This window comes from Pteronotus mesoamericanus, unplaced genomic scaffold (assembly GCF_021234165.1).
Source record: "Pteronotus mesoamericanus isolate MK-2021 breed Mesoamerican mustached bat unplaced genomic scaffold, CSHL_Meso_final contig_130, whole genome shotgun sequence".
Taxonomy (NCBI): Eukaryota; Metazoa; Chordata; class Mammalia; order Chiroptera; family Mormoopidae; genus Pteronotus; species Pteronotus mesoamericanus.
Genome location: NW_026555060.1, coordinates 24,252,307 through 24,396,485, shown reverse-complemented (window position 1 = coordinate 24,396,485; position 144,179 = coordinate 24,252,307). Strand labels below are relative to the sequence as shown.

The 144,179-nt window shown below is 35.9% G+C and overlaps 1 protein-coding gene and 2 pseudogenes across 3 annotated transcripts; 1 reads left to right on the top strand and 2 right to left on the bottom strand.

Moving 5' to 3' along the window:
* Positions 1-1,715: 1,715 nt before the first annotated feature.
* LOC129084772 (protocadherin alpha-C1-like) lies at positions 1,716-4,729 on the bottom strand (annotated as a pseudogene).
* Positions 4,730-16,061: 11,332 nt separating this feature from the next.
* On the bottom strand, positions 16,062-17,510 carry LOC129084414 (keratin, type II cytoskeletal 8-like; annotated as a pseudogene).
* A 14,663-nt stretch (positions 17,511-32,173) lies between these two features.
* On the top strand, positions 32,174-133,820 carry MINDY3 (MINDY lysine 48 deubiquitinase 3). Of its 3 annotated transcripts, XM_054593434.1 has the most exons (15): positions 32,174-32,487; positions 40,230-40,309; positions 44,273-44,333; positions 46,504-46,680; positions 49,862-49,913; positions 50,744-50,858; positions 53,465-53,538; positions 54,404-54,483; positions 73,931-74,001; positions 77,273-77,353; positions 106,507-106,579; positions 120,833-120,905; positions 123,489-123,576; positions 129,707-129,778; positions 132,900-133,820. In XM_054593434.1, exons 1-15 carry the CDS (start codon positions 32,394-32,396, stop codon positions 133,047-133,049), a joined length of 1,341 nt encoding a protein of 446 aa, XP_054449409.1. In that variant the 5' UTR covers positions 32,174-32,393; the 3' UTR covers positions 133,050-133,820. The 3 variants fall into 3 exon arrangements, with proteins under 3 accessions (XP_054449409.1, XP_054449417.1, XP_054449426.1); XM_054593442.1 differs by lacking the exon at positions 77,273-77,353; XM_054593451.1 differs by lacking the exons at positions 32,174-32,487; positions 40,230-40,309; positions 44,273-44,333; positions 49,862-49,913 and having other exon boundaries at positions 46,568-46,680.
* Positions 133,821-144,179: the final 10,359 nt, after the last annotated feature.

Below are 144,179 nucleotides of genomic sequence, written 5' to 3'. Positions count from 1 at the left end.
GTGAACCAGGGTGATAGAGTCTCAGAAATGGTGTCACTACTCTGTGGCTCTATGTGGGGGAGGGCTCAGAAAGGAAACCAGGCCACTTCATGGCCTCTGGAGTTTTGTCCAGGAGGAGGCTGTCCTCTGGCATTCGCCCTGATGCCAGACTCTTCAGTTTCTTTCCATATGCCACTAGTGCCCTTCCAGCCACTGCTCCAGTGCTGGAGACCAGAAGGAGTGAATCTGTGTAAGTCCTAAGTTTACTGCAGGCCCTTTAAGAGGAGACTCCTGAGAATCCCATAGTCTCTTTTGCTGACCCAACTCCCACTGATTTTTACAGCGAGAAGTTATGGGGACTTATCTTCCTGGCACTGGAACCCTGGGCTGGTTGGTCTAGTGTGGGACTGGGATACTTTGCTCCCTGAGGTATCCCTCCCTATATTTATCTACCATGTGTGGGTGTGGGACTGCCTTTTCTGTGTCTCCACATCTCTGCATCTCCACCCCTCCGACCTGTCTAAATGAATGTGACTTCTCTAATTCCTTGGTTGTTGGACTTCCATACAGCTTGATTTTTTGATGATTCTGGGTGATAGTTTTTTTGTAGTTTAATTGTAATTTTTGCTGTGGTTGTGTGAGAAGGTGAGCCATGTTTACCTATGCTTCCATCCTGTCCAGAAGTCTAAACAGAAGTATTTAAATAATTTAACTTTTATTGCTTTAAATATAGTATTTACTTATTTTTACGTATATTGGCTTCTAAAATACTAAGAATGTTAAATCCATGTTGAATGGACTTTGAATGATAAGTACACCTTTGGACACACCCATGTTTCTGACATAACAATCATTTTTCTCGTGAAATATATCAATTACAGCACAAATAAAAGATTGTCAAGTCCTACAGACAATAATGTTATTGTCTTTCTATTAGTACAATAGGTGTTCTGAGACCTGCTTATAATTTCTATGTGCTTACTAACAATGAGTGGAGCTAGGAGCTATATTGTGGAGTATTATTCTCAAAAAAGACTATTTTGCTGAAATGATATTCATGTAAAGTACAGCCTATGCTGCATTTTATTAAATGCCATATCATTCAAGGTCCAATTCAAGTGCCATCTCTGTCGCAAAGCCTTCTCTGCTTTCCTCCTCCATGCCCACATGTTCTCTCATGTTTTCTCGCTCTCCCTCTGTTGAGCATCCATTGCAATTTATTTTCTGGCTATCATCATTTTTACTCATGTATGGTAAAGTTCAAGTAAATGTCTCATATTCCATGATATTAAGCTTTTGTTATGCAAAGACTCACATAATTTTCATTCTCACTTTAGGTATCATAATGCCTTACACATACCTGTTGCTCAAAATAAGTTTTGGATGAAGGCATATTTGCTTTAAGAAATTGCTGAAAGAAATCATTTAAAGTCATTTCATGTCATTTATTACTTGTACCAGAAACCTTATTTTTAAAATTATTTTTACTTTAAGACCTTTATGCTATATTACTTTTATTGTTCTTTAATAGATTTGAATTTCTTATCCTCGTTTCTGAAAAATAAACTATAATCTCCTTGAGTCCAAGAACAGTCTTTTAATAATTTTATACTCTCAGAATTCTAAGCACAGGGGTGCCAAGAGGAAGTGTTCAACTCAGTGGGTTAAATGTTACCAAAGGATCATCGAAGAAACATTTTAAAACATAGCTGGTAACCATCTCATGGTCAAAGTAATCAAATCCCACATAATTTGCTTACCATGGCATTTACATTTGCATGATAAACTTTCCTATTTTGAATCTAAATACAGGATATTGGCAAATTCAGTCCTACCCCAGTGGCCAGATTTCTCAGGTCAGCAGCACTATATTCCCCAAACAAGAGAAAACTGTTATTATAACCGAGTTCCTGGGAGGCCTAATAAAGATAGGTCTGAGAAAGTCTCTCAACTGTAGTGACATTTGCGGCTGATGTCATGAAAGGATGTGAAGTCACCTTCCTTCCATACCTCAGCTCCTCTTGAAAGCATCAGCAGCATTGAGAACAACAACCTGGGCTGTGGCTCCATTTGATACACACAAAGAAAAGTAAGCACCCCAGAAATAAAAAGGAAATAAAGGCCAGAGCAATTACTAAAGAGAGGTTCTGGGCAGAAAGCTGCCCTCCTGTTTTCCAGGCATCTTCAAAGTCTGGAAGGATCTGAGGGGCACAGTTGCTCAACAGAACACCCAGTGTGATACAGGAGAAAAGTAGTGGTTCTCTATGGTCCCAAACCATAACCGCCACCCTCTGTTAAACTGCACTGGAGGAAGACCTAAGTGAGTAGTAATGGAGCCCTCCCATACTGGCTGAAATTCTGAAAAGGCTGAGTCAGCAGCTTGAGAGATGTGGTAGGAAAGCTAGGCATCGGAACCACTGTCTGCCTCTCCTGCTACCACTTTTGTGACCAAGTATCCAGTTTTGGCAGAGCGGGGCACAATTCCCACTGGGACAGAGCCATTTCTGGGCAAGGGAAACAAGATGACAGGAGCACTGTCATTTCTACCTACCACAAACAAGTTCACGGTCACTGCTGTATTTCTGGGAGGAGTGCCACCATAATGGGCTTCTACCTGAAAGCAAAATCCCTTGAGCCACTCCAAGTCAAAGGAAGTGTTGGCAGTGATAGCCCCCCTGGATGATTCTACTGCCACCAGCTAGAGGCTATCTGCCCTTCAGAGGTAACGTCCAAGAGGCCACTCTTCCCCAGGTCCGGGTCCTGGGCAAACACACGGCTTAATGGAGCTCCAGGGCCATTGTTTTCAGGCATAAAAAGTTCCTTTTGTGGTTGAGGAAAGCTTGATGTATCAGGCTGTTCACATCAGCAACTGACACAGTGTCTTGGGGGTGGTAAGCTAGGTGAGCCATCGTCTGAGGTTGTGATGAAGACCTGTTATTCGCTGAGCTGCTCCCGGTCCAGTGCCCCTCAGTCAGCAAACTGTAGTAATTGTTAAAGGAAACCTTCAGCTTAAAAGCGCTTCCATTGGAGATGCTACAAATGACCTTACCATTAGGACCGAAGTCCTCATCCTTTACACTAACGTGAGCAATCACTGTGTCAGGGGTGGTGTTCTTGGAAATTGGACTGGACAGAGTTAGCAGGTTCACCTTGGGGGCATGATCGTTCGTTCACGTTAGTCACTTCCACCAGCAGTTTGGCAGTGCTAGACAGACTGAAGGCACCTTCGTCCTTCACCTGGATGTATGCCTCCAACAGGGTTACAGGTAGACCTAGTTAAATAGCTACCTGCACCTCCCCATTTCTAGGGTGCACGTGAAAGTGGTGTCGCAGCTTTGCTTTAGTGCTATTGCTTACTGAGTACCAGATTTCCCTGTTTGAGCCTTCATCCAGGTCTGAGGCCTAACCTCGGAACGACACAGTCCCATTGGGTGCAGCCTCTGGTGCCTTGGTACTGTATACTGTGCGCTCAAACACAGGTGGATTGTCGTCTGTGTCCACCAGAGGGCGCGTGCCGCCCCGCCGCTCTGAGCAGTAAGCTTCAGCCAGTGGGTGGCGTGCTTCTCACGATCCAGAGCTCTTTCCAATATCAACTCGGTATGTTCACTGCGGTCCACCCACTGCCCCCTGTTCCGGCGAAAGTGCTGGTTGGGGCTCAGGCTGTAGTTTAGCATTCTGTTGCTTCCCTGGTTGGCGTCTTGGGCATAGGGAGAGTAAAGCGGCCCCAGACACCAGGAACTCGGGGATGTGCAGCCGCAGCTCTCTGTCAGAGAGGTGAATTATTGATGTACATGATGTGAATGCGCATCTTTTGTGGCTCCAGCCGGTCCACCAGCATCAGCTCATAGGTCAAGACGCAAGCAGCTTTGGCTTCACACAGACGTTCCCTGTCCACTGGTTTTTGGACCACCAAGCTATCACTGGCTAGATCCACCCCGAAGCAGGGATTGTCATAGCTGAAGAGGAAGTGAGAGTTCTGCAAGGACAGAGCGACAGCTGACAGCCTCAAGTACACAGTAACATTGCCCACGGCTATGCCCCACTGGGTCTCCTCCCGCACTGAGTATTCTAGCTGTCCTGCTCTCAAAAACAGAACCTCCCCTTCCAGACTCCGGACTATGCTCCAAACTCCCAGAGAGCACAAGCGGTGGTAAAGAGCATGCGCCAGTCCGCTGCCGCTGCCGCTGCCGACTAGCGTTTCCACTTTCTGAATGCCGGGATTGCCATGGGCTGGCTGGCAGGGGGCTAGGCTTGCTAGACTAGCGTGCTTGGCTGCAGTCTGGGGAAGCGGGGCCGGCCGGTCTGCGGAGGAGCGCAGCGCCGCCTACGGGTGCAGAGGGGTGGTAAACAGCGGGGTAGGAGAAGTGCCCTCTGGGACCTCTCCTGGAGTCCTGGCAGTGGGAGCAGGGCTGGCAAGGAAGGTTCTCCCAGAACCTAACACATCTTCCCTTAATCGGTGTTTCCTAGGACAGCGCCCTGAGACGTCTCCGGTCTCAGCCTCCACAGCCTCCACCTGAAGACTGTAACTGGGGCTAAGCTCGGCTGGTCTTCTCTCTCCAACTGCTGCAGAGTGGAGTGAGATAAGTCCCCAGCGTGGACCCACAGGCCCCCTAGAGTGCCCGTTATTGAGAGCAGAAGCCCAAGAGGAAGCTCGGGGCTGAGCCAGGAGAGGAGGAACCTTGCCGCGGCCCACCAAGCCTTCGAGATAAAGGCAAGAGCAGCCCCAGCCAGACCTAGGGCTGTGGTGCATTCCGTGCTGGATTCGCAGCCTCTCCGCTGTGGGTTACCGCGTCTCCGGCACCTCCGTATATCCAGGAGTGTCCAAGATTTCAGTAGGGACAACCACAAAGGGCAACATGGGGAATAGTATCCTCCCTCCAGCTTCCCCCAGATTCTCGCTTTGCAATACACTAAAGTGAGCCAGCTCAAGGCTTATACGTTCTGCTTTTTGTGGGTCAGCAGTTTGTTTTTCCCAAGGAGGCCCTTCTGAGAGTGCTTTGCAAGCGGCCCTTGACGCTCTGGGTGAGAGAGGTCATGAACCAGTCAATATCAATATTGAGTACTAGAAACTAAAAAAGATGGATAACTGATCACCAAATAGGATGTGCGAAGCTCCATGGAGGGGAAAGAAAGTACTGAGATACTCTTCTGAGTGTGACCAGGAAACTACTCTGTAAACATTTAGAAAATAGCAGTCCGGACAGTGATCAGTTCTATGAAAACCATCTATGAGCTACTCCAGATTCCTCCAAATTCCGCCTAGTACCCTACAACCAGTGGCTTTCCCTGAAATGGAGGCAAGCCAAAAAAGAAATTTAACTTACCCTTTTGCCCTTCTGTCAGGCCACACTGTAAAACTTAAGCCTGTGTCATTCCATCGGTCTCCCATGCCATGGCTAGGAAGTGCCAGGAGGGAATCACAGCCACCAAGTGTCCAGTGGCAGCTGGGCCCTAAGTGATGCCTGGAGGACATCCTCCATCTTTATTTCCTCTTGGGCTATTCTTTTGTATAATTTAATCCTTTTGACTCTGCTCCATCCTGACCCTACTCTGCTACCTCTTGACCCTCTCATTGAGAAAGTGGTCTTACCTATCTTTTCCCACAGCAGGCTGAATACACAACAAGCTTTCCATTTCCGTACCTGCCAGCAGCTTTTCTTACCTGACTTGGAGGAAAAGGTGTTCCTCTTCCTTGTCAGAGGCTAAATCTTTCCACTGTCCCTGCTTTCTTACCACTTTATACTATCTTACATACTTTTTTCTTTTCTCCCTCCCTCCACCCCCAAATATCATATAAATCTCTTAAATACAGGGATTTTACATTTGTTTGTTTCACTGCAAACATGAGTTATGAAAGAAAGAAAGCAATGAATCAAAAATTTTTGGCCCAGGCACTGGAAGGCTGGAATTGCCCATAACTGAGCCGAGGAAGATCATTAATACAGCAGCTGTGGAGGGGAGGGTCAGATCCAGTTCTGGACACGTTAGCATGTTAGACAGCTCTGTGGAGATGTTGAGAAGGCAGTAGGAAGAACACGTTTCAGAGAGGAGGTCCAGGGTGTAGGGATAAGTCAGCTGCCGTCAGCATAGAGGTGATCTTTAAAACCTGAGAAGAGATGAGATCTACAAGAAGAGTGATTATAAAGACGAGAAGAAGCCCAAGAACTGAGCCCTGGGTCACTCTGCTGCTAAGAAGTCAGGGAGATGAAGAAAAACTACCAAGGGGATTGGAAAGGAGTCCTGTACTTGAAGAAAACCTAGGGTTCAAGGGAAGAAAATGTTACAATGAAGGAAACTTGAAGAGGGATAGGCTGTGCGCAAGAGGGCTCAACTGGTAAGTCACATAAAATGAAAACAGGTGGATTTTGGTGTTGTGGGGAGTCATCCTTGACCTTGACAAGAGTGGTTTTCGTAAAGTAGGGGGAAGGAGAATGAACGCATGATTGGAGTGAGTTTGATACAAAATGGACGAATGAATGAAAAATAAAACTTATAGTTTGTGGGGATTAATAAAGAGAACAAAAAGATTTGTGAGAAAAAAAGTATTAGGGGCAATTATAAATGAATGGGTGGTATCAATTAATTTGTTTACTGTTCATGCTCCTAAATTGCAATCCAGGCCCTTCAGCTCTTGTCTGAATAGATACTGACTATGCTGTGAGCATGGCCTTGTCCCAGGCCAAAGAGGTTACAGCTCTGTAGCCATCTCTTTGACCAGCCACCTCCTTGAATGAGAAATCAGTGAGAGGTCCTATTTACAAACTTGCTGATCTTTTATCCTTGGGACTCATTTTAACCCTTTCCTTCTGTTTAATGCTGGTGACCTGATTTCCCTCTATGTTGTGGTCATGTGCCCTATTTAATTCTTCAGAGCGTAAGCTTTTGAAGACTGGGAGCAGCACAGACTATGCAGTGAATGACTTCAACTGCAGCCCAATGGCTGCTTGCTAGCTCTCATCTGTGGTTTTCTGACACTCCTTCTTTTTAAGAACAGCACACTTAATTTTAATAACCTCCAATGCCATTTTTGGCACAAATTATTTTAAGATTTCTCAGCTTGGGTTCACAAAATTAAAATCACCCAATTCCTATCACAATAACAACAATGAAATCCTATCAGAGGACAAAGGTTGACTGTGTTCAGGCCTATATTAGATACTGAATACGAAAGTGTGTATATAGCATACTGCCCGGTACTTAATTAGTATTTCTCCCCACCCCCAAATTCATTTTCTGTCCTCAAAATAATAAAATAAATAATCATCTGATCTTAAAAGAAGAATGAGCTTCATGACCTAGTGGAAAAAGCAGAGTATGTGGCTATAACTGACAACCCAGCAACAGAAGAGAGTACCTGGAAGCCTGAAGAGGAAAGGTAAAAAACTGCCTTGAAATGCTGGCTTATATAAACAGATACCTGACCTGAAACATCAGCAAGCATTTGGAATTCTTAATTATTCTGTAATTACCTAAGTATTCAAACAAATCTTAAGCTCAGTAAAATCACCAAAAACAAAACAAATAACAAATATTCCTGCAAAATCTTTTTAATCCCATAGTAGGGAGACAACACAAATATAAATTACTTCTATAAACTGAGCATTAATTTTATAGACTCAACATCAGCAAAATGTAATTTTCAAACATTTTACTTAAAGAAATTAGTTGATTCAAAGATTGTCCATATTGTGCTATTTAATCATCAGGAGTGTGACAGGAGATTGTCTTTCATCTGATTTCCAAGAAGAAAGACTTTTGCAGCAAAGAAAGACCATGAAATTTACTTTGCTATTTTTTTTTCTTTTTCTTTTTGGTTTCTTGTGCTAATCAGGTATTTCCTTTAGATAAAGACCATGCCTTATTTTCCGCATTGATTCGAAATATCAGTTTAATAATATATTACATTGTTAGGCAGATATATACGTTTGTTTCTAGAATGCTCATTTTATTTCATTGACCTACTTGATTACTTCTGTGCTGGTGTCATGTTTTAATTGCTGACACTTTATAATGTATTTTAACATTTAAAAAAATAAAATTAACCTGCATTTAAAAAAAAAAAAGAAAGAAATAAGGAACTCCTACCTTTTGCGACATCATGGATGGAACTGGAGAATATTGTGCTAAGAGAGATAAGCCAGTTGGTGAAAGACAAATACTGTATGATCTCACCTATAAGTGGAGTCTATTCAACAAAATAAACTAAAGAGCAAAAGAAACCACAGGCATGGAAACATGGAGCAGACTGAAAGTGACCAGAGGGGATGGGGAAGGAGGACAATGGTGGAAAGAAGGGGAAGGGACTAAACAAAGAACATGTATGAATGACCCATGGACATGGACAACAGAGTGGGATTGACTGTGGGAGCAGGGGGTGGGGAGCGGGTGGGATGAGTGGAGGAGGGCAAAGTGGGAAAAATTGAGACAACTGTAATAGAATAAACATGATTAAAAAAATAAAAAATAAATAAAAAACAAACAAACAAAAAAAGACTACTCCTTCTCATGGTCCAGCTTCTCCTGCTGTGAATTCTAATCTTTTGTATGAAGAATTGTGATCTGTAGCCATGGAAATATGAGTGGTAATACTAAGCTGGCATCTGAGGTTTCCTGAAGGAATAGGTGAGAAGAGAGGTAAAGCAAAGAAAGAGGATATTGTGATTAAATACAAATAGCTTTAGTCAGAAGCAAAATATGGCAAGAATTAGGATGAGCAAATAAAAGGCAAGACTGATGGAGGTCATTTTCCTTATGAGAACTGGAATCTTCAGTATGTGTCCCTTAAATAAGATATCTGTGATGTATATTTACCCTCACTAAGCAGCAGCTATGATTTAAAAATAAATGCTAGTATACTCTCTGAAATCTTAGCTGTCGAAAGATTTGAAAATCAACAATCCAAGTCATAGTTTACAACAAAATTTGCAGTGAGGGTTGATAGTACACAGCACTTATTTTTAAATTAAAGGGGCATAATTTCACAAGCACATGGTTATTTTCCAATTGGAAACAAATCTTTTCAATTGGATCCCTCAGGATTTCAATTTCAAATTGCTTGTGGATGCTTAAACCATTAAGACAATGAGCTGTTTAACTTACTACAAATAGCTTCTTAAAAACTGGTGGTATTTTAAAATATTTTAAAAATATTTTAACATTTATATATGTTAACAGCATATATACATCACAGATATCTTATTTATATGCTCTATCAAAGCAAAACATTTACTTGTTAAATCTTCATTCATGGTCTATTACATGCCAAGCACTATTCTATATTCTAGGCTCTGGGCATAGAGCCAGGAACAAAACAGAAACTCCCCACCCTCAGTAAGGTCATGTTCTAATAAGGGAAAACAGACTAGAACCAAAATAAATATCTAAAATTCCTAATATGTTAGAGGACAATACGTGCCACAGGCAAGCGTAAAGCAGGGGAGGGGCTGTGTGGATGTGGGGGGCGTGACTGAAAGGACTTCGGCTTACTCCTCCCCGTGAACCGGGAACCACTGTGGGGCGGTGGGCGAGACAGCGACAGAATCGGGTTTGGGATTTAACTGGATCGCCCTGGGTGCTGTGCAGATACCCAACTGAAAGGGGCAGGGGGAGGAGCTCCGAGACCACAGAGGAGACGGTGCAGCACTGCCCATGGCACAGGGGGTGGCTGCACCCAGGTGGCAGCAGTGGAGGTGGTGAGAAGGCATTTGATTTCAGATATACTTTGAATATAAAACCAGCAAGGTTTGCTGACAGGTAGGATAGGGGCTGAGATATAAAAAGAAAAGTCATAATTCCATGTTTTGTGTGTTATTATTTTAAAAATCACATAGCTCTTATTTCAAATAATAGCAGTCCTCTTCCTCACCCTTTCCAATCCCTAATTCCAGCGCCCCAGAGGCAACCACTTCAAATCCTTTAAGTGTTTCTTCTGGATGTTTACTGTCCTATTTCTAAGTACGATGCTGGTACTGCTTGATTTATTTCTGTTTTTATTTTTTTATCTACTGGTTTCCTACTGTAAAAGCTGAGGATTTAGTTCTCTACATCACGCCCACTGGCCCCACATAAACACACATGCGCTTAACACATTCCCCATCCTCCCCCAGTCACAATGCTTAGGGAACGCAATATTCAGAATTTCAAAATCCAGGTTAGGGAAGTTTTCTGTCATTATTTTTTCACATAGGTTTTCAATTCCTTGCTCTCTCCTCCTTCTGGCATCTCCGTAATACTAATGTTGGGATGCTTGAAGTTGTCCCAGAGTTTCCTTTGCTATCTTCATTTTTTTTTTTTTTTGGATTCTTTTTCTTTTTACTGTTCTGATGGGGTATGTCCTGCTTCCTTATCATCCAAATCTCTGATTGATCCTCTGCTTCAACTGCTCCACTGTTGATTCCTCATAATGTATTCTTCATTACAGTTAATGTAGTCTTCATTTCTGACTGGTTATTTTTTGTTTTCTATCTCCATATTTATGTTTCTTATCTCTTTGTTGAAGTTCTCACTAAGTTCTTCTACTCTTCCCCTAAGTTCATTGAGCATCTTTATAACCATTGTTTTGAACTCTGCATCTAGTAGATTGTTTATCTCTATTTTATTCAGTTCTATTTTCTGGAGTTCTGCTCTGTTCTTTCATTTGGGACATGTTTTTTGGTCTGTTGATTTTGGCAGCCTCCCTGTGTTGGTTTCTATGTATTAGGTAGAGCTGCTACATCTCCCAGGCTTGGTAAAGTGGCCAATGTAGTAGGTGTCCTCCAGGGTCCAGTGGCACAAGCCTCCAAGATTATCCAAGCTGGGCATTTGAGGTATGCTCCCTGTGTGGGCTGAGTACACCCTCCTCTTGTAGGTAAGTCTTGATTGCTGTTGGCACATCAATGGGAGGGATTTACCTCGCAGGCTGACCAACGTCAAGGACTTGCTGCAACCACTGACCAGCAGCCTCCAACCACTTCAGAGGATCAGCTGCACAGGGACCCTGCTCCACAGAACAGGACTTACTTCAGTGGGGCTCTGGTGCCCACTGATTCTTTCCCTTGAGTGTGTCGCTTGCAGAAGTGATTGGGTGGTGGTGCTTTGACGTGGTCTGACGTTGTTCAGTGGTTGAGCTGGTTCTGGGGCCTCCTGGGAGGTAGGTATATGCCAAAGTCAGCCGCTGCCTGTGTTCTGCCCAGGGCCACCTGGCATGAGCTACAAAGTGATCTGCAGATGGTTGCTAGCAGTGCTGGGCTTGGAGTTGCCAGGTGAGGCCAACCTGTGAACCACAGGTGGCTACTACTAGTGCTGGGCCTGGGGCCATTTTCCAAGAAATACAGGGCTCACTGAGGCCAGATGCTGCTTGTTTTAGAAATTTAAGGAAAATTAACTAAAGTAATTTTTGAAATTAGTATGTTTCTGGGAAAATAGCCTGCATTTAAAACTCAAATTGATGGACTGTACACTTAAAAATGGTTAATATGGTCAATTTTATGTGTATTTCACAATTTTTAAAAGAAAATCTAATTGAAAAAATTATAGAATATTCTAGACATGGTATAAAAATATCAATACCAATGCAATTGTATATATTATAGAATGTGATATAAGATACAAACACTGAATAATGAGATTTTCTTATGTTAAGATAATCAACAAACCATTAAACAATCAATCTGATCCACTAATTTTTATTATTGCAGAAAACAAACACTTTTAAAGCCAAAGCAAACTATACTAACAACTTTTTAGCTAGCTTTCCCTTTTCTTTTATAAACTATCGCTATTTAAAAGAACTTCAAAGAACTAGAACTATTTAATATCACTATTTACTCTTTTATTAAAGTAGAAAAAAGACAGTTTATTAAATCAATTATTTCTGTACCTGTCACTAGTCTGAACTATAAGGACAAAGGCTTGAAGATGAAAGCACAAACCCATTTAGTAGTACAGCCTAAGAAACTGAAGAATTAGAGAGAAGCTGAGTGACATGTTCCACCTAGCCATTTAAAAAGTTCTGTCAGTGAACTGCCAAGTTCTAATAAAGGAATGAATTAACAAGCGATACTTACATTAACAATTATTCCTAACTTCAGACTAAAGGAATACTCATTTGATCTATACTATGATAAAAAAATGTGCACTTAGCAATTAAAAATTAATTTTTACAATTTCAACTAATGCCCATAGTTATGCATAAAAAGGTCAATCCTTCCAAAACTGTTTACAAGAATTATTTATACACTGATATCACTAAAATTGAATTCATCTAAATAATTTATTCTATACTGTTAAATAACCAATCCTGATCTGGTCGCTTGGAATGAAGGCAGATAAAGGTAATGCCACACTGCTTCTAATGGGATGCCCCACTGCATGTATTGAATGTATAAAACGTTTCAGCATATGCAGGACTTAACAGAAAATTAAATAAAACTGTTAACTTGGGACTAACTTAATCCACTTTTAAAGTTTATGGTAAGTAACAGAGAGCTGCTCTCATTTTTTATTTGTCTACTTTCTATAAGAGAACATTTTCAGTTAAATGGTTTATCATTTCACTGAAAATAACAACAAATTATAAGTGATAATTCCATTTTGAAAATGGCACTTACCTCCTTAGCTAAATTAGGTAAAAACCCCTGCCAAAGGACCAATTTGGGGAAAAGTTTATTTGACTACCCGGCTTTCACAGTGCAGGGTGGTCTGACTTTCCTTCAAGCATGTGGTTGAGAAATATAAGATTTAATACCCTAAGTGAAATGTCTATTTGCTATCAGCTAAGCTGCCAGCTGACAAGAAGCATGGTACAGTTTAGACCAGCATTCCCCAAAATGTGTTTCTATCAAACACTGGTATTCTGTTATATTAAGAACTGATGTATATGAAAGTTAAATGCTAGCAGTATTTTTCTCTGAAAAATTGTTTAAATATGCTGGAGGGTATTAAATGGGTAGGCAGTCTGTTATCACCACAATAACTTATCTTTAAGAAATTATTTATCAGCCCTGGCTGGTAAGGCTCAGTGGATTGAGTCCCAGCCTGCAAGCCGGAAAGGTCTCTGGTTCGATTCCCGGTCAGGGCACATGCCTGGATTGTAGGCCAGGTCCCCAGTTTAGGGTGTGTGAGAGGCGGCTGATCGATATATCTCCCTCACATGATGTTACTCTCCCTCCATTTCCCTCTCTCTAAAAATAAATAAATAAAATCTAACACACACAAAAATTATTCATCAGAGCCAAGAATGCCAGGAAAGTAGCATGAAGCCGCATGACGTATGATGTATAATTTGATTCATGACTGTTTACCAACCAACCATGATGTTGTACCTCAATATATTCAATTTATGGACCAAGTTGTGATCACTCACTGCAATAATGTTTCTGTTACACCATTTTGGCAATACATGAATATATTATAAATTTATAAACATTCCATGAACAAATAAATATGGCAAATGCTTGTGTAGATGAAATATGCCAAAACCTGAAATATGGATTGAGATAACTGATATGCAATGTTGCACTTATGTCTTTACTAGGGAATTTACAAGCAATTTGGTCAGGTTCATAAAAGCGTGGTTTCTGGGGCTCAGGACAAGGTGAGGAAGGGTGGAGAGGGGATCTGCAGAGGAGATAGCCCTTTGATATCAATTTCACCATTTCATGCTTCCCCTCTTTACTAACAAGAAACCTCAAGATGAATCTTTCCATGAGATGTCTTGAAATGACCCGAATTATCAAGTCTCTAAATAATCAAGAGCTTCCTATAATCTGTATAAAAGAAGCTTTATACTCAAATTTGGGTCAAAAGCTGCAACTCTATTTGGCAGAACAAGCAAAGTCCTTGAAGTTACTATCATCAATTTAAATCAATTTGAGGCTACCTAATAAGCTATAAAACCTTCACCTGCATGGTGAGAAAATCTTCCCAGTGGTATGTTTAATTTTGTGAGAAAGGGAACACTTCAAACAACTTCCACAATTTAAATTCTATAGAGGTTTGCATAAAGCCAAAATTTGAAATCATGTTATAATAAAATAACCCCTTGATTATTTTATACCATATTTCATAAAACAGATATTTCTCACCAGTATGCCTAAATGAAAAAAAAATTCCACATGGGAACAAGGGGAAAGCCTTCTCCTACAAGGGGTCGGCCATGGCTATGGTCCTGAAATGGGGGAGATGGACACTGGCAGGCTGACGTGGAGCATTTTCTCATAGAAACAAGTGTAAAGGGCAGTCAAATCCTACTGTATAATTAGTACAACTGTTCAGCTATGTTATGAGTAGGAGGTATTGATAGCTACATTGTTTCTATGGGAAAATTTGTTCTAAGCAATAATCAACAATCTACAAATTCTGATTCAGTCCCACTCATGAAATGAACATTGCCTATATCCAGTTCATAATTTGAAGAATCTTTATACTTACCTTAAAAGTGATTATAAAATACAGTGGGGTCTGAAAGTTTAATATTAAATGCCCAACAATAAAGCTGACAATGCATAAGAAATGTTACTACTAATTCGTTTCACATTTATTCTTAAATCTCCTATTTAAAACATTCCCAAACTAAATGAACATATTTTGTATACAACCTAGATAGGCTCATAACCATAATTCCAATGCACAGCATGTTAATGTACCTTCATATATTCTCCCTGCAACATGAATCTAATAATATCTGTTATGGATTCTTTAATATCAGTAGGAAGATTCTGGAAAAGAAAAAAAGCATAATTAATTTTAGAAGCTACTGTGTGTAGTTACAGACTGCACGTATTCTAATTTTATATATTCTATGTTTTAAAAAATCAGTTAATAAGAGCATTTTTTGAGAAACCTCACCTTTTTCCATAGCTTTCTGGAAAGAGGTCTGAGATAGGACTTGGTCTGCTTCTGCGTAGCACCGTTCAGTTTATCCTGCACACTGCACTTTTCACATGATCTTTGGCATTCAATTCTTCTGCCCAAACACCAAGAAGGAATTGTTGAAAGAATGGGTAAACTTAGACCGCAATGCCCCCCAGTGGTTGAGTACGCATAAAAGTTTCTTAACACACAAAACAGTATAATGACATCTTAAATTTCAGTATGACATCTTAAATTTCTCCACTGATTACCATATCATCCACTAATATTTCATTAATGAACTATATCTGCTTATTCTGTCATGTATGTTTTGAAGTAGTGCCTTTAGTAATTCACAAACCTCCCTATTCTCTCTCTCTCTCTATAGATATAGTCAAAGATAATCCATTTCCCCCTAAAAAGAATTACCAAATTACATGAACAACTATTTTATAGGAATAAATTTTTACTTGCATTTCTATTACGTAAAATTCAAACTGCCTAGATTATCAGCCATAATACTGTATGTGTTGTGATATTTAATCAATCCCCCAAGTATGTTGTTGTAGTAGTTGGACTTTCTACTTTTGCAGTAGAAACTGCAATTGAATTAAATATTCAATAATATTTAATTGAAATAGTAATTCAATTAAAATTTTCCACTAAAGCACCTAACTAAAGGAAGAGGAAAGAAAAAAGGGAACAGAAATAAAAGAAACAATGACCCATACCCTTTCCTCATCCCACCCTGAAAAACTACAGCAATGCCCCTTGCTTGCTTTGGTTTACCTGTGCAAAGAGCACCTTCTACCTTTGCAAAGAGGCAGATTAACAGTGAAGGCTGAGGAGAACATACCACAACCCCAGTGGCAATGCAATCGTATATAAGGAGAGGGCTGTCACTCTAAGAGAAAACTCTAGTTCATAACTAGCTCATGTGCCTTATCTAGTTCCATGTCCTTTCCTCAACTGATTCAGAATATGGATGGCTGATACAACTATGTTGTTTGTATGCATGCATGCATGTATGTATGCGAGTTGGCTGAGACAGCTGAGACATTATTTTGGGAAAGAACACGTGATTTGGGTTTTAGTCTGGGGCATGGGTAAGAGGCAGTCCCCTAGTGAACTCCCCCACCCCAAGGGTGAACTGAGGACTGGGGCTGAGCCTCAGGTGGGTCTCCTGTGCCCTCCGCTCCCCTACACAGCTCCTTTCCACAGGTTCAGAGGACAGGAGGGACCGTGGTAGTTGTTCACTTGGGCAGGATATCAGATGACTCAGACACCAGCTTCCCATTGTGGGTCTCAATCTTCTTCACAACCACCATTTTGGAGGAGCTGGTGCTGGTGTGGCTGAAGGAGCCAGGGCTCCCACCAGAGCCCACACTGGCCTGGAAGCCCAGGCCATTGTTGAGGTACCTGTAAGCCAGGCTCAGCCCACCTGAGTTGCCACTGGTGGTCTCAGTATGGAAACACATGTTCTGCATCCTAGGCTCCAGCCAGTTCTCCTCGTCCTCCAGCAGCTTGTGGTAGGTGGCTACGTCCAGGGCCAGCTTTAGGTTCATGAGCTCCTATTAATGATGCAGCTGCTGGGCCATGACCCATTTGGTGGTTCTCAGAGTGGCTTCCAGATCAGCTACCTTGGCCTGAACATCCTTGACAGCCAGCTTCCCATGCTGCTCACACCAGTGATGGCGGCCTCCAGGAAAGCCCTCTGCCCTTTGAGGCCATTGATCTAAACCTAAAGTCAGCTGATGTTCCAGTTTATCTCAGAAATCTCTGTCTTTGTGTAATGCCGGTCATCTAGTGCTTCCCAGCCAATGTCTGCAGCTGGTACATGGTCTCAGCCTCAGCCCAGGTGCAGTTGGCTATCTCCTCGTACTGGGCCTTGACCTTGGCAATGATGCTATCCAGATTCAGGGTGGAGTTGTCCATGGACAGCACCATGGATGTGTTAGAGATCTGGAACTGCAGCTCAGGAATCTCCTCTTTATACAGCTGCCTGTAGAAGCTGATTTTATTGGTCAGCCCTTCCAGGCAGACTCCAGATCTACCTTGTTCACATAAATTTCATCCATATCCTTCTTGACAAATTCATTCTCCGTCTCTGTGTGCTTGTTGATCTTGTCGTCATACTTATTTTTCAAGTCCTCCACCAACCTTGTATGTTGTCAAACTCAGGCTCCAGCCTCAGCTTCTCATAGGCCAGTGTTTCCAGCTGCCACTGAAGGCTATTGATGTAGCTCTCCAACTTGTTGTTCATGTTACTGTGAGTCATCTGATGCTGTTGCAGGAAGGTTCACTCAGTCTCCAAAATATTATTTTGCTGCTCCAGGATCCACACACACCTCATCAATGAAGGAAGCAAATTTGTCATTGAGGCCCTTGATCTACTCCTTCTTCTGGTTGCACATGGCCTGGATGTTGGGGTCCACCTCCATCTTCAGGGGGCTCAGCAGGCTCTGGTTCACTTGGACGGCTCTGATGCTCCCCATACTCCCAGCTCTGCCAAAACCCCCAGCACACAGGCTAACACGGTAGCCACTGTTCACCCAAGGAAAGGTCAAGGAGCTGATGCTGGGCCCACTCGAATCTGAGCATCTGCTGAAGGCCCAGGGGCCAGGGGTGGATACACTGAAGGTCTGGGTGACACTTGTGGCCATGGTGGAGGCTGGAGTGGAGGTGAGGAGGCCAAACCAGACAGAGATTCGAGAAGGAGCCAAAAAGCTGCTTCTCAACTATGTTGTCTTTAAACTGTAAATGCAAGTAACAGCATCTATTGCCCTTAAATCTCATTGCCTGAACACAACACAAAATTTGTGAATAAATGTTGAAATGAATCTGGGATTTGCACACACTCTACATTAACTACTCAAGACAGAAATGGTGAGAAGAAAGATGGAATGAGCCTATCATAGCAAGAATAAGCAGCAGTCTGTAGAACTAAGAAAATGAACAGCCTCTGAAAGGTTACTGATATGTTTGCTGTTTTCACTGCTAATGTCTTCCTTCCTTCTTCCTTTCCTTACTCTCATCATCCCTCATAAAAGCTTTTAAAACGCTCCCCTCAATGCATTACTTCCTAGACTGTTTTTTAAAAATGTAGAACTCCTCAAACTTCTTGTTCATTGCACTGCTGTAATTCTTTTCTTTGTGTTTACATTAATAAGTCAGCTTTAAAGAAAAGTGCCACAAGGAACATAAATATACACTGTCTTTGATTAACCTCTATATCCAAGTGCAGGGCAATATCATAAACAGGGCACATGCCAGAAGTGTTTATTGACCTTTCCCTTCCCAGTCTTTAACCTTTGACAATCTAAAAATATAAGAACAGTTATTAACCAACAAAAAGACCCTCCTTTCTTAGCCTAAAAGCACATACGTTATGGATTTTGGTGATGATGTCCATATCTTTATGATCACCTTTCCCTAAAGATTCTTCCAATGCCTGAAGAAAAACAATGCTCCAGCTCAGTGAAGAGCAACAACTGAATAGATATGTTATCACCGCCAGTCTAAACATGGCTCTTTGTTACAAAAACTGTCCAACTGCTGTATAAAAACCTGATGGAATTTCTAGATAGTCTTCAAAAACACAAATTTGCCATTTAAATTGTAAAAGCATGTTATCTTTATTAATTAAAAGACAGAAGAGGGGGCAAGGGGAATGGCTGCTAATGCACAGGAGATTTCTTCTCAAGGAGACAAAATTGTTCTAAAATTAGATTGTGATAACTGTACCACCCCATGTATATACTAAAAACCACCAAACTGTATGAATACTTTAAATTAAACTTCGTGGTATGCAAATTTTTCAATAAAGCTGTTAAAGAAAAGGAAAGGGAAAAAAGCTTAGAACTGTTTGCTCACACGAGTTATTCAAGAAAAATTTAAAGTCCACAGATAGGTGTTGGGGTGGGGTATTAATTAAAAGGACACCCTCCTCCACTATGATGTCTGAATGTGCAAGAGCTAGGAATGAAAGGAAAACTAACAGTTTACATTTTATTAAGTATTAAGAACTTTAATTAAGCCATATTGTTTGCTCTTTGGATGATGCAACATTGCTCTTGAGATTACACATATCATTCCACATTCAACACACTGGCAAAAAATTAGAAAGCAAAAGATTGCCCATTGTTAACAGGAACGTAGAGATGTAAGACACATCCTGCTGGTGGGGTACAGACTGGTACAGCCATTCTGAAGAGCAACTTAGCAGTACTTAGACAAGTTAAATAATTGCATTTCTGAGTCCAAGGGGGTGATGTTCAAGACTATTCATTACAAAGCTGTTTGTGGTGATAGGGAGCTGGGAGCAATCTAATTGTCCCATTACAGGGGAACAAAGCTAAAAAGGCAGTGAATGCCACAGTTTATGAAATATTACTTAGCAGTTAAAAGCAAAGGTTTAGCTGTACATAAGGCATCCACGATGGATATTAAAAACACAGTTCAAAGTATAAAAAGAAAAGGTAAAAAAACAGACTGAAGAATTTCATAATACAATACCACTTATGGAAATAAAAAACACATGCACAAAAAACACTACCGGTTTCAGAAGACCACCAACAAATAGAACAACACACATCAAACATATTAGAATGGCTACTTTTGAAAGCAGGAAATAGGGGAATGTGAGCAGGGAATGAGAAAAAAAAGAGAGTGAATAAATAAAAGCATGAAATGAAAGAAGGGCATGTGGAATGACCAAAGGCAACAGCAGTTCTCTGAAGTGAGCAAACTGATGAACTCAACCATTTGCTCCAGGGAAGGAAAGGTGTGATGGGGGATGAGTTAAGGTGCATGTAGCAATCATCTCTAATACTTCAATTGTGGCATTTTCTTCATGAACTTCCTTTTTTAACTCTTTGTTTTTATTACACATTTTTGGGTGACACTGGTTAATAAAATTATGTAGGTTTCAGGTATACAATTCCATAATACATTATCTATATACTGTATTATGTGTTCACCATCCCAGTCAAGTCTCCTTCTATCACCATTTATCCTCCTTTTACTCTCTTCTACTTACCCTCACCCCCTTTTCCCTCTGGTAATCACCAAACTGTTTTCTGTGTCTATGAGGTTATTTCCTTAATCCCTTTACCTCCCTTCCAACTCCCCTTCCCTCTGACAGCTGTCAGTTGGTTTTCTGTTTCTATGAGTCAGTTTCTATTTTGTTAATTTTGTTTGTTAGATTCCACATGAGTGGAATCATATGGTATTTGCCTTTCTCTGGCTGGCTTATTTCACTTAGCAAAATGTTCTCCAGGTCCATCCATGCTGTCTCGAAGTATAGGATTTTCTTCGTTTTTATGGGCCAAGTAGTATTCCATTGTGTAAATGTACCAAAGCTTTTTTATCCACCCATATATTAATGGGCACCTGGGTTTCTTCTATAGCTTGGCTATTGTAAATAACCTGCAATAAACCTAGGGGTACATACATTCTTTCAAATTAGTGTTTTAGATTTCTTTGGGTATATTCACAGAAGTGGAATCACTGGGTCAAAAGGCAGTTCCATTTTTAATTTTTTGAGGTAACTCCGCACTGCTTTCCATAGTGGCTGCACCGGTCTGAATTCCACCAAGAGTGCACAAGGGTTCTCTTTTTTCCACATCCTTGCCAACACTTATATGTTGATTTATTGATAATAACCACTCAAACAGGTATGAGGTGATATCTCATTGTAGTTTTAATTTGCATATCTCTGATGATTAGTGATGTCAAGCATCTTTTTATATGTCTATTGGTCATTGTCACTATGTTCTCTTTGGACAAGTGTCTATTCAGGTCCTTTGCCTATTTCATTATTGGATTTTTTTTTTTTTGGTGTCGAGATTTATAAGTCCTTTATAATTTTTGGATATTATGTCCCCTTATCAGGTGCATTAGTGGTGAATATATTCTCCCATTCAGTGGCTTGTCTTTTCATTTTATTGATGGTTTCCTTTGCTATGCAATAAACTTTGAAATCATTATTGATCACCTACAAGTTCATTAAGGTATTGCTGATTGATTTTATCCAAAGCTGCTTTCAGATTATTCCTCAGTCCCTGAGAAAGGTAAACAGTTATACTTAGTATGAAATTTCACTTGACATTTCTCATAATTTTTCACTAATAATAAGTACAATACAACTCAAAATGGTGGAATAGCTAAACACTGTGCTTTGCCTCCCTCCTCCCAAGACCACATCAAAATTCCAACTAAATAATAAAACAACCGTCACTGAGTACCACCTGAAGACTACTTTAAAATAGCAAAACTAGTGTCTTCTCTATATTTTAGGCTATCACTACATTTTTAACACCAGAAAATTCTATATTCTAGTCACATCCAGTTTGTGACCATTTAATAAACATGGAAGCCTTAAGGCTGGACCCTTACCTCACATTGTATTCAAAAATAAACTCAAAATGGATCAAAGATGTAAATATAAGAGTTAAAACTATAAAACTCTTAGAAGAAAACAAAAGGGGAATGCTTCATGACATTGAATTTGAGAATGATTTCTTGTATACAACACTAAAAGAACAAGCAACAATAAACAACAAAAATAGATAAGTTGGACTTCATCAAAATTAAAAAGTTTCATGCATTAAATACTCTATCAAAAGAGTGAAAAGATAATCCATGGCAAGGGAGGAAATATTTGCAAATCATATATCTTATAAGGATTGATATCCATAATACATAGAAACTCCTACAACTTAATAATAAAAACATGATTTTTAATAAAACAACACACATGATTTAAAATGGGCAAAGAACTTGGATAGAAGACATACAAATGTCCAATAAGCAAATGAAAAGATACTCAACATCACTACTAAGTAGGGACATGCAAATCAAAACCACAATAAAATATCACTTCACACCCATTAAGATGGCTATTATCAAAAACAAAACAAACTGCCCTGGTTGGGTAGTTCAGTTGGTTAGAGCGTCATCCCATTATACTAAGGTTGTGGGTTCTATCCCTGGTCAGGGCACATATAAAAATCAACCAGTGAATGCATAGATAAGGGGAACAACAAATCAGTCTCTCTCTCTCTCTCTCCCTCCCTCCCTCCCTCTCCCCCTTCCCCTCTTTCTCTTAAAAAATCAATGAAAAACCCAAAAAGCTAAACAAAACAAACAAACAAAAAGCCCAAATCACAAGCTGTGCCTAGGATATGAAGAAATGGAACTTATGTGCATTGCTGGAAATGCAAAATGGAGCTGGTGTGAAAATTTTGGAAATACTTCAGAAAGTTAAAGAGACCCACACCAAGACAAATTATAACTAAAATGTCAAAAGTTAAAGAAGAAATTCTTAAAAGGAGCAAGAGAAAAACAACTTGTTACATAAAATGAAACCTACATAGGACAATCAGCAGATTTTTCTACAGGCATTTTGCAGGCCAGGAGGCAGTGGCAAAATGTATTCAAAGTACTGAAAAAAAGTTCCAACCAAGAATACTTTTTTTTTCCTGCCAGTCCAAGGCTGTTTTGATTACTATGGCCTTCTAGTATAGTTTGCTATCAGGTAGTGTGATACCTCCAACTTTGCTCTTCTTTCTCAAGATTGAGGCTATTTGAGGTCTTATGTGTTTCCATATAAGTTTTTAGCATATTTGATCTACTTCTGTGAAATATGCCATTGCTATTTTGATAGGAATTGTGTTGAGTCTACAGATTGCTTTGGGTAGTATGGACATGAAATCATCTTAAATCTTTCTATCCATGAGCAACGCATATGCTTCCACTTATTCGTATCTTCCTCAAGTTCTTCCTTCAGTATCTTACAATTTTCCAAGCACAGGTTTTACATTTTTGGCAAAATTTATTCCTAGGTACCTTATTTTTTGTTGCAATTGTAAATGAAGTTGCTTTCTTAGCTTCTCTTTTTGTTAGTTTACTATTGGTTAATAAGAATGCCACTGATTTCGGCATATTAATTTTGTATCCTGCTACTTACTGGATTCATTGATCAGTTCTAGTAGTTTTTTGGTGAAGTCTTTAGGGTTTTCTATATAAAATATCATGTAATCTGCAAATAATGACAGTTTTACTTCTTCCTTTCCAATTTGGATGACTTTTATTTCTTCTTGTCTGACTTGTGACTAGAACTTCCAGTACTATGCTGAACAAGAGTGGCAAAAGTGGACATCCCTGTCTTGTTCCTGATCTTAAGTGAAACACTTTTAGTTTTGCAGGTTGATGTTGGCTGTGGGTTTGTTATATATGGCCTTTTATTATGTTGAAGTATGTTCCCTCTATTCCCATTTTGCTAAGAATTTTATAAATGGGCGCTGGACTTTAGAAATGCTTTTTCTGCATCTATTGATATGATCATGTGATTTTATCCTTCATTTTGTTTATGTGGTGTATCATCTTTATTGATTTGTGCATATTGTACTAACCTTGCATCCCCAGGATAAACCCCACATGAGAATGGTGTATGATCTTTTCAATGTATTCCTGGATCAGGTTTGCTAATATTTTGTTGAAGATTTTAGCATCTATGTTATCAGAGATATTGGCCTATAATTTTCTTTTTCCATGTCTTTATCTAGTTTTGGATAGGATAATGCTGCCTTGTAAAACTAGCTTGGGAGTCTTCCCTCCTTTTGCATTTTTTGGATTAGTTTGAGAAGGGTTGGTGTTAGTTCTTCTTTGATGTATGGTAAAATTCACCTATGAGGCCATTGGTTCAGGACTTTGGTTGGCTGAGAGTTTTTTGATTGCTGCTTTGGTTTTATTATAATTGGTCTAGTCAGATTTTCTGGTTCTTTCTGATTCTTAATATTTGGAGGACTGTGTTTCTAGAAATTTATGCATTTTACTCAGGTTATCCAATTTGTTGTCATATAGTTGTTGGAAAAATTTTCTTACAGTCTTTTGCATTTCTGTGGTGTCAATTGTTCTCTTTCATTTATGATTTTATTTGGACCCTCTTTGTTTTTTTCTTTATGAGTCTAATTAAAGGTTTGTCCATCTTGTTTATTATTTCAAAGAACAAACTCTTGGTTTCATTGATCTTTATATTGTTATTTTAGTATCTATGCCATTTATTTCCACTATAGTCTTTATTATTTCCTCCCTTCTACTTACTCTAAGCTTTGTTGTCCTTTTTCTAGTTCTTTAGGTGTAAGGTTAGATAATTTGAGATTTTTCTTGTTTCTTGAGGTAGGCCTGTAATGCTATGAATCTCCCTCTTAGGACTGCTTTTGCTATGTACCATAGATTTTGCGTTACTATGTGTTCATCTTCATTTCTCTCAAGATAACTTTTGTTTTCTTCCTTGATGTCATTGTTGACCCACTCATTGTTTAGTAACATGTTATTTAGACTCCATGTGTTTGTTTTCCAGTTTTCTTTTTTTATTGTAATTGCTTTCTAGCTTCATACCATTGTGGTTGGAGAAGATTCTTGATATGATTTCAATCTTCTTGTCATTATTAAAACTTGTTTTGTATCCTAACATGTGGTCTATCCTAGAGAATGATTCATGTGCACTTGAAAAGAATGTATATTCTGCGGCTTTGGGATGAAATACTCTGTAAATATCAATTAAATCCATCTAGTCTAGAGTGTCATTTAAGGCCACTGTTGCCTTGATTTTTTTCTAGATCTATCCATTGATGCCAATGGAGTGTTAAAATCTCCTACTATCACTGTACTACTGTGGATGTCTCCCTTTATGTCAATCAAGATTTTCTTTATATATTTAGATGCTCTCATGTTGGGTACATATGTGTTTACTAAGGTAATATCCTCTTGTTGGACTGATCCCTTTAGCATTATGTAAAATCCTTCTTTATCTCTTCTTATGGCCTTTGTTTCGAAGTCACTTTTGTCAGATATAAATATTACTATGCAGGCTTTTTAAAAAAAATTTCCATTTGCATGGAATATCTTTTTCCATCCCCTCATTTTTAGTCTGTGTGTACCTTTCATTCTGAGGTAGGTCTCTTCTAGATAGCATGTATATGAGTCATGTTTTCTTATCCATTCAGCTATGGACACTATGTCTTTTGATTTGAGCATTTATTCCATGTACATTTAAGATTATTGAGAAGTGTTTGTTTATTGCCATTTTGTTTTTTCTACCTGGTTCCTTTCTTTCTTTTTTCTTTTTCTTCTTAAAGAAGACCCTTTAAAACATACTGGCTTTATGGTACCGAATTCAGCTTTTTTGTCTTTATTTTGCTTTCAGTTTTAAATGATAGCCTTGCTGGATAGAGTAGTGTTGGATTCAGGCCCTTGCTTTTTTAATTAAAATTATTTAAAAAAATTTTTTATTGTTCAAATACATTTGTCTCCATTTTCCCACCTTCACTTTTCCCTGCCCCACCCACCCCACCTCCTACCCTCAATCTTTCCCCACTTTGGCTTTGTCCATAGGCCTTTTATACACATTCCTTGACTTGACCCTTCCCCTTTTTTCCCCATTACCCTCCTCCCTCCTCCACTCTCATTGCTGTTGGTTTGCTTTTTCTTTCAATGTTGCTGGTTATATTTTTCTTGTTTGTTTGTTTTGTTGATTAGGTTCCATTTATAGGTGAAATCATATGGTATTTGTCTTTCACCCCCTGGCTTATTTCACTTAGCATAATGTTCTCCAGTTCCATCCATGCTGTTGCGAAGGGTAGTTGCTCTTTCTTTCTTTCTTTCTTTCTGCTGCACAGTATTCCATTGTGTAAATGTATCACAGTTTTTTGATCTACTCATTTATTGATGGGCACTTTGATTACTTCCACCATTTGGCTATTGTAAATTGTGCTATGAACATTGGGGTGCATAGGTTCTTTTGAATTGGTGTTTCAGGGTTCTTAGGGTATACTCCCAACAGTGGAATTTCTGGGTCAAAAGGCAGTTCCATTTTTAGTTTTATGAGGAAATTCCAAACTGTTTTCCACAGTGGCTGCACTACTCTGCATTCCCACCAACAGTGTACTAGGGTTCCCTTTTCTCCACAACCTCACCAGTGCTTGTTTGTTGATTTGTTTATGATGGCCATTCTGACCGGTGTGATGTGGTATCTCATTGTGGTTTTAATTTGCATTTCTCTGATGGCTACTGATGATGAGCATCCTTTCATATATCTCTGACAGGCCCTTGCTTTTTGTCACTTTGAATATTTCATGCCAATCCCTTCTGGCCTGAACTGTTTCTGTTGAGAATTCAGCTTACAACTTTATGTAGCTCTCTTGTAGGTAACTCTCTTTCTATTGCTGTTCCTAAGATTCTCATTTTATTTTAACTTTGCCATTTTAATTATGATGTGTGTTGGTGTGGGCCTCTTTGGGTTCATCTTGTTTGGGGGTCCTTGTTCTCCCTGGACTTCTATGTCTTTTCCTTTGCCAGGTTAGGGAAGTTTTCAGCCATTATTTCTTTAAATAGGTTCTTTATATCTTCCTCTCTCTCTTCTCCTTATGGTACCCCTGTGATGCAGATGTTGCTGTACTTGATGTTGTCCCAAAGTTCCCTTAGAACTTCCTCATTTTTAAAAAATCTTTTTTTTTTTTTTGTTGGTCTACTTGAGTGTTTTCTGTTATCATGTCCTATAAATTGCTGATTGGATCCTCTGCTTCATCTAAGTTACTTTTGATTCCTTCAACTGCATTCTTCACTTCAGATATTGTATTCTTCATTCCTGATTGGCTCCTTTTAATATTTTCCATATCCATTTTCATGCTTACTTCCTCTTGGTTTAAGTTCTTACTGAGATCATCCATTCTTCCCCTATGGTCCTTGAGCATCATTATAACCATTGTTTTTAACTCTGCATCTAGTTTCTTGGTTGCTTGCATTTCATTTGTTTTCTGGGAATTTCTCTTTTGTTCTTTCATTTGGGACATATTTCTTTGTCTCGTCATATTGTATACCTTTTTGTGTTTGTCTATATTATGTAGATTTTCTGACTCCCAAACTTGTCATGCTGGCTTTATGATATAGACATCTTTTGAGGCCCAGTGGTGCAGTATTCTAGATTACTTAACATAGGTGCTCCATGTATGTCTCTTGTATGGGTTATGTGCACCCTCTTCTTGTAGCTGAGTCTTGAATGTCGTTGGCCCATTTATGGGTGGGGTTAACCTTCAGGTTGGCTGACTATAAGGAGAGACCTGGGTCACAGTGTATGTATTGCTATGTAGGGGCTACCCCCATCCCCTGCCCAAAGCAGAGTTGATCCCAGCAGTATCTGGTGCCTGCTGGAATCCCTCTTTGGGTGTGCTACTTGGGTGGCTAGTTAGGTTGAGTTCTGGTGGGGTCTAAAGCCCACTACTGGCTGTGTTGGTTCTGGGTCCACTTTGTGATGGTTCTGGTGTCAGACACTGCATGTGACTGGCCTTGGGCTACCTATCTGGAGCTACCACGCAATTCACTGTTTATGGCTGCCTCTACTGGGCCTGGGTGTGCATGAGAGGGGCCAAGGTGAATACAAGAAATCACTCATATTCCAAAACATGTTTCAGCACAGATTCTGGGTTGGAAAAACCTGGATTTGCATGCTAGTTTTTCCACTTAATGAATGATTCAGGGCAAAGTTTTTATCCTTCTAGGAGATTACTGTAGTACTTATTTCACAGAGTTGTAAGGGTTCTGTGCCATAATCCGTGTAAAGAGCTTACAGTAACTAGTACAAAATGCGATCAATAAATTTTACCTGTATATTCAGTGTTCTTAAGGTTCCGATCTTCTATAGCATGATCTGCTCAGGATGTCCTAACAAAATACCAGATTGGATGGCTAGTTTTCTTGCTGTTCTGGAGGCTGCAAGTATAAGGTCAGTGTGTCATCGGGGTTGGTTAATGGTGAAACCTCTTTCTGCCTTATAGCCAGCCATATCTTTGTTGTGTCCTCAAATGGCCTTTTGTTTGTTTTCACATGGAGTGAGAGATCTGTAGTATCTCTTCTTCTTATTATGAGGACACTAGTTCTATTAAATTAGGGAAACGTATCTATGACTTCATTTAATCATAGTTCCCCCTTTAAAGGCCTTATCTTCAAGTACAGTCACATTGGGGGTTAGGGCTTTAACATGGATTTAAGGGGGGACACAATTCAGTTTATGGCACCCTCCTTAACCTGACACTCACAATTCATCTCTCTCTAGTGACGGAAATGTCATGTTTTGCCACAGAAATATTTTATAACAGAAATGCACATCCTCCCTTTCTTTTTTAGTCAAAGCCTATCCAGTTTAAACTTCTCTGAAGATTTCTCTAGTAAAAATAAACAACTCATTTTTCATCTTTGACCCTATGATACTTTTTCAAACCATTAATATAGCTAGAATATTATTTATCAATGTGCATATTTCTTTTACATACAGTTTTGTTAAATCCCATAATCATTGTATGTAATTATTATTAATACGCTTATTTTATTAATTTGGCAAGTGAATCTCAAAGAGGGTATTTATTCAATCAAAATTGAGAACACTAAAACATGTGCTTATTTGTAGATGATGGTACCATTCACTGATTATGAAGCATTAAAGCAGCAGCAGATTTTATGGGAAAAGATGTTTGATTTGACACATACTAAGTTTGAGGTGCATGCAACACATCCAAATGTGCAAATATTACATATTTGTTTAATACAGTCAGTCTTAGGTTGATATACAAGTTGAGCTTTGATCGTCTCATTTTATAATATTAGCACAAGTAAGTGATAGGTGGCAAATAACCTCTTTTATTCTATGTATAAAGAATAGTGCTAAATTATTTCTTTATATACGTGTTCAACATTCTCCTTATTCCCCCTTTACCATGTATTTTAACTTCTATTTTTTAATATCATAGAACTGGACAGGATCTGAAGTGAATGGGGTCTTAAGAGATTATCTAAATTAGTACCCTTCATTTATAGATGAAGACAGCACAATATAGCTAGTTAAGTGACTCATGCAAGGTCACAGTACCCAAATAAGAACTAACATTCATATTTTCTAATTCCAATCAAAAGTCTATTCCATTATACCAGCAATTCCCAAGCAATGTTCTGCAGAACAAAACTGTGTGAGAAGGTCAGTGAGTAAAATAATTCAAATGTGACTTTTAACACTGAGCATATCCACTCTCTTAGAGAGTTACAGGGAACAACTTGTTTACTTCAATCAGCATTTACTGACAGATCCTCTTTTCTACCATATGGATGTGGTTCAAGCACTTTGAAAAATTCCTTTTAACTAGAGCAAAGGATGCTGAAGTCAGAAATAAAAGATAATGCCAGTAGGAAATACTTTGGGAAATGATGCACTCTGCCCTACTTGAGCATGACAATGCTGGGTTTAAAGGGAACCTGGTATGCTTAGTAGAAAAATTACCCCTGCTGAGGTAATGTTAGGATGATGCAAAGGGAAGAGTTTTGTTTCTTTGACAGATTCATGTTGTTATTGGAAGACATAGGCTATATAAATTAAATAATTTTGATTAATAACTGAGTATGAGATTGTTTTACTAACCTGCCTAGAATTTGTTAATTTTATTGTAGGGTGGATTTAAAAAAAAGAAAAAGATTTGGTTTCTCTTTGATAATTGGTGGTACAAATACTCTAAATTAGGAGTTGAGGACTTCCAATTGGAGAATTGTTCTTCTAGGGTAATTTATAGGACATGGGTAATGAAGCTGTTGTACTCTTATTTGTCACAGAAATTTTGGGAAAAACAGGAAAATAATTATGCACCGGAGTTAGTCTGATGAGGAGGAATTATGTTACTGTAAGGTAGTAAAGATGGCTACAGAGAATTAATTGTGATGAACTCTTAGCCCAGTTTTATGAAAGTGCCCTGACCTGAATTAGAAAGAGCAATATTACTAATGTAACTTATTTATAAACTTTAAGTTTCTGGTTTTTTAGGACTAAAGATCATTCATGAAACCTATGTATGTCTTGATATTACATATCAGTTTAATCAAAACTATAGGTTGTTTTAAAGGGGAAAAATGCAAAATATAAAGCAATACAAATACTTGAAAGAAAATTTACATAATTTTTAAGTCATTATAATAAAAGAGAAAGGAATTATTGTCCTATACCCAATATAGATTCCACAAACTTCACTGCTTCCAGTATGTTAGTTACATATAATTACTAAGTAATAAAACTTTAAATAAATATTAATTTGCATTTCTATTATAGTCTAAGCAAGTTTTATAATTTAAATGTTATAACATACATTATTAAGCAATATAAATAATTTAACTATAATCAAATATTCCTTCTTGAAAATGTCATGCTAATTAAAAAATTTTAAATGTTGAAAATAAAGACTATAACCTAAAGGTGGAATGGATATATATATCAATATCCACCCAAGATTTTGTCAGCTTTACTGTAGCTGGACACTAAGAAAAATAACAGCTCAAGAAATATTCTATTTTTAAAAATAAATTTTGAAAGGATAGCTTTTTGTCCATATCTATAGTTAATCAAATCTATAACTATATGTATATTAGTAAAATAAATATGATGCAGTATTGTATATACTACACCATTAATATTTCCTGTAACACAGGAGCTCCAAAACAGGGAGCTGTTTAAGTGTCTGTGATATTCCAAAAAAACCCCAAAACAACAAAAACAAAACAAAACAAAAAAACACCTGGAGCACTAACAGATGTGGACATGCCATTTATTACTCACATTACAGGGGAACGCACTGATGGCTGTGGGTTTGTGTGGGAGAGACTGCACTCCCCTGAGTCCGAGACTCATTTTAAGGAGTCCCAGGCCAAGGAGGCACATGTCCTATGCATGACTCTAAACTATATTACTTTAGTGTGTATGTGCAGAAAGAAAAAGTCAAGAAGCAATCATAGGACAAGAAGACATTCCCAACTCCCAAATGTGGAGATAAGAAGGGAATTACAATCCATTCCCAAAACAATACACATTCCTTCTGGTCAGGGTCCCATCTGACCAGCCCTCAGACCTGGGAGAGGGGAAGGGTTATCCATGTATTGATTCCACATTTCTATACGTTAATGGAAAGAAAAATGTGGCGAATCTCTACATCCTGAATTTAGAAGTTTACCACTTTTAGGCTCTATCAACACAGACCCTTCTATATCTTTCAGGAAGGGAAATAATTATGTAAGTTGGAGACCACCATGCAAATGATATTTAACTGGTCTAGTCGATACTATATCCCGATTCCTCATTCACTGGAAGATAATGAATTTTTATGTTCCAGTAAAGACAAATTTCATTCCTTCAACTAATACTTATTGAAATACAGCAATGTTCAAGGCTCTGTACTAGGTACTATGAACAAGACAGGCTTTCTTAAATTTATATCAAAGAAGAGTAATAATTCTTTGCAAATATAAGGACGACAGTAATTGCCATAAGCAAGTTACAGATTCAGGTAGGTGCTATGAAATTTTAGAAGCCGAAGTTTTTACTTTGGATCGCAATGACTGAAGAAAGCTTCTTTACATAGTGGAATTTATACTAAGTAAAAGAATGGGTAAGATTGGTTTACAAAAAATTGGGTAAAGGAAATAAAAATTAGGAGGAAGGCTATGGATATGATTCAGGCAGTTTGAACAATTCTTTTTAACTACAGCAAAGGTTGCTAAAGTCAGAAATAAAGTACAAATGAGCAAAACCCTCTTATTTGAAACCTGGAAGGAACCCAACAGATTTCGTCCTTTTTTAAAATTCAAAGGTCTGAGAATATTACGATCTTCTTTTTAACTAGCACAAATACACACTAAATTTAACTGAATGCTTGGTAATGATTAAAACCTTGACTTTAGTTCAGGTGTTGCCCATAAACCTTACAGTCTCAAAGGGTAGAGATGAAAATGCTCTACAAACAGGCTGCTTTGAAGCTGTTTTCCTACAGATAGCTTTGTCATTCTGCGTTACTGTTGGTACATTTCCAACGTACATTATGCCGCTTTCGGTTATGCCTTTAATAATCGAAACTTTATATGATCTCTCGAGGCACAGAGGCTGACAGCTTTCAAATTAATGCGGGGCTCTCAACACAGACAAGCATGTTTCTTCACTGAGACGCAACCACCGTTTTACAGTTGTAGTTCAGCATAATTAACATTACAAATTTTAAGGATTAGGCTATGTTCTAGGCCCTTGAGCTCGGGCCTCATAGTCCCAGCCAATACCACAGCAGTGCGCTGAGGAAGTATTCCAGGATTTCAGAAACATGGCAGCGCCCACAGCTGTGGCGTACCTGCCACAGCAGCTTCTCTCCACCAGCTGGCCGGGAATTGAGCTCAGAAACACCGGTAACCTCTACAGCAGTCCGCGCCTCTTTCCACGCCCCACTTCCGCTTCCGGGGTGACTCGAGGTTCTCCGGGTGTGGGGGAGGTAGCGAAGGAGGAGCCGGAAGTGGCCTGGACACTTCCGGCAAAGGAAACTTAGCAGCAGCTCCAAGGGATTTTGACAGGCTGGGTTTCTGCATGCAGCTCTGTCTTACTTCGTTTTTCTCGCGTCTAACCTGCCAACTGCTTTGCCGCTGCTGTCCCACAACTCCTGTCTCTGGAGCCGCTCCTTCCCCATGTTTCGGGGCAGGAGTCCTGAAAGCAAAGACCCGCTGGCCGGTACCCCATCATGTCCGAACTGACTAAAGAACTGGTGGAGCTGGTGTGGGGCACCAAGAGCAGTCCCGGTCTCTCTGACACCATCTTCTGCCGCTGGACGCAAGGTACCCTGGCTGGGCTCTCACTTCCAGCGCCGCTTCCCTTGCTCTGTGAGAATCTGGCTGTGACGCCTCTCTCGCCAGTCAGCACCCTCGCTTTCCCCGCACTCTGTCCCAATTCCTTAGCCCAGCTCAGAAACTGGACTTTCTATAGACGCCCTGCCTGCCTTGGAGGGAGAGGTTGAGGAGATTGAGTAAGAGAATGGTTAAAGCTGTCCATGAAAGACCCGCAGCGCGTCAGCCGCTCCCTGGACTGCTCTTCCGTTGGAGAGGGAAAAGGGTGGTTGTTGATCTGCAGTGGCTCTGAAGGTGTTCCTGGTGCCCGTTTCTTCAAGCAGTGCCTGGCTGCCTGAATCTTTAGCCCCTAACAAGGCTTTATGTTATTGGCCCTTGGTCTGATTTTGAAGGCAGGGACGTCCGCAGTAAAGTCAAAGTGGCTTTAAAGTCAACATCCCAGACAGCAATTTTGTTGTTCGTGTTTTAATTATGTGGTTAGGCATGGTACTCTGTGCATAAATACAGCGTTGCTTGATGCAAAGTGTTCTCTAAAGCCAAAGTATCCCTGGATTAGGGTTGGTCTACTATCTGTTAACAGTTAAAAAGAATATGAATCATAGCACTTCCTCTGCCGGTCTATTACCCAGATAGGATTTTGAGTTACAGAAGAAGTTTTATTAATAATATGAATAATAATGAAATAAAATTATCGTTTTCTAAATTCATGCACTGTGCCAAGACCTGCGCTAGGCATTTTATACCTAATTCTTAAGTTTTAATATTTAAACACAATGGACGCATTACTTAAGGATTTAAGAAAGACTGGTGAAGTTAAGTGAAATTAAGAGTATAAATGTGTGAGTAATGTATGTGTGTATGTAAAACAGGCAGATAAATAGGCATTTATTATTATTAAAACATTTATTTAGAAATACCTGTTTTAAAGGATTTGGAGAAATTTTAGCATAGTAAATCTGTCGTTACTTCATAATGTGTGTTTTGTAACAGAAATTCAGGGTGTAAGTAAGCCTTTCCTCCCTCCCAGATATTTGTCTCTTAATAGCGGGTAAAGTTAGAATTATAATGTATTAACAGTCAGGTAATTTAGCCTATCACTCTTGTTTTGCAGGTGAGTCATGAAGAAAAAGGGTAAATGACCAGGACAGAGTTGCACACAAATTGATAGAACTGGGAGTGAATTACGTGTAATTAGTTTGGCTCTTTTTATTCATTTAATTATGTCACTTAACTAATATTTTCTAAAATCGTGGACATCCATATTTGCAGATTTTATTTTAAAACTTATTTTACACTTGGACTTATTGATCCTAATAGTAAAGTAGGGGAAGGGTTTTCTTCCCCTGTAATTAACCAACATTAATTAAACATTTATAGTGTAGATTAAGATGCTGTTGAGCCTCATTTACATTTTAATACAGTGATGCAGATTCAAGGAGAACTGAGACAGTTCTAGTAGTGGTTAAGAGCAGGCTTTGAAATAGGCATACTTGAGTTCTTGGTTTAAGTTGTTTAACTTATTAAAGCCTCAGTTTTCTTCTCTGCAGATAATAGTAGTGTCAACCTCATAGGGTTGTTGTGAGGGTTAGAGACATGTAAATTACACTTAGGCACTTAGCACAATACCTGATATACTCTAAACACTCAGAAAATGGTAGCTTAATTTAAAAAGTGTTTGGCTGTAGAGTAAGCCAAAGATTTCTTTCTGGTAGTGGCCTGATAACTACAAGAAATTATTTATTTGATAATCATTATTTAAAATAGAACTTTATAATGACATTATAATGCTGTGACACCTTTTAGTCATATAGAAATTCCTTAACAAGATTCATTCAATCCATGTTATTTTAAAATAAATGATTTATTTTCTTTTTTGCTTTTCGGAAAGTGCAGTTATACTATATCTATGTAATTCTTCAAGGTCTTACTTACATTGAGCAAGGATTTTTAAGGCAAGCAAATGGTGTGTTTTTAAGTTTGCACCTCTGAATCAGAAAGATGTTATTATTGGTTTTGCTATATTTCCCATTGTATTCATTTATTCATCTGTTGAGACAGAAACCATTGCTAAAAGTTGCTGTGGCAGTCACTTGTGATTATGGGACTAGGCACAAGAGACTGCATTCATAATGTGACGTTAACTTCGGCTTTATTTCATAGTGTGTAACTGTGCTTTGAATTGGCAACTGTAATGTCATTAGTCTTTTGGAAACAAGTTATAGGTATAAGTAGTTTGGGGTAAATATTTATAAAATTGGTAGGAGAGTTGTCTGGCAACCAAAGGGTGTGGGTCTGCTGGTCTGAGCACCTAAGATCCCTGAGTCCCCTGTTCCCTGGTCCCCCATCTGGGTGTGAATGGGAGGCAGCCAATCAGTGTTTCTCTCTCTCCCTTTGTCTCTCCCTTCCTCTCTCTCTAAAAGAATTGAAAAAAAAAAGTCCTCGGGTGAGGATGGAAAATTTTTTCTAGGGATATTCCATTTATGAAACTATATTGGTTGGTCATGTTAAATTCTTTTGATACAGTAAAAGAATATGCAGGAGTTTGGGCTTTTTGCTTTGTTTTGTTTTCATTGTTTAGCATTTTTAGATAATATGTTAAGCAATAAGGCTTAGGAGTGACATAGTTTTTTTTAAATTTGTTGTTTTTAAAATTCATTTGGTAGTTTTAGATAATTCTCTTCTGCAAATCCTCTTTCTTCCTTCTAAAGGGTAGGTTTTTGTGTGTGTATGTGGAGGGGTTGCCAGTTTTTGTTTTAAAGTCAATAAGTCACGTAATTTAAAGGTTTACAGTTGTTTTTTTTAACTTGGAAATTTATTCTCTACTTCTGCCTGCTTTCCTCTTGCTCAGTTGGAAGAAAAACATATATTTTCTACCTCCTTATTCATAAACATCATTTATTCTCCCTTTCCTTTTCCCCACAACAGTGTTCCAGGCCTCTGCAGTTTAGATTGACTGGGTGGGAGAAAAGGCAAATAATAAACATAATATAGCATAGATTAATACATAACAGTTAGAAGGTAAATACATAGGGAGTTATGAGATGGGGTAGCCTGGATAGGCCTCATTTGAAGGTGAGATTTGAGCAAACACTGGAAGTAAATGAGTTAATCATTTAGATAACTGAAAAAGAAATGTTCCAGGCAGAGAGAATGATCATTATAAAAGACTTAATGCAGAATATTCCTAGTTTTTTGTTCAAGTAGGAGGAAGGAGGTTAGTTTGGCTAGAGTGGGAATGAGGAAAGGGGAGAGTAATAAAAGATGTGGCAAAAAATAATATGGCCCAAATTATTGGGTTGGCCAAAATGTCCATTTAGTTTCTTCCATAATATAAAAGACACAATTTATTTTCACCAATAACTTTATTTAATTGGATATTTTAAGGGTGTAGGCTATCTCCTGCTATTGGCTTCTAGTGAGTATAGGCGAGGGGTGCTGATAAACATCATCCATGCATAAGACAGTCCCAGAGCAAAGAATAATTTGGCCAAAATGTCAGTAGTAGTACCAAGAAACTTCGCAAACCTTTTGACACGTTTGATCAGTTACAGCACCTTCTGAGGAGTTAATAACTAAATTGAGTCATTAGGAATGCGAAGTATTCAGCTATATGAAGAGAGAAAGAGCATTTCATGCAGAGAGAACAGCAAACATCAAGGCCCCGGGTCAAAAGATCTCAGGATGTCCTAAGGCCCTGATGTCACTGTAGATGATGAAGGTGAGAGTGGACTTGAGGAAAGGTGGGTTTTATAGATCATACATTGTTGTTAGGTCATAAAAAGGAGTTTGAGTTTTATTCTAATTGCAGTGAGAAAACATTGAAATGTTTTAAGCAGGCTGTGACAAGTTCACAATTGCATTTCTAAAATATTCCTCTGGTAACTCTGGTGAAACCTTATTGGGGGTTTGGGGGTGTGGAATGGAGAGATCTGGTTGGAAATTCATAAGAATATTGTAGCTGACAGATGGTAGTGGTTTGAACTCATTTGGTAGACTAGAGATGGAATAGAAATGGATAGACACAAGATATGTTTTGGAGCCTTGAACTAAGAGGACCTTATCGTAAGGTGAAGCCTAAAAGATGTGGGAGTTTTTCAGAGATAGAATTAGCATGTTCTTCAAGCTGAGGTAACATATTCAAATGGTAAGAAATCAGAGGGAAAAAATGGATATTTGAGGACCTGAGAGAAGCTCAGCATGTTTGGAGTCTAAAGAGGGATAGTGGCATAGGATGACGTAGGAAACACACCCAGAGGCCAGATCCTATAGGACCATATTAAAGCATTTAGAGTCTGTCTAGGACTGGGCTAGACAGGATGAGTTACCCTGGGAGAATGTGTGGATAGGGGAAGTGGGGACTGGGAGGAGAGGAGTAAATGAGGGAGTGAAATAGGGACATCTGCAATAGTGTCAACAACAGAAATTAAGAACAGAGATTGAAAAGCCAACACCTAAAGAACATTAGCATTTAAAAGAAGTTGATTAAGGAGACTGAGAAGAAAGAGAAACAAAATTGGAACAAGAGGGACAAAGGTTTTTAAGAAGTCAGTGGTCAGCATGTCAGATGATTCTCTGGGAGGTTAAAAAAGAAAAGACTTAAAAAAATGGCTTTTATTGGTCATTGATAAACTTGGTGAGAATGAGTTTGTTGTAGCCACAGGTTGGAAACCAGATTATTGTGGGTAAAGTTAATTGTGAAGTAAGGAGATTTAGACAGTGCATGTAGACAACTAGGTGGGCTTTGAGAGAGTGGTGGTTGGAGTTTTAGGTGGCATGTTCCTTTTATGGTCAAGTGATTTTTTAATTAAAACTTTATTTTTTTTAGAGCAGTTTTAGGTTCACAGCAAAATTGTGGGGAAGGTACAGGGATTTGCCATATGCCTTCTGCTCCCACAATAATATGCATAGCCTTCCCTATGTGAATATCCTCTGTAAGAGTAGTAGTACATTTGTTATAATCAATGAGCCTATATTGGTACATCATTATCATCCAAAGTCCATACTTTACATTAGTGTTTACTCTTGGTGTTGTACATTCTATAGGTCTTGACAGTTGTATAATAACATGCATCTATCATTGTGGTATCATAGTATTTTTACTGCCTTCAAATCCTCTGTGCTCTACCTAGTCATCCCTCACCTCTCCCCTCTTCTGCTACCCCATGACAATCACAAGTCTTTTACTGTGTAAGTTTCACCGTTTTTAGAAGGTCATATAGTTGGAATCATGCAGTGTTTGAAGCTTTTTCAATTTGGTTTCTTAATAATAAGCATTTAAGTTTCATCCATGTCTTTTCATGGCTTTCGAGCTCATTTCTTTTTATCACTGAATAATATTCTTTTGTTTGGATGTACCACAACTTATCCATTCACCTACTGAAAGACATCTTGACTGCTTCCCTGTTATGGCAAATAGGAATAAAGTTGCTCTAAACATTGTTTGCAGGGTTTTGTTGTGTACATAAATTTTCAGCTCCTTTGGGCAAATACCAATGAGCTTTTGGTGGAATCTTTAGGTGTTTTGTACTTAAATATATGATACACGTGTAAATGATGATTGAAAAAGAGAGATTGAGAGGTAAAAAGAAAGGAAGTAGGCTGGGATCCTCTACATCTCATGGCACCCGTAAACTAATTACTAAAATTCTGCCACACAGTAAAAACTATATTGTTTGCTGATCTAACAAAAAATGGGTATAACTTTGATTGATTTACAAAAAAATAATAATTATCTACCCTTTTTGCTCCAAAGGGAATTTAAAAAAAAATCAGGTTTATACTGATATATAAGGATTTTTGGTACCAAGAAATAACCAATCAGATGCAAACTTATTATGCAACATGACTGATAAGATGCAACTCTATTACATGACCTACGTATTTATGGTTTAAGACAGGGCATTCACACCAGAATATGGTTAAGTATTGGCTGCTGTCATTTTTTTATTTGACATTCTAAAGGAAAGGAGGTCAGTGCCCCTGACTAAATAGTCAGATATTGCATGTTTTAAAACATTTAAAACATTTTTGCAACATACTGGTTGAAAAATTGCTTGCTATCATCTAGTATCTCAAGCTAGATACTACAGTTGTGTGTGTGGGTATGTGTGTGTGTGTGAGAGAGAGAGAGAGAGAGAGACAGACAGACAGACAGACAGACATAGAGATGTAACAGCCTCATCCTCATTCTGGTCATTTAAAAAAGAAAAAACTATGGTCATATAACTGTTTTAATTAGTGCTTGTTATGGTGCGGTACTTTCCACTGTTGACCTCTTGTCAGTGTCCCCTCCTCCCATGTACCATCTCCCCTGTCCTGCCCCCATACTGCTTTTTGGCTACATTGTTTCCCTCTGATCCATAACTTGCCCTGCTCTTAGTAACCCTTGTTCCTTTAATAAAATCATCCTCCCACTCTTGTTTCTCTGGCAAATTCCTATTCTAGATTAGCCTCAAACTCATTAGTTATGACTTGACTCAGGCAGAGTGAGTCATTCCTTTCTGTATCCACAACACTGTCATCTTACTTCTGTTGTAACATTCATTTCTTTATTTTAGTGATTATTTGTTTGTGTGTATGTCTTCACCTGGACTGTTGGCTCCTCCAGACTATGGAGTCTGTCATTCATATGTATATCCTAGATGTTTGGTATAGTATCTGATGCTCATTAAATATTTGTTAGATGACTGACTCAAGTATAATCTTTAGTGAAACTTTACATATTCCTAGTCTGTTGGAATTGTAGTGATCATTTTAAAGATAAATACACTGAGGCCTAGAGAGGTGGAATGATTTCCTAAACTAGGAAATCATAGTATCTCCATTCTCCTCACTTCTATCTCTGTGTTGCAGGGTGCCAGTGCTCTCTGTGACCACTTCTATTAGCTGCTCTCAGGCAGTATTGGTCAGGTAATATTTAAATTAAGAGCTACCCTGGCTGGTGTGGCTCAGTTGGTTGGAGCATCATCCTGTAGACTGAAAGGTTGTGAATTTGATTCCTGGTCAGGGCACATACCCAGGTTCCGGGTTCAGTCCCTGATTGGGGCACATAGAAGGCAGCCAATCGATGTTTTTCTCTTACATCGATGTTTCTTTCTCTTTCTCTCTCTCTCCCCTCTTCTCTCTCTCTCTTTCTCTCCCTCCATCTTTCTCCCTCTTTTTCCCTCCCTCTCTCCCTTTCCCTCACCCCTTCCCCTCTCTCTAGGAGCAATGAAAAAATGTCCTCAGATGAGGATAAAAAAAAAATTAAGACAGCCAATGTGAGTACATTCACTGTTATGTATGCTGATTTAATTTTTAGTTTATAGAATGTGACTCAAAGATTGGGACAAAAAAATACATGTACTATATGGAAAGAGTCCAAAAAATTTTGTTTGAATTCAGTAGACTGTGTGTGTAGTCTTCCTTCAAGTAAATTAAACTATATTAAACTCAGATATGGTGTCTTTTTCCATACTTTATCCCCCTAGTCCATTTAGAGGGGTCCCTGGATACAAACTATTGTGTGTGCATATGTGCGTATTTATGTTTTTATGTACAGTTTGTGGGAGAGCATTGGTTTCATATCTTTTTTCAAAAGGTTCCTTGAACCCCCTAAAAGTTATGACTGCTCCTGACTGGAAGATACTGTGCAGTTGTTATAATGACCTTTCTCTAAGCAAAGTACATTAAAAATTCTTTTGGCTGCTGCTTGAATTATATTTTTAATCTTTGCTACTTGCTTTCATTTTTAGGATTTGTGTTTAGTGAATCAGAGGGATCTGCATTAGAACAGTTTGAAGGTGGCCCCTGTGCTGTTATTGCACCTGTTCAGGTAACATAGACTACTTTACCAACTCCTTAGTGGGACGTGTTCAAACATTTCATACTATACTTTTTGTTTTCTAGTATATATACTCTAATCATGTTCATGTAAATTGCTGTAGATACCCAAAATAAAAGTGAATTCAGCAGAGAAACAGACAACAGCGTGGTGATTACCAGAAGGGAAGGGAGGTGGGAGGAGACGGAAGAGGGTATAGAAGGGATAGGTGGAGATGGAAGGAGACCTGACTTGGGGTGGTAAACACACAATACAATATGTAGACGATGTGTTATAGAATTGTACACCTGAAACCTATATAATTTTATTAACCAGTGTCACCCCAATACATTTAATAAAGAAAGTAAAGTGAATTCAGAACATGAGTAAGATTACACAGCAATAGCCTTTTGACTATATTTTCAAGAAAGCAAAGTAAGTGTTCCCTGATTTTCAGGAAATGAGGAATTAATGATCATGCCATCCTTCTATTACAATGATCCTGTTGAGTAATAGCATTTTGTACTACAGATAAGTAAATTGTAGCAATGGTACTATTTTCATTTGATCTCTCTATAAGAATGATTTTCCTAAAAAGTTGAATATGAGTTAATATTTTCATGGCCTAAAACTTCATAAATTTTTAAAATAAGTTGGCAGGTTATGCTATTTTAGGCTATAGCTTTGGCCTTTAAAATAAAATCAGTAGTAACTGCTTTCAAACAGAATTCCCAAAATGAAAAATTATTTTTTTATCTTATTAACCCCATAAAAGGTAGGGTTAATCTGAATATATGTATTTGATTTTGAATCTTGATGTGTTACATTGTTTGAATTTCAAAGCTGATTTGTTATAAACTGTTAAATTGTTTAAACCAAAAATGGAATTTTCAGTTTACTATTAAACTTATATCTGAATAATAATGTAACTTAAGAACTGTTATAAAAGAAGTTGAATTTATTGTTTATATATTAATCAGCAGGTTTTGAAAATAAATACTTAATGTTATATTTATTATTCATTGATCATAAAGAATGAATTCCTGAACTGTTAGCTGCCAAGTAAATTTCTCACTCAACACTTATATTTTATACACTTACATAAATAAACTAAATATGTATTCCCTGAAGGAGGAAATGAATCTCTCTTCACGGCTGATTATAAAATATATTCTTTATAGGTCATTATTTTATTTCTTTAAAAAGTTGATATGTGTACTTTTTTTTTGCATTAGTGGAATTATTTAAAAAATTTAAAAAATGAATGCTAATACTTCAACTTTGCTTGGGAGTTATTGAATGTAAAGAATAAAATTTAACTATAAATTAGTTATTAGAGCTATTTTGTTGAACTGAGGCAGATTTTGATTGCTAGTAGGAATCTTATTATCTGAATTTGAAAATTCCTTGTCCTTCCCATTTGCAAATTAGATTATATTAACACTGCCCCTCTTGGGCCATTAACAGTACTTCAGGTCTTTATTTACTGCAAGTCTGTGAATGTAGTTAAATGCAAGTTATGCCACAGGAGTTTTGTGTTTTATAAAATTCAGTACATTTCCAGGATGGTAGTTATTTTTGCAAGTGGGGTTGCTGTGTAACAAGGGATAATTGTAATAGTCAAAATCCTAAAGTATCTTTGAGGTAGTAATTTAGTTTCATAGTCACATAAATCTTTTCAGTCATAGAGGAATTTTGTTTATATTACAATTTCAAGTAAAAATCCAAGTAAATCATTAAGAATCATGAAAGGAAATGAACAAGTCCAGATATTAAAAGTTTTTAATTATAAAGTTTTGCTTTATAATTTAAATAATAGTAGGCACTATGGCAAGAATAATAGTCATACTATGGAACCAATTAGATAATACAGTAATAGGCCACATTACATATAACAGTTTACCAAGAGTTTATCAGACGCCATGATAAAGAAGGAACTGTATACATTAGTGGTGCTTAAATGGTAATGGAAAAATAAAGATTAAATTAAAAAATAAATCAGTGGTGGAATAAAATGAAATTTACTAAATGACACTGATATGACTGGTTGGCAATTTGAGGGGAAAATGAATTTAGATCATCTTATACCATATGCCAAATATATTCTTGATATAATATTCAACTGCAGAAAAACTAAAAACAATGTATTATCAACTGTCTAAGAGAAAGGATAAGTTCCAAATACAGAAAAAGATTTGCAGTGAATACTAACAATAAATGGACATTGTCTTTCTTATATGAAGAACTTATACAAGTTGGTTATAAAACACTTAAGACCACAGAGGTGAAATGAGCCTTTATATACAATCATAACAGCTGGAATGGTGTGGACAGCCAAAGAATCAAGATCTTCACCTTCAATAGGAATCCAAGAAAATACAAAAAAACTGTAACTAAACTCTACTGCTTGCTCTTTCTAATCTTTTTTTAAATCATTTTAATTTTTTAAGTACAGTTTCATAAATTATTATATTAGTTTCAGGTGTACAACCCAGTGATTAGACATTAAATAACTTACTGAGCAATAATCATGATAAATCTCACACCCATCCGACAGCACACATAGTTATCACAATATTATTAACTATATGGAAATAATTGCCAGGACATATGAGGTAGGATGATTTTTGATGTCCTCATACATTGCTATGTAGTACAAATTTGTACTGTGATTTTTGGGAAGGAATTTTACATTATACTTGGAGCTATGATAATGCAGATTTTTTGATGCAATAGTTGTACTTCTGCGAATCTTTCCTAAATAAATAATCTTTAATATGGGAAATGTTATATTCAAGAAGTAGCTTTTATATTTATAGTATAGTATAGTAAAAAAAATTGCAAACAACCTAATGTAGAGTAACATAGTTAAAACATCAAATAATGTTTAAGTAAATTTTGATAGCTTGATGAAAATTTAGTGATTAAGAATTATAGTTATAAATTCAGTGAAAAAACATTAAAATGGAAAATAATCACATACCCATTATGCTTCTTACTTGTAATACAATTTTAAAAAGGTATGAAAAAAAGACTAGAAATAAGTATATCAAAGTGCTAAGTAGTTGTGTTGGTGAAATAATGGGTGTCCCACCTCAGTTTTCCAAAATTTTATAATATAGTTATTCTACTTAAGTTTATGGTTATTTTCATTTTGGGTAAAAATAAGAAACACGAATTGTAGAATTTGTAGATTTTGTTTCTATGAGAATATATAATATTTAGTTTTTTGTTAAAATTATTTGAAAAACTTGCTTATTAGATGCCAGGTACTGTGCTAAGTGCATTACATAGATTATCTCATATAATCCTCACTGCAACCTTTCAAAGTTTGTGCTCTTATTATTTTTAATTAGTAGAGTAGTGGAACTAGGATTTAAATCTAGGTCTGTCTGACTCAGAGCTGTCCTCTTATCCGTATATTACTACTTTCAAACACATATGAGTAAGAATCACCATAGTAACCTCTTTTTCTTGAATCTGTCCCCTAGAGATTCAGATACAATAGACAGAGCAAAAGAATCTGCATTTTAAATAAGACTAGGATGCAAATAGCCCTTGAACTGCAGTTCGAGAAGGAAACACTGTATTGTGCTGAACTGCTTTCTATTAAATCACCAATGTAACATATGAAATCAGAGAAGTTTAGACTTACTCCTGTTCTGTAGGGCCTTCTCATTATGTTTCTTTAATTTTCCAGTTCTGTGTCTTATTTTTGAGTCAGTTCTTCTATTTACCGTGAAGTATGTATTATGAAAGAAGAATTTTATGGATATAGAATTAAGGTTATAATAGTATATTCTGAATAGATAATAATGCCTAGTTACTGTTGAACATGAAGGGGAGCCATTTGAAATTTTTACAGCTCTCTTCAAAAGATTATATAGGAGGTACAAATTAGTTTTTTTCATTTTAAAATAAAAGTGATATATGTTTATAATGTATGCTAATAATTATTGCTTTAATTGTATAAAGGCATTTCTTTTGAAGAAGCTCCTGTTTTCTTCTGAGAAGTCTTCTTGGAGGGATTGCCCAGGTATGATTGCTGTCTTTCATAAACTTTTACTACAGCTTCTATTTTACAGATGACCTGTGCAGCATTATTTGGTAATAGTTTATAGGTAAAATTTTCTATCTTAAAATGTAAACTGTTAATGGGATGTTTTTCCCTGAGATTTATTTTTTAATATTTCAGAAAGATTCATGGACAGCGACTCCAAATTTTAAAATACATATATTTCCAAATTTGGTTTCCTAAGATGTATAAGATAGGATAATATAACTAAGGGAAAAAGCTTTGTCCTCTTGCTAAAGCAATGTACATTTCCTTAAACTGTTAAAGCATACCATAGGGAACAGTCATTTATGTATGTTTGTTTTGTCTTATTTAGCTTTGAGCAAGAACTCAGTTATTTTTGTATTTCTGCATCTTTTAGTATAATGTCTTACATAATGCAAATAGTATTGCAAATAATTCTAAATTAAATTGTGACTGAAGCTGTCATATCTTCTGCAATATAATTAGGTGAGAGAACTGTATGGCACTACCTGATGATAAAAAAAATTTGCATTCCACTTGACAGTTTACAAAGATCTTTACTTCACTTATGTAATTTCATGTGGACCTCACAATAACTTCTAGAGGGAGGTAGGATTTATTATGACCCCAGTTAGAGTATCAGGGCGAAACAGTTTCCAAACCATGCACATAGAATCTACTAGTGATCTTGAATTTAAGAGTTAAAATGTTATTATCTTGTATTTTTTTATTCATTAATATTAGGAATGCAAAATAAATTTTAGTAGAGGAGAGACAAGGGATACTATTTTTTTCTTCTTTTTCTTTTTTTTTTTTTAAAGATTTTATTTATTTTTAGACAGAGGGGAAGGGAGGGAGAAAGAGAGGGAGAGAAACATCAATGTGTGGTTACCTTTTGTGTGCCCCTTACTGGGGACCTGGCCTGCAACCCAGGCATGTGCCCTGACTGGGAATTGAACTGGCGACTCTTTGGTTCTCAGGCTGGCACTCAATCCACTGAGCCTCACCAACCAGGGCTATTTTTATTCTTTAAAAATTTTTTTATTGTTGTTCAAGTACAGTTTTCTCCATTTTCCCCTCACCATTCCCCCTCTCCCCACCTATCTGCTCCTCCCTCCCTCAACCCTACCCTGCTTTGGCTTTGCCCATATGTCCTTTATACATATTCCTTGATGACCGTTCTCTTTTTTCTCCTGTTATCCCTCCCCACTCCTCTGATTACTGTCAGTTTGTTTTTTATTTCAGAGTCTCTGGTTATATTTTGCTTGCTTGTTTGTTTTGTTGATAGTGTTAACGTGAATGTTTAATAATAAGATTTCTTGCACAGGAATATATTCACATTGATAAAAAATTTATATTGCATTGTCATAAATGTTGTGAAGGTTATAAAGTGAATGGCACCGTTTCTGTGTTTAAAGAATTTTAAATCTGTTAGGAGAGATGGAAACCTCCTTACAGCATAAAATTTTACATACAATGTGTATACACTTTACCCCCTTTGTTTGAAAGTTTCAGAAAGCAATACTACTTTAGGAGGGTAATACTCCCTGAAAAGGGGAAAGTGGCTAAGGTTCAGAAAGAAATTGAGCATTTGTGCTTTTTTCTATAAAAACCTATAGATCAAATTACTGCAATACAGTATCAGTAGATTCTGTATCATGAGGCATGACGACAATGGCCCCTGCTAATCTAATGGACTATGGTATTATTGTATGTCTTGAGGGTATGTTATCTCATTCTTTTTACCCTGTGGGACAGGGAGATAAAAAACATTAGGCTAATTCAGAAATGGGGAAATAATAGAGGTCTCAACAGGCCCTTACATTGTGCCTATTTCTACAATAAAGGATACCTCATGGCTTAAATACTTCATTTACAGCTAAGAAACAGGTGATCAGTATCAGGTAATATTTTTTCTCCTAATGTTTAATTCTGCATTTTTTAGGATTCTTTTTCTCATTAATGGAATTATTTAATAATGGTGACATTGTAACCCTCATGCACATTATTTTCTAAAATATAATTTAAGATCAGTTGTGGATTTTTCCCCCACTTAAAATGCTTGATTTTCATCATTAAATTAATACATTCTTAGGATTGTTATTCATGCCTGGATTACTTTTTTTTCAAAGGAAACCATTATATCTTATACTTTGGTTATTTTTAGAGGAAGAGCGGAAGGAACTCCTTTGTCACACCTTATGTGATATTTTAGAAAGTGCCTGTTGTGACAACTCTGGATCATACTGCCTGGTTTCATGGTTAAAAGGAAAAACAACTGAGGAAACTGCTAGTATTTCTGGGAGTCCTGCAGAGTCCAGTTGCCAAGTGGAACATTCTTCTTGTAAGATACATTTTTTTCCTCAAGTAATTTCTTATAGCTTTGTTTTAATAAAACTATTGAAAATTTTGAAGAAGAATTAAAATTATCATAATGTATCTCTTTTTTAACCTAAACTTAATTCATGAGCTTTAGTATTTTTCATTTCCCTTTTGATTATTTTAATTACTAGAGGATATTGCATTTGTTTATTTTTGCTTTCATTTTTGGAAAAAAAGGAAATGTATCTCTTAAAATTAAAAAAAAGTTCTAGTTAATGTCCTGCTTGATTACATTCTCTTGTGAACTTTAGAACTCTCATTTAGAAAGTTTAAAGAACATATTTCTATATACTTTAATTTCAGATGCCTTAGTTGTTTACTTTGGTAGTGGGAGAAAAAGGAATTTTTTTGACATTAGAAAATTTCTTAAAATATTTTTAGTTGCTTCATAGAGCAAAGATGGGACTATTTTTTTTTTTTCCGTTATATGTTGTGTTCTTCCTGCCTAAACTTTTTGGACTTTGTCACTGTATATAAATTATTTTAAAGTATTTTTAATTATGAGTTTTAATTTTGTCTTTATTTATGATTTTCATGCTTTGAAGATTTCTCTTTAAAAATTAAACTGCCATTCTCATTATAAAATATTATATATTCTGTAGTCTTTAGCCTTGGAAGTTTTTCTGTAATTGGCCTAAAAACTGCCAGAATGGACTAGTGGTACAGAAGCTAGATTAAAAGAATTGCTGTTCTTTTATTCTTTTCAGGAACTATCTTGCTAGTAGGTGGCTTTTGATAATCGGTACTTTCAAGTGCTTATATTGAATAAGTGACTTACTCTACTTATAATGCATTCCATTAACTATCATCTATGGAAGTTGTTATTAAAGAAATTAGCCAATTTCCAGGGAGTAAATCTTGATTGTTGGTGATATACAGCTTGCTTTCCCTGTAGGGCAGTCTGTGATGCACTGTTGCCCTGGAGCTGCAATGTGTCTGTGATGTCAGTGTTTTCTCTGCTACCTCTGCGGCTGCAGCGGTACATTCTCATGATGGTGCATCCGCGAGGAAGAATTTTTGAAACAAACTGTTCAGTGGCATTTCTTTCTCAGGCTTTCAACATAAACTCTCAAAAAAAAAATTTAACATTTTTAGAGTTGATTAATACAGTTTAAGGAAATGAGTGGAACATATTCACAAGGATGATAGTCAAAAATGTCATTAAGATTGGTTTTAAATATTTTCCAGTTTTACTGGGTTGCATGTAAGCATGCTTAAGAGTTTTATTAAGGTTATCAAATTTTTGACAGGAATAGTTGAACTAATTAAAAGTTCTTTTAAAGATTAGGTGCTTAAAGCCAGTCTATATATTGAAATGTAAGAATATAGTTAAGATCTTTTTTGTAACATTTTTTATTAGTATCTTAGTATATACTGTGTGCTTACTGTGGATTATGCTGTACATTCCGTAGTGATATGTTAAATGGCCTCATAATATGTTAACATAGGGGCTTCAGTAACTAATTTAGGTGGGTGTACTATAGTGAATTCCCCTTTGAAAACCGTATTTTAGTAATTTTCCATTTTACTTTGCCTCATTCTAAAAGTAGACATGAATAAAATCAGATTTAAATTTTGTTTTTTTTAATAATCGTATAAGTTGGAAAAGTTTTAACTAAAAATTTGAGAATTTACCTTAGATGTTGACAAATGAAATGAACTTACGTTAAAATTTTATTCCATGTAACAATCTACTTTACCTATTCTTTCCTTTATTCCCAGCTATGTTCTTTTTCTTGTGTTTTATATTTTTTCACCATCCTGCCTGCTCAGCTTTCATTTTGCTTGCCTCCTTTCTCTAAATTACTATCTTTATGTCAACTTTTGTAGTGTATGCCCAGTAAAGTTATTTAGGTAATCGGGCACAGAAAAATTAGTACAGCTTGGAAAAGGTTAGATAGAGTTTTTATTTTTTTCTGAAATTTTAAATATGATATTTCCCCATTGTCAATATTACATTCTGTACAAACATCAATTTCATTGGCTTGTGTGGTGTGTATAGTTTTGGCTTCTGGTAATGCACACTTGTTTGCAGTAGTGAATACTCAGGTTCAATTTCAGTTTGTTTCCCACACAGATGAAAAGATTATTTAAGCCGTTAGAAATTTCAAGATTTTAAAAAGTAATTTGAAACATTTGAAAATTAAAACTATACTTTGAAAAGCTAGCATATTGTGACCTTTTCAATTGTAAATAAAACATTTTTAATTTTTAATTCTTACTGAATCAATTTCCATAGTAAGAATTAAGTGTTAAGATTTGCTTTATAAAAATATATACGCATATTAAATTGTTCATTTTGAATAAATTAGAGTAGGCGTTTTGATTCACCTTTAAAGACTTTATCTGTGGGGAGCCAAACTCTCTGGGCTGAAATCTCAGCTCTGCCGTTCACTGCTGTGCGCGCTTGGGAGGATTCCTCTCCGAGCGGCAGCTGCCTCCTCTGTGGAAGGAGGACAAGAGGGTTCTGAGGAGGGTTAAGTGAGGAAAGGGGCCTGGCACGTAGAAGAGTGCTAAGCTCTACCTTTGATTTAAATGCTTTCTTTGATTTAATTTGACTTTTTAAATTTATAATCGTACAGCATTAATATACATAATCTAAATAAGTAATTGAAAATTTCCCAACAGTGGTACAAATTAACGAGGAAACAAACTTAAACCTGTTGTTGAACCTGTATAGTTTCAAAGTGCTATGCCTTTTTATACACATTTGTTTATAATTAAGCATTAAACCTAAAGATTTTATATTATAAAGAGGAAGATTAGCTATGATGATTTTACTTGGATCTGTGGATTGAAAGATTATTTAAAAGTGCAGGACACATTACAATGATGTGGCACTATGATTGCCAATAATTTCTCATTTTATAAACTATCCTAGCATAATCGAATTGATAAGAAGTGTTTATTATTTAATCACGCTTCCACAGTCTTAGTATTATATCCATTTAGTTATAATCATGGTAACTAAGATATTGAAATATAAATTTTTATTATAATGAAGTTGAAAACAAACTGAGGATTATAAGGGAGTAAGAGAAGAGGGAAAATTTTGATTGCTTGAAAGTATTTACAGCCTGCTGTGTGTATCTTGTGTCATTTATTTGCCATGTGTAGTGCTGAAAAGTGTCTTTTATGTATAGCTGCCTTGGCTGTCGAAGAGCTTGGCTTTGAGCGATTTCATGCATTAATTCAGTAAGTAACATTGGAACATTTAAAATACTTACCTTGTGGACACATTGCCATTTTAAGTCTGTTCATGCTGGGGAAAGGTACTTATATTTTTATGACTGAGGATTAATTTGTTTTCAGGTTAAAAAAATAATTTGTAAATGTGTGCTTAAATTATTTGGATTCCTAAATTAACTATCAAAATACACCTTTTATAACATTAAAAGCTTTTTCACCATTACAATAAAAAAATAATTTTAGCCCAGTGTTTCTTTGCCCTGAGAGGAAAGGTTTCTAGTAGAATAAATATTTGAATTATTATTTATCACTTGCCAAAATATGCTTTCTATAATTTTCATTAAAAGTGCTGTGTTTTCATTAGAGCATTTAAACATTTTATTACAAAATAGACAGTAAGGATAGCTATAGTGATAGCAGTATAGTGGCATTTGATTTGAAATATAACTTTAATTTCTTTTAAAGTAAGTCACAAAGGTACAAATGTCAAGTTTTGTTTGTTCTTAAACTCATCTTAGAAGAGGTCCACTTCATTCCTTAAATACCTGTGTAATTATTGAAGAATTTATCAATGCCAGACAGTTCACCTAAGAAATAAAGAGATTCCCTACCAAGTAGGCATTCGATCTTAATGGGATATATTATATTTAAGGACAGCTGTCAGCAATAGCTTTTGCTCTTAATGAATAAATTTGTATTTGAAAATTTGAGACACTTGCAAAAATGTCCTACTTGTATATATACATTTTAATGTATAAGACAGTTAAGCATTTTTCCATTTATGGATGTAGTATACCTCATGATGGTACTAATACTTAATTCTTTTCACCCCCTAGAAAAAGAGCATTCAGAAGTTTATCCGAATTAAAAGATGCTGTCTTGGACCAGTATTCAATGTGGGGAAACAAATTTGGAGTATTGCTTTTTCTGTATTCTGTATTACTGACAAAGGTTTGTTTAAGAAGATGCTTCTGCCGGCTTTTACCAGTTTGAGTTTAATATATTTTTCCTGCTATGAGGAAAATTATTCTTGATGCTGTTTCTAAATCTCAGAATAAAAATCTCTTGTGCTGATAATTCTCTTTCCTCATCACTCACTTGTTATTTAACCACTTTGAAATTTATTTTCACCTCTGATCTTCTGGACTGCAGAGGTTATCAATAATGTGCTGATCATCAAATGCACTTAGTTCTTCTGAGTTTTATTTTCTTTGCTCATAGGAATGTCTGGCAAGTGACACCTTAACCCCTTCTGGAAGCTCGCTCTAACTCCTACTCCTTTTCTTAGCTTAGTTAATACATCATTGTACGATGTTCTCTTTCTGTAATGTCTCATAATTACTTTTTTGTTTATGTCTTTCTTTCCATCTTTATCTGTTATCTCCTGTTTCTTTCTCTTCTCCACTAAGCTTTTATATTCCAAAAATTTCAGTCCCTAGGTTCGTACTCTGCTTCTTTTATGGGTGTTTTATTCTCTCGGTTTACCTTTATGTGTTTAATTCTAATATGTACAATATCAGCCCTGCCCTTTTTCCCCAAGTGCCAATCTCATATCTTTAGTAGCCTGTTAATCTCAATTATCCTACTAGATATACCATGTCTACAATCAAACTTCTTTCATTGGACAAATGTTTACTGAGTATTTCTCTGTATTAGGTGCTGGACTTACAATGGGATATACCTGTGTTTAATGATTCCTATTCAGTGTTGTAAACAACAGTTGGCACAGTAATGATTACTTCCATTTGGTGGGGGTGGGGGGGGAGAGAGAGAGAGAGAGTTGCATGCACCGAGCATGAAGGAATAATAGTAAAGGTATGCTTAAGATTATTTGGTAGAGTCAAAGAGAGACCTTATCTAGACAAGGCCAAATTTTATAGACAGAAAGCTCTGGGAAGATTTTCTAAGCAGTGGAAATAGCAAGTGTAAAGGTATAATCAGTTGTGGGTTTAACAGTGTCTGGGGAACTATAAGTGGCTGAGCATTACTGTAGCATAATACGCCAGAAAGGCAATTGTGGGAGATGAGACTGAGCAGTTATATAGATAAGGTTTAGAACATGAAGATCTTTGTATATTATGGAAAAATAGTTTTGATTTTATGTGACCAAAATTAGAACAAAACAAGAATTTTCAGCAAGGGAGTAACAAGATCTTTTTGTTAATAAACTTGTCCTTAAATTGGGATAAGAGTTGTGTTGGAGGTAGTTGGTGTGTGGAGCATGAGTCCAGAGTCAGGAAAACTAGAAAAGTGGTTTTTGAAATAGATGACTGTCAGCTAGGGCAGCGACTGTGGAAATAGAAAAGAAAAGGAGCATATTTAGAAGCATGTTTTAAATTTAGAAATTTAAAAACATTTCAGAGGATGTTTAAGTGAAAGAACCAAGAGTGCTTGGTAGTTGGTTAGAAGCAGTGAATGACAGTGTTGATATCTAACTAAGATGACTGGCTTCTTATGACTTCATCTTAACAGTTCCTTATTCAGCCAGTTTTTTATGGTCAAGACTTGTGATACCTCCTCTGTCTTTTGTCCTTTACAGCCAATAAACCATCATGTTAGTCATTCTTCCTCAAGCCTGTCTTTGAAATGATGACCCCTCCTTCCCCAGTGGTTATTTCACTTGTTCCTATTGTTCATTTTGGCTTTATCAGAGCCTGCTTTGTATTGTTTACAAGGAAGGCATGTGCAAGGTCTCCTACTTGTTTGTGTCCTCCTACCTGCACTTACACAATCATTAAATATTTTGATTATTGGTTAATTGTTTCTTTAATCCTTAGAAGTGGCCTATAATCTGATAGAACCAATGGTTAAAGTTAAATGAGTAGCACAATGAATGGCAGATTATCTTTGTTTTTTTGGAGCTGATCAAGTGAAGGTGCCTAGGCCTTCTTTGTAGTGATGTAGTACCTAGACCTTTTGGGATTTGGATGCCCTTTTGGGGATTAAAAATACCACAAAGTTGCTTTTCAAGAAAATAAGCTTACTGCCCTCTTAATTTGTATTTTTGTCAGTACACATTTAAATTACCAATATTTGTAAGAATACACAATCAGAAGCAAATCTTCCATTTTCTTATGTACCAGTTATACCTTTTTGATTTTAAATTTATTTATCAACAGTCATGTGTGTATGTATTTAGTTCCAATATGCTTTTTAAATGACCTAAGAAAATATATCAGATGCCTTAGCAGGTATCTTAGTTTTGAATTTAATTTATCCTAAAGTTAACATTAACCCTTGGTTTAAATAGTCTCTTTCCTCCTCTTGAAACTTAAACATTCTCTCTCTCTACCCATTTAACCAACATTAGATCTATTACCGGTATTCTTTTTTATAGAGCCCATGAAAGAAAATAAAAAGATTTTCTTAGGGAAACTACCGTCTTACCTTTATCATCTCAAATGCACCCCTAATTCAAATATGCTTAATTCTTTGGGAGAAAAGCTTGTTAAATAATTGTGTTTTATTAATTTATAGTATGAACTGGTCAATTTTTAAACTACTATAGTTTTCATTTCTAGTTTTTAAAATAAACCAAGAATATTTGGTTTTTTTAGGGCATTGAAAACATAAAAAATGAAATTGAAGATTCAACCGAACCTTTGATAGACCCTGTGTATGGACATGGCAGGTAATTAGCTAAAATCTGTTATCTTTGCAAATGGACTTTAATTTTTAAGAATTTGACTTAGAATAAACTGCAGAGTCAGAAAATTTTGCTTGTCAGTGTTGACAGCATAAAGTCTAAGAATTTGAGCAGTTTTGTGCTTTATGTATTGCTTGCTTTGTGTACAAAATGTTAATTTTTACTTGAGGTTTATGTGTGCAGTGCATTTGTTGTAGCAAATATTTTGTTTCAGGATGGCAGGGAAATATTGTAACAACTTGTGCTTGATGTTCCATTTATGAAACTTTAATAAATGAAATTTATTAATTTTGACTAGAAATAAGTATATCTTTACCTATTTATAAATGCTTTCCTGTTTGGGTGAAAAATTTTTTTTCTTATTTTTCTTTATGTAACTACCTTCCCTCTTAAGTATTTTTTCTAACTTTTTCATTTAAAATTGATAAAACAGTGATAACTCACTCTAAAAAAATTAAGTACTTCTCTTTAGAACTTTCTGCCTCAGAGGTTAAAATTCACATGTGTTCCATCAAACACAAAATAATAACATTTATATATGTATTTTTAAAGATGATTATAAATATTAAGTAAATTATCAGCCTAAGTATCTGTTTTCATTCATTTAAATACAGTATATTGGATAAAGTTGTTAGGTTTATGTGAAAATATTGAGCAATAGGTATGTGGTGATTCATTTAGTGATACAGTTAACAAGGTTGTTGTCGAATGCATAAAATGAAAAATGTAAACTTTTTAAAAAAGTTTTTCTTAAAGTAAAAAGTCATTGCTTTATGCCTTACCATAGGAATAATTTTATTTGAAAATAAGTTTATTCATATTTTAATTATTTTTTAATTTTTATTAATAGCCAAAGTTTAATTAACCTCCTATTGACGGGACATGCTGTTTCTAATGTATGGGATGGTGATAGAGAATGCTCAGGAATGAGTAAGTATATTTTTTTTGTGTGTTTATCTCTTTTATGAGTAATATTTCACTGGAATGGAGGTGGTTGTTAATCATCTGTTTAATGGCTCTGCATTACTTGGAGGTTAAGATAAGTGCTTTAGCCCTGGACAGGTAGTTCAGTTGGTTGGAGCATCATCCTGATACACTGAGCTGGTGTGTTCTGTCTCTGGTCAGGGCACATACAAGGATCTATCAATGAATGCATGGATAGGTGGAACAACAAATTAATGTCTGTCTGTCTGTCTCTCTCTCTCTCTCCCTTCCTCCCTTCCTCTGTCTCTCTAAAACCAATACAATTTTTTAAAAAAGTTTAAATAAGGGAAAGTGCTTTATAATAGAAGAATCCTTTACAGTTTTGAAGGCACTGTGACATGTAGAACATAGACTTTGGAGGTATACTTGGGTTCAAATCCCAAGTTACTGAATTTCTCAAGCCTTTAGTTTTCAGTAGTTTAAAATTAGGACTGTAGGGCTATCTTCTTTAGAAAAAGTAAAATATAATCTCTTTATATAAACCTCGTACATTTTTATGTAAGCGTATCTACAAGTCTGGGACACTTGGATTTTGCTTAAAATTTAGAATTACCATAAGTATTGTGATTTGAAATACTTACTTTGAAAATCTAGTGGTTATTCCTTTATTATTTTTAATATGCATAATTTCTCTGGAGATGCTGGGCAAATTTATTATCTGAGAATTTTAAACCAGTACCTTCTCTACCACTATTTCCATTTCTGGTCTCAATTATTTCTTTCGTATAGCTTGATATATCGCCAGGGACACTGACATGACATATATTTGGGCAATCCATTCAGCTAAGGATACCTGATATATAGCTCTGAATAAAATACCCTTCAGCTTATTACTGAGTCAGTCTAAATTCAAGCATTTACTTATTTACTTTATATTGAATAACTACTGTGTACCTTCTGTTGAAGTATGTAGTATAGGACAGGAAATTCCATATTCCCATAGTTCACAGGGAAATTTCTTTCTTCTGTATATAGATAGAACCGTCACCAAATAACAGAAGCAAATATGACTGAGAAAATAATAGTTAACTGATTTTTTTGTCCCATTTAAATAAGCGAGTCTAATCTTGTATTTGAATTCTGAAATTTTACAAGTATGTACAGTTAATTAACAGAAACATGAAAAGATATAACATTGAGGACAAAAATCAGTAAAAATTATATGAGAATTAAAATAACATCTCTTGAGAATATCATGCTAAGTGAAATAAAATCAGATGGAAAAAGTCAAGAGCCATATGATTTCACCCATGTGAGATATAAAACTGAAAGCAACAAATGAACAAGACAAACAAACAAAAAAACTCAAGACACAGACACAGTATGGAGGTTACCAGAGAGAACGGGGTTGGAAGGAGGTAGTAATGGGTAAAGGGGATCATTTTATGAGGCTAGCGTAACCCTGATACTAAAACCTGGCAAGGATAATGCTAAAAACAACTACAGGCCAATATCTCTGATGAATATGGATGCAAAAATCCTAAATTAGCAGATTGAATACAACAATACATTAAAAAAAATACAGCATGATCAAGTGGGGTGCATTCCAGGAGTGCAAGAATTGTTCAACATACACAAATTAATCAAAGTAATGTACCACGTTAACAAAACAAAGGATAAAGATCATATGATCTTTTCAATAGATGCAGAAAAAGTGTTTGTTAAGATACAACACCAATTTATGATTAAAACATTCAATAAAATGGGTATAGAAGGAAAGTACCTCGACATAATAAAGTCCATATATGATAAACCCTCAGCCAATATCATATTCAGTGATGAAATACTGAAAGCTTTTTCTCTAAAATCAGGAACAGGACAAGGATGCCTGCTCTCACACTCTTATTTAACATAGTTTTGGAAGTCCTAGCCAGAGCAATCAGGGAAGAGAGAGAAATTAAAAGCATCCAAATTAGGAAGGAAGAGGGTACAAGTGTCACTCTTTGCAGATGACATGATTCTGTTTACAGAAACCCCTAAAGACTCCTCTAGAAAAACTATTACAAACAACAAACAATTACAATGAAGTTGCAGGACACAAAATCAATGTACAAAAACCCATTGCTTTCCTACATACTAACAATGAAATTCAGAAAAAGAAATGAAAATAAAACAATTCCTTTTGCAATTGCAGCCAAAAGGGGGTCAACCATATGGTGATGGAGGAGATTTGATTTTGGGTGATGCATTATATGGATTATACTGCATTATATGGTTGATGTGTTATAGAATTGTATGCTTGAAACTTATATAATTCTATTAACCAATGTCATGCACAAATAATAAAATTTTAAAAAATTATATAACTTGAGAATGAAAAATTGCCTCAGCATTATCTAACCCTTCATTTTACTGTTTTAAGAAATTTAAGAACTACCCTCCCTCCCTACATTAGATAATATATGGAAATTATTCACTTCATGATGAGGTTAGAGTGAGAACCTGGTTTTACTAATTTCTGGTAAAGGTCAAAATTTAAACAGAATTCATAGACAAATCACTAAAGAAGTTACCTTGCTCAACTTTTGTAATTGAGCCCATCGTCGTCTTGAATCCTCAGTCTGACTAACAGCTGAAAGCATTTCATCCCGCCAGTTAAAGGGGTGTCAGTCTCTCTGGAGTCATACGCAGGTTTCTCTCTGTACTCACCCACGATCCCTTCTGCGCAGCTCCTCTTTCTTCTTCTCTCAATGGTTTCCAGCCACTGAGGTATCTTTAATGATATGAGATGACACAGAAGGAATATCTGGTTTCTGCTGAACTTTGGTTGAGGTCTCATCCTGCCTGGCCTCTGTTCTTACGACTTCTGTGTGTGTGGCTCAGGCTCAGAACTCTTTCCACCTGGACTTCTGTGCCTTGCTGTGGCTCTTGGTACTTGTTAGCAAGCTCCTCCTTTCTACGTGTTTTGCAGGTGCTCCCAGGCCTTTCCTGTTCTCAGAACCAGAATATTCTTTTTGTTGTTGTTGTTCACATACATTTGTCTCCACCTTCCCGCCACCACTTTCCCCTGCCCCCCTCCCCCATCTCCCTCCCTCAGTCCTTCCCCACTTTGGCTTTGTCCATGAGTCCTTGCTATATGTTCCTTGACTTTCCCCTTCCCTTCCTTTTCCCTGCCCACCCCTCCCTCCTTCCCTCTTGAATCTGTTGGTTTCTTTTTTCTTTCAATGTTGCTGGTCATATTTTCCTTGCATCTTTGTTTTGTTGGTTAGGTTCCGCTTATAGGTGAGATCATATGGTATTTGTCTTTCACCCCCTGGCTTATTTCGCTTAGCATAATGCTCTCCAGTTCCATCCATGCTGTCGCAAAGGGTAGTAGTTCTTTTTTTCTGTCTGCTGCATAGTATTCCATTGTGTAAATGTACCATAGTTTTTTGATCCAATCATCTACTGATGGGCATTTAGGTTGCTTCCAACACTTGGCTCTTGTAAATTGTGCTGCTATGAACATTGAGGTGCATAGGTTCTTTTGAATTGGCATTTTGGGGTTCTTAGGGTATAGTCCCAGCAGGGGAATCACTGGATCCAAAGGCAGCCTGAACCAGAGTATTCTTGATGTCTCCCAAGGTGGTTCCTCACCCAGCCGCCCACAGGGTTTTTTTTTTCTTGCCATGTACTATATTTACAGAATATTAGTCAATTATCTAAGTTTTGGTTCTTGATATATACAATTTCATCATTTTCTCTTTCTTAAAATAGTAGTTTTCAAAACTATTGTCTTGCCATGGATTTGTTTTCAGAATAGTTTAAATATCAGAACTAAGCAATGACTTTGAAATAATTATTTTGGAAAAGAAGATAACCAGGGTATATTTCTTGCATTTTCCCTCAAGCATTAGGAATGTTGACTTGAATTTGACTTTGTTTTCAGTCACCAAACTTAAAATAAAAATGTATACATTCATTCAGCATTTATTGGATGTTTTTCTGCTCTTACATTATTGGAGGAGGCTATAGTACGTGTAATATACAAAGAAAATTAAATATAATTAAGGTTATAATCTTTAGGCAAGCCACTTCTCATGGTTTTAGTTTCCTTATTCATAAAATATGGAGATTATACCTTCTTCAAGGGCTGTTGTAAAGATTAAGATCAAATTTCCAAAATGCCTTGACTTGTAAGAACTTGGCTTTCCCTCAAAAGACTAGTTTGGGGAAACAAGAACATGTCCAAAAATAACTACAGTGCAAGGTAAAAATGAAACATGTTGAAATAAATTATTATAGGAAGGATAAAACTTTCCCTACTGTGTTTATGTTGGGGTAAAGGGAGAGGTTTTATGTAGGAGTTAACATTTTAATGGGGCCAGATAGAATGAGTGAGAGGGTATTTTGGGGAAAAACACAGGTTATGTTTAGGGACAAGGAGGCAGATCAGCCTGATTGGAACAGTGGTTCTTAATCCAGACAACATTATCATTTGGGAAGCTTAAAGATATGTCAGTACTCAGGCCCCAGCTGAGAATGAATGAATGAATGAATGAACGAACGAACAAACGAACGAACGAACGGGAGAAAAAGAGATGTTTCGAGCTGGTGGAGCGTAGGCATGATAATTTTTAAATGACCACTACCTAGAAAATTGTGATGTATAGTCAGGTTTGGGAACCAATGGATAAGAGCATTGGATCTGTGAAAGAGACTAGTAAGAGGAAACAATGTAAATGCAGGGTTGGGTAAGAACACAGAGGATTTTAATTCTTAGAAGTTCTAAACTTTAGTTGGCAAGCGCTAGAAAGATTCATTGGAGGCATTTCAAAAGAGCAATAACATAAGACTTATAAAATAACAATCTGTTAGTTTGTAGAATGTATTGAATGAGATGACATGTCAAAAACACATAGTCTAGACAGGTAAGAGGTAATGAGGTGAAAATATGCATGGCAAAGAAAGAAAAAAAGAGATCACTTTGTGTGCTAAGCAGTGTGTTTTGATATATGTCTTTCTAAGCTCAACCTGTAGTTATAGAAAGTGAAACTCGAGACAGTTGATTAACTTGTCCAGTGTTGCACAGCAGAGACATTACTGTTTTGACCAAACCCAAAGCCCATGTTCATTCCACCATAGCACTTTGTCCTGTTGCACCACTGCCTCTGTGGGAGAGACTACAGGAGAGTAGATGGTCTAGAATTCAGCAGCTAGTTATATAGATGAGGGAGAGGTGCAATAACTAGAAGGTTTTCAAATAAAGCTTATTGAATTAATGAACACGTGAAAGAAACATGGAAAGTTCACTTGAAGTCACTGTATATGTTTTGGCAGTGGAAAAAAGTCTTTGTCCTCAAGTATTTCATTTACTTTAATGAACGATTACAACTATTGGTTAAGAGTACTCATTATTCAGCATTGGCAAACATTTATTTACAATGCCAAGCATAATTCTTAGTACTTAATGATTTTATATATATATATATATATGTATATGTATGTGTGTGTGTGTATAATATATATATATTTCCATTTACTTCATTCTTAGAACTATGAATGTCATAGAACAGAGGAAACTGAGGCACATAGTCATTAAGGATCTCTTTTCATTTCATGTGGCTTAATGTTAACTTAAGAAATGTCCAAACCTGTAAGAATTTTTGAGTTAACTTGAGTCAAATTGATGACAATTGCTGGGAAGTAAAATCTCAACAAATTGAGAAAATGCTTGGGAATGGCAATTTTGCAACTTATTTTATACATTAGAATCAAAGGAGAAGGTGTAAGGAGGGTTACATAAAATTCATTGGTAGTAGATTGGGGAGAGGGGAGAAAGCAAAGTGGGGAATCTCTGAGATTGGATGAAAAGTAAAACAGACACTTTATTTACATTGGTGGGTATAGGATAGTTAATAATCAACACTTACAGCACATAGAGATTGTATGGGAGAGAACAAGAAACTCATGTTTCACTGGGAGATTGTGCCCTAAGGGGTCTGGGAAAAGGGGATTACTCTGACATTCCAAAGGTATTTATTGTAGATGCAAAAAGACAGACAAGCTCACTTAAGGTAATGATTGGCCTTTGTTAAGAAAGGTACTGGTCAGGACATGACTACTCGTCATGACTTGCTTTTAGATAGGAAGTTTTAATTTCAGACTATCCTCTGTGGTTGTTTTAGGTCTCTTGAGTTTTTAAGGGCCACCAGACAGGCCTCCACTTGGATTGTCAGGTTGTGTGGCCCCTTTTTCATCCACATTAGTAAATAGCAGAGCTGAGATTTGAACCACAATAATTTGATTCCATATAACCAGCATATTTAATCATTATATTATACTGCCTTATATGCTACACTTGAGTGAGGTAATAAATGTGAGATGATTTGGAATAAGTTTATTTATTACATTTTACAGGAATTCAAAGAGGTAATTTGCCTCATTGATAAGAGAAACAGACTGCAGATTTGATCCAAAGACTCTTGTCTGTCATAAAGTGTTAGGGAAGGAGCCATGCTTTGTGTCTCATTCAGGGAGCATGAGGACTAAGAATAGGCTATGAATATTCACCACCCAAAGTCAAGTCTCCTTCTGTCACCATTTATTTCCCCTTTACCCTCTTTTACCTCCCTCCAGCCCTTTGTCCCTCTAGTAATCACCATACTGTTGTCTGTGTCCATAAATTTTTTTTTTTTTGTGGGGGTGGTGGTGAACACAGAATACAGTATATGGATGATGTATTGTAGAGTTGTATACTTGAAACCTATATGATTTTATTTAACCAGTGTTGCTCCAATAAATTCTGTAAAAATAAAAAAAAATAGGCTATGATTTTAGCAATTAGCAAGCTCTTTGCTTTAAAAGATTGAGATAAAAGCTTGATCCTAGGTAGTAAATATTTTAGCATCATAAGCAAGGAAGTTTGTTAGTGAAAGGATGGAATGAGAAGATTTTAGTTGCTTGGTCATAACAAGGCCAAAAGATGGTATACATAGTTTTTTGTTTTAAGGGATAGGTCTCCTAAATTGTTGGCCAAGGAAACACAATCTCTTTCAATAGAAGAAATGCTAAATGGGATCCAGAATAACAGTAACCTTGGAAAGATGCACACTTCTTATAAAACAGGAAGAAATAATGTGGTGAGAAAAGAAAAAGGCATTTTGTGGTGGTAAACATTTAAAGTGGGAGAACTCAAGATTTAAAGTCCTCTGAGAGAATGGACATGTTAGAGGCATATAAAGGTGTGAAAGGGTTTGAATCTACTGCTTTAATAAGAAATATAAAAAGGGATTATGAGAGAAAATTTTAAATGTGTAATCAACAGTAGAGTTGAGATTAGGTTATGTAGTATTTTTTAGAGTGGAACCAACCAGGAAAGCTTATATTTAGTTTTTTTCCTAGCACTAATCACGAATCTGGCTTTGAGAAAGAAAGTGGATGCTATATGTTTTCCAGGAAAGAAGACAAGCAAGGTTCAAATGAAAGATAATATTGGACACTTGTCCTTATGAATGATATCAGTGCTTCATCTGTCATATATAATAAACATTTTTTCCCAGTTTGTCATTTGCTTTGAGTTTATTTATGGTGAACAGTTAGATTGTTTGTATTTTGGGCTATTAAAAACAATTCTGAAGTAAACATTTTTTAAATGTATGTCTTTCTGTGCATGTTCAAGAAGCCTATAGAATAGATTGCTAAAATTAAAATGTGTGTTAAAATTTAGGCATGTGTTAATTTTTTTCACACATAGGTTTATCGAGAAATCATTCCTGTATCATACAAATTATCTGTTAAAAGTGTACAAGTCATTGGTTTTCAATATATTTTTAGAGTTGTACAGCCATCACTGCATCCATTTTAGAACATTTTATAACCCCCAGAAGAACCCCTGTGCACGTTAGTAGTCACTCCCAATAATTTCCTCCCCCTCAGTCTCAGTTCCTAGCAACTATTGATCTGCTTTGTATTTCTATAAATTTGCCTATTTTGGACATTCCTCATAAAGAGAATCCTACAACATCTGGTCTTCTGTGACTGGCTTCTTTCACTTAGCATAATGTTTTCTAGGTTCACTCAGGTTTTAGTATGTACCAGCACTTCACTCCCTTTTACTGATTAGTAATATTCTATTATATGGTTTATACCTACCGCATTTTATTCATTAATTCATCATTTGACTTCTTTCCATTTGGCCATTATGAATAGGAACATTTGGTCGGGAACATTTATGTACAATTTTTTGTGAGAATATATGTTTTCCATTTTCTTCGGTCCTACATTCATGAGCTAACTACTATGTTTAACCTATTGAGAAACTCCTGTTAAACTTTGAAAGATAATGCCGAATTACCTTCTAAAATTTACCAGACTGGCAAAGTACAAGCTCATGCCTCCAACAGTATAGAGAGTTCCTATTTTTCTGCATTGTGGCCAGCACTTAGAATTCTCTATCTTTAATGTGTTGCTAGTTTATTGACAAGTGATAATCTATTTTGATTCACATTTCTCTGATTCCCAGTGAGCCTCTGCTTGATTATTGTTTTCGTGTATGTGTTTGTCAACTTTTAGTGTTTTTTATTTTGGGAATTATTTCTTTATATCATTTTGGCATTTTGGGCTAGAGGTTATTTTTTTTAAATTCACAATTTCTAGGCGCTCTTAAATTCTCTCAGTTCTTTGTGCGTTAAATGTGTGTTGCAAATATTTTCCCTCATTCTCTTTTGTGTCTGTTAACTTTGTTAATGGTATCTTTTAATGTTTGGCTCTTTATTACTTTTTCCAAAAGAATTACCTAATATCCTAACTCCAGGCAATTCTCCACAGATAGGAAATACCTACTCTATCAAGTACATTTTCCTGTATATGTGAGTCATTTTTTGGACCTTTCTATTTCACTAATCTATTTGTGAGTTCTTAAGCCCAGACAACCCTGATATATAGCTTTAAAACATACTTTGATATTTATCAACACATATTTCCTAATACTGTACTTTTTCATAATTGTTAGTCATTTCCACATTATTCTAATCGAACTTTTTTTTAGCTTTTTCAGTTTCAGTTTTAAGAAATCTGTTAGGATTTTCATTGGGGTTACATTAAATTTATAGATTTTATTTATTTACTTATTTCCACAAGTCCATGAAATTTCCATTTATTATAGTTTTATATCATACTAGTTCAAATGGGTTTCTCTACAACTACTCCATCATAGTTCCTTTGGATTTCAGTTATATTTAGCATGTGACTTTACCAAAGACTTCAAATCTAAATAAACATAGAATTTCAAATTATTAACTTCTGGATGAAATGGTTAAGAAATAAAGTCATTAGATGATGGTTGGGGTTGTTCATTTCCAACAACACAGTGTGTTGAAATGTTTCTTCTGATGCAACAGTTATAAATGAGAACCTTCCAAAATCAAGGGCGGAATCAAAGTACAATAAAAGAAGCTTCTGCAACTTATACCTCCCATAGTCCTAAGCCTCTGCCAGTAGCAAGGTAAAACATATTTCCTGAATATTAAGTGGGTTTTCAGTATTTCCATGCAGTTGAGTTTTCAGAGATAGAAGCTCAACACTTATCATTAATGTATGTACATCTTGGCTCTGGTTGTATTAATTTTTCCTGAAGAGTTTAATACCCATCCAAGTCCAAAGCTGGAAGAACACATACACTTGTATGGTAACATGCAAGAGCAGACTGTAAAAGCACAGGCTGGCTGAGCTTTGGCAGCCCTGTGGGGAGTTTTCTTCCACAAAAGCCAAGAAAACAGTCCTGCTGAAGAGACCAATGGAGTAAGTGTAGGAAGAGATAGAAACATTCTTCTCTTTCACTTATTACCTACCACCCTGACTTTTTGAAAGGTAGATGGTATTAAGAAAATTTAGTTGTGTTTGTTTTTATTTTTAATTGTGAGCTAGTGCTTCTCCATATCTTCTTCGTTTCTGGTTTTGACGTGTCACCTTAGCTGCCTGTGGTACCATATTAGGAATCTTATCAATAAGTGGGTAGCCTCTTCATTAATCAATTTATTTGTCAATGCTTCATATCTGAGTGGGTTCTTAGAGAGGGGGCACACCAAGAATGACAGCTACACCATGAGGTGGTTCCCCACTGTCCTCTGCCAGACCCAGCTGCTAAGCTGACCCACCTTTAAATTTTCTGAAAAAAGTGATATCTTTACAGTATTAAGTCTTTCCATCTAGATTGTTATGTCTTTATTTTATTTATTTTTAAAAACTTTTATTTATTATTTAAAGATTTTATTTATCTACTTTTAGAGAGAGGGGAAGAGAAGGAGAAAGAGAGGGAAAGAAACATCGATGTGAGAAAGAAACATTGATGGGTTGCCTCTTCCCAAATGGGGACCAAACCTGCCACCTAGACATGTGCTCTGACCAGGAATCAAACCTTTCACTTTGAGGGACAGTGCTCTACCAACTGAGCCACATAGGTCAGGGCTGTTTTTATGTCGTTTAATTAAATTATATATTGTTGATTATATAGTTCCTGAAACCATGTACTTTAACTTAATTGTTACAGCTATCTTTTGCTTCTGTAATAGACTAGAAATAAAACTACAGTGGAACGAATCACCTAATTTCCTTCTTGCCAACCCCCTCAGTCCTTCACAGTGGCTACCATCATGTATTTAAAGCAAAAACAGATCACGATACTCTTACCTAAAGCCATCGGCTGACTTGTCCATGCTCTTAAAATCCAAACTCCTTACCCAGGCTGTCAGATCCTTTTGTGGTGTGGCCTCTGCCTACCTGCCATCTGTCTCCATTCTGTACCACTGCACGAACTCGAGCTGAGGTTTCCTTTGATTTTGTTTTTCTGTAGATCAATTTTCCCATGGTCTCTTTTCTCTTTCAAAGGAACCTCTCTGTGTTTGTATGTATTACACATGCATTCTTTTAAATGTTTATTTGATGATTATTTTTATTTTGTTTTCATTTTATGTGATTGAATGAAACCAGAAACCTAGCTCTTATAAACCAGGAATCTAGAAAAGTATTTGGTTTATCAGAATTTATGTGAGAAAAGATCAAAAGTGTTTATTTTCTCCAAATTTTATTGCTTGTAAAAATATATTTAATTATATAGGTAGGACTACGTTGCCAGATAAAATATATGGGATTCCCAGTTAAATTTGAATTTCAGATAAACAGTGGATTTTTCTTTAATGTAAGTGTATCTCATTCAGTATTTGGAATATACTTAATACTGAAAAAATATTTTCATCTGATATTTAAATTCAACTCGGCGTCTCGTGTTTTACTTGCCCCATCTTGCAGCCCTAGTTAGATGCCAGCCCTCTAGCAACCCAACTTCTTGGGAATCCAACAGACAACCAGCAAATGGGTTTAGAAAGCTCTTCACTTTCTGAAATAGGCTTCACAAAGGTCCTTGCTCAAATTGCATGTACTTTGTGACATAATTAAGCCTTTCTTAGTATGTTATTGCTTTTTATTTTTAGCTATTTAACCTTCTTATTAAAAAGTTAGTTTTATTTTTTTCAACTACAGATTCTTTACCTTACTTACATAAGGACCCTACATAATTTTATCCCAGCTAATCTTTCAGCCATCATGAACCTATGCTTGAATGGAATTATGCAATTTGCTTTCGTGTCTTTGTTCGTGCTGTTCCTTGTGTGTAAAGGCCTAAATCCCTCCCATCTATGGCTGTCCCGTCGTTGAGTGTCCACGTCGTGCACAGTCCCTCCCCAGGAGAGCTTCCTCATCCTCACAGCTAAAAGGGATTTCTTTGATCTCTGAGCACCATATTCTAGGTTGTAACTACTTTTATTTGGGGAGGATGAATATTTAAAAATTGTAGTAAGAATATTTGCATGAGATGTACTATCTCAATAAAATTTTAAGCTAAGGTACAGTATAACCATAGATAAGTTATACAGCTGATCTCTAGAACTTATTCCTCTTATATAACTGGAACTTTGCCTCTGTTGAAAAGCAGAGGCTTCTCTTCCTCTGAGCTGCCAGCAACCACCGTTCTACTATGCTTCTGTGAGTTTGACTATTTTAGATATCTCTTACAAGTAGGATCATCCAGTATTTCTTCTGTGACTGGCATATTTCACTTAGCATAATGTCCTCAAAGTTCTTACATGTTGCCACATATGGTAGGATTTCCTTCTTTGTAAGCCTGAATGATATTCTGTATCATGTGTGCCACAATTTCTTTATCCATTCATTCCTTACTGGACATTTAGGTTGTTTCAGCATCTTGGCTACTGTGAACAGTGCTGCAATGAGCATGAGAGTGCAGGTATCTTTGAGATCCTGATTTCAGTTCCTTTGGATTAAATACCCAAAAGTGGAGTTGCTGGATCACATGGTAGTTCTATTTTTAATTTTTTGAGGAACCTCCATATTGTTTCCCATAGCAGCTGTACCTTGTTAGATTCCTACCAACAGTTTCCAAGGGTTTCAATTTTTATACATTGTCACCAACACTTGTCTTTTATTTTTTTGATAATGTCTATCCTAACATGTATGAAGTGATATCTCATTGTGGTTTTGATTTTCATCTCTCTAATGATTAGTGATGTTGAACATCTTTTCATATACTGTTGACCATTTTTACTCTCATATGTGTTCTTTGGAGTTCTTTGCCCAGTTTTTAATTGGGTTTTTTGGGTTTTTGGTAACTGAGTTATAGAAGTTCCTTATGTAATTTGGATATTAATACAGGGTTTGCAAAGGGGGCCTTGTCTTCTTTGTTTCGTCTTCCTACACTATGCTTAGCATTGTTCTTTTTAACATTCGACACTTAGGGTATGTTTGTTAAGTGAATTTAATGAGCAACCTGGCTTCCAAGTGAGCACCAAATTTGAAAGGCCCTAGAGAGGAATTTGTGTAGACCCTCTGTGACAGCAGTGAGAAGTGGTAATTGAGAATGCAAAGGACTCTGGTTCAATACCCAGTCAAGGCACATGCCTAGGTTGCAGGCCAGGTCCCTGGTTGGGGACATGCAAGAGGCAGCCCATGGATGTTTCTCTCACATATCTCTCACACATGGATATTTCTCTCCCTCTCTTCCTCCCTCTCTTCCCCTATCTCCAAAGATAAATAATAAAATCTTTAAAAAAAAGCAAACTCAGGAATATAAAATTCTTCATACACACACACACACACACGCACACACACACACACACAGTTTCACTGACTGAAGCAAATAAGGATTGATAGGGACTGATAATGTTTAATTTTAAATGCTAGGCTAATAGAAGAAATTGAAAAATCCTAAAATATAATGGCATATTATTAGAATTTTCTGCAAATATAAACTTCTTTTAGACTTACTGAGAAAAGTCTCATAAGTAAATTCTTTAAGTTTTAGTATGTGAGAATATTATATCCTAACTCAAATTACAACTTTGTACAATAATCTTCTTTTAATTGAATTTATTGGGGTGACATTGCTTGATAACATTATATAGTTTTCAGGTATACAATTCTGTAATACATCTTCTGTGTATTGTATTGTGTGCTCACCACCTCAAGTCAAGCCTCCTTCCACTTCTCTTCATTCTCCCTTTACCCTCTTGTACCTCTCCCCTCCCTGCTTTCCCTCTGGCAGTCACCATACTGTTGCCTGTGTCCGTGAGTTTTTTGGTTTCTTTCTCCACCCCCCCCCCTGCTTATTTCCTTCACCTGTATCACCCAGTTCCCCACGCCCACCCCCACTCTGACAGCTGTCAGTCTGTGTTCTCTGTCAGTCTGTTTCTATTTTGTTTGTTAGTTTATTTTGTTCATTTGATTCCACGTAGGAGTGAAATCTTCTGGTACTTGTTCCCTGCCTGGCTAATTTCACTTAGCATAATACTTTCCAGGTCCAGCCTTGCTATTGCAATGGTAAGAGTTCCTTCTTTTTTTGGCTGAATGGTATTCCATTGCGTAAATGTACCACAGCTTTTTTTATCCACCCATCTACAGATGGACAGTTGGGCTGCTTCCAAATGTCAGCTATTATAAAAATACTGCAGTGAACATAGGGATCCATATATTCTTTCCAATTAGTGTTTTGGGTTTCTTTGGATACATTCCCAGCAATGGAATTGCTGGGTCATAAGGTAGTTAATTTTTTAATTTTTGATATAATTCCATACTGCTTTCCATGGTGGCTGCACCCGTCTGCATTCCCACCAACAGTGAATGAGTGTTCCCTTTCTCCACATCCTCACAAACACTTGTTCTTTGATTTATTGATCATAGCCATTCATACAGGTGTGAGGTGATACCTCATCGTGGTTTTAATTTACATTTCTCTGATGATTAGTGACACTGAGCATCTTTTCTTATAATAATAAATATTCTTAATGCACTTTAGCTATCAAAAGCAATGCACCAACAGTGGACTAGGGTTCCTTTTGTCCACAGCCTCGCCAGCACCTGTTGTTTGTGGATCTGTTTATGATGGCCATTCTGACCGGTGTGAGGTGGTACCTCATGGTGGTTTTGATCTGCATTTCTCTGATGGCTAGTGATGCTGAGCATCCTTTCAAATGTCTCTGGGCCCTCTGTATCTCCTCCTTGGAAAAGCGTCTGCCCAGGTCCTTTGCCCATTTTTTGATTGGATCGTTTGTCTTTTTGGAGTGGAGTCGAGTGAGTTCTTTAAATATCTTGGAGATCAAACCTCTATCTGATGTATCATTAGCGAATATATTTTCCCATATGGTTGGCTCCCTTTTCATTTTGCTGTGCTGAAGCTTCTTATTTTGATGAGGTCCCACTTGTTTATTCTTTCCTTTATGTCCCTTGCTTTAGGAGACATATCAGTGAAAAAATTGCTGCGTGGGATATCTGAGAGTTTCCTGCCAATGTTCTCCTCTAGGACTTTGATGGTGTTGTGACTTATATTTAAGTCTTTTATCCATCTTGAGTTTATTTTTGTGTGTGGTGTCAGCTGATGATCCAATTTCAATTTTTTTGCATGTAGCCGTCCAGCTCTCCCAACACCATTTGTTGAAGAGGCTATTATGGCTCCATTTTATGCTTCTGCCCCCTTTGTCAGATATTAGATGCCCATAGAGACCTGGGCTTATTTCTGGGCTTTCTATTCTGTTCCACTGGTCTATGGGTCTGTTCTTGTGCCAGTACCAAATTGTTTTGAGTATAGTGACTTTGTAGTTGGAAGGCGGTGTGAAGTTTCCTCAAAAAGCTGAAAATGGAACTGCCTTTTGATCCAGTGATTCCCCTGCTGGGAATATACCCTAAGAACACCAAAACGCCAATACAAAAGAACCTATGTACCTCAATGTTCATAGCAGCACAATTTACAATAGCCAAGTGTTGGAAGCAACCTAAGTGTCCATCAGTAGATGATTGGATCAAAAAATTATGGTACCTATACACAATGGAATACTACGCAGCAGAAAGGAAAAAAGAACTACAAAACTTCGCGACAGCATGGATGGAACTGGAGAGCATTATGCTAAGCAAAATAAGTCAGGGGGCGAAAGACAAATACCATATGATCTCACCTATAAGCGGAACCTAACCAACAATACAAAGATGCAAGGAAAATATGACCAGCAACACTGAAAGGAAAAGAAATCAACAGAGACAAGAGGGAAGGAGGGAGGGGCGGGCAGGGAAAGGGAAGGGAAGGGGAAAGTCAAGGAACATATAGCAAGGACTCATGGACAAAACCAAAGGGGAAGAGCTGAGGGAGGGGAGGAGGGAAGGGGCAAGGGAAAGTGGTGGGGGGGAGGCAGAGACAAATGTATTAAGAAAGAAAGAAAGAAAGAAAGAAAGAAAGAAAGAAAGAAAGAAAGAAAGAAAGAAAGAGAAGGAAGGGGGGAGGGGAAGGGGAGGGGAAGGAAGGAAGGAAGGAAGGAAGGAAGGAAAGAGAGAAAGAAGAAAGAAAGAAAGAAAAGAAAGAAAAACAAAAAAACAAAACAAAAAAAAAGCAATGCAAATCTTAAGTATAGATTCTGCTTAAGGAAACAGGATTAATACATTTTAAGAATAATACCATCTAGATTACATGCTTAAGCATGTGATTGCTGACCTAATATGAATAATTTATTACTCAAGAATTATGAACAGCTACTTTGTTGTATTGCATATCATGACATTATAAATACACTATTCCAGACATTTGTTTAAAATTCCAAGGAAAAAGATGATGTAGTAGCTAATCATAACACTAGGTGGTGGTAACTGATTTTAGAAATTAAAGTGTGAAGATATTTCTAACATATGTGCTCTTTTTTTGAGCTCGAAAACATTTAGTGCAGCTTACATTTCAGAAGGCAAGGAGGGAAAAATTTGCAAGACTATATAGTACCATCTCAATGTATTTGGGCTGCTCACCTCAACTCTCTCTTTTTCCTTTGAATGCTATAATCCCGTGATTCTCAAATTTGTTGGTGCCATGCCCTTTACATTCTTAAAAATTAATGAGCATCCTAAAGAGCTTTAGCTAATGTGAGTCATAAGCAAATAATGATCAGTGTTTCTGTTAGAAATGAAGACTGAGACATTTAAGCCCTGGCCAGGTAGCCCAGTTGGTTAGTGTGTCCTCCCAATAGGCCAGGGTTTTGAGTTCCATCTGGTTAGAGCACATTCAAGAAGCAACCAATGAATGCACAAAAAAATGAAACAATAAATCGATGTTTCTCTCTGTCTAAAAAATCAATTTAAAAAGAAACCAGAAATATAAAAAGGTTTTTAAATTCATTTTAAAATAACAATAATACACCCAATACTTATTAATATAAATTTTTATCTAATAACTATTTTCCAAAACAAAAAAAAAATTGGGTTAGCCAAAAAATCTGTTTCTTTTTTTTTTTTCAGTAAAATAAATGACACATTTTTCATTTTTACCGATAACTTTATTGGTTTGGATATTTTGAGTATATCAGCTATTTCCTGTGTTGTTTAAAGTTAATTGCTCTCAGTGAATTTCTTGATTTATTCTCTCTTAACTTCAACTGGTTTACCCTGCCATGGAACATCGTCCAGTGAGAAATCTCCAGCACAGAACTGCACAAACCACTTTTGACTCATTCGATCAGTCACAGCACCTTCTCCATACACTGCACAAATCTTTTTTTTTTTATTTCAGTTGTGTTTTTACGTTTCTTGAAATAATAAAGCATAAGATACCAAAAATGTTGAGTATTTTCTTCCATCTTCAATATTAAAATGGCTACATAAAAATTCACCAATTTTTATGTTTTTAAAAAATGCATGCTGATATGACAGCTGTCACAATACAGTCTAACAAAATTGTTTGAATGAAGTTAAAGACAGCTGAGCACTACTGGAGCCACCTTACAGAAGAAAACCAAAAACTTTTTGTCCAACCCAATAGTAAGAAGAGTTACTTTGTTTTAAATTTTTTAAATCCCTTTAATGTCTAGGTTACTAGTAGAGAGCTGGATTCTCATATTTGTTTATAGATTTAATTTGCTGGACTATAGCGTATCATTTAGTCTCTGGAAAATTTCACTCCACATTCTTATGAAAGTGTAAGAATGAAAAAGGCAACTAATGGCTTTTTATGAAAATCATTTTAATTTCTTATAGTCTCTCAAAGGGTATTATGGATCCCTAGGAATCCAAAACTACAATTTGAGAACTACTGCTGTACCTCCTCTGTGCCTATAAGAAGCTTATGAAGAAATATAAACCATATGCATATGTGCTTCCTTTTAATTTTGAATTTATAGTCCTAAAGGTTAAACTACCAGTGTTTGGCTTATACCATCTGGATGTTGTATTTAAGGATACATAGTAAAATATTTACAACAAAAATGAATGAGTTGATACTACATTAATTGACAAGAAAAACATAATTTCGTAATAGGAAAAAAAAAGACAAAGGTGACCAGGTAGTTGAAGGATGCAAAGTTATATATACATTGTGTTTTCAATAGCTGTACTTTTTAACTAGAAAATATTTCTTATTAGAAATACTTATAGACCCAATTATTATTATAGTTCTATTTAATGTACACTAGCTGAGAGCTGCAGTCTATGAAGACTTCAGTATCATCACAATTCCAACCCTGTTGTGAAACAGCCTCTTACCTCTTCACTCTCTCTGCTGTGTTCTTTCTGACCCACACCCAGGAGGTCAGCCCTCCCCTCTGTGCTCATGGTTCCTGGCACTGTGTGTCCGGCCCTGGCCTCTCTCCCTGTGCTCCCGAGCCTCGCTTCCAGCTGAGTATCCGCCTCCAGGCAGAAGTCCTAAAGGTCCCTCAGTCTCAGTGCATGTAAAGCCAAGCTCATGTTCTCCCTTCATATCACTCCAGAACCTGCTCCTCCTTCATCCTTTCCTTTAATTAATCACCACTCTTCAGATTTCTAGGCCAGAAAACTTTAAGGAAGCTTTGATAATTTTTCACCCCTTAAATATATTGATTTTTCATATCTCTTTGCAGTTTTCTCTGCCTTGAATTTTCTTCTTATCCTATTCTTGACCTGGAAAATTCCTACATATACTTAAAGATTCATCTCAGGTGTTACCACTTCTGTAACAGTTAGCTGATGATCTTATATGCTGTAAGTGTGGGTGTGTTTGTATAAATAGAGAGAGAATACACATTTTTTTTAATCTGTCTTCCTTGATAAGTTAATAGCCTTTGTAAGGCAGGTACTGTGTTTTATTCTTCTTTATTTCCCTAGTCTTAAGCACACTGCCTAGGTTTATTTGCAGGAGAGAAGGATGTTACCAACTGTCCATGTCTCAAGTATTATGCAAGTTCACTGCTACCCAACAATAAATTTTATAAATCATCATTATATCCATTTGTTTTTCTAAACCAAAGTCAATTTAATTAGTTGTTTTGCATGGATATGATAAAGTACCTTTCCTTGTTTATTTTTGACAATAATTCCTTAGTTTCAAAGCAAAAATGCCTCCATTAAAAAAGTTAACACTGAATATAAAGTTTCATAAATACATTTTTTTAAATCCTCACCTGAGAATATGTTTGTTGATTTTAGAGAGAAAAAGGGGGAAGGAGAGAGTAGGAAAGAGAAACATTGATGTGAGAAAGAAACATCGATCAGTTGCCTTCTGTATGCACCCCTACTGGGGGTCAAACCCACAACCTGGGAATGTGCTCTGACAGGGAATCAAACCTGCAACCTTTTGGTTTATGGGACAGTGCTCAAACCAGCTGAGCCACCTGGCTAGGCCTTATAAATACATTTAATGTACATCTGAAGTATCACAATGGTATTTGATACTGAAGTATCACAAAGGATCTAATGGTATTTTATAATGAGTAGTACTATAACGACGACTTGATATAAATTCTTAACAATAAATATGTGCTAGGTTTTAAGTATTGTTTTGGCTAAAAGTAAAAGTTTTAGAATAGAATATATATATTATACGATGAGTATACACACATATTTACATACAAGTACTTTTCAGGTTTATGTGTACTAATACAATGCTACTTTTTTTTTTTTTCAGAACTTCTTGGTATACATGAACAAGCAGCTGTAGGATTCTTAACATTAATGGAAGCTTTAAGATACTGTAAGGTAAGTTGATTTTTAAGGTACTTTGAATGGTTTTTATTCATGTGTTCACTGCTGTGGGTAGTATTTTTCTTCTGTGGTAACATAGCTTACTGCTGTTCTTACAGACTCCCTTCAGATTCTTCCTGGTCTCCCTTCCTAAAGTGACAGGCTTATCAAAGGTAGAGTTGAGCTGGCTGATCAGGCTGAATTCCCCATTTGTGAGGTTTGTTCCTTTTTGAGGGCTGGGAGGAAGAACCCAGTACAAAATAATTAGGAAAATAGGGACATTTATTGTTGAATATAAGTATATTTTTTGGTAAAGTGAGGGAAAGGAATGTTCTGTTTCTTCCTCACCAACTAACGTTATGCTTCACTGAAACAACTGGTAATGCTTTATCAGGCAAAGAAAAAGAATCTGCTAAGTGCCTGAAATTCTGACTTTTGTCTGTCCCATCTGAAAAATGATTTCACACTAAAAAGGGAACTCCAGGCATTTAACAGCATTAAACTCTTTAACACATGTGCTAAGTTTAGAAACTCTCATTTATTGTTATATATTTCATTACTTTCCTACACAATCCGAATTAACTATTGGATATTCCAAATAGTTTTAAATGGGGTTTAAATCATTAATGATTTGCACTTAACATGTCCTCATTTTGGAGGAGGAAAGAAAACCTACTTTTCTTTTCCATTTTATTGATAGAATGGTGGTTCCATGGCAGTGGTTCTGGTGGTGGCGATTAGTTTTAACAACAGTAACAGTGTCTTGTGCCCACACTGCCTCCTTCCCTTGCTCCCTCAGTCCGTCTGCCCTCCCTCCCTCCCTCCCCTCTCTTCCCTCTTTTAAGCAGATAGCATTCCTCTTTCATGACAACACTTGGACAGGGGTGATATGGTATGAAAATCAAATAGGCTTCATCCTGCACTTATTCATTGGCAATGAGCATAATGTTGAACAGTAGCAACTCTTCTTTTTAGTGACTTTAATTATACAAGCTAAAACTATTGAGTCAGCCTGAAAATTATAGAATCAAGCTGCATTCTCTTCTAACACATGCACACACATGTGCACACAGAAATATATATATATTTATATATTCTAAAAATGTGTGTGTGCACACAGAAAAAGTGATAACTATATAGAGGTGATGGATATGGTAATTCGCTTGATGGTAGTGATCTTTAATATATACATATATCAAAACATTAAGTTCTACACCTTTAGTATATACAACTTCTATATGTCAGTGATATTTTAATAAAGCTGTTTTTTAAGAAGTGTATGTGTGGGGGCATGAATATATGTGTGTGTTGCAGGAGATGAGAGTATGGCAATGTTTACTTTGATATTTTCACCGTGTGGCCTGTAGGGCCCTGACAATCTGGAACTTGCCTGTCCTTCCAGATCAGCATCACTCTCTCCATTGCTGCACTCCAGCCATGCTGGTCTCCTGTCGTTTCTTAAACACACCTTGCCCTTTCCAGTCTGATAGGCCTTCCTACTTGCTATCATTTCTGCCAGGAATAGTCTACTCTCCCCTTCAGGTCCTACTTCAAATGTGCCTCAAAGGCCCTTTCCTTGACCATGCCCCCAGTGACAATTTCCAATGTTATTTCGTAGGAACAATCACTCTATAATGATCTTTCTTGTTTACTTATTTTATTTTTATAATCTCAAATGTGTTTTTCTGTTGTCATCCCTAATGGAATATAGATGCTTTGAAGGTAATTGGTCACATTGTTTCTTGGTACATAGTAGGTGCTCAATAAATATTTGTTGCATGGATGAGTGGAAAATTCAACCATAATCGTAAGCTTTTCTAAATGTGTGCTTTTGCTTTTCTCTATCTGTGAGGTACAACAGAGGAATGTCTGTTCCCCCAGAATCGTAGTAGAAAGTCACAGCTGCTGCATGTTTCCCTGTTAACATGTTGCTCCAGATTCTAGCAACAACTGTGCTGTTTGATAAGATTTGAAGATTCCTTTTGTGGCAGACACAGCATACCAACACTTGGCTAGAGGAAAGGCAGAACTGCTAGTTACTGACAGCTCCCAACCAGAGAGGGCCTCCAGGCAGGGCCACCCAGGGTTACACCTGGGACCAGGCCACCAGCAAGCTGCCACCCTAGGGGACAACTTATGTATGGGAATGGGTGGCCCTGCCTGGAATCAGCTAGGTTTCATGGGCTCAGGGTGGCTTGGCTAATTTGAATAGTTTCCATGAACTCTTTTGCATAAGGGCTGGCTGTCCCTTGTTGTGGGGTACCAGCTCCTGGGCCATGCAGGCAATGCCTAGTGGCCCGGAGTGGGAGAGACCTCTAAGGAGAGGGGCCGGGGGCAGGCTTACTCAGCAGCCTTGTTAAGGGAACTGACCGGCCTCAAGCCAGGGCCTCAAAACTGAGTCAAGGTGGCATTTTAAAAAAAATAAACTTTATTACACTGTGCTCTTCATATGTATATACTGTAGGTATTGTTATCAAAATCTATGTATGTTTACTTTATGCCAGGTGTTTAGAGAAGTGGAATTAAGGAAATATTTGTGTTTGTAAAAGTTTTGTGTATCTGAGCATTTCCCTACGGGTGGCGTAGCATATTGCCCTTTAGAAGTGAAATTAACATTTTCATATCATTTTGACCATACAGGGTGAGCAAAAGTAGGTTTATAAAGAACTCTGTCGAAGTGTGCTTGAGTATATAGCAAGTAGACTACAAGAATTGTGTAAATAATGAAGGCTGGCAATCTGAGCACTTGTGAGATTATACCTAAGTGCACTGTGCCATTGGGACATTCTTTTGAATTAATAAAACTGTTGTGATAATCATAACTTGCATGTCTTTTTCCATGCAAACAACTAATACAAATAAAAGGTATTTCTCTCCTGCTCTTCCCCTTCATCTCTCTCTCTGTCTATATGTATACACACATGAACAAGGAAGGTGATTCAGTGCTTTTGACCTTTTGAAGAATAGATATATAATTCACATATCATAAAATTTACTATTGTAAAGTATATAATTCAGTAGTTTTTATGTATTTATCACTTAATGGATTTTCCATTTTTTGACTATTATGAGTAATACTGCTATGAACATTCATGTATTAGTTTTTGTGAATGTGTTTTCATTTTATATTTAGCATTTGGCCTTTATGGATAACGCATTCTAGCACAACATTATTTCATTTAAATATGAATTGGACACTAGTTACATTTTAAATATTCATGGGCACATATCTAACAGACAGTATAAAATTTTCATTTGTTTGTTTATTTTGCTACATTTGTTCTAGGTTGGTTCTTACTTGAAATCTCCAAAATTTCCTATTTGGATTGTTGGCAGTGAAACTCACCTCACCGTATTTTTTGCCAAGGTATGATTACATTAGGAATTTTTAAAAAATAACATCAGCAAACAAGTAATGTAAGTCCATATTTAGTTTGGATCTTTGTGCAATTGTCAGTGTATTCCCACTAACAGTTGGATTTTTCCAAAATCTAAAATACTAATACTGAAGAACATATTGTTACACTGCTGTGATTTTGGAATTATTTCAATAAAATTTGTGATGACTTAGTTATGACTTCTTTACCTTTTCTGACTTTAGAGCTCTGGCTTCTTTTTAAGAAATCACTTGTGTTACAATAAAAATAATTGAATTTAAATGTTTGGGATTGTCCTTTTGTAGAGAAGGTTATCTCACTTACATGATGCGAAATAATTTTAGTTACAACATCTCCTAGGAAAATATTTTAAAATCTGTTAATGGTGTAATGGTATTAAAATCAGGTTCTCTTTTAAGATGGGATATTTCCTGTAGTTTTAATGTATACATGGTTATATATTGAAACAAATTAAATGCACTTGAATATGTTTCTTTTAAAATTCTGTCAACAAAAACTTTTCTAAATCCTAGCCTTTAACAGTGATATTTTTCTTTTACAACTGAGTGGTTCAGAGCTTTGGAGTCAGATAGAATTAGGATTGTTCTTAATAGCTCTTAGAATTGTTGTCAGGCTTAAATATAAAATATTTAGCAGTACGATTTATTACAAGTTAAATGCCCAGTAAATCTTGGCTGTCATTATCACTATCATCATCCTCATCATTTTTATTATTCTACAGACATTTTATTAAATGTCTCTTGTATTCCTAGATAGAATTTCTAGATGTTGGCCTGAAGGGGGAAATATGTAATTGTGTTTTGGTGTTTTGAGGGTTTCATAATTCTAATGCACTTTTGAATACTCCATTTTTTTTTTTTTTACTTCATGTAAGTTTACTTATGCGTGGTAAGAATTATGAATAGTATAACTTGTAGCAAAGACTGAACTGACAGTGCTAAATTTTGTGGATCTATTTCATTATTTATCACTGTATTTACTTTTGTTGTGCTAGCAAAAGTTGAGCTGGTTGATTTAGAGCAAGTTGTATACTATCTTTTCTTAACAGGGAAAGGTATAAAATACAAATCTAAAAATACAGACTGATGTGTTGCATTTAGTCTGGAAGCTTTTGCTGTTTGTTTTTCCTCTTAAAGTGGAGAGGAAGAAGTTAAAAGCATAATGTAAACTATAGAAACTGAGGAACTTCTAATTCCTGAGTGAGGATTTCATTTGACTAATTTTTGTATCAAGTGTTATAAATTTCCAGAAAAGAAAATCAGTTCCAATTTACATATGATGTATATGTTCAAGCCAATTATTATTTTATCTCCAACCTTATTCTTTAGCATTAAGAAAACTAATAAATTTTATATAACTATATGTTTCAAATGTAACAGATAATAAGATGAAAATATTTTAAACCTTAAATTTTATGAATGATATTTAAGAAATGATTTCTACTGTTTAAACAGCAGAAGACAGAAGGTTAATTCAAAGAACAGTGTCAATTCAGCTTTGTAAATATGCAGGTATTTTGTATTCAAGCATCTACGTGTTAGTTATGTTGATAAAGTTATGGGAGTGAATGACGCCCACCTTTCTATGAAATAAATATACACTAGTTACCTATTTTTCTTGGTTGTTCTGATAGCACGTGGTCCAATTGTGCTGTTGCATTTCACACAATGCATAGTTCCTACTTCCCACACTGTTTTTGTATGTAAGGTTGTCAGCTGAGAGCCTTGTCCAAGGAAGGGATGCTTTCATTTATCTTATACCTAGACCTCAACCACATACACTGAAATGTTGAATTAGAGATGCTAAGTACATATAGAGGAACACAAAAATTCCTGCAACACCAGGTGTAGGCCTGACCAAACAAACTCAGAGTATGCCATGTCAGTCAGAGGAGGCTTTTAAATCTTTCTTCATATATCTGCATCCCCGGAGCTACTAATAATCCTGATAGAAAAATGCACACACACATAAATGGTCATAGAGAATTTTATAGTAAGCTTTAGGTTCTTCAACTATTATAAATCTTAAAAGTGATATACATTGCCCTGGCTGGTGTGGCTCAGTTGGTCGGAGCATTGTCTGGTAACAGGAAGCGGATTCGATTCCTGGTCAGGGTGCATACCTAGGCTGTGGGCTTGATTCCCATTCTGGGGATGTATGATCCCTGGTCCAAGCATCTGCAGGAGGTGATGAGTTGAGGTTTCTCTCACATTGTCGTCTCTCTCTCTTCCTTCCTCTCTCTCTAAAAAGTAGTGAAAAAATAAAAATACCCTCAGGTTAGGATTAAAAAAATTTTCTTTAAAGGCATGTATATTAAGAATCTCATGTTGCTTTTGGAAGTCTTCAAATGATACTAATTGTTATTGTTCTAATGCTTACCTTTGTATTCTTCGAATCTGACAGTCTGGCACATAGTGTAGGGCAGTCATTAGTTTAATGAATTAAGGCTTTGAGTGAATTTTCCATACTCGGCTTCCAATGACATTTATATTTCTAAAATATTTTTTCACGAACTCATTTTGAAGCTTCTTAAATTCCTTTTAGTGTATTTTAGAACAGTTGGATTTGGATTGCTTAAACATGTCATCCTTTTTTAAAAAAGTTGCAGGTCAAGAATTTTCCCCTTTAGAATCAAGTACTATAAAACCAGAAAATCATATAAACGGTAAATAGGATTGATAATACTTCATACCACTTATTAGTTCCAGGTTCAATTTTTTAAAAAATAAAGTAATATTTATATAGTCTTTGCTATATAGGAAATACTATAAATTTTGCTGTTTTTTACATTACAACAAAATGTTTTACTTGGTCATTCTTTCTTTGGTATTTCTATATCTGAGCAAGTAATTTTGCTTGTGGGCTGTTTTCTTTTTGTTTGTTTGTTTGTTTTTGTTTTTGAGTTTTGAGTTTTGGTTTACTTGTCCTTGATAGGTTTGCTCACCTTGTGTTCCATGGCCTGAAATAAACAACTCTTTTTTCTCCTCCAGGAGCTTAGTGTAAAATTGTCTTTTTCTTTTTTTCTTTTTTCTTTTTTCTTTTTTCTTTTTTTAGCCTTTTTAAATTATTAAATCATTTTTTATTGTTATTCTATTAAAATTGTCCCAGTTTTTCCCCTTTTCCCCTCCTCCATCCATTCCACGCCCCACTCCCGCAATCAATTCCCACACTGTTGTCCATGTCTGTGGGTCATTCACACATGTTCTTTGTCTAGTCCTTTCCCCTTCTTTCCACCATTATCTCCCTCCCCTCTCCGGTCACTTTCAGTCTGTTTCATATTTCCATGCCTGTGGTTCTATTTTTTTCATTAGATTCCTCTTACAGGTTAGATCATATGGTGTTTGTCTTTGAACGACTGGTTTATTTCACTTAGCATAATATTTTCCAGTTCCATCCATGCTGTTGCATAAGGTAGAAGTTCCTTCCTTCTCTCTGCTGTGTAGTATTCTATTGTGTAAATGTACCAGTTTTTTTTAATCTACTCATGTACTGATGGACACTTAGGCTGTTTCCAGCATTTGGCTGTTGTAAATAGCACTGCTATGAACATAGGGGTGCATAAGTTCTTTTGAATTGCTGATTTGGGATTGTTAGGGTATATTTCCAGCAGCGGAATCACTCAGTCAAAATGTAGTTCCTTTTTAGTTTTTTAAGGAAATCCCATACTGTTTTCCACAGTGGCTGCACCAGTCTGCATTCCTATCAACAGTGCAGTAGGGTTCCCTTTTCTCCACATCCTCACCAGCACTCATTTGTTGATTTCTTAATGATGGCCATTTTGACAGGTGCGAGGTGGTATTTCATTGTGGTTTTAATATGCATCTCTCTGATGGCTAGTGATGTTGAGCATCCTTTCATATATCTATGGGCCCTCTGTATGTCCTCCTTGAAGAAATGTCTATTCAGATCCTTTGCCAATATTTTAATTGGATTGTTTGTCTTCCTGGTGTTGAGTCATATTTCTTTATATATCTTGGAGGTCAGACCCTTGACCTATGTATCATTGGCAAATATGTTCTCCCATACAATTGGTTCCCTTTTCATTTTGTTGATAGTTTCTTTAGCTGTGCAAAAGCTTTTTAATTTGATGTCGTCCCATTTGTTTATTTTGTCCTTTATTTCCCTTTATCGGCTAAAATATTGCTATGTGGGATATCTGAAATTTTCCTGCCTGTGTTTTCCTTGAGGACTTTTATGGTGTCATGACTTGTATTTAAGTCTTTTATCCATTTTGAGTTTATCCTGGTGTATGGTATACGTTGGTGGTCTAGTTTCATTTTTTTACTTATATCAATCCAGTTCTCCCACCACCCTTTATTGAAGAGGCTATCTTTACTCCATTTGATGCACATGCCCCCCTTTTCCAAATATTAATTAACCGAAGAGACTTAGGTTTGTTTCTGGGTTCTCTGTTCCACTGATCTATGTGTCTGTTCTTATGCCAGTACCAGACTGTTTTACAGTGGCCTTGCAGTATAGTTTGATATCAGGTAGCGTGGTCCCTCCTACTTTATTCTTCTTTCTCAAGATTCCTGAGGTTATTCGGGGTCTTTTTTGGTTCCATATAAATTTTTGAAATGTTTGTTCTAGGTCTGTGAAATATGCCATTGGTATTTTAATAGGAATTTTGTTGAATCTGTAGATTGCTTTGGGTAGTATGGACATTTTAATGATGTTAATTCTTCCAATCCATGAACATAGTATATGCTTCCATTTATTTTTATCTTCTTTAATTTCCTCAGTGTTCTATAATTTTCTGAGTACAGGTCTTTTACCTCCTCGGTTAAATTTATTCCTAGGTACTTTATTTTTCATGTTGTTACGGTAAATGAGATTTTTTCCCCTAGTTTTTCTTTCTGATATTTCATTGTAGGTGTACAAAAATGCCATTGATTTCTGAATGTTGACTTTGTGTCTTGCTGTTTTGCCAAATTCACTTAGTAGGTCGAGTAGTTTTTTGGTGGAGACTATAGGGTTTTCTATGTACACCATTATGTCGTCTGGCAAAAATGACAGTTTTACTTCCTCCTTTCCAATTTGGATGCCTTTTATTTCTTCTTCTTGTCTGATCACTGTGGCTAGAACTTCCAGTACTATGTTGAATAAGAGTGGTGAAAGCAGACATCTCTGCCTTGTTCCTGTCTTAAGGGGAAAGCTTTTAGTTTTTTCCCATTGAGTATAATGTTGGCTGTAGGTTTCTCGTATGTGGCTTTTATTATGTTGAGGTATGCTCTATTCCCACTTTGCTGAGTGTCTTTTTTAATCATAAATGGGCGCTAGATTTTATCAAATGTTTTCTCAGCATCTATTAATATGATCATGTGATTTTTGTCCTTCATTTTTTTTATGTGTTATGTATTACAATTGGCAAATATTGTATCTTCCTTGCATCCCTGGAATGAATCCCACTTGATCGCAGTGTATGATCTTTTTAATGTTTTTTTCTGAATCTGGATTGCCTGTATTTTGTTGAGGATTTTAGCATCTGTGTTCATCAGAAATATTAGCCTGTAGTTCTTTTTTTTGTTGTGTCTTTACCTGGTTTTGGAATTAGGATGATACTGGTGTCATAAAAAGAGTTTGGGAGTCTTCCCTCTTCTTGAATTTTTTGGAATAGTTTGAGATAGGAGTTAGTTCTTCCTTAAATGTTTATAAAAGTCTCCTGTGAAGCCGACCAGTCCAGGACTTTTGTGTGCCAGGAGTTTTTTGATTACTGCTTCGATTTCATTAGTTGTTATCAGTATGTTCAGGCTTTCTGCTGCTTCTTGGTTCAGTTTCGACAGATTGTATGTTTCTAGAAATTTGTCCATTTTACCTATGTTGTCCATTTTCGTGGCCTATAGTTGTTCATAGTAATTTCTTACAATCCTTGTATTTCTGTGGTATCGGTTGTAACTTTCCCTCTTTCATTTCTGACTTTATTTATTTGAGTCCTCTTTTTTTCTTGATGAGTCTGGTTAAAGGCTTGTCGATTTTGTTTATCTTTTCAAAGAACCAGCTCCTGGATTTATTGATCCTTTGAATTGTTCTTTTAGACTCTATGCCATTTAATTCTGCCCTGATCTTGATTATTTCCTTCCTTCTACCCACTCTAGGCTTTCTTTGTCGTTGTTCCCCTAATTCTTGTAGATGTAGGGTTAGGTTGTTTATTTGAGATTCTTCTATCTTCTTTAATTAGGCCTCTATTGCTATGAACTTGCCTCTCAGTAGTGCCTTTGCTGTGTCCCATAAGTTTCGGGCCATTGTGTGTTCATTTTCATTAATTTCTAGAAACTTTCTGATTTCTTCCTTGATTTCATTGTTGACCCATTCATTATTTAATAACATGTTACTTAGTCTCCACGTATTTGAATGCTTTTGAGTTTTTTCCTTGAGATTGGTTTCTAGTTTCAATCTGTTGTGATCTGAGCATATGCTTGATATGATTTCAATATTCTTGAATTTGTTGAGGCTTGTTTTGTGTCCTGCCATTGTTCTAATTTTGAAAATATTCCATTTGCATTTGAAAAGAATGTATATTTTGCTTCTTTGAGGTGAAAGGTTCTGTATATATCAATTAAGTCCATTTGATCTAGAACGTCATTCAGTGCCACAATATCCTTGTTGATTCTTTGTTTGGAAGATCTATCCATTGTTTATAGTGGGGTGTAAAAATCCACTATGATGACTGTATTGTTATCAATACCTTTCTTGGATTCATCCAAGATTTTCTTTATATATTTAGGTACTCCTATATTAGGTGCATATGTTTACAAGGGTTATCTCCACCTGTTGGACTATTCCCCTAAGTATTATGCAGTGACCTTTCTTGTTCCTTTTAATGACTTTTATTTTGAAATCTATTTTGGCTGATATAAGTATTGCTACACCCCGGCTTTTTTTTTCCTGTCCATTTGCTTGGAATATTTTTTCCATCCCTTCACTTGCAACCTTTGTAGATCTTCTGTTCTGAGATGGGTCTCTTGTAGACAGCATATTTGCTGGTCATGTTTTCTTATCCATTCAGCTACTCTATATCTTTTGATTAGGGCATTTAATCCATTTATGTTTAAGGCTATCATTGATACGTACTTATTCATTGCCATTTTTTTCTGTACCTGTGTTTCTCTCTCTCTTCCCCCTCTTGCAGTGTTGACTTGGTGGAGATGTACCCTTTTAGCTTTCTTTTGTCTGGGAAACTCTTTATTTCACCTTACATTTTCAATGAGAGCCTTGCAGGATAGAGTAGCTTTGGTTGCTGGTCCTTGCATTTCATTACCTGGAATATTTTGTGCCAATCCCTTCTGGCTTGTAGTGTCTGTTGAGAAATCCGCTAATAGTTTTTTCAGAGCTCACTTGTATGTTACTAGCTGTTTCTCCCTTGCTGCCTTCAAGATTCTCTCTTTGTCTTTAAAATTTGCCATTTAATTATATTGTGTCTTGGAGTAGGCCTCTTTGGGTTCTTCTTGATTGGGACACTCTGTCCTTCTTGGACTTGTGTGACTTTTTCTCTTGACAAGTTAGGGAAGTTTTCTGTCATTTTTTCAAACAGGTTTTCTATTCCTTTCTTCTTCTCTTTCTAGTATTCCTATGATGTGAATATTGTTACATTTCATGTTGTCCTGAAATTCCCTTAAACTGTTCTTGTTCTCCTTGAATCTTTTTTCATTTTGTTGCTCTGACTGGGTATTTCTTTCTGCCTTGTCTTCCGGCTTGCTGACTTGGTCTTCTGCTTCATCCAGTCTGCTTTTAATTGCTTCTAGTGTATTTTTCATTTCAGATATTGTATTCTTCATTTCTTACTGGTTCTTATTCATAGTTTCTATTTCCTTTTTCATCTCCTGTATTTCCCATAATGTTCCCGATAGTTCTCACTGAGTTCTTTGAGCATCCTTATAACTATTATTTTGAATTCTGTGTCTGATAGATTGCTTGCCTCAGTTTCATTTAACTCTTCTTCTGGGAATTCCTTCTTTCCTTTCAATTGGGGGTTATTTCTTTGTCTTCCCATTATAGGTGACTCTTTATTTGGTTCTGAATCTCAGGTTGCTTTGCTTTGCCTGCCTGTCTTTGTGGGGTGGGTTGGATCTCTGGTGAGAGTTCTGTGGGACTCTTTGCAGTCCCACAGTTCTGTGCAGTCTCTTTGATTTCTTGATCTGGATTCTCTAGGGTTGTCCTTTATTCATTTTATGTGCTCTCTTGTTGCCCTTGGGCTTTGATTATTGGGCTCATTTGTTGGTGGGTTCTCCCCTCCAGCCAGCTGACTGGGAGTCACAACCTCTGCTATGTCTTGTATGCTGCTGTACAGGTGGTGGTTAACAAAGTGATACTACCTAGAAAACCAAACCATGCCAGCAAAAATACCCCACTACCACATCAGCAATATGAACAGCAATTGAACAAAAATTTAAAAAGATGGAGAGAGATTAAGACTATTATAAGATAGGAAAAAGGGGAATTTGAGATGATTAAAGGAGAGAAAAATGATTTTGAGTGGGAACAGGGTGGAGAAATAATAAGACTAGTAATAGGAACAAGGTGAAGAAAGGGAGAAACTAAAATTTAAAATGTAAGTAAAACAGGGAAGGGCAATGGCAAAATAGAGTAAGGAAAGGGAAGAGTATAATATGTAGTTTGAAATAAAATAAAAAATGTAGTGAACCAAAGGGAACAAAACTGCAGCAAAACCACAACAGGGTCAATAACAATGACAACTGAGCAAAGATTAATAAAGGTGGAAAGAGAATAAGATTATTATACAAAGAGAAAAGACACTATGAGATATCTACAATAGAAAAATATGATTTTGAGAGGATATGGGGGAAAATAATAAGAGTAAGGAATAGAGTCAAGGCTAAGAAAGGGAAAAAAAATTCCTAACTCAAATAAGCAAGGGCAGGAGGAAGGCAAAATGGAGTAAGACAGGGTGAGAGTAACCTATGAGATTTGAAATAGAAAAAATAGTGAACAAATAGGAATACAGTTGAAGAAGAACAGCAATAACCGTAATATCCATGCCAAACAAGCTGCAATTTATAAAGGTGTAAAGGAAATAAGAATATTATAAGAAGAGGAAAAAATGTGAGCTGAATAAAGGAAGGAAGAATGCTTTTGAGAGGATAGAGGGAGAAATATTAAAAGAAGTAAGAACAAGGCCTGGTGTGGGGAACAATAAAATTTACAATGTAAATAAGAAAGGACAGGGAGAAGGCAAAATGGAGTAAGACAAGGGAAGGGTACAATGTGAGATTTGAAATAACAGTAAAATAAAAAGAATAAAAAATAAAAGACAAAATAATGAATTAGTTGGAATACAATTAAAGCAAAAAAATATTAAAAGGCGGTATGAAGGGAAGGAAAAAAATGCAAATTCTGAAGAATGAGGTGAAATTTGTGTCTGCAGTTTGGTGTTTGCCTTCTGACTTCTCTTTCTAGATCTGCCTCTAGCTTTCCATCAGCTCAAGGTCGAGGCGGGTCTTCCAAGTTCTGGCAACACTGACTGTATCAGCTGCCTCTGGAGGGAGCTTCTTTTGAGATTGGGAGTGTGGGACACCTGGATCTCCCCTGGAAGGCGCTATTCAGTCTTCTGGGAAAATTGTGGGTGTGTTCCCCCTGCCCCTGCACCACAGCTTATTGGTCTGTCCCAGCTTATTTCCAGTAATGTATAGTTTCTTATGAATTAGCTGTCAGTTTTAAGGAGGGGCCAATCTGTGTGAGAGGGTCCACTCTTCCCTGCTTGGTGTTGATGGCGGCTCTCTGTGCTAGCAGAGGCGGGGTGGGGCCCTGATTCCCCCTTGCTGCACTGATTACTGAGCTCCCTGCCTTGCTGGCCTCAGTGGAATAGGGCCTTAGGATTAGTGTATTTTGTCTCCCTGAAAGAATTTCAAAATGGGCTCCTAAAGCGTTCCTCTTTCTGTCTTTCTCTTGCAGATATACACCCTGTATGGCATCCTGGAGCCTGACCTGCCTGTTTTGCAGGTCTCTCCCACTGGAGATGCTTTTGATCCTGCAGGGGGTAGGGGCTGGGTGCTATGTGCTACTGTCTCCTCCTGGAGGTTCAGTCTCCACCAGGGAAGGGGGTTCTGTCTGGCTATAAATAATCTCTGGTGCTCAACTCCTGCCCATCCAGTTCCCAGTCCACTGCCCTCACAGCAAACAGAGTCTTGAACTTTCCACTCTGCGCAACCTCTGCCCTACCAGCTGTGCCAGACTGAGACTGAGAAATTCCCTCACTGTGCACCTTTCTGATCTCTGCCCAGCTGCATTCAGTGGGTGCAAACTGTGCCCTCAGTCCTCTCCCCTTGTTGTCAGGGTAGCTGTGGTCAGGGTCCCTGCCCAGCATGCCTCTGCTCCCCTTTTAAAACGTCCCTCTGGGCACTCCCACTGCAGCACTGAATTGCTGTCCAGCTTTCCGCCCCTCCAAAAAGCCAAGAGTTTCTCACAGTCATGGCTGGCCACAGCCTGCCTCCTCCACCCTGCTCAGGTGCAGATAGGCACGCTCTCTCTCTGGCACTCTCCTGCAAACGTCACTGCAGCTATGGGTGTGCTGCTCGCTGTGTGTGTATGTAGCCTGGATCTCTCTGACTTGGTGTATCCAAGTCACTTCTGGCCCAGGTCTTCGGGTTCCCTGCCCTGGGAGGGGAAGGAGCTGCAAAGCTGCAGTCTCTGACCAGGCTCTCCATGGCTGCAGGCACCATGCATGTGGTATTCCCCCTTCAACCTATAAAATCCCCTTACTGCCCGCTGTAAAGCATCTTCTATACTCCTTGGCTTCTGCATTCATATCAGCTAAGATTCCATTGAATGTTCAGTTTATTTTTTGTAAGATCAGCCAAGTGTCAGAGCAGGGACAAGACCAAATGGACTCGACTTCCACCTACTTGGCCGCCATCTTTACCCAGCCCTGCCTTTTTTTTATAAAACTAGTATGTTTGTTTGTCTGGACTTATTTGTACTGAGTATGATTAAGTAAAAAAAAATACATTTCAAGGTCACAGTTTTCAAGGTAGTATATAATTTGACATTGTAAAATGCCTTTGAAAAGCAATAGAATTTGTCATGTGACATACACTGGAGATGATAATAGTTGCTACTGTCTTCATTCATGTGTATACTATTTTGTCAAATATTTACTGGGCATATGGTTGTATATGCCCAACATTATGCCAGGTGCTGTGATATAGTGGTGAGTAAAATTAGATAAGGCTCCTGTTCTATAGAGGTGTACATTCTAATGGGGAAGGGTCAAAGAATCACATGTGTAAATTATAACTGTGATGAGTGCTGACAAATCACACGTCTACAAAGCCATAACAGTATACCTAATTTTGGGAGACTAAATGTTTCCTTGATGAACAGGTGTCTAAAATGAGCACTGAGGCATCAGATTAAACTATGGTAAGAGGGAAAAAAGAATTTTCCCGACACGGGAAGTATCAATAAGTGGAGCAAAGAAATAGTTGCAGAAGGACTGGTGTGACTGGAGAAGAGTTTGGGCACTCAGCATTCTGGGGGCCAGATGTAAGATGAGGCTGCAAAAGTAGGCAAGCCATGTGACTCCCATTCTAAGTAATGACAGCCCCTAGACTTTTCAAAAGTTGGTGGTGGGAATAGTTTTAGGGGAAATGGGAAGGAAGGGAAAGGGTTTAAATTTACATCTTGAAACGATCACTGGCTAATTGTGGAAAACAGGCATATTGAAGGGTAACCTGGGGAGTGAACAAACAAGGCTTCTTTAGTGTTCCATGTAAGCAAAGGGTATAGTTTGGTTCAGGGTAGTGATGGTAGAGATGGTTAGAAACACATAAATTTGAGAGATTTATTCCTGAGTTAAACTGATATGAGTTGGTGATAGATTGGATAGGATAGATAGATAGACAGACAGATAGATAGAGAGGCCTCATGACAGGTGTTTTTTTTTACTGATTAGGTGTTCAAGCCTCAGGAAGAATGCAGTAGCTTTGCTATTGTAGAATATACCCAGGATTTATTTTTCTTTGGGAAAACTGACCAGGTCCAGAGAAAAGATTGAGATACTATAGTTTGGGAACATTTCAGCCAAATAATCCCCACAGTGAGGTTTATAAGTCCTGCCCACAGAGGCAGTGCTTTTTTTAGTCTCTCAACTAGTAGCAGACCACCAAGGATCACCAGACATTAAAGGAATGCTTACATGAAAATAGAGTTAGAATAAATAGGGAAAAAGGAACTTAGAAGAATGGAGACAGTGTAGGACAGTGTAGGGATCAAAAGAAAACTTTAAAAAATAAAAAACCCTAAGAGAAGTTAATATACCCATGAAACTATGGAGGCTATGAGAAAAGAACATTTAAAGGGCAAAAGAAAAGCTGAAAATTTACTGAAAGAATCAGAAGACAAATGACAGAAATCCTTCTCTTAGATTGTTGCAATAGTTTCTAACTGATGACTCTTCTGTTGCTCTTTGTGAGGCTGTAGTATCTTCTCATGTCAGCAACTAAAATGACCCTGAAACTTCATGTCACTCTTCTGCCCCAAATATTTATTAGTTCCCCTTTCACTAAAAGCCAGTCCTTGGAATAACCTACTAGGCCCCCCTCACCTCATCTGATTCCATTTCCTCTCTACTTTGATTTTCTGCTACTCCCCTTCCTGCCTTCCTTGGCCACACTGGCCTTACCTCTGCCTCAAAAATGAGGCAATGTTCCCTTTGTTTAAAATGATCTTTCCTCAGATGTCTATATAAAAGATTCTTTGGGTCAGTATTCTAATGTCACCTTCTTAGTGAGACCTTCCCGGGCCATCTTTTAAAAAATTTTAACCACTTTCCCTTACCTCTTATCATTAACATTCTCTCTCTCTCAAATATATGTATGTTTTTAAATATATATAAATATAAATTTAAATATAAATATAAATTTATAAATAATATTTAAATATTATATAATTACATATAGATTATATATTATATAATTATATATTATCTATTACTTATATTTATTTATATAAATATATAAACATATAAATAATACATAATATATAAATATGTATTATTTATATTATATATTTATAAAATATAAATATTTATATTTATATTATATTTATATATTATTTAAATATATATAAATTATAAATATAAATTGAAGTGAAATTAACATAACAATTATTTTCAAGTGAACAATTTAATAGAATGTAGTACATTCACAGTGTTGTGCAACCACCACCTGTATCTAGTTCCAAAACATTTTCCTCATCCTCAAATAAAACTCCATGTCCATTATGTAGTTACTCCCCTTTCCTCTCTGGAGCCCCAGCAACCACCGACTTGCTTTTAATCTCTATGATTTTACCTCTACTGGATATTTTATATAAATGGAATCATAAAACATGTGACTTTTGTGTCTGGATTCTTTCACTGAGGGTAATGTTTTTGAGGTTCATCCTTATAGTAGTAGCGTGTATCAGTACTTCATTCCTTTTATGGCTGAATGATACTCCATTATATGCATGTAACACAATTTAATTGTTCATTTATCAGTTAGTGGAAATTTGGTTTATTTTAATATTTGGCTGTTGTGATAGTGCTGCTGTGAACATTCCTGCACAAGTACTTGAGTTTCTCTTTTCAATTACTTTGGGTATATACCTAGAACTGGAATTGCTTGGTCATATTCCAATTCTGTTTAACTTTTGTGGGAACTGCCAAACTGTTTCCACAGCTGTACCATTTTATCTTCCCACCAGCAACATACAAGGGTTCCAAGTTTTCCACGTCTTTGCCAACACTTTATTATTATTATTACCTCCATTCTAGCGTATATTAAGTGGTCATTGTGGTTTTGATGTGTATTTCCCTGTGAATAATAGTGTTGACCATCTTTTTATGTGCTTTTGGCCATTTCTGTATTTTCTTAGGAGAACTATCCAGGTTTTGGTTATTGAATTGTAAGGGGTTTTAATGTATTCTGGATACTATGCACATACTATATATTTTGCTGATTTGTTTTATATATTATGTGTATCTCTCACTAGGTAAGCTCAGTGAGAGCAGGCTTTTTGTCTGTTCACCTGCACCAGTACGGTGCCAGGCGGTGTTGGTGTTCAGTAACTTTTTGTTGAACAAAAGAATTGCAGAAAATATTGAAGATTTATCTCACTAAAAATTGTGTTATAACCATGTTGGTACTTGATAAAGGAGAAGAAAGGGGCTTAATAGTGCTAAGTTGTCTTATATCATAAGAATTTAGTAGATCTGTAAGCTTATAAATCAAGGAGTAGCCCTAATGTCTGTAATGTTCCTATATGGAAGCAAAAACAGAAGAACTAGCTTTTGCTCTTCAATCCGATGAACTTAAATACACATACATATAGATTCTTTCTTCAGGTTAATGAATAGAAACAAATTCGGTGAGTATTTATAAATAAGGATTGTCACACTATATACCCTATCATATTTAAGATTTATGCTTACACTTTGACGATGAATAAAAAAATTGTTTCCATTTAGTTAAATGACTTCTTACCTATCTGTTTTAGTTTTTCCTTCTGAGATGAACAGTTAACTTTTAGGACTCTTAAGTAACTATGATTTTTTAAAAAAATAGGAGTTAAGTTCATGATTTTAAATTTGAGTGCCGACCTATTTACTTCATTAAGTTGTCACTTCGTATTGGAGATGCCCAGTGGCTCAGAACTTAGCTTTTCTGTTATTGGAACCCTCTTCCCGACCCATGGAGAATCATTGAACACATTTTGTAGGATCAGAAGAGATTTTTCACAATTCAGTTTTATTTGAAAATCAATGATAAAATAAATTTAGTAATAAAATTTTATGGACAGGTTGTAAAACTTCAGATCAGTCATCTATAACCATCTTCTTCAAGTGTTTGAATTTAACCACCATCTTTTATATATCATCTTGCTTTTCTCTCCGACATGAACTAAGTGATCTTATCAGCCATCTGTATCTGAAATAACTGATAGTATACTCTTCAACATAAGTATCTTAGGGATTATGGCAGAAAGAAATACATAAAAGTTACTCTATGTAAGTGGAAGTGTTATATTTATTATTGAAGGGGAATAGCACATAACCGAACTGTAGGGACCTTATAAGAAGTCAGAGTCATCAAGCAGCAGGTGTCCCACAGAAACCTTTAATAAGAGGATGTGGGTGAGGTGAAAAGCAGTAGATAAATGAACCTCTTCAGGAAGGGAACTTAGTTTCTGTTGAGTAGGGTGAGAAACTTTCCAAGCAGGTTGTCAGAGCTAGGGCACAACCGAACTTCAGACCCGTACCCTGGGAGGGAGCCTGCCCCGTGAGCATGGGCAGCGACTCCAGCAATCGTTCCAGCTGCTTTTGATGAGGTTAGTTGAAAACTTGCCAACTTGTATAGGTTAAAGAAGTGATTTTGCAAGGTAGATGCTTAAAGAATCTAAAACCTGTATTTAAATTTTTTTTGAATTGTCTTCCCTTTGAATTTTTTGTCTTCATTTTTTTTAATTTGAGTTTTAAGAATGAATTATTTGGGTCACTTTTGTAATTTCCTCTGGAATTAGAACTAATTATAAAATTAATTTTTAATGCAAATTCAAGATGAGGGTTTTATATTTAAAAATATAAATATGATAGTAATAATAATAGAATTATATATATAAAGTGGTAGGCAAAATAGATTTGCCACCTTTGTTTTTATTGGGTATTTGAATCTCAGCGTGAGGTGACAGCTGCTAATCCAATATGAAAATAGTTGGAACCTACCTGTAGCATCCAGTTTCATCTTCAGAAGATCAGTGACTAATTTCCTTAGTAATCCATTTCAGACTCTTTTGAAGCTGGGTAGATGAGTTTTACATCCTTTTTTGTTCTCTTTTATGGTTATAAAAGGACTCTTTGTACGTGTGTGCACAGTGTCACCTTTGAACTTTCCTTTGATAAAGCAGTTTTCCTTTCAGGTAAATACACATGAGAACACATTACTATTTAAATGCAAAAATATATGAAGAAACTGAATTTAAAGCAAAGGAGAAACAGAACATTCAACTGTTTGTGAGTGAACTCACTGTTCTTAACAGTGGTATCTGTTACTGGGAGTCTAGTAGAATTTTTTCTACAAAGCAAGCTCCTTTTCTGTATGACTCTTTGGTGTAACATTAGGAAGACTGCTGCTAGTAAGTGTTAAGAGACGTTTTTTCAGTGTTTAAAAATTGAACAGTTCTATTTCACCATTACTACATTTTATGTTAAATAAGCACAGTTTTAGAAAATGAAGTAAAATGATGCTTTATAGGTTTTATTTGTTATAAAGAAAATTCACCTCTATGTATCTTTATTATATAAAAGTCATGTGACTTGGAATACAATTAAATTCACAGTTGGTCATTTTACAATAGTTTTCCTATGCATCAGTGCATTTTAGTCATCCAGTGCATTTATATTAACTGAATTTTAGAGTTTGTTCATATGTTTAGATTTCATGCCTTACCTACTATGGAAATAAAATTAATTTAAGAATCTAAAGGACTTGTTCTTATAGCTTAAATTATAAACTTGTCACGTGACTTTAAACACCTATCTTCAAGCCTATAAAAATAGCAACATTGGACAAAGAATCCTAAAGTTAATTTTCTATTATTTGAATTACTTGGGAAGTTTAGGTAGAGGTCTACACAGATTAACAATTTTCAATTATTTGAATTGTTAAAAACCTCTGAATTTTTACCCACAGATTGTTTCCTAACTGCTTAGTAAACTTTAGGGCTAACCATCTTCAGATTGTCTAGGGTTACACCAATGATTCGTGCCATGATAATACTTAAACTCTTTTATTTCCAATTATTTTAATTAGAAATCTTTCAAAATATAATATAAATACTCTTGCCTCCTTAAAGTGAAAATTGATTGCTCTTATTTACTCTCTCCTTCTATTCTGAATGCCCTCATGCAGCTGTTTCTATATCTGGTTTTTATAAATTTTCTGGATTTTCTTTTTCCTAGTTCTCTCAATCATGTAAGTGATGTCAGCCTGCTTACTAAAAGTAGTCTCTCTTCCCCTTGGAGTTTGTTACTTATAATTTGTTTTTTACAGTAGAACTCAAATAATTGTATAAACAAGGTAAATTACCGTTGATAGGAGGGCCTAAAGGTGTTCTGTCATGAGTAAAGTCTATGAGTTTTAATAGAATCAGTATTGATAAGTTCACACCTCTAGCCATCTATCCACAATTGATAAAAATAATTGTAGCAAATAGAGTTGATAGCAGAATAGGGCAAAACATCTTATGCTTACTATATGGTAGTAAGTGTTAACAGTTTATGATTTTATTTTTCTGTGCTTTTATGTCTTTTATCCTTGGTCCTCCAGAATGTGCTGATCAAAAGCCTGCTCAGCATTTATAGTCCAGCCTTGACATTTTTTGTATGGTAACTGCTGATTCTCCTCGCCGCTTCATACCTTCTTGTGGTCAGTGGTACTACCTGATTTATCTGTTTTTCCACAGTGCTTGGTATAGTAAACATTAAGCATTGTGTTAAGTACTGTTGAAATGCAGAGATTAATAATACATTGTAATAGTTTGCTGTTTACATTAACTGAGTGCTTTCTATGTGTCAGACACTATGCTCAGCCTTTTACATGCATTCCTCATTTAATCCTAAAGCCACCCTTTAAGGTATATACCATTTCCATCTACATTTTATAGTCTGGAGCCAGTAAAAAATAACATCTGCAAAGTCATATACTAGTGAGTATTGAAGCCAGGCTTCAAGCTCAAATCTTCTGACTCTTGAGCTTTTAACCACTTTTGTCCCTTAGAAAAACAAAAAAGAAATCATTTTACTAGGTTGAAATAGAGACTGAAAGTAGGAGAGGTGGGTACATAAGAGATGATACCTGAATCAAAGGACATGGTAACTTATCTGAAATGAGGGCTGTTTTCTAGGCTTAGAAAAAGATGAGGCAAAAAGACAAGGGATGTGGAATATGAAACTTCATACTACATGTGGAGAATAGTAATCGGTTCAGTATGGCTGAACCATACTGGTTGTGCTAGGAGAGTAAGATGGAAATAGTGGTTGGGATCAGATATAGGACCAGATAGAATAATCATTTATTCCCAAACCATCCTCACTATACTATGTTTGCATATGTATCTTGACATGAAAGGCTAAACATAGATCTCCAAGGCATGAATGAAAGCATATTCACAGAAGTAGGAAACCTTGTTAGTGAACAGAAAGAACTTTCCTGTAATGCTATGAAATGCTATGATAAAACTTAAGAATATTAGAAATTTTAGTACTGTGAATATTTTTCACAGTCAAACCTTATTTAAAATAGTAAAAAAAGAGGTAGGGTTTGTTGTGGGGGTGGGAGGTAGCTTTGCAGTGTCCCTCACTTTTCATTAATACTAAACTTACAAAACTTAAATTACTAGTATTGTGTGGGCTACAATTTCAATAATATTTTTAGGCATTCATTTTTATATCAAACGTGAAGCCCATATATGTGGAGATACCCCTACGTGCCGCTTGTATTGTTAGAAATCAATGTCAGTGGGTAGCATGAGAGAAGAAATGAGAGAAAAAGGTAGACCAACTAGGAAGAGGAAGAGCAGATATAATACACGTGACACAAGCAAAATAAAGCTTCCACCGGAATATTTACTTTTATTTCCTTTTGTCAGCTTCCTGAAATAACAAAGAACCCTAAAATTGCAGCAGTTTACACAGTAGTATTCAAGGAGGGGACAGTGAGAGCAGTCCACCCCAGGTGGGAAGGATGTTTGGCTAGTGCAGTTGCTTAAATTTGCCTGCACCTGATGATGATTTAAAAAGAATTAGAGAGTCAGTTTTGTTGTATTAATATTCTCTATAAACTGTGTGCCCTTTTTGTGCCTCTACTGGGGCACAGCTTCTCCCATCATACCCCCCTCTTCAAACACATGCTCCAAAGCTTATTTCTCACTTAATTTGCATGTTGGCTGCAGGTGTGCTCCATGTGCTTCTTCATGCTAAGATCTGGACTGAAGTAGCAGGCTGACAGGAATGTATAGTTCTTTTGGCAGAGGAAAAAGAGAAAGACACCTGGATAAACCACAGATGGTACTTAAAGCTTCTTCTAGGAGCTAGTGTAATGTCTCTTCTTCTCTGGTCAAAAGAAGTTACCTGGCCAAGCCTGATATCAGTGGGGCCAGGAAGTAAATACCTCTCACAGAGGAGTGTTTCAGACCCCATAACAACAAACATTGTTATATAATCTTCTTTCAAGGAAGGGAGGTTGACAAAGAATTGAGATCAGAAATACCGTTTACTGTCATGGGCTACTTTGTGTCCAGGTGATTTAACAGAGTTTAAATTAATTCCAATGATATACAAAATCTTTACTAGAAATAAGGAGGTACTTTTTTTGACTATCAGATTGCTTTTCACACTGGTGATTGTATATTCACTTTTACCATTTATATAAAAAAGTCAGATATTTATTTTTCTTGAATATGTAGGTGTTCATGTGCCTAGAGAGTAATGGCTCACATAAGCTGTTTTCTTAATGAAATACAGTAGTTAAAAGACTAACAGCTTTTCTCCACTCCATTCTTCATATAAATGAGAGAACACAGGAAGTGATTCTTGAGAGATGAATTCCATGGTGAAAACCGGTTGAGAAAGGCTGGAAGGATTGTTAATATGAGTTGTGCAGTTATGGAATTAGGGAGAAAAAGAAGTCCATTAATTTGTATTAATAATTGCAATGATTATAGTAAATTATTTTGTTGGAGACTTTTCCTCCTACTTCCTTATTCCTTCTTGTACATTGAGAGTTTATGTTTTTATAGAGAAAGAACCTCATAGGGGTTTGCTTTACATTTCCTACTCTCACTTCTCTGCTGATAGAACACAAATTGATATCACACAGCATTGGGCTGTTGTGGAGATAGTCTGGGAAATAATGGAAGGGTAAGAAAAAAAGACCATTGTCCTATCTACTTTGAATTGATGGCATTAACTGAATTGGTGTCTCATGTTGGCACTGAAGAACATGATATACTTCAGAACATTTGGAAATTAAAAAAAAAAAATTCATTTGATAGTAGTTCCCAAATTACTTTCACTGGTATATAGTCAGTGGGAGATATATTATAAAATGATTTAGTAAAATTTTGCTTAAAGCTTAAAGGTAAGTTATATACCAATTAACTTTATTTTTTTGGAAGGGCTCCTAAGAGTACCATAAAATGCTGTCTGCAAGCAAAAATGTAATTTATATATGTGTGATCATTCCTGAAGTTAGATAAAGCTCTCAGCGGCTTTTTGATTACTCGTGACAGCAGATTGCTCTTGATAATGATGAAAAGTGTACTGAATAAACTTTAAAGACCTTTCCAGTAGTGGATTACTTATACCTAGCCAACAACTGAACACAGGCCTTCTTTATATTTCAGTAGGCGTTTAGAAGGTTAGCTAGTGTTTCAACATTTTAAAAGGTTTATGGTGAACAGTGAATAGTTATACTGATAATACAGACAGAGCTACATGAAAACGATATTTGTTTCATGACTATAGGTTATTAGATAGTCCCATTACAGCTTGGGGTTTTTTTCCCTCTTCTCTTCTATAGCACTTTGTCAGTTAAGTTGGGTGAAGCTAGATAATTTTAAAAGCTATATTGTCTAGCAATCCCTGTTGACCAGTAAATTGGCTGAATTGAAATCATTTGCTTTAGCATTCCTCTGATAAAAGCTTTTGATTATATTTGAATAACATAGAGAAAACTACTTTTAAAGTGAAAATAATTTTGATGGTAAATCAGAGTTTAAATAGCTAACTCAAACAGTGTTTGACTCATGTTTAGGATCTTTTCCTAATGGGGTACCTATGAGTGAAAGAGTTCTAGGTACAATACACATTGAAAATTTCTTCTAAGTACTACAATTAGTGATGAAAAATAGAAAATGCTTACAAGTATCTTTGCTGACTTAGATAACTTGGAATTACATCATTGGAATCTTTATTCATAACTCAACAGTTTTGGTTTTTTTTAGAGTAGAGGATTAATGTATGTTTGACTTTTATTTTAGAAGATAATTTTCTTAAGATAATTTTAATGATATTCATGGAAATAAGCATATAGTAGCACTTTTCTTCTCTCTTCCATTAGGTTGTAACCCTAAATGGACTAGTTATTTCTCTCCCATATAATAAGCTTAACAGTATTTAAAACATTATGGATGTGTGGATAGTTATATGATGAAAATATATTAAATAATCTGGAAGCTCTTGCTATATTAAGTCTCAGAAATGGGAAATCTGAGGGTTAGAGTCCTCTTCTTCATATTGTTCTTCACACTTATATAGTTATTACATGAAAGTTTTATTTTACTTCATCCTTTATAATTAAATAATTTTCTTTATGTGCAATGAGAAAAATATAACAATTATATCTCTCACTAAAATATTTTGCTTAAGATTGCAAAGGACTCTCTTGAATGAATAGAATTCTATACTATGAAATGTGAAATATATTTAATATTAATTTATTACCAAATTTGCTACATAGATCATTCTTGTTACAGATCTTTAAACTAGGGATCTTGTTCAGAAGTATTTAATAAATTGGTAAAAATTAGTGTTGGAATTTATATTTTTAAATCAAATTGGAAACTTAAAAGTTCAGCATGAAACACTTTTTTTTTTTTTTTTAATTGTGCAGTCCCTTTACTCAAGTAAGTTGCTGGTGCCAATTTTGAACACTGATAATATATTTACCAGTTAAAAGGGTCAGTGTTAGTTGATTTTTAGGGTAATAAATTCTGTCACTAATGGTTTATGTCCGGGTCATTAATAATTTTGGACTCAAAAAGCTATTCTCTCGGTGTCATCTTCAGAGAGAGTAGTCTTGAGAATGGTCTGGTTTCCTAGTCTATGAGATGAACGTGTGATTTGGGGTGCCACCTACAGTCTTCAGGACTGTTGTCATCTTGTGCCTGGCTCAGGGCTGTGTCAGTGTCACTGTCACTGTCCAATTAGGGTCTTCTAGTATTTCTCCTCACTGTAGCTCCCTCTCATTTTGACCAAACTGTAGCTCTCTGTAAGGCCCGTGGTGGCTTCTGGGTCAGCGTGTCTCTGCAGGGTTCCTGCTGGTTTTCCTTCCCTTGTCTCTGCTCCCCCTCATCTCCTTGTCCTGCTCCTGACTCTTTAGACCAGTGCTGCATGTCCGAATGCCTTTTCTGTTTTATAAATTATTAACACTGCTGCTCCCCCACCCGTCTTTTTTGTTCATGTAAATATTTCACAAAACAACTTTTTCCAGAAAGTCTACAGCAACTCTCCATGCTTCAGCCAGAGACCTTAGTTTGGAAAGTAGGACTTGAAACACTGCTGCCCTCAGTTGCCCCAGTTGCATGTTGACCTCTGTCTTCATCTGTGAAGTGGACTTAGGTATAACCTGAATTGGCCTCTTAGACTCTCCATCCTCTGTGCTTCTATCTCCAAATGTGGGACCTGCATACTGCATAGATAGTCTTTCGTGTGGGGCACTGTGAGTTTGCTTTTGAGGTTAGCACTATGTATAATTAGGGGATTTGTAAGTGCTCTAGTGACTACTCTCAGAAATCTTTTTCATGCATAGCTTTTCCATCCTTGAGAAAAACACACATACACTGAACTTCCCTGACATTTTCATATTTATCTCTTAGGTGCTTCTCTTTTGCCCTTTTTATTTTTTTTTAGTTATATTTTATTGATTATGCTGTAATAGTTGTCCTGATTTTTTCCCCTTTGCCCGCTTCCATCCAGCACTCCTAACTCCCTCAGGCAATCCTCCCACCATTGTTCATGTCTGTGGGTTATGTGTATCAGTTCTTTGGCTACTCCATTGCCTATAATGTACTTTATATCCCTGTGGCTATTCTGTAACTACCTACTTGTACTTCTTAATCTCCTCACCTCTTCACCCATTCCCCCCCTCCTCCCCCCTCCCATCCGGCAACCATCAAAACATTCTCCATATCCATATTTTGTCTGTTCTTCTTGCTTGCTTAGTTTGTTTTTTAGATTCAATTGTTGATAGATGTGTATTTTTGACATTTTATTGTTCATAGTTTCGATCTTCTTCTTTTTAAGTCCATTTAACATTTCATATAATAATGGTTTGGTGATGATGAATTCCTTTAGTTTTTTCCTTTAGTTGTTTTGGAGCTCTGTCTGCCCTTCGATTCTAAAATGATGGCTCTGCTGGGTGGAGCAGTAGTTTTTCATGACTTTGAATATTTCTTGCCAATCCCTTCTAGCCAACAAAGTTTCTTTTGAGATCAGCTGACAGTCTTATGGGAAATTCCCTGTAGGTAACTAACTGCTTTTCTCTTGCTTCTTTAAAGAGATTTTCTCTTTATCTTTAACCTTTGGCATTTTAGTTATGATGTGTCTTGGAGTGGGCCTCTTTGCATCCATCTTGTTTGGGACCCTCTGTGCATCTTGGACTTGCATGTCTATCTCCTTCAACAAATTAGGGAAGTTTTCTTTCATTAGTTTTTCAAATAGATTTCCAATTTCTTGTTCTTCCTCTTCTCTTTATGGCAGCCCTATGATATGAATGTTGGAATGCTTGAAGTTGTCTCAGAGGCTGCTTATACTATCCTTGTTTATTTGGATTCTTTTTTTCTTTTTGTTGTTCTGATTGGTTGTTTTTTGCTTCTTTATGTTGCAAGTCATTGATATGATTCTTGGCTTCTACTGTTGTTTTCATGTAAATTGTTCTTTATTTCAATTAGTATATCCTTCATTTCTCACTAAATCTTTTTTATGCTGCTAAGGTCCTCACTAAGTTCCTTGAGCACCCCGATAACTAGTGTTTTGAGCTCTGCATTTCATAGGTTGCTTATCTCCATTTTGTTCAGTTCTTTTTCTGCAGTTTTGCTCTATTCTTTCATTTGGGCCATGTTTCTTGGTCTCCTTGTTTTGGCAGCTTCCCTGTGTTTGTTTCTATGTATTAGGTAGAGCTACTTTGACTCCATGTCTTGGTAATATGGCCTAATGTAGTAGATGTCCTTGAGGGGCCAATGACACAGTCTCCCCTATCATCCAACTTGGGTGCTCAAGTTGCGCCCTTCATGTGGACTGAGTACACCCTTCTCTTGTAGTTGAGCCTTGGTTGCTATTGGCAGATCAATGGGAGGGAGTTACCAGGCCAGTCAGCTGCAAAGATTGGCTGTAACCACTTACCGCCAACCTCCACTCTTCATGGAGTTTCAGCTGTTTGGGGGCAGGGTAGTAGTGCTCTGACGTGTCTGTAGCTGTCCACTGGGTTTACAGGCTCTGGGATAAACCCAGGTGATGTAGGCCAAGGTCAGCCCCCTCCTGTGTCCTGCCCAGGGCCGCCTTGCATGAGCTATAAAGCAATCTGAGGTGGCTACTACTTGTACAGGAATTAGAGATTCTAAGGCAAAGCAAAGCTGTGAGTCTAGGCTTGCTGGTGTGAGGCCTGGGGCTCACTGCAGCCAGCTGTTGCTTGTTTGAGAGGATTTAGGAAGTTGTGAAGCAGGAGCTGAGACTAGCCATTCATATGGGAAAGGAGCATGGGTGGACCCAAGAAGTTGGTTGGGGTGGAGCCTCTGGGGTCTTCAAGGCAGGTCAAACAGTGTTAGGTTGGTACAGTCTCAGATATGGCACCAGCTTGCTGGCTCTGTGGGAGGAGGATTTAGAAAAGGGGCAATGACCTCTGCTTGCCTTGATGCCAGGCACTTCAGTTCCTCCCTGTGCACCACTGGTGCCTTTCAAACTGCTACCCGGGTCCTAGTGCTCAGAGGGAGTGAGTCCATGTGTGGGTTCTTTAAGAGGAACTTCTTGGAGTTCCAGTATTTTCTTCCACCAACTCAATCCCCACTGATTTTTGCTGCCAAAAGTTGTGGGGACTTATCTTCCTGGCACTGGAACCCTGGGCTGGAGGCCTGGTGTGGGGCTGGGACTCCTTGCTCATGAGATATCCCTCCCTAATTTTTATCTACCACACGTGGGTGTGGGATCCGCCCGTTCTGCATCTTTGCCCCTCTTACCAGTCTGGATGGATGTGGTGTCTTTAATTCTGTAGTTGTTAGACCTCCATTCAACTCAATTTCATAGTTGTCAGACCTCCATTCAACTCGATTTCTGCCATTTCTGAGTGATGGTTGTTCTATATTTTAGCTGTAATTTTGATGTGGTGATGGGAAGAGGTGAGCCATGTCTGCCTATGCAGTCATCTTGACCATAAGATTCCAGCATCAAACACTGTAATAGATAAAAATGGTTTTGTAATTTTTTTAGTTTCATCTAGAAGCAGTTAAACATATAGATTTAAACAAGCTTTAACTAGGAGATTGTTTTCTAAATAACCTAAAAAGCATTGTAAATACTCAACATAAGCAAGCCAATAATCAACTTAGAAGGCTGTACTGTTTTTGGTATGTACTTGAAAACTTTTGAAATACGTTCATTAGAATTTACTGTAATCTTTTTTTTTAATGCCATACTTTCTTTTCTTTCCACCCTTTCCCTCCTGTAATATAAACATGTCTTAAAATAAGTGGTATGATTAAGAGCAGTTAATTCCTAAGGAATCTGGCCAATTATCTGTTAGTATATCACTGAGACCAAAGGAACAAAGCAAGATGTTTTTTGAATCATTCAAGACATAATTTGTTTTATTAGTAATGACAATTATAGTTAATGGTTTTATGATGTGGAACTTGACCAATACCATTGGGTTTTATTTTGGGAGGAAAAAAAGGAACTTCTGTTTAGGTAGTTCACATGTGGGTTTTTTGTTGTTTTTTCACATGCAGGGTTTTAAGATACTTGTTTCAAACTTCTAAACTTCAACCAATAAGTTGTCTAAATCCCTTTTCAGAAATACTCTTTTCTGACGTCTTTGAAGTAATCTACTTTCATCTGTTTCAGTATCTTACCTGGTAGGTTCTCTAGCCCTAATCTCCTCTGGTGCACATGTCTTAGTTCTACTGGCCTAGAAGAAGCATACAGCTGGCAGCCATGGAGTGTTCACAGTGTGCCAAGAATTAGATAGCTCCATAAATGTCTAACCTTTAAGCTGTCCACCTGAAACTAATATAAAATAATATTGAATGTAAACTGTAATTGAAAAAAAATTTTTTAAATGTTATTTTTAAAAAAGATAACTCCATGAGCTCTACTTGGATTTTTAACTATCACCTCCAGACTCTGAATGTTCAAAATCAAATTCATTCTTCCATCAAAGCTGATTTCCCTTCCTAACTACTTTTCTGTCACAGCTCACAGTCATCTTCAATTTTTTAAGTTCCCCCGAATGCTGTGGTAACTTATTCTCCCTGCCTTTTGTGATTCTGCTCCTTCTAGCTAGAATTTTCTCTTTCAGATGGGAGCCAAAATATTTTCTTTGTTAAACCTGTTAATGTGATTAGGATATCTTTATATCTCCAGGTGTATCCAAACAAAGGCATGTTTAATCAGTGTTAGAGCATTTGGGGAAGACATATCATATATTCTCTAAATAGAAGGTCAGCAAATCATGGGCAACAGGCCAAATCATGCCACTAATTATAGGAAAAAAAGCCAGCTTCTTTTCTAAATGAGCATTTGTTAAACCAGAGCACATCAGGAGTTTTTCCCAAGTTTCAAGTTCTAGGCCAGCGTATGTAGACTATTCAAACAAGAATAATAGCGTGTTTACTAAAGCCTAAGTTTTTTATGTATGCATAACCAGAGCAAGAGATATCCAGTGAACTTTTCATTAAGTCTACTTTAACTCCTTTCTATATTAGCACACTTTTTTTTTTTTTGGAGCACTTGGAACTTATAGGCAAGGCATCAGGTAGTTGACTTTAAATTCTTGTTTATGCTCCTGCATTTTTTGAAATCTTTAATGCTGGAGCATTTGATATAAACCTCATTCTGTGGCTAAAACTGGAATATCCTTGTTCCCCTAACTTTAAAAACACTGGTAATGTCCTATAACTTCAGTCAATAGGAATATTAAAGTAATGCTTTAATTATATTCTCTGCCACCTCTTCCCTCAAAAAGAATCTTTTGCTCTATTAGCCCGGGAAAACAATATTTTCTTTCCCTCTATTTAGATCATAGTATTAAGTAATATTTAGAAAAGTCAAAGTAGTGTTTTAAAACTCATTTCAATCATTTCCATATCACTTACTGGCAACACAGGAAGGTTGAAATGCAACTGTTGTTGAATAGAATGAATGAGTGTAGGCTCATCTTGTACCCTTGCAAATTCCCCTCTGCCTAAAATCTCATGCACTACTGTATACCTTCTCCTCAGCCAGAATTTTAGGTATGGTGTTTATGCACAAATTCCAACAGCTCTTTCAAGCGAAAAATTTAAAAAAGAAATAAGTAGAATTGGAAATAGTTACGGGATCTAAAGCTTATAGTAGAATATATGTAGAATTTTTTGCAATTAAGTTTTGCGAGTAATAAGAGATGCTAAGGAATAATAATAATAGCCCCAGTGTTAGCCATTTCTCCTTAATACTGAGAGCTGATGCTATAGTCCTAGCTTTGATACAAAATTAACTATGGAGCTAAGGCTATATTGCTGATATAGTAGAAGAAGGAAAGAGTTTTAAGAAATATTATTCAAAATAGGTTAAATGAATAAACACAATCCAAGAATCTGGCAGTATTACCAAAATTTTAAATGAACTATTCCTTTGACCCGGCAGTCCTACTCTGGAGCTCTGTCCTACAGATACAATAGCACATGTATGAAATTACACATTCAGATTTATTTGTTGCAGCATTTTTTATAATAGCAAAAGATTATACAGTCCAAGTATCCAGCAATAAGGGACTGGGTCATAAAATTGGAAAGACACTGTAAGTTAGGCCAGCTAAAACATGGCACTTGATAGGCATATTTTCTGCAAAATTATATTGAAAAGGAGACCTAAAAGTAGCAATTAAGGGATGGTAAATGGGAAATAATTACACGTAACCAAACTTTACTGTGTATTATATTTTAAAATAATCAGAATATTTTTACTTTGTCTTCTAGTAATTAAAAAATATGTAAGAGCTTGCGTAGATTGCCTTATTTTAATTCCCATTCCCATTTGATTTATATTCCCATGTAAACTGAACATAGTATTAGGGTGCTCAGGCACCTAATTTCATGGTTAGGTAAGAACTATTAGAATTGATTCTTACAGTTTTCCTTCATCTGTGAAGTAAAGGTGAGCTGATTGGAACACAAGTTAATCACTACATTTCTTATAAAAATTTGTCTCTACAGAGGAACAGCACTTTAGGTTGTATTTATCATTTATGCCCCATGTCTTTACAAAAGAGTCAAGATGGTAAAAAAGGATACTTGTGAACTTGTTCTCTGATGAGTTTTGTCTGAGTGAACACAATTATAGATAAAGGCTTAAACTAAAGCTGTGAATAGAGAACTTTTGTAGCCTAGATTCTAAATTCATGTAAGTCAAGCAGTAGAATTTCCTAACAGTTTAAATATGTGGAATCCAAGATAACACTGAATTTTGTGCTTGTTTTTGTTCAATTGTAATATTGATCACTGTGTAAAGAATTTAGTCATGATAGAGAAGTAGTTACATAGGAAAAAGAAATACTCCTGTCTTTTCAATATTTCCTTAGAGTTAGGAAAAATTAAAATTCTGGACATGAAGAAATTGATGTTGATCTGTGGCTAGGTTTGCTATAACATGCTCACTAAAATAATACATTTTAAGTGCATTGCTATGTAATTGTTTGCTCTCATATATCTAAATTTAATTTTCAAATATTTGAAAATTAGAGTGTATTTTATATTTAAGTAATATTAATTCTTGACTGGACAATAATGTAAATGTATGTCATTAATTTTTGCAGATTGCATTTTTATAGTAATTACCCCTATAATATTAAACTTTGTGTTTTTATATAAAGTTTCGCATGTCATTCTCACAGCAGCTCTCTATAGTTGAAGGGTTGATTATTCCTATTTTTTAAAGCCCAGAGAGTTTGTAACTTATTTAGTCATCAATCTATGATTTTAAATATAACTCAGTCTTCTGCTTCCACATCTCATTATTTCTTCATTGTAGCCTAGTATTTGTTTTATTTTTTTTAATATCATGATATTGTAACTGGTTGATGGCATGTTTTCTGTCTTTCAGGATATGGCTTTAGTTGCACCTGAGGCTCCTTCAGAACAAGCCAGGAGAGTTTTTCAAACCTATGATCCAGAAGGTAAAAGATTTTATTAATTTTTTAACATTGACTCTTTTTTGTATCTATATATATAAGAAATTTTTGATATTTACCTGAGTTTTATTCATAAGAGTTACTGAATTATTGAATGAAACATAGGTTGTATTTCTTGAACATTTTAAATGAGAAGAGTGAAAATGGGAACAAATAAAAAAAGAGACTTAAGTATTCAAGTTCTGACATGGTTATAAGGTTTTCATGTTTCTTGGGCTACTGAATTATGGTTACTTGAATCTTGACTTCTTCTAGTTAGTGTTGAACAAGGAAAAATACTATCTTTTGAACCAGCTCTTTAAAAAGTAAGCCATTTCCTTCCCTTTTCACTTATTTATTAAATAAACGGCTCTTCCAGAATATTTTTAAATTGAGATATAATTAACATTTAACAGCCTGTAAGTTTAAGGTATACAACTTGTTGTTTCTTTGTATTTCTACATTGTATCATCATTGCTGTAGTAGTGTGAACTAACACCTCTATCACATCACATAATTATCTTTTTTTAATGATGAGAACAATTAAGATCTATTCTCTTAGCAACTTTGAAACTTATAAAATTGTATTGTTGACCATAATCACTATGCTGTGAGTTAGCTCTCCAGAACTTATTTCTCTATTAGTTGCAAATTACTACTCTTAAATAACATCTCCCCAGTAACCCATCTCCTAGGTCCTGGTAACTACCATTGTACTGTTTTTTTACAAATTCAGCTGTTTTAGATTCTGCATATAAGTAATATTGTACAGTTTTTGTCTTTCTCTGCCTGACTTTTCAATTATTATAATGCCCTCAAATTCTATTCATATTACAAAAGGGAACATTCCTTATTTCTCATGGCTGAATAGTATGTGTGTGTGTATAATCCATTTATTTATCTACTTATCTGTAGATACTTAAGTTGTTCCCATATCTGTGCTATCAAGAATAATGTTGCAATAACTGTGGGTGTGCACAGATCTCTTTGAACTACAGATTTCAAGTCCTTCAGCTACATAACTAGCAGTGGGATTGCTGGATCAGATAGATGGTAGTTCAATTTTTAAATTTTTAAGGAACTTCCTTACTGTTTTCTTTAATGGGTATACCATTTTACATTCTCACAGTAGCCTATAAGGGTTCCCTCTTTTCCACATCCTTACCAACATTTATCTTTTGTCTTTTTGATAAAAGGTATTGTAATAGGTGCGGAGTAATATTTGTATGTCTTCTTTAGAAAAATATCTATTCAACTTCATTGCCCATTTTTTTAGTTGCATCTAGTTTGCTTTTTTTCTTTTCTTTCTTTCTTTCTTTCTTTCTTTCTTTCTTTCTTTCTTTCTTTCTTTCTTTCTTTCTTTCTTTCTTTCTTTTTTTGCTGTTGAGTTCTTTGAATTCTTTATATATCTGGGATATTAACTCCTATCAGATATATTGTTTGGGAATATTTCCTCCCATTCTTTAGGTTGCTTCTTTCAATTTTTTATTTCTTTTCATGTGCAGAAGCTCTTTAATGTAGTCCCACTTGTTTATTTTAGTTTTTGTTGCCTGTATGTTTGGTGTCTTATACAAGAAATCATTAACAAGGATCTTTTCCCCTATATCCCAGAAGTTTTACAGTTTCAGGTCATACATTTAAGTCTTTGACCCATTTCAAATTAATTTTTTGTGAGTGGTGTAAGCTAGGGATCCAGTTTCATTCTTTTCATGTGGCTGTCCAGTTTTTCTGACATCATTTATTGAAGAGGCTGTCATTTTCCCATTGTGCATTCTTGTTCCCTTGTCAAAAATTAATTGACCTTATATGCATGGATTTATATCTGGGCTCTTTATTTTTTTACACCGGTCTATGTGTTTGTTTTTATGCCAGTATCATACTCTATTGATTACTGTAGTTTTGTAATATGCTTGAAATCAGGTAATGTGATGCCTCCTGCTTTGTTCTTCTTTCTCAGGCTAGCTTTGACTTTGCATGATCAAAGTTTAGGACACATTTTTTTTTTTCTGTTTCTGTGATATATGTCATAGAATTTTGATAAAGATTGCATTGAATCTGTAGATTGATTTGGGTAGTACAGACATTTTCACAATATTAAGTCTTCCAATTCAAGAACAAAGGGTATGTTTCCATTTATTTGTGTCTTCTTCAGTCTCTTTCATCAATGTCTTAGAGTTTTTAATGCATAGGTCTTATACCTCTTTGGTTAAATTTATTCAGAAGTATTTTACTGTTTTCCATGTTATTGCAAAATGGATTCCTCTCAATTTCTCTTGGAGATGGTTTATTGTTAGTGTACAGAAATGTAACATACATATATATATATATATATATATATATACACACACATACATATATGTATATATGTGGGTTTTGTATTTTGCAAATTTACATAAATCATTTATTTTAGCAGTGTTTTGGTAGAGTCAGGGCTTTTTATATAAAAGATCATGTCATCTGCAAACAGGGATAATTTTACTCCTTCCCTTCCAATTTGGATGCCTTTATTTCTCTTTCTTGCCTAATTTCTATGGTTAGGACTTCCAATACTATGAAGAATAGAAATGGAGAGAGTGGGCATCTCTATTTTGTTCCAGATGTTAGAGGAATGGATTTTAACTTTTCACTGTTGAGGATGATATGAGCTGTGGGTTTGTCATATTTGCCTTTATTATGCTGAGGAACATTACTTCTGTACCAAATTTTTAAAGCAGTTTTATTATGAAGGAGTTTGTATTTTGTCAAGTGCTTTTTTTACATATTAAAATGATTATATGATTTTTTTTGTTTCATTTCATTAATATGGTACATTATGTCGATTGATTTGCCTTTGTTAAAACATCCTTGCATTCCCAGAATAAACCCCACTTGATCGTGGTGCATGATCCTTTGAAAGTGCTGTTGAATTTGGTTTCCCAATATTTTGTTGAGAATTTTTGCAGCTATAATCTTGAGGAATATTGATCTGTAATTTTCTTTTCTTGTAGTATCTGGCTTTGGTACTAGGTAATACTGGTCTTATAAAATGAATTTGGAAGTGTTCTCTCTTCTTCAGTTTTTTGACAGAGTTTGAGAAGGATTGGTATTAATTCTTCTTTGAATACTGGGTAGAAGTCACTAGTGAAACTACCTGGTCCTGGGATTTTTGTGTTGGGAGATTATTGATTGTTGATTCGATCTTTGTACTATTAATCTGTCCAGATTTTCTATTTTGTCATGATTCAGTCTTTGTAAGTGGCATATTTCTAAGAATTTATCCATCTTTTCTAGGTTGACTAAATTGTTTGTATGTAATTGATCATAGTAGTTGCTCATGAGCCTTTGTATTTTTGTGGGATCAGCCATAATGTCTCCTCTTTCATGTATAATTTTTTTTTTCCATTTCAGTCCTCACTTTTCTTTTCTTGGTGAGTTTAGCTAAAGGTTTGTCAATTTTTAAAAAATCTTTCTAAGAACCTACTTTTAGTTTCTTTAATCTTTTCTATTGCTTTTCTGGTCTCTATTTCATTTATTTCTGTTCTAATTTTTGTTATTTCCTTTCTGCTACTAACTTTGGGCTTTGTTTGTTCTTATTCTTGTTCCTTGAGTTATAATGTGACATTGTTTATTTGTGATCTTTCTTGCTTCTCAATGTAGGCATTTATTATTATAAACTTCCCCCTTAAATTGCTTTTGGTGCATGCCATAGGTTTTGATATGTTTTGTTTCCATTTTAGTTTGCTTGATGATATTTCTTGATTTTCCTTTTGATTAATTTTTGACCCATTGGTTGTTCATGGGCATGTTATTTATTCTCCATATATTTGTAAATTTTTCAGCTTTCCTTCTGTAATTGATTCATAGTTTCATACTGTTGTGGCCAGAAAAGATATTTAGTGTGATTTCCATCTTAGTATGATTTCCATATGCTAAGACATATTTTGTGCTCTGTCTTGTGATCAGACCTGGAGAATGTTCCATGTAGACTTGAGAAGAATATGTTTTCTGCTGCTATTGGATGGAATGGTGTGTATATGTATATTAGGTCCATTTGGTCTAAAGTATCATTAAAGTATATTATTCACTATTGATTTTCTGTCTGGATGATCTATCCATTGTTGAAAGTGAGGTATTGAGTTCCCCTACTGTTGAATTGCTATCCATTTCTCCCTTCAGATGTATGTTTTCATGTTACTAATTAGTGTCCTTTTCAGCTTACATAATTCTATGATAGATTGACTTTAGTGGGGAAAGTCTTTTATCTGGATGTGACTGCTGAGGGCCCAGCTGGGTAGGATGCAGCATCTTTGGTCTTGAGATAGTCCAGTGACATAGTCTTCATGCAGCTCCATTGGCTGAGGTTGACATTGGCTCTACTGCAGAGATCTTCTGTTGGCGAATACTTCAGAGATCTTGCGTGTAGCAGAGGCAGGTAAGGCTTTTGGGATCTTCCAAAGCGAAAACTGCTGGGGTCTTCCTATTCTCCCTTTTTGCCCTTGGGAGGAAGTCCTAGGAGAGGGAATTCTTGGCTTCTGGCCTGGCATGCTGGCACAGAGCAGTATCAGAGCTATGGTTATAGAAGCAGGTGCATGCAGAATTACTACATTGCTTGAGTCCAGGGACACAGGTGCACTTGCTGTGTCTTTGGTACTGGTGTCTGGGGGTGCATGCATGTGCCGCTCTCCCATGAAACTGGGACTTGGGTCTCAGGGCCTCACTCTAGTGACTCTGGCCAGCATGCATGGATGCAGCAATGGCATAGGCCTTGAGATGATAAGGTGCAGTGGTAGATTGGGGTCAGGGGGCAGGATGCACAGTAGCACAGTCTGGAGATAGTGGTCAAATTCTCATCTCTGGTCCCAGTAGGATAGTCACAGGTCAGCAGCAGCATGACCCCAGTTGTAGTCTGTTTTAGCCGGGTGTCAGGATCCAGGCTTAGAGCAGTGGCAGACCAGCCTAGCAGTGATGGTTTAGAGCTGCAATCTAAGACCTGCCGTGGGGCTCAGGGCAGCAGACACTGTCCTGGTAATGTTGGGACAAAGTCAAGATCAGGGGCCAGATGTGGGACAAGAGCAGCGGCAGCTCCTGGCCATGTATAGTGAGGTCCTGTGGTGCCCCATCTCTGTGATCAGGGCACGTTGGTGACTGGTGTCCCTGAAGGCAGGTGTCACTACAATGACAGTGCCAGCCTCTGGGAGTGGATGGGGGTCTTCAAGGGGAAGGGGTGTGCTCTGGGCAGCTTCATCAGCAGGGATCAGCATCGTTGAAGACCGTAGGAGACCTCTGTAGGCAAGGCCGCTGCCTCCATAGCAGCTTGAGGCTTGGTCCGATTCTCCTTTTCCCCTTGTGATGAACTTCTTCTGAGGGGACCCCTCCTGATGCCAGTCTGCTCTTGACTGGGGGATGGGGTGACACAGGTAATGTGCTTCCTGTACTTTTTTATGTGGTCACCTTCGATTTTGGAACTCTGCAGGGTTTTTGCTACTTCTTTGTCATCCAGAGCTTTCTCTAAGCTGGTTTATTCAGTTTGTAGTTGTTTGGTGGTTGTTTTGTTTTTTTCTCCTGTGGGAGATAAGCATTGAGGTCTCCTAGCCCTCCATCTTACTGATGTCACCCCACCCCCAGAATATTTCAGTAAAATTGTGTCACTTTTGAAAAGTTCACATATATATTCCTATAATGTCCGCTGTTAGCTAGGTTGTTCTGACACCTTTGCATTTGTATACTTGTGTAATTATAACTAAGGTGTAATAGCTAACTCACTGACTTTTCAAGTATAACCTTAAAACCTCATCATACCTTAAATTATTACATTGTAAATTACCATGTAGAAATTTAAGTTGTTGGATCAGTAAAGGCATTATGAACTCTGGATGGACTCAATTATCTTTATGATTACACTTTATTCTATCTTAAAACACTTTTTTAATCCTGAAGATCTGCCTAATTCTCTCTGAATATTTGAGTCACAGAACTTCTAGAAACAGTCATGTGCCACTTAACAATGGGGATGCATATTGAGCATCATTAGGATGTTTCAGTTTCATCCTTGGAGAAACATCATAAAGTGTACTTACACAGCCCTAGATGAGATAGCCCGCTGCTGTAATCATATATGCTATAATTTAACGTGACTGGCAGTGTAATAGGTTTGTTGACACCAGCATCACCACAAACATGAATAACATGGGCTATGATGTTAGGACAGGTACGACATCACTAGGCAATAGGAATTTTTCAGCTGTTAAAATCTTATGGGACCACTGTCATATGTACTGTTATATGGTATGTGACTGTATGTCTTTTCTCTTAAAACTTACCAGCAGTGTAACTTTTAGTTATTTTTAAGTCTATAGGTGTGTTTTCTTAAAAATATATCAAATGAGAATAACCAGACCTATCTCTTAGAGTTATTGTGAGGATGAATAGTGTTGTAGAAAGGACCCTCCAATGGTTAAACACAGTAGGTGCTTATAAATGTCAGTTCCTCTCTCTACTCAGTTTTCTGGTGCTCATATTGGTGATTTGACTTTGAGTTAGCTTCTTCCAATATGCTTTTCCCCTAACCTAAGAAACATATAAGTTTCTTTACTCTTGGGATTAATAATCTTTTAAACGCTAGGTAATGTTTCATTCTAAATCTTTAAATAGGAAATAAAAAAAATTTACCACGGAATGAAATTAGCCTTAAAGTAAATTAACAACTTTGAATCATTGTTATGTGTAGCACATTGAACTGTGTCATGGAGGGTGACAAACTTACAATCATTCTCTTGCAGCTTTAAATCCTCTGATGGAAAAAAATAAGAAATAAATCATTTCTATTCCTAAATATATTTAATATACCTTGAGCTAAGAGTCAAACTTTCTGAAGGACAGTTTTCAGAAACTGTGACAAATTAATATGAACATAATATTGATGTTAATGTAAGATTTAAAGAAATGTTTTGGTTATAGTACACTTAAATTCGTTAAAGAGCTATCATGCAAACCTGAGGAGGGAATGCATTGGCAAACAGAAGCAGAAAAGCGGAGAAAGTGATATATAAACACAGGTGGGAGATAGCAATTTATGTGCATGAAATAGCCAGCAAAGGGTTTGACCTTAGTGGAAAGACAGAGCAGATGAAAAATAATCTGTAGTGTTTACTAAGGAGAATTGATGCTAGAGGCAAGAGGTTATCGGAGTAACCAAGGAAATTAATGGTGATGGATTGGATTTATATTTTAAAGAAGTATATTTCAGAGAATGAGTTGAACAGTTTCCTGTGGCATACTCTCTAAAGGATTTATTTACGGTACATGGTTTGTTCCTGCCATCTTTAACCCCCTTTGAGATGCTCACCTTTTTTATACCTCATATTCCAATGGAGAGTACCACTTTGCAATCATATACATATATAAAAGTTTGCTCTGTTTCAGGACATGTTTCTACCTATACTAATATTAATTACAGTAGAGGAGATGTAAAATCCTTGCAAAATGGACTATTATAAGATGAAGTATGTAAGATGGCATGATGGATAAATTGGGTATCTTCCCAGAGTTTCCTGTTAGGTCTTTATAGTGCTGCTTAATTTTGATTTGAAGTGATTGTCTAAGCTATCAAGCATACTCTTATCCAAGTGTAATCACCACAAAGCATTCCAAAAGCAAACATAAGGTTTTCATGTGATCTGCCTTTTTGAATACCCCTACATTTGTGTCCTTGGTGAAAATTTTAGAACTGAAATTGAAACTGTGAGTAAATGAGTTTCTTGAGAAGGGGAACATACAAGAAAATGATCAAAAGATCTTAGATGATGATAATTTATTGAATAAAGGCATAAATAAATGCCTTCAGAGCAAGGAATACTCACAGATTGGAGATCTGACCTTCAAAAAAGCTAATGTTAGAATGCTGATTTAAAAAAAAATCCATCAGTATGCACAGAAACTAAAACTACTGTTTTAAAAGTAGGATACAGTTGTGGTTGGTTTGTTTGCTTGTTTGCTTACTGCTAAATTTTTCTGATCATTAGTGACGTAGCAGGCTTGTATCATTCAGTTTCTTCTTCAGGCTTGTATTATTCAATTTACAAGGAAAGTTAGAATTTCTTATATTATCAATACTAAACTATAATCAGTGGCAGTTTCTCAGAATTAAGTACTCATAGATACATATGAAAATAAATTTGCCCTGTCTTTACTGGAGAAAGAAAATTATTGATTAAATAAAATAGTTTTCATCTATTTAGTTTTGTGTGTCAACTTAGCAGGACTCCAAGCTGAATTGAGAAGAAAGCAAGTAAAACTTGCTCAGCTACGTCAGAAAAGGTACCTCCTTCTGTGTATGACTTATCTGGGAGAAAATAAATGCCACTTTTTCATCTGAATATCGCTGTTATGGTTTAGCTATATATAGTTCACTTTAAGAGGAGGATTAAAAATAGAATAATTTTTAATTTTTAGTCATTTTAACCACTTAGAAACTAATCTGCTACTCTAATTTTATTTTTTCCCCAAACATAGATGCTCTTGTTTCAGGATTTAAACAGATCAGACTTCCTCAGAACACTTAATATTCTAACAGTTCTTACAAACTTCTACTTTCCACTTTCCATTTAGCGGAGGCTGTTATGGGGACAGTTGTTCTTTGTCACCCTCTTCAGAATATTTGTAGAATAATTGACCTAGAGGGAAGCTGAAGAAAAGAGAATTTGAGTTCTGGTACCCATGATTATTTTTGTGCCTAATTCCTCCTGCCTTGGCTGCTACCCATGTGTCTGACATTTAGGTAGACCTGTAATAACCCTATTAGCACCATGCTTTAGGCATATTATGAATTAAATGGACTTGTGCAGGCTAATCACCATTTATAGCATTGCTACTGTAAAACTACATTTTCACTGTTCTAAGCAGGTGAATTTATTCATGATCTTTTGAAACATAAACCTGATTTATAAGTGGGGGCCTGTCTAAAATTAATTATTATGTCTGGCTTTGCATGGAACATTCAATTTATAAAGCACTTTACCTGTATGGTCTCATTAAATCCTTACCTTAAACCCATGAGATAGGCATGATTATCATTAGCATTTTGTTGTAAAGAAAACCAGCATTGTTACAGTTTGTAACTTTTTGAGAGCTAAAAGCGCTCAATTGGTATCGGAAGCCTGGATTCAGATACCACCTCTGGTCCTCATTAACTGTGTGATGTCCCTAACCTCTGTTTTCTCATCTGTGAAATGGACTTAATATCTACTTTACATGATTATTCATATATTCAATAAATTAACCATATTATTGTTTTATAAAAAAATTAAAAAATCTGTGGCATAGAGCTTATTCAGTAATGTCCAAAGACAGAGAATTCTACATAGAATTTGAAATGATAGGCACAGGTTTTCACACTGCACCTAATGGGTGTTTTTTAATTTGTTTACTCCTTTTTAAAAAATTTTTCTCTGTCTTACAGAATTGCATCTCAGAAAGCAACCCTATTTGAGTGAAGAAAACATACTTTGATTTAAAAGGAGCCCTTTAAATACTACTTTAAAGTGGCTAAAATATATTGAGAGCCATCCTTTGTCTGAATGATTTCATTGGGCTGCATTTTTTAATCTTGAAGAATAGTTTTACTTATGGATTGTTTGAATTACATCAATCCTTAGACATTATCTAGAAATTTCCTTTTGTTTAATTCAGTCTTTTCTATTCCTTTTAACCAATACTATTTCCTTCTCTATACTCTTGCTGCCTCCCTTTCCTCCCTTTCTGCTGCCATTCTTCACTTTGCTGCAGCGTTGTAATCACTCTTTCTTTCATGCTGCCCCAGCCGTAGTATTTTGTGCCTTACAACCTTGTTTTGTATGTTTTTTCATCCGTGATAGAAGGAACCCTCCAGGACAGGCCAGAAATTAACTACTCATTTCTTTCTGAACTTCATACATTCAGTTCACAAAGCTGTTTTGAAAAACCATGGTTTTTAAACAGAATAGTTTGTTGAAACTTGAAGTGAGGATTAGCTTGAATAATTAAATGTAACAAATGTTATTTGTGTCAGGCACAGCGCTAGGCAATGGACTTAGGAATCCCTGCCATCCAGGAGCTTCCTCATCTACCGGGAGTCAGCTGAGCAAACCAGTAAGAATACTAAGGCAAAGAGACCAAGGAAGGCTGAAATATGAAAATGTCTTAACTTTGCCTAGGGGAGAAAGTCACATACTTTTTTCAACAAGAGTTATATTGAATTGTAGACATATGTTATTAAAATTTTAAAATAATAGGTAAAGTATAATACAACATTTAGTAAAAATAAAATAACCAGTAATTACTTGACTAAAACAAATGGCAACTAATTTTTTATTTTCTTTTCTATTCCCTAGAAACTTTACTCTCTCTTTCCTACAGTGGTTTGAAAATGTTACAGTCCCAAATGTTTGGCCCCTCAGTCTCTTCACAAGTTGTTTCGTGCCCTCTGCTACTCCTGACATTTGCTTTCTTCCTGCAGCCCCCAGTTTAGTGCCTCAGTTGAAAGGGATCTGACTGGCTTTTCCCCTTCAGGCTCTCTCTTGTATTCCCTCATCTCTCAGAAGGGACACTATGACTGCTACTTCTTTCTCCATAAAGTCTGATTTCTGCACAATTATGGCATGATTTTCTTACCCAGGAAATTACAAATTCACCTAATTTTCACTCCTCTGCATTGCTGCTCCTTTGCACTGAGATATTTCTCCTCTCAACCTCTAGGAGGTTGGCCGTTTTCATGATTCGATTGCTGGTTAAAAAAAAACAAACAAAAAACCACACTTATTTAAACAAACAGCTTTTTTCCTGTTTTTCAAGGGTTTTAAAACACAATTTAACTGTATCCTAATGTTGACACAGTAGCTGCTTACCATTACAACTGCCGTGCGTTCCTTAGTTCTCCCCTCTCAGAGTCCCTGTTCCTGTAAGCTTTGAAGCCAGTAAAAGTCTGTTTTATATTCATGTGGTTAACTTATCCATGCATTCAAGTTCGAAGTTTTCTGTTAGTGATCCTTAGGTCTGCTAGTCAACCAATAGTACTCTCTTAGATTTCTTTTGCTATTTTTGCCGTGTATTGAGGTCTTTATTATCATTGCATCTGCATTTCTGTATTCTCAAAGGAATCAGTTGACTAAATACTAGTTTCGTCTGGTTTTAGACTTAATGATTCTGTTCTTTTTCAAGAGTTTTTTAAAACATTTTTTTTTTATTTATTTTTAGAGAGGGGAAGGGAGGGAGAAAGTGAGGGAGAGAAACAGCAATGCATGGTTGCATCTTGCGTGCCCCCTACCAGGAACCTGGCCTGCGACCTAGGCATGTGCCCTGACTGGGAATCTAACCTGCGACACTTCGGTTTGCAGGCTGGCGCTCAATCCACTGAGCCACACCATCCAGGGCCTGTTCTTTTTCAAGAATTCTATCAAGAATTTTTCTTAATAGGTATGATTAAAGTAACATCAAAATAAATGTTTCAAAGAGGTAGGCAGTTTCCAGATCTCCTCTTTTAATCTTGGATAAAGTCTTGGAGGTACTGAGAAAATTATATTACAATCTTTAGTTTTAAAAGACCATATGTACCAAATGTACTGGTTCGGTATAGTTGTTGCTGTACTCCAGAGAGCTTTTACAAGTTGTAAATCTCATAGGTATCTTAAAAATGTGTGGAATATTTAAGCTTGAGGTTAATCATATTTGAGGCAAGAAGGGAACTTCATTGTTTTCCTAGCTGTTGTTTATGTCTTTATTCAGCCAGTTTAGCTCTCTCTGGGGGGTGGGAGCTGAGTCTCAGCCTGTAGTGAGACTAGATAAGGCTGCCACCATTCAATCCCCCTGAAGAACAAGGTCACGCACACTGCTTCTCTCAGGCCAGGTGGATACACAGGGTAGCCTGTAGGCACAGAAACTGTTCCAGATAACTGTGCCTGCCTGCCAGTGGCCAAATGAAGCCGGTTTTCATTCAGAGATGCTGAGCTTTTTGGCTGTGACTTAACTAAGCAAAAATATTTTTTATGCTTGGGACTCATCAAAGTTAGGCTTATGGAGCTTGATACAAGTTCATTATTCACTGTACCTCAAACTATTGGTAACTTGACAAATTGGAAGTATTCTAAACCTTCACTTTTAAAAAATTGTACATTTTTTACATTATTTTATTATATTTTTTCCATTTATCCCCTCAAATCTGCTTCCACCTCTACCCATCCACCTCCCCCCACTGCAGTCACCACACTGTTGTCCGTGCCTGTGAGTTCTTTTTTCTTTTACTCAATCCTTTCACTCCCCCCAACATCATCCCCCCAGAGCTGTCAGCCTGCTCTCTGTCTATGAGTCTGTCTCTATTTTGCTTGTTAGTTCATTTTGTTCATTAGATTCTATAAATGAGTGAAACCATATGGTACTTGTCTTTCTCTGACTGGCTTATTTCACTTAGCATAATGTTCTCCAGGTCCATCCATCCTGTCGCAAAGGGTAAGATTTTCTTTTTTTTACAGCTGAGTAATATTCCATTGTGTAAATGTCTCATAGTTATTTTATCCACTCTGTTCATGGACACTTGAGCTGCTTCTATATCTCGGATATTGTAAATAATGCTGCAGTGGACATAGGGGTGCTTATGTTCTGTCAAATTAGTGTTTCACGTTTCTTTGGATAAATTCCCAGAAGCAGAATCACTAGGTCATAAGGCAGTTCCCTTTAAATTTTTTTAGGTAACTCTATACTGCTTTCCACAGTGGCTGCAACAGTCTGCATTCCCACTAACAGCGCAGAAGGTTGCCCTTTCTCCACATCCTCACAACATTTGTTTGTTGATTTGTTGATGATAACCATTCTGACAGGAGTGTGGTGATATCTTACTGTGGTTTTAATTGGCATTTCTCTGACACTTAGTGACTTAGAGCATTTTTATTTGACTGTTGGTCATCTTTATGTCCTCTTTGGAGAAGTGTCTATTTAGGTCCTTTTTTAATTGCATTGTTTTTGGGTTGTTGTTTTTTGTTTTTTGTTTTTTTTTCGTTGAGTTTTCAAAGTTCTTTATAAATTTTGGATATTAATCCCTTACCAGATGTATCAACAAATATATTCTATTCAGGGGGTTGTCATTTCATTTTGTTGATGATTTCCTTTGCTGCGCAAAGCTTTAGTTTGATGTAGTCCCATTTGTTTCCCTAAAAATTGTATATTTTTAATTACCCTAAATGAATCTTAGCCTTTTAGTCAAGGCCAGTCTGTCTTCACATGGGTAAACATCTGCTTATGAGGTTTGAGAAAACATCATTTAAAAATCATAACTTTATTTCCTTCCTGATAGAGACAGAATAGATGCCACATACTGAAGAGCAACTACACCTTATTCTGTTATTTGATTATAGAAGTTGGACATCATGGTCTCCATGACACGATTTGTTTTGTTTTAAAAAGTGTTTAATTCCTGTAAAGAATATTGTGTTAGAAGTTGATTTAAAGCTGAGACAGTCTTCAGGAATGAGTAAAAGAGTAGAAGAACTCAGGCATTGTACATTTAAAGGAATGAACAACTTGCTCGTTTAAAACTACTGTGATTTCAAACTGTCCTGCAAGCTTTTTTTGTGTCACATTCTATTGCATCATTAAGAGTTTGAGCTATTTGCCAGTGCTATTCCCACATCAAGTCCAAGAAAAGGAATATTTTCCATAAGCTAGTCTTTATCAACATTTGATTCTACTCTGCACTTCAACTTTGAATTTTTTCCCATTAAAGCTACAGCTTTTACTTAAATCAGGGCTTTTATAAGGATATCTTTTGCTGTTCTTACATTGTCAGTTATCTAAATATTGGTGGATCATTAACATTCTTCAGAAAGTTAAATAACATTGTAATGAAAGGAATGTATTAGTCAAAAATTATTTTAACTTGATTTCTTAAAGGGAATTTAAAGGTTCACATTGTTGAAAGATATACCTAATTACTAAATATTTGTTATAGCTATGTAGAAAAAATATTTTATCATTTAAACTTATAGGCCTGTTTTAAAAAGCAGTTTGGCTTTGAGGTTTCCTTCAAGTTCTCAGAAACTAGCCTTGAAAATAAATCTTTGTCTATGTGCCCAAGAAAACTAATATAAGGAAATGTCTAATAATAATAGTCATTGTACCTAAAATAAACTTAACAATCTGTTTCTTATCTCTTTGTATCCCTTTTATGTGATTTTCCCCCCTACTGGAATCTGATCAGTGATAATAGCATTTCTTGAAGTAAACTTGTATTCAAAGTTGTTTCCATTTTTTTTCCAGATAATGGATTTATACCTGATTCACTTCTAGAAGATGTGATGAAAGCACTGGACCTTGTTTCAGATCCTGAATAGTAAGTAAATAGGAAGCGTTATCTAACCAACTAAAAAATTCCATTAACTTTAAAACATACACAGTTTTGCTTTTTTAAAAATCTAAGTCTGCATATATGAAGCATAGCACTTTATATAAAGCAAAGATTTATGAATAAATCAGACTCATCAGTGTTATAGCAGAAACTTCACATAGTTAAAATGAGCATCCCTTTCCCACTGTGTACTTAGTGTCCTGCTGAAAAATACACTAAAAATGTAAAATGTCTTTTTTTAACAAAGGTTTCTCATTATAAACCTTTTTTATTTAAAAAATTTTGTCCACATCTTTAGTAGTTTCAGTGAATCTAGTGACAGGTCTGTGTAATACCCATATTGCTAATCATCCTGCTTAAATAAGCAGGACTTTCATTTGATCAAAGATGTTTCTAGGTGATTAAATTAACTGATCTGAAACCTTGTAAGTGACCCAGAGTATCACAGAATATAGTTTTTCAATATTGAAAGTATGGAAGAAAGTATGGAAGTATCACTGTTAGTATTATCACCTAACAGTGATAATGTGTCTTCTGTCTCACTGTTATACTTGTACAATTGTTACATCTATAACTTTCTTCATAAATTTGGGGTCTTTATTATACATGAGAATATCTTTCTTGTTAAGTGGATACATACATTGATCAAATGTGGAAGTAAAATAAAGATTGCCTATGATCTGCACTAACTTTTGTTTTATCTGCACAATTTTTTTCCTTCTGAAAATTTTTTTGACAATGAACAAAATATTTAAGGAAAGGATTCAGTAAAAGCAATATGAAATATATTGATACACATAATTTTTAGAACTTGTTCCTATTCTATTTTTAAGTAAATCAGGTGTATTTTCTTTGAAAGTATGAAGTACATATATACATTTACACACTAATCACATTTGAATTAATGTCTCAGTCTTACTACGTAGGGCTGTGATGTTATCCATTCTTAACAGGCATAATTGCTGTTCCCAGCTTAAAGAGGAGAAATTCAGAGGGCGTTGAACTAGTCCAGTAAATGGAGTAATAGTAATTAGTGTATTTCTTCTAAACTGATTTCCAAGTGGAGACCATCTTGTTTTCATTGTTCTGATTTGCAAAAGAGAACTGAATTCAGGCATTTTTGGTTACTGACATTTCTTAAAACAGGAAGGAGGGAAAAGGAAAAGTTAATTTTTCCCTCCAAATTCTTACATAGATAACTATACATTATCTACAGTCACACTTTGGTACTTGCCTGCCTCAGAACTCGTCAAACTCTGTGGCCATCGCATTTTGACGAGAAAAAAATGTTTCAGCACTCGACACTTGCTGAGGACTTGTTACACTTGCTAGAACTTGTATGAGTCACAGTGCCACCCTGCAAGAGAAAATGCGTCATCACTTTTCACTTGAAAAATGCATTTGGTACTCATTGGTTTCAGCACTCGTCACAGTTCTATAATGAATTGACGAGTACCAAAGTACTACAGTACTTAATTTTCCTTGTTTCATCAGAATATATAACATACATTGAATAAAATTAGTACAATTTCAATTGTTTTTCTAGAAATAGCTGAAAGATTAGACTCAGTTATTCTAAAGTACACTCTGTACTTTAGTCTAGTTTAACATACGTGATGGCCTATAAATTAGCAGAGCCAAATTTAGGATTAATAAATTAAATGTATTATATATAATATGGCTTTTCCTTCATTCGTTTCATGGCATAACCTTCAGCCCTTACTCAGACCCTTTAAAATGTCACATCCTTTGCATGTTTAATAATAAGGTGTACTTAACTTCTCACTTATTGTTTGGGAGATAATATGGAGAATGAAAATTTTCTTTTCAGAAAGTTTTCATTTTTAAAATCCTTCAGACTGCAGTCTTTTTCTGTCTGCCTTCCTTTTAGTCACACATAACACCTTTCATCAGACTAGGCTACTCCTAAATGGTAGGGGCTATGCAAAGCACTGTCTAGTTGAGCCTGTTACTGGAACAATGAAGTACATACCACTTATTGTAATTCAATTATACCTTAGCTTTTTGAGAATAATCTTTACCTCTTTAACCTTCAAATTACATTACCTAAGAATTTTAAGCCTCCACCTCATTTGATTTATGAAAGTAAGCTTTTTAGAAGATGTTTTTGATTATCTGATGCACCACTTCCCTTTGACACTGTTTCTTCTCCTTAAGCTTAATATAACATTGTTAAATGCCTCATTTGATTGTTAAATTTAGGCATACCTATGAAGCAAAGAGAATTGGCCTTTGTGAGGTTATAAGCCTGTGTTTATAAGCCTAAGTTTTAAAATTACTTTACCTAATAAGGAACAATATTCCAAAGTCATCGTCATAATTTAAATTTTAAACAGTAACAGATTACTCTGGTTTAAAAATAACCAAGTTTTGGCAAATCAGATGTCATTAAGAGGCTAAAAAGAACAGTTCTTAAGATTTTTGGCAGTCAAAGTGTTATAGTACCAGAAATTTAATCATGAAAGAAGAAAAACAAACTTTTTTTTCTTTTGGTATCCACTGTGTTCTCCCCCCGCCCCCCCCCCCCGCCCTTCTCTTTCCCTACAGTATAAATCTCATGAAGAATAAATTAGATCCAGAAGGATTAGGAATCATACTATTGGGTCCGTTTCTTCAAGAATTTTTTCCTGATCAGGTAACATAGTTGAAGAAATTTATTGTTTTATTCTATTGAGATGATCACCTGTGACTGTTTTAGTTTTTTTTTTTTCCTATGGATGTAAAATGTTCTAACATGCAGATATGAGACTAAAAACATCAGTATTATGTAAATACTTGGCTATACAGAGAGAATAGAAGAATGTGTGTGTTCCAATGTGGGAATACAGAACTTTAAGATAGAGGAGGGATGGAAGATAGTGTATACCCCAATGTATACACGTAATAATACTGTTTTTCTAAACTTTTTTCTAAAATTAAAAAGTATGGGGAGTAAAAAGAGAAAGACTTTCTTTATCCACTGTCACCCCAATCTTCCTTCTGTCAGGTAACTGGTGTCAATAGATTAGTGTGTGTCTTTTTTGAACTTTCTAAATACTAGAAAGAAGGTAAAGGAGCTTATATATTATATGTAGTGGGAGCTCTACTAGGGAACCTAAGTTCCAGGAGAATTTTAGGTGAGTCAAAGAAAAACCTTTGACTGGAGCTGTGCTGTTTCATGTTGGGACATGTTTTCCACTGAGCTCTGATAGCAGCTCATTTAATAAAAATCTGTGCTAGTCTAAATACTCTTTTGTAGGCAAGCCAGTTCTACTGCCTACACCTGTCTTTTCTTGTATTTTCCTACTTAAGTGGAGGATTTACCATAAACCAAATTATTTAACTAGGTATATTATGATCACTTCATCAGATATCAGCATAATTTAAAGTTCATTGTTTCCATAGAAATGCCTATTTCTATTCTCTCTCTATTATAAAAGAGATGCATTGTCAAGTAAAAAAAATCCAAAATATATGAAGAACTCATACAACTCGACACCAAAAAAAATAAATAAATAATAATAATTCAGGTAAAAAATAGTCAGAGGACCCAAACAGATACTTTTTCTAAAAAAACTTACAGATAGCCAACAGATACATGAAAAGCTTTCACTATCTGTTAGGGAAATACAAATCAAAATTATAATAAGATACCACTTCACACCTGTTAGAATGGCTGTTATCAACAAAACAAGTAATAACGAGTGTTGGAGAGGATGTGGAAAAAAAGGAACCCTCGTTCACTGCTGGTGGGAATGTAAACTAGTAGAGCCACAGTGGAAAACATTATGGAGTTTCCTCAAAAAATTAAGAATAGAGTTACCATATGACCCATCAATCAATCCTCTTATGGGTATCTACCCGAAAAACTTGAAAACATGTATTTGTAAAGATATATGCATCCCTATGTTCATTGCAGCATCGTTCACAGGGGACAAGGCATGGAAACCACCAAAGTGCCTTCCCATAGATGATCAGAAAAAGAAGATCTGGTACTTACATACTATGGAATATTACCCAGCCATAAGAAAAGATGAAATACTGCCATTTATGACAACATGGATGGGCCTTGAGAATATCATGCTAAGTGAAATAAGTCAGTCAGAGAAAACTAAGAACCATATGATTTCACTCATATTTGGGATATAAAACTGAAACTCATAGGCACAGATAACAGCATGGTGGTTACCACAGGGAAAGGGGTTGAGGGAAATAGAGGGTAAAGGGAACCAAAATTATGGTAATGGAAAGTGATTTGACTTTGGGATTGTGGGCACACAATGCAATATACTGATCATGTATCATAGAAATGTACACCTGAGCCCTATATAATGTTATTAACCAGTGTCACCCCAATAATTTTAACTATAAAAAGGATAGTTTTTTACAAAATAACAAAATGATAAAGTCAAGATAAATTTATTAAATTTCAGCATACAATTGTTAATTTCATGTCTCAGATATGTTATCTTTAACAGAGTAGACAATATTATTAGCAATCTGGGTAATTAAAAAAGAAAAAAGGAACCCACATTTTCTAAACATCTATTTGTGAGTAAAATGTGAGGGAAAATTCAAAAAGTAACTAAGGATATCACATTATAGCTATTAGACTTTTTAAAAATTTTTGGTAAATGCTTCATGCAAAAATAGATTTTTATACTGATATTGTTAACAAGACGCTTAGATTGTGATATCATATTTGTTCATACTTCTACTGCTAGGGTATTTTGAAAAGTTCTTCTTTGGACTCTAATACTGTTGAGATATTGTAATAAATGTTTGATCAATTTTAGCATTTTAAACTTTTTTGAGACAATAATATTAATTTTACTATTAATTTATTTCAAGGCTGCTGTCAGAACATTTTAGAGAAGTATTGATTTCTTAGTTATTAATATAAAGCAATAAAAATATTTGTTTTTAATTTAATTTTGGGAAGATTTTGAAAAGTCATTGGGAAATGTAAACAAAGTGAGATATCAACCATATATTTAGTTAATTTCATGGTATTGCTTATATTTATTCTAATAACTTAGTAGTTCAAGAAATTAAATTTTTAATTTTAGCATTCTTTGAGGTAACTAAAGAGAATGCTAGGCTCCTCTTTTACAGATGACAGACTTTGCCATTTTGTTATTCTGTTTGTTCTCTCCAAGTTCATGCCTTAGTGATTGTTTATTTCCTGCTATTATTATTCTGAACAAACTCAGCATCTGAACTTGACTCATCTGATTGTTCCTGTGTAGTTCATGCTCTTTTCTCAACCAAAATGTGTTACTCTGCTCTTGGTTTCCTGTAGAGATATGGGTTCTCAAAGTGTGGTCTCCAAGAACTTGTTAGAAATGCAAATTCTCAAGTCCTCTCCAGACCTAGTAAATCAGAAGCTTTGGTGGTGGAGCACAGCAGAGTGTTTGAACAAGCCCTCAGGGGGGATTGTAATGTGATGGTGCCAAAGTGTGAGACCCACTGCTTTAGAGGAAGACCTGTCACATTCTTACCTACTCACACCCTGCGAGAGCTCAGACCTCTGTCAGTGTCACAGAACTTTTCTGATCATACCTCATACCACAGATGTCCTCTTTCTCTATAGTCACAAATATAAAATGACTCCATCATTCATTTGGGCCATTATTCATATATTTCATTGTGCCTAACAGACCCTGTAGTGATACTTGGTAAACATTCTATCAGCCAGGAATGCATTAAGTCAAAACTAGAGTCAGAAAGACAGCCAGAAAAATATGTAACTTCAATAACCTTTACAAATGCTTAAAGTAGTTGCTATGGAAGAGCATTTCTTTGGTATGAGACAGAAGCAGGGGGAAAAATTTGAAATATTCATAAGCACTTAAAGCAATTTGTTTATAAGAATAGCAGAAGCAGCTACCATGTGTTAAGCATGTACTAATCACCAAGTACTATGTGCCTTATAAATTAAGTAATATTTTTCTCCCGTTTTGGTAATAGGAAAACTTAGGATTTGAGAATTTAAGAAATTGCTTAAGGTCATACAGCTAATAAGGGGCTGATTCAAGAGTCCAGTGTAGATCACCTGACCCCAGAGACTAAGCACTTTACCATTGTGCTAAACTGTTGTGGGGAGCCTGGGGCCCCTGGATCTGAGGGTCACTGTCCCGGGCCAGGTGGGAGCATGGGCTCTGATCCCACAGAGCCTGTCCCAGGGTTGTCATGGATGAGGGCAAACAAAATGAGTCATTCCAGACACTTTTCTCTCTGTCTGCCAGGAGAAGGGTGGTACTTCCCTCTAGTGGAGAAGACCCCAAGCCCCCATGTCCAAAGGCTTTTATTGAGAACCATATGTGCAGGTGTATACAACAAAGCTCATCAATCAGTGTCAAAAGGCTGTTTACAGAAAACAAATAAAGATCATAGATAACAATGAAAGGAATGCAAGAGATCTGCCTCAGGTCAGAGTCTATGAATAATACGTATCTCCTTCCTGGTGTTAGCCAGTTGTCATAGCTTTTGAGGGAAGAACAAAACATGCTTCGAGGAACTTACTTCTAGGCCTGATCCTCCCCCCTGCCCATCCCCCCAGGAGCCACCCCATCCAGTTTAGGGCTGTACCTGCCTTTAGTATTGTTTCAAGCCTGAGCCAGTATGGGCAGGGTAGAGCCACCAAGAGATAAGGAGACTTTTTTCAGATAGAATGAGAACTCCAGCCATATCAAAGCCAGCAGGTGAGGGTCTTTTGCCCTTTCTCCGTGTCCCCCAAATTCTTCCCTGATGCCCATTTCGGCTGTGCCTAGCTTAGGTTGTACCTTCCATTGAGGGATCTTACCTATCATTGACTACTAGCCATCTCCCAGGGCCAAGCAGGGTGATGTGAGGGAGGCAGGGGCTGCACCCCTGCCAGGGGGACAGGTTTTGTCTCCTCAGTGGCCTGTTTTCCCAAGGCCTCCTTGATTATTTCCAGCCTTGGGGCTCTTTCGCCTGTTGCCTGTCAGTGGGGCTACATTCCCTGAAACCAGACGGGGCGTTTCCCAACACTAAACTACCTTTTGATACTTCAGTATTTTATGCCGGTTGTTAATGACTAGAACTAGAGAATATAAATTATATTCAACTATAGTAAATATTTATATTGTAAGTTAAAGAATATTGACTCTGAAAATCAATAGCCAAATTATCTAAGTAACTAATTGAATTGACTCAGTATATGATTGAGGAAATGATCAAATAAATTGTTGATTTTTCTTAACATTAGTTGTGAAGCATTGTGAGTAGGATTAAAAAAAAAGTTACAAGAAAGCTTGGATTTTAGGTGGGAATACAAGAAAGAAAAGTTAAAAAAATAAAATTTTAAATAATCTTTCAAAATAACAACTGAGTAAATAATACAAAGTAGTATTTCCAAATTAATTTTTGAGGAAATTTTTGTTATAAAGGTCCCAAATTAAAAACAATCCAACTAATGTGTTTCTGTAAAGAAAAACTACAGAAAAAGTAAGGTTTGAACCAGGTCTTGAAAATGAGAGAAGAGAAAAAGGCATTTGAGAGAGGAGTAAAAAACAATCATAAATATGCAAAGAACCAACGAAAAAAGGTTATTTCATGGGAGAGTGAGTAATATGTTCACCTAAAATGAGAATTCAGAAAGGTGATAGTTGCAGATAGGACTGAAAAGGTAGACTAGGTCCTGCATTTTAGGAGTCTTGGTTGCAAGTCGCAGAACCTCAGCCTACACTGATGTAAGTGGGAAGGACAGGTAGGGACTGGAAGGAGTAGTTCAGAGGATTTGAAGAAGCATCAAAGGCAGCACTAGGATCTTAGAGGGCTGGGCCTGTCTCTCCATCTTGTATTCTTCCCCTCTCCAGAGTATCTATATTTTCTCAGCCTATTTTTCTCTGGGAAATGGAAGCCACCCACAGTTGCCAGGAGCTCTCTTCCCTTAGTTCCAGTTGGAAAAAAATTCTAGGGAGGGATGCTGGCCATTCCCATCCTTCTATCAATCAGATATGTCCAGGAGACAAGGGATAGGCACAGGAAGACAGCCACAGGCCCTGAGAACAATCACCGGAGCCAGGCGCCGTCAGTGGGCCAGGCCATTAATGCATGACCTTGAATGCTAGGTTGAGAGAGTTGAACTTGATCTTTAGCTGAGAACCAAGACTAAGACAGTAGGAAAAACATGATCGGTTCTTCTGAAAGTTTAGTATAATGATTTATACTATATCCTTCCTATATTGAATGTTATTAAAGTCTCTAAGCAAATCATGTGTTTTCATTTCTCACAATTCTATCTTCATTACTTAAAAGTTCACAATACTCAAATGATATTTTGGGGATTGAAACCCCTAATTCAATACTCTGGACCAAATTGGAAGTATTGATGCATATATGTTGTGTGGTCTGAGTAAAAGTGATATTGTTGCTTTTTCATACTTATTGAGAAAAAAAATTATTTACAAAGAGAAAAAAAGTGATACGTTTTAGTAAATATTTTTGTGCCTTAGAACCTAGTTCTTTAAAAAATATTACAGTAATACATACAAGTAGTCAAAACATAAAATAATAGTGTAGAAGAGCTAACAAAAATCAATACTTCCTCACTTTCCAGCCACTTCCCGAAAAGCAACTGTTTCAGCTTTTAGATTTTCTGGTGGTTAACTGCATAAGTCAAAGTTTCTTGTTTTATCAAGTGATTCTCCCATCAAAGGATAAGGATTTATGAAACTTGCATTTTACTTTCAATGGCTTATTATAAGTTGCGTGATGTAAAAATATAAAATAAAGTTTTAATAGTACTGTATTTCTAATAGGGCTCCAGTGGTCCGGAGTCTTTTACTGTCTACCACTACAATGGACTGAAGCAATCAAATTATAATGAAAAGGTATGATAATTCATTCACATAGTGATTTGTCTTCACTTAGGTTGATGAAATAAGTATATGAATATATGACAGTGTTTGATTTCCACAAAATGCTACCTAAGCAGATTATTCTAAGAGTCCCTTCTCTATAACATCATACTTTAGAACTGGTCATATTTTGATTTAACCAATATATGACACTGAGATTTTTGTTGGAATTTTGGAATAATAGTTTCACTGTGACAAAACAACTGCATTTATATAAATGTTGTTACCCTTGGCTATGTGGATATTACTAAGTCAACATTATCATTTAGTCCAGTGAAAGTTACCTGTCCATTTAAGTGAAGAAAGGGGCAATACATTTTTGACAAAAATATTTTTAAAGGATTTAAATTAATAACCATAATAGCCTTTATTGAGTAATTACCTGAAATTGTATTACGTACTTTGTTTATCTGAAGTTTCCCTCCACCCTATGAAGTAAGTATGGCCTGTATACGCCCGTTTTACAGAAGAGGGAACAAGTGCAGAGAGGGAAGCAACTTGCTAAGGTCAGGCGGCCAGGAAATGGCAGAGCTGGGACTGAAAGTTAGGGGTCTGCCTGAGAGCCTGCACTCTGACCCACTGTGCTTTGTTGCTTTCCTCTGTGAATGAATTGACAAAGGAAGGCACCAAGGTGACTCACTTCCTGTGTACCTATGTGGTATATCCAAAAATTATCTCCCTGATACACCCTTTTTGATTAAGTATTAGCTTTGTCTCCATATATGATATGTTTGCATTTATTCAAATAGCAACCACAGTAGATATAGCTAATATGAGAAGGAATGAGGCATAATATACGTTTTTTATTTGAAACAATCATGCCGGTTTCATAATTGTCTAGTCTAAGGATGGCTACAGAAAATAGATTGTAATATACACTAAATACATAATTTTAGTTAGAGCAAATCCAAAACTAAGACGTATATTCCTAACAAAATATAAATTAGGAGTTTTATTAAATTAGGTCTAAAGATTTCTTCCCAAGAAGATAATTTATTGATATATACATAGTAAATAATATAAATTTGTCAATAAGAAAACTTGGACTATTTCCTGATATGTGTCAATGAGTGCTTTGTGTAGATTTTGAAATTTTACATAGCCTTGGTAATAGGAGGTATTTTAGAGTCACTAATTACTCACACGATCCCTGCAAAGTAGGTCAGTCAAATATTATCCATATTTTACAGATGAGGCATCTGAGACAGGGAGATTAAGTGACTCACCCAGGGTCACACAGGAAGTCACTGGCAGAGCAGGGATTGGAACTGAGTTCCTGATTCCCAATCCTGTCCTTGGTCACGCTACCTGTGTATAGTAAGTTTTCAAATCATGCTTATGACAAGCGTCTGACATACTAACAAAAAGATCAGAAATTGAAATATTAACGTGATGATAGTATGTAAGAACTATAAAGTAAAGCATGTTTGTCATTAAGTTGCAGAGGTATAATGTTATGAAGTTACTTAGGAGCTAGAAATATGGTAGACCATCTAGTAAGATTCTGTTAAAAGTATCTAAGGAAACAAAAGGAGAAAACTGGTCAAGTGGGAGGGAGCAGGACTCAGCAGCCGGCACAGACAGGCTCAGGCCGTAGAGGTAGGTCACGGTACTTTGCCCAGGCAGCTCTGCTGTGATCAGAATGAAACTGTTTTCTGATTCTCACCTGCCAGTTTATATTTGATATGGTCATTGCCACTGCATATAAAGTACGTGGTTAGCTTTGTATATCAACCTTTCTCTCTGTTTTTTGTTTCTGTCCTGACATCCTTTTTAATTTTTTCTCCATGATTTTTCATGCAGCTAATTTAACTTGAGTTATGTATATTCTTTGTAGACAACATTTCATTTTACTTGGGGGAATTGAAAACCATGAGTTGGAGTTTTACTAGTAAATTTATTTCATGAAAACTAGAAACAAACTAATATATTAACCAAAATAAAGATGAAAAAATGTATTTCACTTTAAAGTATGTCTTTAGAGCTTCCTAAAAAAAGGAGTAGATTGATGGAACCAAATTATCTGACCTACTAATAGAACATACTCTATTCCTATGTTTATTAAAGAAAGTCACCCTTAAGGGTAATAATGTGATTTCTTTTGGTTCATTAGTCAAATAGCTTATGACTTTTATATTAGAAGAGCATAATTACAATCATGTATATCATCAGCCATTGAATGTGTAAAAATAAGTACACATACTTTGGAGGAAGGAAGTCTAATACCTGTTTCTATTAAAAATTCAATTGGACAAAAATAAATTAATGACTGAATGGCTTAATGCACACAGTGAGCCTTTATAATAAGTTAGGTTTAAATAGTATTTCATAGATACTTCTAAAAGATTTTTATTGTAAATTAATCAGAATAAAATTTTTTTCTGATACCTACCTGCTACTTTAGATTTGATATGATCATTGCCACTGTATATAAAGGACTTGGTTAGTTTTATATATCAGCCTTCCTATTTGATTTTTATTTCTGTCCTGACATCCTTTAAAATATTTTTCTCCATGATTTCTCATACAGTACAAAGTATAGTAATCAGCATTTCAAAAATATTTAATATAATAAATAGCAAATTTCAATGTCTGATATCCAAATGCTTTCCACTCTGGAAAATCATTGCTTAAATTGAAAAGAGAAAATTAAGTCTTTAGAATATATAGCTATACTTCTATTGAGGCAGCATGACCATCTGAGTATCTCAATATTAAAACATTAAGAATTATAAATTGTTATATAAATAATTTCTTCCAAGTTGCATATGTTGTTCAAAGAATGACTCTTATTTTATCAGAAACCATATGTTTTCAGATCTTTTAATGCTTTTTTTTGTGATAAACTGTCATCTAAAAATCAACTGGTCACCTAGCAGTTAAAATTTGTTTCTTAATCTTGTTTCCAAACTTATTTTCACATTAGTCAGTAAATAGTCTTACTTATAATTCCTATCATAATAAAATCAGATATAAAGTTTCATATGAAACAATATTTGGCTCCTAATTTGCTAGCCTATGAAAAATTTTGTATCCCTCATAAAATTTTGCTGAGAATATTGATTTACCTTGATGGCTTTATTTTGTTAAACAGGTAATGTATGTGGAAGGGACTGCAGTTATTATGGGTTTTGAAGATCCCATGCTACAAACAGATGACACGCCTATTAAACGCTGTCTTCAAACCAAATGGCCATACATCGAATTACTCTGGACCACAGATCGCTCTCCTTCACTTAACTGACTTGCATAAGTATTTAAAAGGAAGATTGTAATAGCAGATGTTGAAAGAGGGATGTGAGACTGGCAATTGGCTATCACTGGTATCACTGACTAATTGTAAATAACAGAAGAACACATTTTCAGTGTTTAAGATATGTTTAAATTATTTATGTTAAAGTTTACCCTATTTTAACTCTATGTGAAATTTACTAGCAAAATTAAGTTTTAATCAAAGTTCACCACTTTTACAGTCAGATAATTGGTCATTTAGCAAATTATAAACATCATTTAATACTATAGCATTTGTATATTGAGTATCAATTACTATTTATAAACTTCTATTTTGGGGTTTTATTTCATTTAGGCATATATTACTGTTTAAGTGATTCTGGCTTGCAGTATATCTGCCTCCACATTGAAATGCAGAAAAGTTAATCATTTCTTTTTAAAAATCTGTTTTACATTAGAAATATTGATAAATAACAAATTATCAACTTGGATCATTTGACATTTGGCTTAGCTCTGGCATGTTTATAAAAAATAGAAACTATAAAGGAACATTACCATTTATTCACAGATATATAGAGAATGTATTTTTTAAAAAGATAGGAAAAAGAATCTGTTTGATAGTCTTAACACTGTTAACTTTCACCGTATTGCCAGTTACACTCTTCTCAGTTTGTCCCAACAGCCCTGTAAGCCAGGTTTTTTGTAAATTTATAAATATGATCAATGCATGAAAACATCTGTTATTACATTAGTATATTGCATTATTTATTACAATCCTAGTCAATGGCCTAAATAAACTTTTTTTCTTTAAATGTATGCTTGCGTTTTTTGAATAATAGTGTCTCAGAATAAACATACTTTTAAATACTTTTAAATGTTTTTGCCCAGAAACCCTTAGAGCATAGCATAGAACAACTATCTAATGGACTCATACACCACCTTAAAAAGAAAACCAAATGGTATGTTTACCTAGGATCTCTGTTACTCACTCAGACAGTCAGAAGAACCTGAGTACTAGAACCTGGGTGGCAGCTCTCTCGACCACTGGACAAAAATACAGAAGCCCCATCCTGTTTATCTTAGAGAGAGATGAAATTTATTCTGAGAGGTCTGTTGCCCAGCAATTTGAAATGTGAATAGCCAGAGGTACTTTCTTTCCTTCACTTTCAAGGCAGACATTTGTTAGTACCTCTTAGGACTTTCAGGACTGAACTTCCTTCAACAACATAGCAATATGTATTTCTTCTCTGAATCTCTATTTGGATATTATTTATGTTTTATTTTTATAGACATTAGCAATTATAATAAATATATTTTATAGGAATTAGTGGCCCAAGATTACATGTATAACTTTTGGTAATATTATGTTCAGAGTGTGATACCAGCTAATAGAATTGCAGCTGTAAAATGTCCAATTATTTGTTTGACTACTTTTGTTTTTTTTCCTTAAAGATTTTATTTAGTTACATTTAGAGAGAGGGGAAGGGTGCGGGGGTGGGGGGGAGACAGGGAGGGAAACATTGATGTGTGAGAGATATATCAATTGGTTGCCTCTCGTATGCCCCCAACTGGAGACCTGGCCTGCAACCCAGACACGTGCCATGACTGGGAATCGAACCTGTGACCTTTCAGTTCATAGGCTGGCACTCAGTCCACTAAGCCACACAGCCAGGGCTAATTTGACTACTTTTAAATGTACTATATGAAAGACATTGTTACAGAATTCATTCTCTAACTCTGGTCCTAAATCCATAGGATTATGAAAAAGCATAGATTTTCTTATAGACATTGAACCTAAAAGATAGTATTTTCTTCTTACTATTGCTACAATAACAAACTACCCCAAAATTTCATGGCATAAAACAATCATGTTATAAGTTATGTGGCTCAGGAGTTTGAATAGTGCTCAATGAGGATGGCTCGTCAGTTTCTCAATCCGGAGGCTCAGTGGGGAAACTGTGGAGGTAGGTATCTCTAGTCACCCAAGTGGTATGACTAGAACCTTAGCTTGACCTAATCTAAACTAAAGAACTGTGGATATGTTTTATTTTCATGTGCGTGTGGGATGCTTACCATGATAGATTGACTATATGCTGGACCACAAAGCAAGTCTAGAAAATCCCAAAAGATTATCAATTAAGCAGCACACTTCTGAATAACCCAAGAGTCAAAGAAAAATTGAAATGGGAATTGGAACATACTTTTTACTGAATGATAATGAAAATAGGACATAACAAAAATTATGGGATGTAACTAAAGCAATGCTTGGAAGGAAATCTGTAACTTTAAATATGTATATATTAGAAAAACAGTAAGTTTGAACATTGGAAAACTAAGCTTTCATCTCAAAAGCAAGAGATCCAAAGTAAATAAAAGTGAATAATAAGATTAAAAAGGAGGTATTCACAAGCAAAAGAAAGAATTTGTACTCCTACCTCAAACTATATATAAAAATTAACATAAAATGATCAGAGATCTAATTGTAAGAGCTGAAACTGTAAAATTCCCAGAAGAAACATAGGTGTAAATCTTCATGACTGTGGGTTAGGCAGTGGTTTCTTAGAATTCCAAAAACACAAACAACAAAAGAAAAATTAGATTTCAAAATTAAAACCTTGGTGTGTCAAAAGACACAATCAAGAAAGGGAGATGACAAACTATAGAATAGAAAATATTTGAAAAGCATGTATCTCATAAGGAATTTGTATCTAGAATATGTAAGGATTTCAACTCAAATATAAAAACATTTTAAATGGACAAATGATTTGAAGGGATATATATATATACATACACACACACACACATCATATATGTGTATGTATATATGTATGTATACACAGATGGCCAATAAACAAGATGCTCAACATAATTAGTTATTAGGGAAATTCAAATAAAAACCATTTTATACCCAGTAGGATGTTGAAAATAAGAAAGAGACAATAACAAATGTTGACAAAGATGTAGAGAAATGGGAACCTTCATGTTGTTGATGGGTATGTAAAATGAAGTCACTTTCGAAAAGCAGTTGTGCAGTTCCTCAAAAAAGTAAATGTAGAGTTAGCATATGATGCAGCAATTCAAATCCTTGGTATATACCCAAGAAAAATGATGAAAACATTCACACAAAAACTCTTAAGTGAATATTCATACTAGCCAAAAACAGGAACAGCCTCATTGTCCATTAACTGATGAATTGATAAATGAATATAATATATAGAAAAAATGAAGTATTAGACAATAAAAATGGTTGAGTTTCTGATATATACTGTAACATGGATGAACCTTGACAACATACTTAAAGAAGCCAATCACAAAATAAAACTCATTATATGACATCATTTATGTTAAATATCCAGAAATAGCAAACCTTAGAGACAGGTCATTAGCAGTCACCAGGGGCTGGGGTGGGGATGAAGTGGAGGTACAACATTGAGGAACAACTGCTAATTGTATGGAGTTTCTTTTTGGGGTAATTAAAATGTTCTAGAGTAGATAGTGGTGACGATCACACATTCTGAATATACAAAAAAACAAAACAACTGAACTGTGACAAAAAAAGATGAGAAATCAATGCAATAAAAAGCAAGATACACAGGAGGAAAAAATATGCAAAGAAAAAAGTTCTCTAAAAACTAATACAATTAACAACATATTGAAAATATTGAAATAAAAAACTGTAAACTAAGAATTCTGTACCTGTCAAAAACTCCCATACCAGCAAAAGCTAAGGGAGTGCATCACCAATACATCTGTCATATAAGGAATGCTAAAGGGGGTTCTTTAAGTGGAAGAGAACACTAAACACCAAAAACACATTAGAAGGCAGCAAAAAAAAAAAAAAAAAAAAAATTGTAATGGTAAATACATAGTTAGATTCTGTAATATGGTAATTGTACTGCATAATTAACTTAGAACACTAGTTTAAAATTTTAAAAACAAATGGCAAAAACTGTAACTACAGTGACCTTATTGGACACACAAGGTAAACAATATGGAAAGTGTAACATCAAAAATTTAAAATGTAAAGGGGACAGTAAGTAAAAGTTTAAAGTTTAGGAATGCTGTCAATGTTATCAATTCAAAATAGGATGTTATAATTTTAAGATACTTTATATAAGTCTCCTGATAACCACAAGAGAAAGAACCTGTGGAGATTATACCAAAGAATATGATAAGTCAAAAAGCAAACTGATACCAAAAGACATCGAAACAAAAAACAAAGACAGCAGGATAAGAAACAGCAATGGCTCTGCAAAATAACTAGAAAACAATTTTTTAAATGGCAATAGTAAGTCCTCATCTAACAGTAATTACTTTAAATGTAAATTAATTAAATTATTCAGTCAAAAGACATAGAGTGGCTGAATGGATTAGAAAACAATATTCAATAATATGTGCCCACAAGAAACTCACTTTAACCTTAAATACATAGACTGAATGAGAATAAAAGGATGGAAAAGTATATTTGCAGGACTACCAGTCAAGATGCCAGAGTAGGTAAACTCTACAGGCTTCCTCCCACAACCACATCAAAATCACAACTAAATTATTAAACAACCATCACTGAGAACCAACTGCCGACTAGTTGAACAAAATATACCTCAAAACAAAGGCTGTATCAAGAGACAAAGAAGGGCACATTATCATGATAAAGGGATCAGTTCAGCAAGAGCATATAACTCAAATATCTGCACACTCACCCTGGCCACAGTTGTTTGGAGCATTATTGCATGCACCAAAGGGTAGCTGGTGTGATTCTGGTCAGAACACATATAAAGGTTTGGGTTCAATCCCTGGCCGGGGTGTATATAGGAGGCAACCAATGGATGTTTCTCTTTCACATCGATGTTTCTCTCTCTCCACCATCCTTTTTCTCTAAAATCAATGGATACATGTCCCCCCTCAGGTGAGGATTATAAAAATAAAAAAAATGTAAAGATGTACACACCCAATGTAGCAGCACCTAAATAGAAAGTAAATATTGATGGACAAAAAGGGATTGATGATAATATAGTAACAGTAGGGGAATTTAACACTCCATTGACATCAATGGATAGATCATCCAGACAGAAAATCAACAAAGAATCAGTGGACTTGAATGACACATTAGCCCAGATGGAGTTAATTGATATTTTTAGGACATTTCACTGAAAGACAGCAAATATACTTTCTTTTCAAGTGTACATGGAACGCTTTCCAGAATACCAATTAACAAATTGTAACATGTGGCCACAAAACAAATTTCAATAAATTTCTGAGGACTGAAATCCTATCAGTCATCTTTAATCACAATAGTATGAAACTAGAAATGAGTCACAGAAGAAAACTGAAGGACAATACATGGAAGCTAAATAACTTGCTATTAATGAATGAGTTAACAAAGGAAATAAAATACCTTGAGACAAATGAAAATTCAACACAATCACCCGAAATCTATGAAAATAGTCAAAGCAGTTCTTAGAAAGAAATTTATAGCAATACAAACCTACCTCAAGAAACAAGAAAAATCTCATACAATCTAACTTCACACCTAAGGGAACTAGGAAGAAAAAAGAACAAACAAAGCCCAAAATGAGTAGAAGGAAGGAAATAAAGAGGAGAGCAGAAATAAAAGAAATAGTGTAAGAAAATAGTAGGAACAATCAATGAAACCAAGAGTTGGTTCTTTAGAAGGAGAAATAAAATTGGTAAAACATTAATCAGACTTACCAAGGAAAAAGAGAGGGCCCATGCAAATAAAATTAGAAATGAAAGAGAAGTGACAACTGACACCACAGAAATACCAAGGAGTGTAAGGATGTACTACAAACAGTTATTTGCCAACAACAAATTGGACACCATGGAAAAAGTGGATAAATTCCGAGAAACTACCTTCCAAGGCTGTTTCAAGAAGAAAGAAAATTTAAGCAGGCTGATAACTACTAACGAAATAAAATTGGTAATCAAAATACTTCCAACAAACAAAAGCCCTGGACCAGTTAGCATCACAAGTTTTCACCAAACATTCAAAGAAGAATTAATACCTATCCTTCTAAAACTATTCAAAAAATTAAAAAAGAGGCAAGGTTCCCAAACTCATTTGACAAGACCATTTACACATACCAAAGCCAGACAGAGACACTACAAATAAAGAAAGCTATAGGCCAATATCCCTGATGAATATAGATGTAAAATCCTCAACAAAACAGTAGCAAACTGAATGCAGCAATACATTAACAAGAACATACACCATAATCAAATGGGATTAATTCCCAGGATGTAAGCCTGGTTTAATCAATTTGTGTGATACACCACACAAACAAAATGAAAGATATAACTCATCTGATCATATCAATAAATTCAGAAAAAGTTTATGACAATATCTAACATCCATTTACAATAAAAATTCTCAGCAAAGTGGGGATAATGGAAACATACCTCGACAGAATAAAGGTTCTGGATGACAAACTCATACCTAACAACATACTCAACAGTGTAAAGAGCAGGAATATGATAAGGATGTCCACTGTCATCATTTTTATTCAACATAGTATTGGAAGATTTAGCCACAGCAATCAGACAAGAAAAGGAAATAAAGACATTCAAATTGGAAAGGGAGAAGTACAATGATCATTATTTGCAGACCTACTATTATATACATAGAACCCTAAAAATTCCACCAAAAACAATTAGAACTGATAAATGAATTCAGATACAAAATTAATATTCCCAAATTCGTTGCATTTTTTTACACCAATAACAAAATATCATAAAGAGAAATTAAGAAAACAATCCCTTTTACAATTGCATCCAAAAGAATAAAATACCTAGGAATAAACTTAACAAAGGAGATAAAAGACTTGTATTCAGGAAACCATAAGACACTGAAAAAAAGAAACTGAAAAATATACAAATATACAGAAGCATATACCATACTCATAAATAGTAATAATTAACATCATTAAAATATTCCTACTACCCACAGCAATCTACAGATCACTGCAATCTGTATCACAATACCAATGGCATTTTTCACATAACTAGGACAAATAATTCCAAAAGTTATATGGAACCACAAAAAATACCCAAAGTAATCTTGGTAAAGAAGAGCAAAATTGGATGTATCATGCTACCTGATATCAAATTATATTACAAGGCTATAGTAATCAAAGCATCATGGTACCAGCATAAAAACAGACACAAGGAGCAATGGAATAATAGAGAGAACCTGGAAATGAAACCATGCCTGTATTGTCAATCTGTGACAAAAGAGGCAAGAATATACAATGGAGTAAAGACGGTTTCTTCAATAAATGATGTTGAGAAAACTGAACAGATATACACAAAAGAGTGAAACTGGATTACTTTCTTATGCCATATACAAGAAAAAAACTCAAAAATGGATTAAAGACTTAAATGTAAGACCCCAAATCATAAAATTCCTATAAGAAAACATAGACAGTAAATTCTTGTATGTTGATCTCAGTAATATTTTTTTGGATATGGCTTCTTGGGCAAGGGAAACTAAAACAAAAATAAACAAATGGGACTGCATCCAACTAAAAAGTTTTTGCACAGCAAAGGAAACCATCAACAAAACAAAAAGACAACCTACTGAATGAGAGAAGATATTTACCAATGATACATTCTGTAATGGGTTAATATCCAAAATATAGGAGGAACACATATAATTTAACACCAAAACAATACAATGATTAAAAATTGGGTGGAGAAACTGGTGTTGAGAAAATTGGACAGATAAATGCAGAAAAATGAAACAGGACTACCTTGTTATGGCACACACAATAGGACTTACAGATGGCTAATACACATACAAAAAGATGCTCAAGGTCACCAATTCCCTGGTGGGAAATGCAAATTAAAACCACAATATGATACCACCTCACCCCTGTCAAAATGGCTATCATCAATAAAAACAAGTGTTGGTGAGGCTGTAGAGAAAAGGGAACACTCTTGCACTGTTGGAGGGATTGCAAATCTATTCAACCACTATGGAAAACCGTATGGAGATTCCTCAAAAAATTAAAAATATATCTACCATATGACCCAGCAGTTATACTTCCTAGAATTTATCTGAAGGAACTTCAAACATCAATTCAAAAAGATATATGTATCCCTATGTTCACTGTAGCATTTTTATAATAGCCAAGATATGGAACAACCTAAGTGTCCATCAATAGACAAATGGATGGAGGAGAGGGGGCATGTATGTACGTGTGTGTGCACACACACACATACACACACACACTATAGAATATTACTCAGCCGTAATAAAAATGAAATCTTGACATTTGTGACATGGATGGACATAGAGGGTATCATGCTAAGTGAAATAAATGAGACAGAGACAGAAAAATACCCCATGATTTCACTTATATGTAGAAGCAAAAAAGCAAATGAATAAATGAGATAGAAAGAAACTCACAGATACAGAGAAAACTTATGGTTGCCAGAGGATAAGTGAAATGGTGAGGGGATTAAGAAGTAAAAATTGCTAACATAAATTAGTTAAGGGGATGTAAAATGCAGCATAGGGAATATAGTCAATAATAAAGTAATAACTATGTATGTTGCCAGATGGATACTAAACTCATCAGGATAATCACTTCATAAGTTACATAGATGTCAAGTCACTATGTTGTACACCTTGTAATATTGTACGTCAACTATATTTCAAAATTTTTTAAATTATTAAAAATAAAAAAACAAAAGGATACTTAGTAACAGGAAAACACATGAAGGTATTTAACTCACTGCTAAAGAAGTTGAAATCAGAGTACTCTAATGTAATGGCAGTGGGTTAAATCCTTATAAATCTAGCATGAAGTTTAAAAAAATGGTAAAGAGAACCAAAACCACAATAATTTGTTAATGGATACATGAAATAAAAGATATAAATTGTGACACCAAAAACATGGAAAGAGAGAGTAAATATTTAGACTTTTAAAACATGTTCAAACTTAAGTTGTTATCAACTACATAGACTGTTATAACATGTTTAGGTAAGCCTCATGGTAAATAAAAGCAAAAACCTATGGCACTTTCACAAAAGGTAAAGGAATCTAAGTGCATAGCTACAGAAAATAATTAAAAGAGGAAGAAGAAAGACACAGAGAAATTATAAAACAACCAAAAAAAATAAAAACAAACTGGCATAATTACATAATTATTAATAATTACTTGAAATGTTAATGAATTAAATGCTCCAATCAAAGACATAGAGTGGTTAAATGGATAAGAATAATAAAACTCAGCTATACCCTGAATACAAGAGACTAACTTCAGATGTGAGAACACACACAAACTGACACTGAGGCATGGGAAAAAATTACCATGCAAATGGAAACCAAAAGAAAGGTGGGTAGCTATACTTACATCAAACAAAATAGACTTTAAGACAAACACTGTAGTAAGAGATAAAAAAGGTCATTATATGGTGATAAATATGTCTATCCAACAAGAGGATATAACATTTGTAAATATTTACACACTCTACATATGAGCACTGAACTATATAAAAAGCAAATGTTTACAAAACTGAAAGGAGAAAAAGACAGCAATACACTAATAGTGGGGTCTTTAATGCCCCCAATTTAATAAACGTTAGGTAATCTGGACAGAAAATTAATAAGGAAACATCAACCTTAAACAATACATTAGACCAGATTGACTTAACAGATATACGTAGAACATGCCATCCAAAAACAGCAGCATAAACATTCTTCTCAATTGCACATGGAACCTTCCCTACGATAGATCATTTGTTAAGCCATAGAACAAGACCTCATAAATTGCAGAAGACTGAAATTATATCAAACATCTTTTCCAAAAACAATAGTATGAAAATAGAGATGTTACAAGAAGAAAACTGCAAAATTTACAAATATGTGTAGATTAAAAGATATGCTACTAGACAACTAAAGAGTCAAAGAAGAAATAAAAAATAAAATTACTAGAGATGAAATGGAAATGGAAATAAAACATGCTAAAACGTACAGCACAACTTAGAACAGTAAAAGCAGTTCTAAGATGAAATTTCATAGTGATAAATGCCTACCCAAAAGAAACAAGAAAATGTCAAATAAATGATCTAACTATATACTTCAAAAAAGTAGAAAAAGAAGAGCAAATGTAGCTAAAATTTAATAGAAAGAGGTAAGTAAGTGAAATAGAGACTCAAAAGACAATAGAAAAGATCAATGAAACTAATAGCCACTTTTGGAAAAGATAAAATTAACAAAACTTTAGGTAGACTCACCAAAAAAAAGAGAGAGAAAGCGGGGATTCAAATAAATAAAATCAGAAATGAAAGAGAAGTTACTACTAATACCACAGCAATAGAAAGGATCATTAGAGACTACTATTAACAATAATGTGTGAACACATTTGGCAACCTAGAAGAAATGGGCAAATTTTCAGAAACATACAACCTGTAGAGACTGAATCATGAAAAAACAGAAATTCTGAACAGAACAATTACTAGTAAATAGATTGAATCAGTAATCAAAAACCTCCAAACACAGAGTCTCTCAGGACCATACATCTTTATCAGCTAATTCTACCAAACATTAAAAAATGTTTAGTTCCAATTCTTCTCAACAAAGTATTCCAAAATATTTCCAAAATTCTCTTATGAGGCCAGGTTTACCCTGAAGCCAAAGCCAGACAAAGACAACAAAGAAAATTTGCAGGTCAATATCCATGATGATGATGTAAAAAATCCTAAAACAAAATATTAGCAAACTGATTTCAATAATACATTAAAAGAATTATATATCATGCTTAAGTGGAATTTATTATATGGATGCAAGGATGGTTCAACATCTGTAATTCATTGAGTATAACACACCATATTAATAATATGAAGGAAAAAATAATCATCTCAATACATATACAGAAAGCATTTGACAAAATTCAAGATCCATTTATGATTTAAAAAAAGAACTCTAAACATAATGTGTATGAAGGAAATATGAAGTCTGTCCACAAAATTCCGGCCATTGTTAATATAATAAAAATGGTTTTCAGGACATTGATGTAACCTGGGAGCCAAGGAGAGTGGACTGAAAGGCACATGCATGAACAATGATGACTTCACTGACCTAGTCATTGGGGGCGGTAGACACCGTTGAGTGGGCATGTG

What these genes read in the sequence shown, in the direction of transcription:
- MINDY3 (XM_054593434.1), top strand. Translation starts at nt 32,394, where the DNA reads ATGTCCGAACTGACTAAAGAACTGGTGGAGCTGGTGTGGGGCACCAAG. An exon ending in CGATTTCATGCATTAATTCA is followed by an intron (nt 49,914 to 50,743) that starts GTAAGTAACATT and finishes TTCACCCCCTAG; the next exon opens with AAAAAGAGCATTCAGAAGTT. An exon ending in AAGAATTTTTTCCTGATCAG is followed by an intron (nt 123,577 to 129,706) that starts GTAACATAGTTG and finishes TATTTCTAATAG; the next exon opens with GGCTCCAGTGGTCCGGAGTC.